Source organism: Ranitomeya imitator, chromosome 4 (assembly GCF_032444005.1).
Source record: "Ranitomeya imitator isolate aRanImi1 chromosome 4, aRanImi1.pri, whole genome shotgun sequence".
Classification (NCBI taxonomy): domain Eukaryota; kingdom Metazoa; phylum Chordata; class Amphibia; order Anura; family Dendrobatidae; genus Ranitomeya; species Ranitomeya imitator.
Genome location: NC_091285.1, coordinates 694328560 through 694472738, shown reverse-complemented (window position 1 = coordinate 694472738; position 144179 = coordinate 694328560). Strand labels below are relative to the sequence as shown.

Below are 144179 nucleotides of genomic sequence, written 5' to 3'. Positions count from 1 at the left end.
TGTAGAGAGGAACGCTAGCGTGTAGGTAGATATGAGGAGATGATGTAGGGGGGTGTAACACTGTAGAGAGGACTGGTAGGGTGTTAGGTAGAGATGAGGAGAAGATGTAGGGGTTGGAACGCTGTAGAGAGGAACGCTAGCGTGTAGGTAGATATGAGGAGATGATATAGGGGGGTGTAACACTGTAGAGAGGACTGACTGGTAGGGTGGTAGGTAGAGATGAGGAGAAGATGTAGGGGTTGGAACGCTGTAGAGAGGAACGCTAGCGTGTAGGTAGATATGAGGAGATGATATAGGGGGGTGTAACACTGTAGAGAGGACTGACTGGTAGGGTGGTAGGTAGAGATGAGGAGAAGATGTAGGGGTTGGAACGCTGTAGAGAGGAACGCTAGCCTGTAGGTAGATATGAGATAATGTAGAGGGGTGTAACACTGTAGAGAGGACTAGTAGGGTGGTAGGTAGAGATGAGGAGAAGATGTAGGGGTTGGAACGCTGTAGAGAGGAACGCTAGCCTGTAGGTAGATATGAGGAGATGATGTAGGGGGGTGTAATACTGTAGAGAGGACTGGTAGGGTGGTAGGTAGAGATGAGGAGAAGATGTAGGGGGGTGTAACACTGTAGAGAGGACTGGTAGGGTGGTAGGTAGAGATGAGAAGATGTAGGGGTTGGAACGCTGTAGAGAGGAACGCTAGCGTGTAGGTAGATATGAGGAGATGATGTAGTGGGATGTAACACTGTAGAGAGGACTGGTATGGTGATAGACAGAGATGAGGAAATGTAGAGGAGTGTAGCACTGTAGTGCGGACCAGTAGGGTGGTAGTCAGAGATGAGGAGACATAGGGCAGTATAGCACTGTAGAGAGGGCCGGTAGGGTGATAGACAGAGATGAGGAGGAGATGCCTACCTATACCATGATTAAAGCTGTACGCTAAAACACGTTGGTTTATCAAGTCTCATATGGATTTGTAGAATTCACTATTTAGTGTTTTAATCAATAAATGTGAAGTTTTGTTCCTGCTCCCCTGTTCATTGCTGGAGGATCCATTTTACTTCAAATTTAACAGTGATGGTTAAAGTGATAACATTGTCAAATACTTTTATTGAAACTCTTACCCATGTTTTTGGTCTAGTAATGTTGTTTCTTAAAAGTAAAATTGTTTTGGGACATGCAATCCAAGTTAATAAATATAGGAATCCTCCATGAAGGTTGTAAGTTGTTGGCCAAGCACCATAATGATACACCATGGCTGACTTAGCGTTTCAAGGCTCATCCAATCCCACGCTATGCAAATTCCTATTCGAAAAAGTTGAAAATGTTTTACATTTTTTCTACTACCTTTTAAAGCATCACTTTCATATTAGAAATGGAAAATCTAAAAATGTTTGCGCCTAATTCTTTGGCATCATTTCGAAAATGGAATTAGACCATTAGGGAATTTCTTCAAATGATTAGTGTTTGGTCTGTGCTAATTCTACCTAGATACTAAAGATATAAAATCAGGTTTTCTATCATCCATGATGAGACTTTGTAGGCTGTACTGAACCCATGTCCACTGTGTCTACCAGAGCAAGTAAGTGGGAAGAGATCAGGGGCAGAACACGTCTTCTAAGAGTCCCTTCTATTCTATTCTAGTTAGTTATATAAGGTTATAAATTGAAGTTTGATTTAATTGTTAACACAATGTGAACAATGAGGGCGGCACGGTGGCTTAGTGGTTAGCACAGCAGCCTTGCAGCGCTGGAGTCCTGGGTTCAAATCCCACCAAGGACAACATCTGCAAAGAGTTTGTATGTTCTCTCTGTGTTTGCGTGGGTTTCCTCTGGGTTCTCTGGTTTCCTCCCACATTTCAAAGACATACAGATAGGGAATTTAGATTGTGAGCCCCAACGGGGACAGTGATGATAATGTGTGAAAACTGTAAAGCGCTGCGGAATATGTTAGTGCTATATAAAAATAAAGATTATTATTATTAATTAGGGCCCAGTATAGTATTATTGTTATTATTATTACATTTGCCCATTTTTTCCTATAGTTTTTATTTCATGCTTTGTGCCTGTTTTTCTTTTGCGCCTTATTCTTCGAATTTGAAACGTTTTTAAAGGCTGTCTTATAAGTCTTGGCCTTTTTTATGTTTGTCATTTTGGATGGACTTTGGAGTTTCCAAATGTTATTCACCAATTTGACTTTTAAAATTTTTACGAAATGTTTCAGCAAACTCCGTTTCTCCCCCAAACCTTGAGTGATTTTATGTATGCTTGAATTCGTTCGCACAAATTTTTCAACATTTTTTGGTTACATGCAACTTTATGCTAAAAAGTCACAAAAATGGTAAAGATATAAATAAAGAACTTTTTTTTGTTAAATTCATGGATCAGGTTAATTTGAAAAATTTGGTGGAAAAGATGAACACCATGATACATAAAAAATGTCACCCACCTCCCTCACAAATAATGAATTGGGCCCTTTCAGTATCCAATAGCCATTTTTGCTGTATGGTCAACTTGGGAAGACTTCCATGATAGAACCCAATGTTATACTGCTGCACTAAACTACTATAGTACAACTGCTAGACTAGGACTATAAATTAGCCTTTACCCACAAACCACACGAGCCCATATACAAGATCACTCCTCTAGTATTGAATAAAAATAGCTGCACACAATGTGGCAGATTTTGCTTTCACTAATAATACCGGGATATAAAATAGCAGATAATTCAGGATAGGCGACAGCTCATCTAAGAATTCAGTGGCTTACATGTGACTAAAATTGGAGTTGATGTCTTTTTCTTCTCCATCCAGCCCAGACCACAATGCTGTCTTCTTTCGACAACTTTATAGTAACATAAATAGATTTACAGCCCTAAATTTATTCATATTCCAAAATAATTTAACATCTCCTAGACCAGATTGAGAAAAAAATGTACTGTCCCCAGACTCTACCACTAAATAAATTCAGACTCTAGACCCATTAAATAATTATAGACTACAAAATTAGGACTCAGACCATAAAGAAATTGATTCAGACCAGATGGCTGCACTTTTTGATAGAACACAAATGTAGGGTAGCGTTTATTCCTTGTACAGAATATAACTAAAAAATAATGCCAGCTGTACTGATGGAGATGTTGGTAGGTGTCACTTTAATCTAATACTGGCAAAAGACCCACTTAAGTGAACCAATATACAGCAAACATTTTAAAGTATAAAATAAAATAGATTTGAATGTCCACTTAAAATTGATAAGTTTGTTTACAGAGACTGGGAAGAAGTGAGGGGAGGCTTAGACACAAAAGCACAGTTGGGCATCATCCCTGAGGCTATGCAAGAACCAAGCAATACGAGAGACATAACATGTCAGGTTAACTAGTTTTTCCCAATCCAATTTGTCCAGGGGGACCAGATTTTTAAGAAACGGTCGTGAGAAAGCGTTTCCCAGCTTGTCAATTCTTCAAGTCGGAAAATATCCCTAACCTTCTCAATCCAATTCTCCAGAGATGGTTGGGTTGTTTGCCTCCATTTCAAAGCAATGAGATGTTTTGCAGCTCCCAGTAGTAGAGGTGGGAGATCATGTTTCTTAGGATTAAAGTTTGGCATGGGGAGAGAGAAGAGAACTTCTGGAAGGTTGAGATCTGATTTCAAAATTCCCATGGCCTTCATAGATTTATTGATTTGGTACCAGAAGTACTGAAGTTTCTGACAAGACCAAAAGATGTGAGTTAATGTACCCCTAGTTGACTCACATCTCCAACACAGTGGGGACTCAGCCAGCCCTAAATGATAAAGTCTCTCCGGGGTATAATACCATCGTGATAATTGTTGTGAATTCTGTGGCCAAGCTCCCTTCTGTGGTCGAGAGTGGTACTGCGGCTGGTTCTGTCTATAAGCTTCCTTTGGTGGATGAGAGTGGTACTGCGGCTTCTGAGTTTCCTTCCTCAGGTGATGAGGTTAAGTCGTTAGGTGCTGCTCTATTTAACTCCACCTGGTGCTTTGATCCTGGCCTCCAGTCAATGTTCTAGTATTGGTCTTGCTTCCTCCTGGATCGTTCCTGTGGCCTCTCTATCCTGCATAAGCTAAGTTCTGCTTGTGTTATTTTTGTTTGCTATATTTTCTGTCCAGCTTGCTATATTGGTTTTTCTTGCTTGCTGGAAGCTCTGAGACGCAGAGGGAGCACCTCCATACCGTTAGTCGGTGCGGAGGGTCTTTTGCCCCTCTGCGTGGTTGTTTGTAGGTTTTTGTGTTGACCGCAAAGCTATCTTTCCTATCCTCGGTCTATTCAGTAAGTCGGGCCTCACTTTGCTAAATCTATTTCATCTCTGTGTTTGTATTTCATCTTTACTCACAGTCATTATATGTGGGGGGCTGCCTTTTCCTTTGGGGAATTTCTCTGAGGCAAGGTAGGCTTATTTTTCTATCTTCAGGGCTAGTTAGTTTCTCAGGCTGTGCCGAGTTGCATAGGGAGCGTTAGGCGCAATCCACGGCTACCTCTAGTGTGGTGTGATAGGATTAGGGATTGCGGTCAGCAGAGTTTCCACGTCTCAGAGCTCGTCCTATGTTTTTGGTAAATGTCAGGTCACCTTGTGTGCTCTGAACTTCAATGTCCATTGTGATTCTGAATTACCTGTTCATAACAGATAATATTTTATATGCGGATTCTTGGAGTAAGATACATCTAGAAAAGTCATGGGAATTCCACCAAATTCTCTGTATATCCTGAGATGATAGGGAAATTCCTAGTTCAACCTCCCCTTTGGCTCAATTTTGAGCCATGGCGACTTGAGGGATGTGGGAAGATTGATCTTGCACAAGCCTAGATACGTAGGTCCACCAGGGTCATCTCTGCTGTTACCTTGATAATATCAAGCCATCAGATTGCTGATCTTCCTTTTCATCTTGTTCCTTCCATTATTCTGAAAATTATGTTGTATTTCCGAAATTTCACAAATAGATATTTGGAGATATTGAGAGACCAAAGGATGAGTCCTTCCATCCACAGTCGCACCTCCAAGTTACATTTCCTAGTGGAAGCACTCTTTTTATTTCAGTAGACTACGGGGGTAGCAAATACTCAGTTGTGGGTGGAAACATGGATGAGCTTCTTCTGTGGTTTCTGATGGAAAGTGCTTCATAGCAAGAGGGTAAAACAGGACACTACATAGAGTGTTGGTCTTTGGCATCCCAGGACCTTTGGATCAAGTGTCCCAAACAATTAAATTCATCAGTCACCAGCGACATACTTGTTGTTACAGATCCACAGCATTTACATGTTGGTCTGTAGTCAGTGAAAATCTGGGTTCCATCTTCTTGAGTATAGGTCGGGCCAGACATATATATCACAGTATTACAGTACAGTATCCTATTACACAACTACATTACATGGCTACACTGTACCACGCTACCATACTAAATCACTACGTCACTCTAGTACACTGCATCGCTGTATCACACTATTTCTATCACGGTTAATACATGCCAGTGCAGGAAGAAATATTAAGAATTGGACTGTTTAGAGTCAAAAAATAAAAAAAATCTCAATTTCACATTCACTTTTTCCACCTACAGATAATGTTTCCAAAAAACTCAACAATAGCCTCAGATTTCTTTCTCATTGGTTTCCAGAATATTGGCAACTACAAGACCCTGTTATTCATATTTATAATGAGCATTTACATCATGACTGTTAGTGGGAACCTTCTGATTGTCATAATGGTGTCCACCAGTCATCTTTTGCAGTCCCCCATGTACTTCTTTTTGAGCCATTTGTCACTTTGTGATTTTCTTTTTTCCTCCAATATCATTCCCAACATGATGCAGATAACCTTAGAAAGTGGAAGCACCATCTCATTTTCTGGCTGCCTTACTCAGTTCTATATTTTTGCATCTTGCACTGCCACTGAATGTTCTCTTCTCACAGTCATGTCCTTTGACCGATTTGTGGCCATCTGCATCCCGCTGCGTTACCCTTCAGTCATGAACAGAAATCTTTGCCTGCTTTTTAAAGTAGGGTCATGGTTACTTGGTTTTATTTTTGTGCTGATCACCATCTCATTGCTTTGCCAGTTAGATTTTTGTGGTAGTATGACCATCAACCACTTTTATTGTGACTTCCTTCCGATGTTAGAACTTTCTTGCTCAGATGTATCACCTATCATCATAGAAACAGTTTTCTTTGCCAATGTCATAGTCCTGCTGCCCTTTCTAACTGTCCTAGGAAGCTACTTCTCCATCTTCTGGACAATCATTGGGATACATTCATCTACAGGAAGAAAGAAGACCTTCTCAACCTGCAGCTCCCACCTACTCGTAGTAGTGACCTATTATGGTTCACTGCTTAGCATATATTTTTTCCCTTCTGGAGGTCAATCAGATAGCATTAATAAGATATTATCTCTACTTTATACTTTGGGGACACCCTTATTGAATCCAATGATATACAGTTTTAGGAACCAAGAAATCCAAAACCAACTTTCTAGAATTCTTGATTTCATAAAAAATGCCAGACCATTTCCAGGTTTAAGAAGTTCAAAAGGATTAGGTAAATAATCACCTCAATATTAGTAGCATGTAAGGATATAATGACAGATAACAACTCAAGTATGCTACTAAAAGTTTAGCATTACATACAGGGATGTTTGAATGTTTATGAACCCTTTTAGAATTGTCCACATTTCATCATCAATTTGACCAAAAAGTAAATTAGCCTTTCACACAAGACCAAAAAGTAGCTAAAGACAGACAAATAAAATAAATTAGTCAAAAGTAGAGATGGGCAGATAAATTCACGGCACCCCGATTCCACGGCCGGGTTTCTTGTCTCGGACCAGTATATGGAAGGTTTGCAAATTTCTTATGTTCCAGGATCCCAGGTGTGAGTTTTGATTGACCTGGTTGACACTAATCAAAATTTGCATTAGGGACTCAATTTGGAAAGAGGTTTGTGAGCTTTACATCTATTGGTAAGAGACTAGTGAACTGGCTGATGGGTCAGAGTCATGTGAATTGATCGACTCAACTCGCATCAAAAAAATGACTTTGCCATTTTCTTAGTGAAGAAAGTGATTCAGTATACCAAGCCTGTGAGTGGCAAACATATGGTTTGACCCCATTATTATTGTTATTATTATTATACATTTTTATAGCGCCATTTATTCCCAGGTGCTTTACATGTGAAAAGGGGGCAAATATAGACAAATACATTAAACATGAGCAAAAAAACAAGGCACACAGTTGCATAAGGATGGAGGACCCTGCCCGCAAGGATCACAATCTACAGGGATGGTGAGGATACACTAGGAGAAGGTAGAGCTGGTTGTGCGGTGGTTTAGTAGGTTGAGGATCACTGCAGGCTGTAGGCTTGTCGGAAGAGGTGAGTCTTCAGGTTGTTTTTGAAGATTTCTATGGTAGGCGAGAGTCTGATGTGTTGGGGTAGAGAGTTCCAGAGTATAGGGGAAGCACAGGGGAAGTCTTGGATGCGGTTATGGGAAGAAGAGATGAGAGGGGAGTAGAAAAGGAGATCTTGAGAGGATCGGAGGTTGCGTGTAGGTAAGTAGAGGGAGACCATGTCACAGATGTATGGAGGAGAAAGGTTGTGGATGGCTTTGTATGTCATTGAAAGGCTTTTGAACTGTCTCTGGGCAATAGGAAGCCAGTGAAGAGCTTGGCATAGGGGAGAGGCTGGGGAATAGCGGGGGGACAGGTAGATTAGTCGGGCAGCAGAGTGTAGGATGGATTGGAGTGGAGCCAGAGTGCTAGAGGGGAGTCCAGAGAGTAGGAGGTTGCAGTAGTCGAGACGGGAGATGATAAGGACATGCCCTAGTGTTTTTGTGGTGTTGCGGTCAAGGAATGCGCGGATCTGGGAAATATTTTTGAGTTTGAGATGGCAGGAGGAGGCAAGGGCTTGGATATGTGGCTTGAAAGAGAGGGCATAGTTGAGGATCACCCCGAGGCACTGGGCATGTGGGACTGAGGAAAGTGAGCAGCCATTGACATTGATGGATAGGTCTGGTGGAGGGGTAGAGTGAGATGGGGAAAGATGATGAATTCTGTTTTGTCTATGTTCAGTTTTAGAAAGCGAGCAGAAAAGAAGGCCGAGATAGCAGACAGACAGTCCGGGATTTTGGTAAGTAAGGAGGTGAGGTCAGGTCTGTATTGGTAGATCTGTATGTCATCGGCGTAGAGATGGTACTGCATACCATGGGATTCTATGAGCTGCCTCAGGCCGAAGATGTAGATGGAGAAGAATAGGGGTCCGAGAACAGAGCTTTGAGGAACACTAACAGACAAGGCTCATCAGGGGACCATAGATAGGAGCACACCATGGTGGCATAGAATTTATCTATTTTTCTATGCCACTATGGCGTGCTCCTATCTATGGTCCCCTGATGAGCCCTTACAGGAGGGGACAAAACACGTAGTGACAGGGACAAGGACATTGGGACAAACCACTCGATGTTATCCAGATAAGTGACCTACTATGGTTTACTGAGCATGCTAATTTACTGCAATATGAATGATGACATTTACAGTATGGCACTGGGCTGTGTTTTGACTATGACACCTATAGCATGGCATTGGACTGTGCTGTGTTTATGAGAGAACAGTGTAATGCAGAAAATAATACATCTATTTAGTATGCTGTGAGGACATTGGTATGAGTGATTCTATGTTATCCAGAAAAGTGACCTACTATGGTTTATTCAGCATACTTGATTACTGCAATATGAATTATGACACTTATACTATGGCACTGGGCTGTGATGTGATCATGAGAGAATACTGTAATGCAGGAAATATTACATCTATTTAGCATGCCAGTTATGTGTAGCTTGATCGCTGAGAGTTATTACCTGAGCCAATTGAGAAACTTTAGTATTTAATCATCATTGAATGCTTGGGCACTCTAGGAGACATTATCTCGCTGTTGATATCCCTGATGGCCATTCAGGCTGGTCACCTAATTTAAAGACAGAGCCAGGAACAGCCTGCACCAATCAGCTTTTAGCCATCACCTCTATTTATTTATTTTATGAGGTTTCTACAAGATAGATCATTCAGATAGTTCAAGTGTTCCGTGTGTATGGTGTTGGGTTTGGGCTTGGGTAGCTGATAGGGCACTATACGGTCAAGAGGGACAGCCAACGCGGAGTGGGGGTGCCATGTCGACTTTAGGGTGCCAACCTCCACTGCCAGGGAGGTTCAGTTTGTTCTAGGAGCCTATTAGGGTTTTAGTAGGAATTTGGTACCCTCATTCGAGTTTCCTGGCATTTATTGGATCCTTACCTATCAGCCTTATCATCAAGCTCGTTTTTTGGTGTTGTTAATTGGTATTATTTAAAAACTAATTTTAATTGAGAATTTAATGAAGATATTTTTATAGGGTTTTTTCTCTTTGCGATAGTCATAGTGGAGAAGCTGGTTTTGGGGGAAGAGGGTTGAGCAGGTAAGAGGGGCATTGGGCACTGTGGGCCGAAGCTTTCTCTGATCATATCAATCTTCTTTTTAAAGAAAGAGGCAAAGTCTTCAGCAGAAATAAGAGGGGAGGGAGGAGATGCTGGGGGACGGAGTAGAGAATTAAAAGTGTTGAAAATCTGTTTAGGGTTGTGAGACAGGGAGGATATGAGAGATGAGAAGTTTGTTTTGAGGCGGTGAGCGTGGACTTGAAGCTGGCGGGGGACTGCTTGTATGCAGTGAAGTGGTCGGCAGAGCGGGATCACTTCCATCTCCACTCAACGATCCTGGAAGCCATTGTGCAGCAATAACTGCATCAAAACGATTCTGTTAATTGTTAGTTCTAAATATCAGTTTGGAGGACTTGTTGCCCATTTCTTCCTAGAAAGCAGCATCAAATATTATATTGGTGGATTTTCTCCCATGAACTGCTCACTTCAGATCCTTCTGGCTAGTCTATGTGATCTGTAACAAACTGCAGATGGGCAGCAATGTTCTTTTAGGAGAGCCTTGGCTTTCTCCTTGCAATCCTTCTGTTTGCACCATTGTTCTTCAATGTCCTCCTTATGGTAGATTCACAATCATTAGCAAGCTAATGCTAACTTAAAAGTGACTATAGGTTCCTCTTTGTCCTCACAGTCTATTACGCACCTGGCTCATAAAAATGGTCTTCATTAGGGTTGAGCGGAATGGATCAGACAAATTCAAAAATCGCCGACTTTCGGCAAAGTCGGGTTTCATGAAACCCGTCCCGATCCTAGTGTGGGATCGGCCATGAGGTCGGCGATCTTCACGCCAAAGTCGCGTTTCGTATGACGCTTTCAGCGCCATTTTTCAGCCAATGAAGGAGGACGCAGAGTGTGGGCAGCGTGATGACATAGGTCTCGGTCCCCACCATCTTAGAGAAGAGCATGACAGTGATTGGCTTGCTTTCTACGGTGTCACAGGGGCTTTAAAGGGTCGTGCACGCCGCTGCCATCTTACTTCTGCCAATCGTAGCATAGGGAGACGTTGCCGCAGCTTCATCAAAAGAAGGGATATAGTTAGGGAGGGAAGATTAAGCCTGAAACTGCTTGTGCTGTAGCGATTTCCACTGTCCAACACCACCATTTGTTTGCAGGGACAGTGGAGGCTATACTTTAGTGCATCAGCACTGTAGCTTATTAGGCTGCCTTATAAGGCTCCCTGATAGCTGCATTGCTGTTTGCACGGTGCTGTGCAAACCAACTGCTTTTTTAAAAGCAAAAATCCTGTTGCTCCTTTCTGCAGAGTTATTTTGTTTATTTGTCCACACTTTTGTGTGCAGCAGTCCTTTTTATTGCTGCTATACTTTTCCTGAGATCATTCTAGGGAGATTGAAATTGTACTACAGTCCTTGTATTTTTTCACATATCTTCCAGCCACTTTCTGCTACTGCATCGATTCAAAGTGACAGGAGACAGCATTTGTCCAGTATGGTTAGGAACTACTTTTCCTCCCTTATTGATGTTCTCCCTCACAGGTCATTCCCCTTTGATTACTGGGCATCTAAAATAGACACCTGGCCAAAATTGGCAGAATATGCATTACAGGAGCTCGCTTGCCCAGCTTCTAGTGTGCTGTCAGAAAGAGTCTTCAGTGCTGCTGGTTCAATACTGACCGAAAAAAGGACTCGTCTGGCTACCCAAAATGTTGATGATCTAACCTTCATTAAAATGAACCAATCATGGATTTCAAATTATTTTGCCTCACCTTCCCCTGCTGACACGTAGCTTGCCTGAAAAATGTCTTGCTTTTGGCCTCCTCTTACTGACTTCTCCAATTCCTCCATTTGCAGCTGCTGAGTGTCCACCATAGGCCATTTTTATACCTCCCTAAATGGACTGACTCTTCCCACAGGGCCGTGGTCACCACCTGGTTCAAGCATCCGTGCGAGTGCCGTTTGCCTGGACAGGTGGGTGTGCCCACTCTTGGGCGAAGGCACTGGCACAGGGTCCCTCATAGTACAATGAAGTGTCTCTGATGGTGGTGGTGCACAACCAACGTCAGATACACCATTGTAATATGAGGGGCCCTGTGCCAGTACCGCCACCCACGAGAGAGTGTTCCCCCCTAGTTCGAACAGTGCTCTACCACTTGCAATACTTACCTCTCCCTGCTCCACCACTGTGTAGTCTGTGCTGTTAAATCCTTCAATGGCACTTCCAATACAAATTTGTTGAAATGATAGATGATAGTTAAAATATACAGGAGCCCTGGCCTCCATTTAGACCAGTTAATACTTTGTGCCTACTACCACTGTCTGCTACTCAGCAGAGGAGTCCACCCCTGTACCTAGCTATGCCACCTGTTCAGTCCTGTTACCAATTTTGAACTGCTTTTAGCCTACTTTATTATTTGGGCCTATATCTGTGTTTCCTCCTAATCCTGCCCATTGCCCAGCCACTGCTAGATGAGTCTGCTGGTACATTGACCCAGACCACTACATTCCCCTTGCACTCTACACAGCCTGAATCTGACCCTGCTGAAAGTCAGGTTCCCCTTCCCGCATACTATACCACCTTACATGGGGACAAAGAGGAAGCTGCAGATGAAAGTGCAGGTTCCTTCATCAGGTGGGGGGGCATACTTCTTGGCGATGTCACTGGCACAGGGCCCCTCATAGTACGCAAAAGTGTCTCTGGCAGTGGGAGGCGCCACCCGCCGTCAAATACATCGCCGTACTATGAGGGGCCCTGTGCCAGTGCCAACTAGTGGGCCCCTCCTGCTTGCTCAGGATCACAGCACTTGCAAAGTTGAAATAATTACCTCTCCCTGCTCCACCGCCGTGACGTATTCCGCGTTTCCTGGGCCCACAAAAATCTTGAGCCAGCCCTACCCCCCCAACAACTTTAGCCAAATGACCCCCTGTTTTCAATGCCTAACTATTATTATAAAGTAAATTAAGATTGACAAGCTTAAGAAATAAGAATTGATGTTTTTGGCATTAAAATGGGCACTGTAGGTGTTTTCCTGTCCTCCACTCATTGCCGACTTTGATTCCCCATTGACTTGCATTGAGTTACGTGTTTCGGTCGACCCCCGACTTTTCAAAATAATTGGCTGATTTCACCCGACTTTTGACAAAGTCGGGTTTCGCGAAACCCGAATCGATCCTAAAAAAGTAAAAGTCACTCAACTCTAGTCTTCATTTTCCCCCTTTTGTGCACAACCTGTCTGTCATGCAGATTAGTGGAGTCCAAATTCTTGAGACATGGTTTTGTAACCTTTTCCAGCCTGATGAGCATTGACAATTTCTTTTTAGATCCTTAGAATTCTCATTTGTTCTTGCCATGATATACTTCCACAAATGTCTTAAGAAGATTAGACTTTGATGAATCTTTGTTCTTTCAATAAAAAATGTCACCAGCTTACACCTGATTGACACTCTATTGATATAAAATGGTAGTCTATAATGTCACATTCAAATTATTGGCTAGTCTTAAAGGTTCTCATAATTTTTCAACTCATAGACATGTGATATTAGATTATTTTTCCTCATTTAAAAATAAGAAAGTAATTTTTTTTAAAATTTCTTTGATGTGGTTCTTTATTTACTTTTAGGAACTGTGTGAAAATCAGATGTGGTTTTAGATCAAATTTATGTAGAGATATAGATAACTCTAAAGGGTTAACTAACTTTGAAGCATCACTATACCACACATTGCAATAAAAAACTGTCCACTTAACCTCCTAGTTAGCTAAAAAATGAAGGTTGAGAATTATACCTCTTATGCCTTTCAACTATTTTTATTTGTTGGGTCCATCCTTGGACCACAAATCATCTCAATCAACGTCAACCACAAATCTCTCTCTCTAATCCACAAAATGTTCCCTATTATTGTTGAGCCTATCAATTGCTTCCCCATTCTCTTCTAATTTCCTTAAGCTTAACATGATTAGAAATTATTTTGACATAAAGTTGAAGACATAAGTTTAAATAAACCTTAACCATATTCATTAGAGAGAACATGTCAGCACAATAATCAGGACTATGAAGTGGACCCTCTGGTCACGACTTCAGAGCCCCCGAGGGCGAGTGAACCAGATGGTGCCACCCCCTGTACAGGGAGTGTTAGGGACAGGCCCAAGGAGGGTGAAGCCGCAACAGCCGGAGCCAAAGGGATGACTGAAGATAGCGCAGAGAGAGAACAGAGGACGGAGGGAAGATGGAAGAGGCTAGAATGGTGGAGGCACTGGACAAATAGAGGTAGTAAAAGACAAAGTACTGACCGGAAAGATGAAGGCACACGTAGACGAAAACAACGAGGACTAGAACTAGCAGGCACAGCAGGAATACAGGACTGGCGGGTATGGCAGGAACACGGAACTGGAAGGCACGGCAGGAATACGGAACTGGAAGGTACGACAGGAACACGGGACTGGATGGCACAGCAGGAACACGGTACTGGTAGGCACAGCAGGAATACGGTACTGGTAGACACAGCAGGAATACGGTACTGGTAAGCACAGCAGGAACACGGTACTGGTAGGCACAGCAGGAATACGGAACTGGAAGGTACGACAGGAACACGGAACTGGATGGCACAGCAGGAACATGGGACTGGTAGGCACAGCAGGAATACGGTACTGGTAGACACAGCAGGAATACGGTACTGGTAAGCACAGCAGGAACACGGTACTGGTAGGCACAGCAGGAATACGGAACTGGAAGGTACGACAGGAACACGGGACTGGATGGCACAGCAGGAACACGGGACTGGTAGGCACAGCAGGAATACGGTACTGGTAGACACAGCAGGAATACGGTACTGGTAAGCACAGCAGGAACACGGTACTGGTAGGCACAGCAGGAATACGGAACTGGAAGGTACGACAGGAACACGGGACTGGATGGCACAGCAGGAACATGGTACTGGTAGGCACAGCAGGAACACGGGACTGGAAGGCACAGCAGGAATACGGTACTGGTAGGCACAGCAGGAACACGGTACTGGTAGGCACAGAAGGAACACGTGACTGGAAGGCACAGCAGGAATACGGTACTGGTAGGCACAGCAGGAACACGGTACTGGTAGTCACAGCAGGAACACGGTACTGGTAGGCACAGCAGGAACACGGTACTGGAAGGCACAGCAGGAACACGAGACTGGAAGGCACAGCAGGAATACGGAACTGGAATGTACGACAGGAACACGGGACTGGAAGGCACAGCAGGAATACGGTACTGGTAGGCACAGCAGGAACACGGGACTGGAAGGCACAGCAGGAATACGGTACTGGTAGGCACAGCAGGAACACGGTACTGGTAGGCACAGCAGGAACACGGGACTGGAAGGCACAGCAGGAATACGGTACTGGTAGGCACAGCAGGAACACGGTACTGGTAGGCACAGCAGGAACACGGTACTGGTAGGCACAGCAGGAACACGGTACTGGAAGGCACAGCAGGAACACGAGACTGGAAGGCACAGCAGGAATACGGAACTGGAAGGTACGACAGGAACACGGTACTGGTAGTCACAGCAGGAACACGGTACTGGTAGGCACAGCAGGAACACGGTACTGGAAGGCACAGCAGGAACACGAGACTGGAAGGCACAGCAGGAATACGGAACTGGAAGGTACGACAGGAACACGGGACTGGAAGGCACAGCAGGAATACGGTACTGGTAGGCACAGCAGGAATACGGTACTGGTAGACACAGCAGGAATACGGTACTGGTAAGCACAGCAGGAACACGGTACTGGTAGGCACAGCAGGAATACGGAACTGGAAGGTACGACAGGAACACGGGACTGGATGGCACAGCAGGAACATGGTACTGGTAGGCATAGCAGGAACACGGGACTGGAAGGCACAGCAGGAATACGGTACTGGTAGGCACAGCAGGAACACGGTACTGGTAGGCACAGCAGGAACACGGGACTGGAAGGCACAGCAGGAATACGGTACTGGTAGGCACAGCAGGAACACGGTACTGGTAGGCACAGCAGGAACACGGTACTGGAAGGCACAGCAGGAATACGGTACTGGTAGGCACAGCAGGAACACGGTACTGGTAGTCACAGCAGGAACACGGTACTGGTAGGCACAGCAGGAACACGGTACTGGAAGGCACAGCAGGAACACGAGACTGGAAGGCACAGCAGGAATACGGTACTGGTAAGCACAGCAGGAACACGGTACTGGTAGGCACAACAGGAATACGGAACTGGAAGGTACGACAGGAACACGGGACTGGATGGCACAGCAGGAACACGGGACTGGTAGGCACAGCAGGAATACGGTACTGATAGACACAGCAGGAATACGGTACTGGTAAGCACAGCAGGAACACGGTACTGGTAGGCACAGCAGGAATACGGAACTGGAAGGTACGACAGGAACACGGGACTGGATGGCACAGCAGGAACACGGGACTGGTAGGCACAGCAGGAATACGGTACTGGTAGACACAGCAGGAATACGGTACTGGTAAGCACAGCAGGAACACGGTACTGGTAGGCACAGCAGGAATACGGAACTGGAAGGTACGACAGGAACACGGGACTGGAAGGCACAGCAGGAATACGGTACTGGTAGGCACAGCAGGAATACGGTACTGGTAGGCACAGCAGGAACACGGTACTGGTAGGCACAGCAGGAACACGGTACTGGTAGGCACAGCAGGAATACGGAACTGGAAGGTACGACAGGAACACGGGACTGGATGGCACAGCAGGAACATGGTACTGGTAGGCACAGCAGGAACACGGGACTGGAAGGCACAGCAGGAATACGGTACTGGTAGGCACAGCAGGAACACGGTACTGGTAGGCACAGCAGGAACACGTGACTGGAAGGCACAGCAGGAATACGGTACTGGTAGGCACAGCAGGAATACGGTACTGGTAGACACAGCAGGAATACGGTACTGGTAAGCACAGCAGGAACACGGTACTGGTAGGCACAGCAGGAACACGGTACTGGAAGGCACAGCAGGAACACGAGACTGGAAGGCACAGCAGGAATACGGAACTGGAAGGTACGACAGGAACACGGGACTGGAAGGCACAGCAGGAATACGGTACTGGTAGGCACAGCAGGAACACGGGACTGGAAGGCACAGCAGGAATACGGTACTGGTAGGCACAGCAGGAACACGGTACTGGTAGGCACAGCAGGAACACGGGACTTGAAGGCACAGCAGGAATACGGTACTGGTAGGCACAGCAGGAACACGGTACTGGTAGGCACAGCAGGAACACGGTACTGGAAGGCACAGCAGGAATACGGTACTGGTAGGCACAGCAGGAACACGGTACTGGTAGTCAGAGCAGGAACACGGTACTGGAAGGCACAGCAGGAACACGAGACTGGAAGGCACAGCAGGAATACGGTACTGGTAAGCACAGCAGGAACACGGTACTGGTAGGCACAGCAGGAATACGGAACTGGAAGGTACGACAGGAACACGGGACTGGATGGCACAGCAGGAACACGGGACTGGTAGGCACAGCAGGAATACGGTACTGGTAGACACAGCAGGAATACGGTACTGGTAAGCACAGCAGGAACACGGTACTGGTAGGCACAGCAGGAATACGGAACTGGAAGGTACGACAGGAACACGGGACTGGATGGCACAGCAGGAACATGGTACTGGTAGGCACTGCAGGAACACGGGACTGGAAGGCACAGCAGGAATACGGTACTGGTAGGCACAGCAGGAACACGGTACTGGTAGGCACAGCAGGAACACGTGACTGGAAGGCACAGCAGGAATACGGTACTGGTAGGCACAGCAGGAACACGGTACTGGTAGTCACAGCAGGAACACGGTACTGGTAGGCACAGCAGGAACACGGTACTGGAAGGCACAGCAGGAACACGAGACTGGAAGGCACAGCAGGAATACGGAACTGGAAGGTACGACAGGAACACGGGACTGGAAGGCACAGCAGGAATACGGTACTGGTAGGCACAGCAGGAACACGGGACTGGAAGGCACAGCAGGAATACGGTACTGGTAGGCACAGCAGGAACACGGTACTGGTAGGCACAGCAGGAACACGGGACTGGAAGGCACAGCAGGAATACGGTACTGGTAGGCACAGCAGGAACACGGTACTGGTAGGCACAGCAGGAACACGGTACTGGTAGGCACAGCAGGAACACGGTACTGGAAGGCACAGCAGGAACACGAGACTGGAAGGCACAGCAGGAATACGGAACTGGAAGGTACGACAGGAACACGGTACTGGTAGTCACAGCAGGAACACGGTACTGGTAGGCACAGCAGGAACACGGTACTGGAAGGCACAGCAGGAACACGAGACTGGAAGGCACAGCAGGAATACGGAACTGGAAGGTACGACAGGAACACGGGACTGGAAGGCACAGCAGGAATACGGTACTGGTAGGCACAGCAGGAATACGGTACTGGTAGACACAGCAGGAATACGGTACTGGTAAGCACAGCAGGAACACGGTACTGGTAGGCACAGCAGGAATACGGAACTGGAAGGTATGACAGGAACACGGGACTGGATGGCACAGCAGGAACATGGTACTGGTAGGCATAGCAGGAACACAGGACTGGAAGGCACAGCAGGAATACGGTACTGGTAGGCACAGCAGGAACACGGTACTGGTAGGCACAGCAGGAACACGGGACTGGAAGGCACAGCAGGAATACGGTACTGGTAGGCACAGCAGGAACACGGTACTGGTAGGCACAGCAGGAACACGGTACTGGAAGGCACAGCAGGAATACGGTACTGGTAGGCACAGCAGGAACACGGTACTGGTAGTCACAGCAGGAACACGGTACTGGTAGGCACAGCAGGAACACGGTACTGGAAGGCACAGCAGGAACACGAGACTGGAAGGCACAGCAGGAATACGGAACTGGAAGGTACGACAGGAACACGGGACTGGTAGGCACAGCAGGAATACGGTACTGGTAGGCACAGCAGGAACACGGGACTGGAAGGCACAGCAGGAATACGGTACTGGTAGGCACAGCAGGAACACGGTACTGGTAGGCACAGCAGGAACACGGGACTGGAAGGCACAGCAGGAATACGGTACTGGTAGGCACAGCAGGAACACTGTACTGGTAGGCACAGCAGGAACACGGTACTGGTAGGCACAGCAGGAACACGGTACTGGAAGGCACAGCAGGAACACGAGACTGGAAGGCACAGCAGGAATACGGAACTGGAAGGTACGACAGGAACACGGGACTGGATGGCACAGCAGGAACACAGTACTGTTGACAGGTGGAGGGGCCAGAGAATCACAAACCAGAGGCAGACAGAGGGGCTGGGGAATCACAGACCAGAGCAGGCAAAAGGCCAAGGGAATCACAGACTGGAGGCAGGCAGAGGGGCTGAGGAATCACAGAACTGATGCAGGCAGAAGGGCTCAGGAATCTTAGAATGGAGGCAGGCAGAGAGGCTGGAGAATCACAGACCAGAGCAGGCAGAAGTGCTGGTGAATCACAGAATGGAGGCAGGCAGAGGGGCCTGGGAATCACAGACCAGAGGCAGACAGAGGGGCTGGGGAGTCATAGACTGGAGGCAGGTGGAGGAGCTGGGGAATCACCGACCAGAGGCAGACAGAGGGGTCGGAGAGTCATAGACTGGAGGCAAGCAGAGGGGCCTAGGTATCACAGACCAGAGGCAGACAGAGGGGCTGGGGAGTCATAGACTAGAGGCAGGTGGAGGAGCTGGGGAATCACAGACCAGAGGCAGACAGAGGGGCTGGAGAGTCATAGACTGGAGGCAGGTGGAGGAGCTGGGGAATCACCGACCAGAGGCAGACAGAGGGGCCGGAGAGTCATAGACTGGAGGCAAGCAGAGGGGCCTAGGTATCACAGACCAGAGGCAGACAGAGGGGCTGGGGAGTCATAGACTGGAGGCAAGCAGAGGGGCCTAGGTATCACAGACCAGAGGCAGACAGAGGGGCTGGGGAGTCATAGACTGGAGGCAGGTGGAGGAGCTGGGGAATCACCGACCAGAGGCAGACAGAGGGGCTGGAGAGTCATAGACTGGAGGCAAGCAGAGGGGCCTAGGTATCACAGACCAGAGGCAGACAGAGGGGCTGGGGAGTCATAGACTGGAGGCAGGTGGAGGAGCTGGGGAATCACCGACCAGAGGCAGACAGAGGGGCCGGAGAGTCATAGACTGGAGGCAAGCAGAGGGGCCTAGGAATCACAGACCAGATGCAGACAGAGGGGCTGGGGAGTCATAGACTGGAGGCAGGTGGAGGAGCTGGGGAATCACAGACCAGAGGCAGACAGAGGGGCCGGAGAGTCATAGACTGGAGGCAGGTGGAGGAGCTGGGGAATCACCGACCAGAGGCAGACAGAGGGGCCGGAGAGTCATAGACTGGAGGCAAGCAGAGGGGCCTAGGTATCACAGACCAGAGGCAGGCAGAGGGGCTGGGGAATCATAGACTGGAGGCAAGCAGAGGGGCCTAGGTATCACAGACCAGAGGCAGACAGAGGGGCTGGGGAGTCATAGACTGGAGGCAAGCAGAGGGGCCTAGGTATCACAGACCAGAGGCAGACAGAGGGGCTGGGGAGTCATAGACTGGAGGCAGGTGGAGGAGCTGGGGAATCACCGACCAGAGGCAGACAGAGGGGCCGGAGAGTCATAGACTGGAGGCAAGCAGAGGGGCCTAGGAATCACAGACCAGAGGCAGACAGAGGGGCTGGGGAGTCATAGACTGGAGGCAGGTGGAGGAGCTGGGGAATCACAGACCAGAGGCAGACAGAGGGGCCGGAGAGTCATAGACTGGAGGCAAGCAGAGGGGCCTAGGTATCACAGACCAGAGGCAGACAGAGGGGCTGGGGAGTCATAGACTGGAGGCAGGTGGAGGAGCTGGGGAATCACAGACCAGAGGCAGACAGAGGGGCTGGAGAGTCATAGACTGGAGGCAAGCAGAGGGGCCTAGGTATCACAGACCAGAGGCAGACAGAGGGGCTGGGGAGTCATAGACTGGAGGCAGGTGGAGGAGCTGGGAAATCACAGACCAGAGGCAGACAGAGGGGCTGGAGAGTCGTAGACTGGAGGCAAGCAGAGGGGCCTAGGAATCACAGATCAGAACAGGCAGAAGGGCCAGGGAATCACAGACTGGAGGCAGGCAGAGGGGCGGGGAAAGCACAGAACTGAGGCAGGCAAAGGGGCCCGGGAATCACAGACCACAGGCAGTCAGAGGGTCTGGGGAATTATAGCTCGGAGGCAGGGAGAGGGGTTGGGGAATCACAGACCAGAACAGGCTTAAGGGTCAGTGAGTCACAGACTGGAGGCAGGCAGATGGGATGGGGAATAAAAGAACTGAAGCAGGTGGAGGGGCCAGGGAATCAGTCCAGAGGCAGGCAGAGGGGCTGGGGAATCATAGACTGGAGGCAGGTAAAGGGGCCGGGGAATCACAGATCAGAGGCAGGCAAAGGGGCCGGGGAATTGCAGATTGGAGGCAGGTGGAGGGGCCGGAAATCACAGACAAAGAGGAGAAGACCAAGTGCACAGTACGGCCCATGTGCACTGAAATGTAATTAGCAGGAAACCTCAAATGGCGATTATAGAAGAACAACAAAATGATTTATTTCAGTTTTTATTTCTTTCATCACATTCCCTGTGGTTTGGAAGTGAGCATAACACAAGGTTAGTATTTAGGAGCATTGTCTTACGTTAATTTGGTTGACATGTTTCAGGTCGCCTTCCACAAGCTTCTTTCAATATTAGCTGGGATTGTGGTCCATTCATTCTTACAGAATTGGTGTAACTGAGTTAGCTTTGTTGGACTCCTTACTCGCACCAGATTTTCAGTTGTGCACAGAAGTTTTTATGGGACTGAGGTCAGGGCTTTGTGATGGCCTCTACATAACCCTCTCTTGTTGTCCTTAATCCATTTTAGCACAACTTTGGAAGAATGTCCATTTGTAAGACCCATTTATGCCCAAGTTTTAACTTTTTGACTGATAACTTGAGATGTTTCAATATGTTCACATAAATTTCCTTCCCCATACTTTCTATTTTTTCTAAGTGCACTTGTCCTACTGCAGTAAACCACTCCATAACAGGTGGCTGCCTCCCAAGTGCTTCACTGTTGGGATGGTGTTCTTTGGATTTCAAGCTTCCTCCCTTTCCCTCCATAATGATGGACATTTTTAGAATCTCTATGCATCTGAATATGTCTCTGTCCTAAAAAGTATGTGTGGTCCCAGACTCCCATGGTGTTTAGCAAGTTCATCTTCCAAGACAGAACGTGTCTGCTCCCTGAACAGAATGATGACCGAGTGCTCCAATATTGTTTATCTTCTGCACGTCTATCCTCCATGTGATCTGCTCATTACTCTGCAATAATGGTCTAAAATGTCATGGCAGCTGCAGAAATCAGGGAATGGCTGACAGATGTAGCAGGAATCCTCATGTAGAAGACAACGATGGGTTTCTACGTCAGACACGGCCATTACACAGTACACAGCAGAGTGACATTTATAAGATTATCTCAGCACAGGAACATTTCATTTATCACATCCAATTGTGGTAATTATTATTATTCCAGATGTTTGATTAAAATTAATTTTAATTTGTGGTACAAACCCCTTTCATGACCACATTCTACATGAATGTAAACATATGATCTTAGTTATATGTCTACCATGTTGCTTTCCTGCACCTGCAGACTGACTGCGTGTGGTATTATTAACTTATGGTTTAGTTTACTTTTAGGTAAGTAAACTAACCTAATAGGTTTGCAATTTGCATATTTAATTTCCCAGAGGAGCATGCATAGCTTATAAGTCTCCTCACTCTGATATATCAAGCTTGTCTTGTCACTCTCCACAAAACGTTACCCCATAGACCACAGTCCAGAGTCTCTCAGCTAGCCATATTAGATCTCATACTTTGCGACATAAGCCCACATAGCCTCCTATATACAGCATGAGACCGTATGTAGCCCCTATAAAGAGTATAAGCCTGCACATAGCCTCCTATATACAGAATGACTCCCCACATAGCCTCCTATATACAGCATGAGCCCGTATGTAGCCCCTATATAGAGTATAAGCCTGCACATAGCCTCCTATATACAGTATGACTCCCCACATAGCCTCCTATATACAGCATGAGCCCGTATGTAGCCCCTATATAGAGTATAAGCCTGCACATAGCCTCCTATATACAGTATGACTCCCCACATAGCCTCCTATATACAGCATGAGCCCGTATGTAGCCCCTATATAGAGTATAAGCCTGCACATAGCCTCCTATATACAGTATGACTCCCCACATAGCCTCCTATATACAGCATGAACCCGTATGTAGCCCCTATGTAGAGTATAAGCCTGCACATAGCCTCCTATATACAGTATGACTCCCCACATAGCCTCCTATATACAGCATGAGCCTGTATGTAGCCCCTATATAGAGTATAAGCCTGCACATAGCCTCCTATATACAGTATGACTCCCCACATAGCCTCCTATATACAGCATGAGCCCGTATGTAGCCCCTATATAGAGTATAAGCCTGCACATAGCCTCAAATATACAGTATGACTCCCCACATAGCCTCCTATATACAGCATGAGCCTGTATGTAGCCCCTATATAGAGTATAAGCCTGAACATAGCCTCCTATATACAGTAAGAGTCCCCACATAGCCTCCTATATACAGCATGAGCCTGTATGTAGCCCCTATATAGAGTATAAGCCTGCACATAGCCTCCTATATACAGTAAGAGTCCCCACATAGCCTCCTATATACAGCATGAGCCTGTATGTAGCCCCTATATAGAGTATAAGCCTGCACATAGCCTCCTATATACAGTAAGAGTCCCCACATAGCCTCCTATATACAGCATGAGCCCGTATGTAGCCCCTATATAGAGTATAAGCCTGCACATAGCCTCCTATATACAGTATGACTCCCCACATAGCCTCCTATATACAGCATGAGCCCGTATGTAGACCCTATATAAAGTATAAGCCTGCACATAGCCTCCTATATACAGTATCACTCCCCACATAGCCTCCTATATACAGCATGAGCCCGTATGTACCCCTATATAGAGTATAAGCCTGCACATAGCCTCCTATATACAGTATGACTCCCCACATAGCCTCCTATATACAGCATGAGCCTGTATGTAGCCCCTATCTAGAGTATAAGCCTGCACATAGCCTCCTATATACAGTATGACTCCCCACATAGCCTCCTATATACAGCATGAGCCCGTATGTAGCCCCTATATAGAGTATAAGCCTGCACATAGCCTCCTATATACAGTATGACTCCCCACATAGCCTCCTATATACAGCATGAGCCCGTATGTAGCCCCTATATAGAGTATAAGCCTGCACATAGCCTCAAATATACAGTATGACTCCCCACATAGACTCCTATATACAGCATGAGCCTGTATGTAGCCCCTATATAGAGTATAAGCCTGCACATAGCCTCCTATATACAGTAAGAGTCCCCACATAGCCTCCTATATACAGCATGAGCCTGTATGTAGCCCCTATATAGAGTATAAGACTGCACATAGCCTCCTATATACAGTAAGAGTCCCCACATAGCCTCCTATATACAGCATGAGCCCGTATGTAGCCCCTATATAGAGTATAAGTCTGCACATAGCCTCCTATATACAGTATGACTCCCCACATAGCCTCCTATATACAGCATGAGCCCATATGTAGACCCTATATAGAGTATAAGCCTGCACATAGCCTCCTATATACAGTATGACTCCCCACATAGCCTCCTATATACAGCATGAGCCCGTATGTAGCCCCTATATAGAGTATAAGCCTGCACATAGCCTCCTATATACAGTATGACTCCCCACATAGCCTCCTATATACAGCATGAGCCCGTATGTAGCCCCTATATAGAGTATAAGCCTGCACATAGCCTCCTATATACAGTATGACTCCCCACATAGCCTCCTATATACAGCATGAGCCTGTATGTAGCCCCTATATAGAGTATAAGCCTGCACATAGCCTCCTATAAACAGTAAGAGTCCCCACATAGCCTCCTATATACAGCATGAGCCCGTATGTAGCCCCTATATAGAGTATAAGCCTGCACATAGCCTCCTATATACAGTATGACTCCCCACATAGCCTCCTATATACAGCATGAGCCCTTAGGTAGCCCCTATATAGAGTATAAGCCTGCACATAGCCTCCTATATACAGTATGACTCCCCACATAGCCTCCTATATACAGCATGAGCCTGTATGTAGCCCCTATATAGAGTATAAGCCTGCACATAGCCTCCTATATACAGTATGACTCCCCATATAGCCTCCTCCTCCTATATACAGCATGAGCCCGTATGTAGCCCCTATATAGAGTATAAGCCTGCACATAGCTTCCTATATACAGTAAGGATCCCCACATAGCCCACTATATACAGCATGAGCCTGTATTTAGCCCCTATATAGAGTATAAGCCTGCACGTAGCCTCCTATATACAGTAAGAGTCCCCACATAGCCTCCTATATACAGCATGAGCCCGTATGTAGCCCCTATATAGAGTATAAGCCTGCACGTAGCCTCCTATATACAGTATGACTCCCCACATAGCCTCCAATATACAGCATGAGCCCGTATGTAGCCCCTATATAGAGTATAAGCCTGCACATAGCCTCCTATATACAGCATGACTCCCCACATAGCCTCCTATATACAGCATGAGCCCATATGTAGACCCTATATAGAGTATAAGCCTGCACATAGCCTCCTATATACAGTATGACTCCCCACATAGCCTCCTATATACAGCATGAGCCCGTATGTAGCCCCTATATAGAGTATAAGCCTGCACATAGCCTCCTATATACAGTATGACTCCCCACATAGCCTCCTATATACAGCATGAGCCTGTATGTAGCCCCTATATAGAGTATAAGCCTGCACATAGCCTCCTATATACAGTATGACTCCCCATATAGCCTCCTATATACAGCATGAGCCCGTATGTAGCCCCTATATAGAGTATAAGCCTTCACATAGCTTCCTATATACAGTAAGAGTCCCCACGTAGCCCCCTATATACAGCATGAGCCTGTATGTAGCCCCTATATAGAGTATAAGCCTGCACATAGCCTCCTATATACAGTATGACTCCCAACATAGCCTCCTATATACAGCATGAGCCTGTATGTAGCCCCTATATAGAGTATAAGCCTGCACACAGCCTCCTATATACAGTATGACTCCCCACATAGCCTCCTATATACAGCATGAGCCCATATGTAGCCCCTATATAGAGTATAAGCCTGCACATAGCCTCCTATATACAGCATGACTCCCCACATAGCCTCCTATATACAGCATGAGCCCGTATGTAGCCCCTATATAGAGTATAAGCCTGTACATAGCTTCCTATATACAGTAAGAGTCCCCACATAGCCCCCTATATACAGCATGAGCCTGTATGTAGCCCCTATATAGAGTATAAGCCTGCACATAGCCTCCTATATACAGTATGACTCCCCACATAGCCTCCTATATACAGCATGAGCCTGTATGTAGCCCCTATATAGAGTATAAGCCTGCACATAGCCTCCTATATACAGTAAGAGTCCCCACATAGCCTCCTATATACAGCATGAGCCCGTATGTAGCCCCTATATAGAGTATAAGCCTGCACATAGCCTCCTATATACAGTATGACTCCCCACATAGCCTCCTATATACAGCATGAGCCCGTATGTAGCCCCTATATAGAGTATAAGCCTGCACATAGCCTCAAATATACAGTATGACTCCCCACATAGCCTCCTATATACAGCATGAGCCTGTATGTAGCCCCTATATAGAGTATAAGCCTGAACATAGCCTCCTATATACAGTAAGAGTCCCCACATAGCCTCCTATATACAGCATGAGCCTGTATGTAGCCCCTATATAGAGTATAAGCCTGCACATAGCCTCCTATATACAGTAAGAGTCCCCACATAGCCTCCTATATACAGCATGAGCCTGTATGTAGCCCCTATATAGAGTATAAGCCTGCACATAGCCTCCTATATACAGTAAGAGTCCCCACATAGCCTCCTATATACAGCATGAGCCCGTATGTAGCCCCTATATAGAGTATAAGCCTGCACATAGCCTCCTATATACAGTATGACTCCCCACATAGCCTCCTATATACAGCATGAGCCCGTATGTAGACCCTATATAAAGTATAAGCCTGCACATAGCCTCCTATATACAGTATCACTCCCCACATAGCCTCCTATATACAGCATGAGCCCGTATGTACCCCTATATAGAGTATAAGCCTGCACATAGCCTCCTATATACAGTATGACTCCCCACATAGCCTCCTATATACAGCATGAGCCTGTATGTAGCCCCTATCTAGAGTATAAGCCTGCACATAGCCTCCTATATACAGTATGACTCCCCACATAGCCTCCTATATACAGCATGAGCCCGTATGTAGCCCCTATATAGAGTATAAGCCTGCACATAGCCTCCTATATACAGTATGACTCCCCACATAGCCTCCTATATACAGCATGAGCCCGTATGTAGCCCCTATATAGAGTATAAGCCTGCACATAGCCTCAAATATACAGTATGACTCCCCACATAGACTCCTATATACAGCATGAGCCTGTATGTAGCCCCTATATAGAGTATAAGCCTGCACATAGCCTCCTATATACAGTAAGAGTCCCCACATAGCCTCCTATATACAGCATGAGCCTGTATGTAGCCCCTATATAGAGTATAAGACTGCACATAGCCTCCTATATACAGTAAGAGTCCCCACATAGCCTCCTATATACAGCATGAGCCCGTATGTAGCACCTATATAGAGTATAAGTCTGCACATAGCCTCCTATATACAGTATGACTCCCCACATAGCCTCCTATATACAGCATGAGCCCATATGTAGACCCTATATAGAGTATAAGCCTGCACATAGCCTCCTATATACAGTATGACTCCCCACATAGCCTCCTATATACAGCATGAGCCCGTATGTAGCCCCTATATAGAGTATAAGCCTGCACATAGCCTCCTATATACAGTATGACTCCCCACATAGCCTCCTATATACAGCATGAGCCCGTATGTAGCCCCTATATAGAGTATAAGCCTGCACATAGCCTCCTATATACAGTATGACTCCCCACATAGCCTCCTATATACAGCATGAGCCTGTATGTAGCCCCTATATAGAGTATAAGCCTGCACATAGCCTCCTATAAACAGTAAGAGTCCCCACATAGCCTCCTATATACAGCATGAGCCCGTATGTAGCCCCTATATAGAGTATAAGCCTGCACATAGCCTCCTATATACAGTATGACTCCCCACATAGCCTCCTATATACAGCATGAGCCCTTAGGTAGCCCCTATATAGAGTATAAGCCTGCACATAGCCTCCTATATACAGTATGACTCCCCACATAGCCTCCTATATACAGCATGAGCCTGTATGTAGCCCCTATATAGAGTATAAGCCTGCACATAGCCTCCTATATACAGTATGACTCCCCATATAGCCTCCTCCTCCTATATACAGCATGAGCCCGTATGTAGCCCCTATATAGAGTATAAGCCTGCACATAGCTTCCTATATACAGTAAGGATCCCCACATAGCCCACTATATACAGCATGAGCCTGTATTTAGCCCCTATATAGAGTATAAGCCTGCACGTAGCCTCCTATATACAGTAAGAGTCCCCACATAGCCTCCTATATACAGCATGAGCCCGTATGTAGCCCCTATATAGAGTATAAGCCTGCACGTAGCCTCCTATATACAGTATGACTCCCCACATAGCCTCCAATATACAGCATGAGCCCGTATGTAGCCCCTATATAGAGTATAAGCCTGCACATAGCCTCCTATATACAGCATGACTCCCCACATAGCCTCCTATATACAGCATGAGCCCATATGTAGACCCTATATAGAGTATAAGCCTGCACATAGCCTCCTATATACAGTATGACTCCCCACATAGCCTCCTATATACAGCATGAGCCCGTATGTAGCCCCTATATAGAGTATAAGCCTGCACATAGCCTCCTATATACAGTATGACTCCCCACATAGCCTCCTATATACAGCATGAGCCTGTATGTAGCCCCTATATAGAGTATAAGCCTGCACATAGCCTCCTATATACAGTATGACTCCCCATATAGCCTCCTATATACAGCATGAGCCCGTATGTAGCCCCTATATAGAGTATAAGCCTGCACATAGCTTCCTATATACAGTAAGAGTCCCCACGTAGCCCCCTATATACAGCATGAGCCTGTATGTAGCCCCTATATAGAGTATAAGCCTGCACATAGCCTCCTATATACAGTATGACTCCCAACATAGCCTCCTATATACAGCATGAGCCTGTATGTAGCCCCTATATAGAGTATAAGCCTGCACACAGCCTCCTATATACAGTATGACTCCCCACATAGCCTCCTATATACAGCATGAGCCCATATGTAGCCCCTATATAGAGTATAAGCCTGCACATAGCCTCCTATATACAGCATGACTCCCCACATAGCCTCCTATATACAGCATGAGCCCGTATGTAGCCCCTATATAGAGTATAAGCCTGCACATAGCTTCCTATATACAGTAAGAGTCCCCACATAGCCCCCTATATACAGCATGAGCCTGTATGTAGCCCCTATATAGAGTATAAGCCTGCACATAGCCTCCTATATACAGTATGACTCCCCACATAGCCTCCTATATACAGCATGAGCCTGTATGTAGCCCCTATATAGAGTATAAGCCTGCACATAGCTTCCTATATACAGTATGACTCCCGACATAGCCTCCTATATACTGCATGAGCACATATGCAGCCCCTATATAGAGTATAAGCCTGCACATAGCCTCCTATATACAGTATGACTCCCCACATAGCCTCCTATATACAACATGAGCCCGTATGTAGCCCCTATATAGAGTATAAGCCTGCACATAGCCTCCTATATACAGTATGACTCCCCACATAGCCTACTATATACAGCATGAGCCTGTATGTAGCCCCTATATAGAGTATAAGCCTGCACATAGCCTCCTATATACAGTAAGAGTCCCCACATAGCCGCCTATATACAGCATGAGCCTGTATGTAGCCCCTATATAGAGTATAAGCCTGCACATAGCCTCCTATATACAGTATGACTCCCCACATAGCCTCCTATATACAGCATGAGCCCGTATGTAGCCCCTATATAGAGTATAAGCCTGCACGTAGCCTCCTATATACAGTATGACTCAACCACATAGCCTCCTATATACAGCATGAGCCCGTATGTAGCCCCTATATAGAGTATATGCCTGCACACAGCCTTCTATATACAGTATGACTCCCCACATAGCCTCCTATATACTGCATGAGCCCGTATGTAGTCCCTATATAGAGTATAAGCCTGCACGTAGCTTCCTATATACAGTATGACTCCCCACATAGCCTCCTATATACAGCATGAGCCCGTATGTAGCCCCTATATAGAGTATAAGCCTGCACATAGCCTCCTATATACAGTATGACTCCCCACATAGCCTCCTATATACTGCATGAGCCCGTATGTAGCCCCTATATAGAGTATAAGCCTGCACGTAGCCTCCTATATACAGTATGACTCCCCACATAGCCTCCTATATACAGCATGAGCCCGTATGTAGCCCCTATATAGAGAATAAGCCTGCACGTAGCCTCCTATATACAGTATGACTCAACCACATAGCCTCCTATATACAGCATGAGCCCGTATGTAGCCCCTATATAGAGTATATGCCTGCACACAGCCTTCTATATACAGTATGACTCCCCACATAGCCTCCTATATACTGCATGAGCCCGTATGTAGTCCCTATATAGAGTATAAGCCTGCACATAGCCTCCTATATACAGTATGACTCCCCACATAGCCTACTATATACAGCATGAGCCTGTATGTAGCCCCTATATAGAGTATAAGCCTGCACATAGCCTCCTATATACAGTAAGAGTCCCCACATAGCCGCCTATATACAGCATGAGCCTGTATGTAGCCCCTATATAGAGTATAAGCCTGCACATAGCCTCCTATATACAGTATGACTCCCCACATAGCCTCCTATATACAGTATGAGCCCGTATGTAGCCCCTATATAGAGTATAAGCCTGCACATAGCCTCCTATATACAGTATGACTCCCCACATAGCCTCCTATATACAGCATGAGCCCGTATGTAGCCCCTATATAGAGTATAAGCCTGCACGTAGCCTCCTATATACAGTATGACTCAACCACATAGCCTCCTATATACAGCATGAGCCCGTATGTAGCCCCTATATAGAGTATATGCCTGCACACAGCCTTCTATATACAGTATGACTCCCCACATAGCCTCCTATATACTGCATGAGCCCGTATGTAGTCCCTATATAGAGTATAAGCCTGCACGTAGCCTCCTATATACAGTATGACTGCCCACATAGCCTCCTATATACAGCATGAGCCCGTATGTAGCCCCTATATAGAGTATAAGCCTGCACATAGCCTCCTATATACAGTATGACTCCCCACATAGCCTCCTATATACTGCATGAGCCCGTATGTAGCCCCTATATAGAGTATAAGCCTGCACGTAGCCTCCTATATACAGTAAGAGTCCCCACATAGCCTCCTATATACAGCATGAGCCCGTATGTAGCCCCTATATAGAGTATAAGCCTGCACGTAGCCTCCTATATACAGTATGACTCCCCACATAGCCTCCAATATACAGCATGAGCCCGTATGTAGCCCCTATATAGAGTATAAGCCTGCACATAGCCTCCTATATACAGCATGACTCCCCACATAGCCTCCTATATACAGCATGAGCCCATATGTAGACCCTATATAGAGTATAAGCCTGCACATAGCCTCCTATATACAGTATGACTCCCCACATAGCCTCCTATATACAGCATGAGCCTGTATGTAGCCCCTATATAGAGTATAAGCCTGCACATAGCTTCCTATATACAGTATGACTCCCGACATAGCCTCCTATATACTGCATGAGCACATATGCAGCCCCTATATAGAGTATAAGCCTGCACATAGCCTCCTATATACAGTATGACTCCCCACATAGCCTCCTATATACAACATGAGCCCGTATGTAGCCCCTATATAGAGTATAAGCCTGCACATAGCCTCCTATATACAGTATGACTCCCCACATAGCCTACTATATACAGCATGAGCCTGTATGTAGCCCCTATATAGAGTATAAGCCTGCACATAGCCTCCTATATACAGTAAGAGTCCCCACATAGCCGCCTATATACAGCATGAGCCTGTATGTAGCCCCTATATAGAGTATAAGCCTGCACATAGCCTCCTATATACAGTATGACTCCCCACATAGCCTCCTATATACAGCATGAGCCCGTATGTAGCCCCTATATAGAGTATAAGCCTGCACGTAGCCTCCTATATACAGTATGACTCAACCACATAGCCTCCTATATACAGCATGAGCCCGTATGTAGCCCCTATATAGAGTATATGCCTGCACACAGCCTTCTATATACAGTATGACTCCCCACATAGCCTCCTATATACTGCATGAGCCCGTATGTAGTCCCTATATAGAGTATAAGCCTGCACGTAGCTTCCTATATACAGTATGACTCCCCACATAGCCTCCTATATACAGCATGAGCCCGTATGTAGCCCCTATATAGAGTATAAGCCTGCACATAGCCTCCTATATACAGTATGACTCCCCACATAGCCTCCTATATACTGCATGAGCCCGTATGTAGCCCCTATATAGAGTATAAGCCTGCACGTAGCCTCCTATATACAGTATGACTCCCCACATAGCCTCCTATATACAGCATGAGCCCGTATGTAGCCCCTATATAGAGAATAAGCCTGCACGTAGCCTCCTATATACAGTATGACTCAACCACATAGCCTCCTATATACAGCATGAGCCCGTATGTAGCCCCTATATAGAGTATATGCCTGCACACAGCCTTCTATATACAGTATGACTCCCCACATAGCCTCCTATATACTGCATGAGCCCGTATGTAGTCCCTATATAGAGTATAAGCCTGCACATAGCCTCCTATATACAGTATGACTCCCCACATAGCCTACTATATACAGCATGAGCCTGTATGTAGCCCCTATATAGAGTATAAGCCTGCACATAGCCTCCTATATACAGTAAGAGTCCCCACATAGCCGCCTATATACAGCATGAGCCTGTATGTAGCCCCTATATAGAGTATAAGCCTGCACATAGCCTCCTATATACAGTATGACTCCCCACATAGCCTCCTATATACAGTATGAGCCCGTATGTAGCCCCTATATAGAGTATAAGCCTGCACATAGCCTCCTATATACAGTATGACTCCCCACATAGCCTCCTATATACAGCATGAGCCCGTATGTAGCCCCTATATAGAGTATAAGCCTGCACGTAGCCTCCTATATACAGTATGACTCAACCACATAGCCTCCTATATACAGCATGAGCCCGTATGTAGCCCCTATATAGAGTATATGCCTGCACACAGCCTTCTATATACAGTATGACTCCCCACATAGCCTCCTATATACTGCATGAGCCCGTATGTAGTCCCTATATAGAGTATAAGCCTGCACGTAGCCTCCTATATACAGTATGACTGCCCACATAGCCTCCTATATACAGCATGAGCCCGTATGTAGCCCCTATATAGAGTATAAGCCTGCACATAGCCTCCTATATACAGTATGACTCCCCACATAGCCTCCTATATACTGCATGAGCCCGTATGTAGCCCCTATATAGAGTATAAGCCTGCACGTAGCCTCCTATATACAGTAAGAGTCCCCACATAGCCTCCTATATACAGCATGAGCCCGTATGTAGCCCCTATATAGAGTATAAGCCTGCACGTAGCCTCCTATATACAGTATGACTCCCCACATAGCCTCCAATATACAGCATGAGCCCGTATGTAGCCCCTATATAGAGTATAAGCCTGCACATAGCCTCCTATATACAGCATGACTCCCCACATAGCCTCCTATATACAGCATGAGCCCATATGTAGACCCTATATAGAGTATAAGCCTGCACATAGCCTCCTATATACAGTATGACTCCCCACATAGCCTCCTATATACAGCATGAGCCCGTATGTAGCCCCTATATAGAGTATAAGCCTGCACATAGCCTCCTATATACAGTATGATTCCCCACATAGCCTCCTATATACAGCATGAGCCTGTATGTAGCCCCTATGTAGAGTATAAGCCTGCACATAGCCTCCAATATACAGTATGACTCCCCATATAGCCTCCTATATACAGCATGAGCCCGTATGTAGCCCCTATATAGAGTATAAGCCTGCACATAGCTTCCTATATACAGTAAGAGTCCCCACGTAGCCCCCTATATACAGCATGAGCCTGTATGTAGCCCCTATATAGAGTATAAGCCTGCACATAGCCTCCTATATACAGTATGACTCCCCACATAGCCTCCTATATACAGCATGAGCCTGTATGTAGCCCCTATATAGAGTATAAGCCTGCACACAGCCTCCTATATACAGTATGACTCCCCACATAGCCTCCTATATACAGCATGAGCCCGTATGTAGCCCCTATATAGAGTATAAGCCTGCACATAGCCTCCTATATACAGCATGACTCCCCACATAGCCTCCTATATACAGCATGAGCCCGTATGTAGCCCCTATATAGAGTATAAGCCTGCACATAGCTTCCTATATACAGTAAGAGTCCCCACATAGCCCCCTATATAAAGCATGAGCCTGTATGTAGCCCCTATATAGAGTATAAGCCTGTACATAGCCTCCTATATACAGTATGACTCCCCACATAGCCTCCTATATACAGCATGAGCCTGTATGTAGCCCCTATATAGAGTATAAGCCTGCACATAGCTTCCTATATACAGTATGACTCCCGACATAGCCTCCTATATACAGCATGAGCACATATGCAGCCCCTATATAGAGTATAAGCCTGCACATAGCCTCCTATATACAGTATGACTCCCCACATAGCCTCCTATATACAACATGAGCCTGTATGTAGCCCCTATATAGAGTATAAGCCTGCACATAGCCTCCTATATACAGTATGACTCCCCACATAGCCTACTATATACAGCATGAGCCTGTATGTAGCCCCTATATAGAGTATAAGCCTGCACATAGCCTCCTATATACAGTAAGAGTCCCCACATAGCCGCCTATATACAGCATGAGCCTGTATGTAGCCCCTATATAGAGTATAAGCCTGCACATAGCCTCCTATATACAGTATGACTCCCCACATAGCCTCCTATATACAGTATGAGCCCGTATGTAGCCCCTATATAGAGTATAAGCCTGCACATAGCCTCCTATATACAGTATGACTCCCCACATAGCCTCCTATATACAGCATGAGCCCGTATGTAGCCCCTATATAGAGTATAAGCCTGCACGTAGCCTCCTATATACAGTATGACTCCCCACATAGCCTCCTATATACAGCATGAGCCCGTATGTAGCCCCTATATAGAGTATATGCCTGCACACAGCCTCCTATATACAGTATGACTCCCCACATAGCCTCCTATATACTGCATGAGCCCGTATGTAGCCCCTATATAGAGTATATGCCTGCACACAGCCTCCTATATACAGTATGACTCCCCACATAGCCTGCTATATACAGCATGAGCCCGTATGTAGCCCCTATATAGAGTATATGCCTGCACACAGCCTCCTATATACAGTATGACTCCCCACATAGCCTCCTATATACTGCATGAGCCCGTATGTAGTCCCTATATAGAGTATAAGCCTGCACGTAGCCTCCTATATACAGTATGACTCCCCACATAGCCTCCTATATACAGCATGAGCCCGTATGTAGCCCCTATATAGAGTATAAGCCTGCACATAGCCTCCTATATACAGTATGACTCCCCACATAGCCTCCTATATACAGCATGAGCCCATATGTAGACCCTATATAGAGTATAAGCCTGCACATAGCCTCCTATATACAGTATGACTCCCCACATAGCCTCCTATATACAGCATGAGCCTGTATGTAGCCCCTATCTAGAGTATAAGCCTGCCCATAGCCTCCTATATACAGTATGACTCCCCACATAGCCTCCTATATACAGCATGAGCCCATATGTAGCCCCTATATAGAGTATAAGCCTGCACATAGCCTCCTATATACAGTATGACTCCCCACATAGCCTCCTATATACAGCATGAGCCTGTATGTAGCCCCTATATAGAGTGTAAGCCTGCACATAGCCTCCTATATACAGTATGACTCCCCACAGAGCCTCCTATATACAGCATGAGCCCGTATGTAGCCCCTATATAGAGTATGAGCCTGCACATAGCCTCGTATATACAGTATGACTCCGCACAGAGCCTCCTATATACAGCATGAGCCCGTATGTTGCCCCTATAAAGAGTATAAGCCTGCACATAGCCTCCTATATACAGTATGACTCCCCACAGAGCATCCTATATACAGCATGAGCCCGTATGTAGCCCCTATATAGAGTATAAGCCTGCACATAGCCTCCTATATACAGTATGACTTCCCACATAGCCTTCTATATACAGCATGAGCCCGTATGTAGCCCCTATATAGAGTATAAGCCTGCACGTAGCCTCCTATATACAGTATGACTCCCCACATAGCCTCCTATATACAGCATGAGCCTGTATGTAGCCCCTATATAGAGTATAAGCCTGCACATAGCCTCCTATATACAGTATGACTCCCCACATAGCCTCCTATATACAGCATGAGCCCGTATGTAGCCCCTATATAGAGTATAAGCCCCCACATAGCCTCCTATATACAGCATGAGCCCGTATGTAGCCCCTATATATAGTATAAGCCTGCCCATATCCTCCTATATACAGTCTGACTCCCCACATAGCCTCCTATATACAACATGAGCCTGTATGTAGCCCCTATATAGAGTATAAGCCTGCACATAGCCTCCTATATACAGTATGACTCCCCACATAGCCTCATATATACAGCATGAGCCCGTATGTAGCCCCTATATAGAGTATAAGCCTGCACATAGCCTCCTATATACAGTATTACTCCCCACATAGCCTCCTATATACAGCATGAGCCTGTATGTAGCCCCTATATAGAGTATAAGCCTGCACATAGCCTCCTATATACAGTATGACTCCCCACATAGCCTCCTATATACAGCATGAGCCCGTATGTAGCCCCTATATAGAGTATGAGCCTGCACATAGCCTCCTATATACAGTATGACTCCCCACATAGCCTCCTATATACAGCATGAGCCTGTATGTAGCCCCTATATAGAGTATAAGCCTGCACATAGCCTCCTATATACAGTATGACTCCCCACATAGCCTCTTATATACTGCATGAGCCCGTATGTAGCCCCTATATAGAGTATAAGCCTGCACATAGCCTCCTATATACAGTATGACTCCCCACATAGCCTCCTATATACAGCATGAGCCTGTATGTAGCCCCTATCTAGAATATAAGCCTGCACATAGCCTCCTATATACAGTATGACTCCCCACATAGCCTCCTATATACTGCATGAGCCCGTATGTAGTCCCTATATAGAGTATAAGCCTGCACATAGCCTCCTATATACAGTATGACTCCCCACATAGCCTCCTATATACAGCATGAGCCCGTAGGTAGCCCCTATATAGAGTATAAGCCTGCACATAGCCTCCTATATACAGTCTGACTCCCCACATAGCCTCCTATATACAGCATGAGCCTGTATGTAGCCCCTATATAGAGTATAAGCCTGCACATAGCCTCCTATATACAGTATGACTCCCCACATAGCCTCCTATATACAGCATGAGCCCGTATGTAGCCCCTATATAGAGTATAAGCCTGCACATAGCCTCCTATATACAGTATGACTCCCCACATAGCCTCCTATATACAGCATGAGCCTGTATGTAGCCCCTATATAGAGTATAAGCCTGCACATAGCCTCCTATATACAGTATGACTCCCCACATAGCCTCCTATATATAGCATGAGCCTGTATGTAGCCCCTATATAGAGTATAAGCCTGCACATAGCCTCCTATATACAGTATGACTCCCCACATAGCCTCCTATATACAGCATGAGCCTGTATGTAGCCCCTATATAGAGTATAAGCCTGCACATAGCCTCCTATATACAGTATGACTCCCCACATAGCCTCCTATATACAGCATGAGCCCGTATGTAGCCCCTATATAGAGTATAAGCCTGCACATAGCCTCCTATATACAGTATGACTCCCCACATAGCCTCCTATATACAGCATGAGCCTGTATGTAGCCCCTATATAGAGTATAAGCCTGCATATAGCCTCCTATATACAGTATGACACCCCACATAGCCTCCTATGTACAGCATGAGCCTGTATGTAGCCCCTATATAGAGTATAAGCCTGCACATAGCCTCCTATATACAGTATGACTCCCCACATAGCCTCCTATATACAGCATGAGCCCGTATGTAGCCCCTATATAGAGTATATGCCTGCACATAGCCTCCTATATACAGTATGACTCCCCACATAGCCTCCTATATACAGCATGAGCCCGTATGTAGCCCCTATATAGAGTATAAGCCTGCACATAGCCTCCTATATACAGTATGACTCCCCACATAGCCTCCTATATACAGCATGAGCCCGTATGTAGCCCCTATATAGAGTATAAGCCTGCACATAGCCTCCTATATACAGTAAGAGTCTCCACATAGCCTCCTATATACAGCATGAGCCCATATGTAGCCCCTATATAGAGTATAAGCCTGCACATAGCCTCCTATATACAGTATGACTTCCCACATAGCCTCCTATATACAGCATGAGCCTGTATGTAGCCCCTATATAGAGTATCAGCCTGCACATAGCCTCCTATATACTGCATGAGCCCATATGTAGCCCCTATATAGAGTATAAGCCTGCACATAGCCTCCTGTATACAGTATGACTCCCCACATAGCCTCCTATATACAGCATGAGCCTGTATGTAGCCCCTATATAGAGTATAAGCCTGCACATAGCCTCCTATATACAGTATGACTCCCCACATAGCCTCCTATATACAGCATGAGCCCGTATGTAGCCCCTATATAGAGTATAAGCCTGCACATAGCCTCCTATATACAGCATGAGCCTGTATGTAGCCCCTATATAGAGTATAAGCCTGCACATAGCCTCCTATATACAGCATGAGCCTGTATGTAGTCCCTATATAGAGTATAAGCCTGCACATAGCCTCCTATATACAGTATGACTTCCCACATAGCCTCCTATATACAGCATGAGCCTGTATGTAGCCCTATATAGAGTATAAGCCTGCACATAGCCTCCTATATACAGTATGACTTCCCACATAGCCTCCTATATACAGCATGAGCCTGTATGTAGCCCCTATATAGAGTATAAGCCTGCACATAGCCTCCTATATACAGGATGAGCCTGTATGTAGCCCCTATATAGAGTATAAGCATGCACATAGCCTCCTATATACAGTATGACTTCCCACATAGCCTCCTATATACAGCATGAGCCTGTATGTAGCCCCTATATAGAGTATAAGCCTGCACATAGCCTCCTATATACAGCATGAGCCTGTATGTAGCCCCTATATAGAGTATAAGCCTGCACATAGCCTCCTATATACAGTATGACTTCCCACATAGCCTCCTATATACAGCATGAGCCTGTATGTAGCCCCTATATAGAGTATAAGCCTGCACATAGCCTCCTATATACAGCATGAGCCTGTATGTAGCCCCTATATAGAGTATAAGCCTGCACATAGCCTCCTATATACAGTATGACTTCCCACATAGCCTCCTATATACAGCATGAGCCTGTATGTAGCCCCTATATAGAGTATAAGCCTGCACATAGCCTCCTATATACAGCATGAGCCTGTATGTAGCCCCTATATAGATTATAAGCCTGCACATAGCCTCCTATATACAGTATGAGCCCACACATAGCTCCTGTATACATTGTGAGCCCCCATATAGTTTTCTATATAGAGTATAAGCCTGCACATAGCCTCCTATATACAGTAAGAGTCCACACATAGCCTCCTATATACAGTATGAGCCCACACATAGCTGCTGTATACATTGTGAGCCCCCATATAGTTTTCTATATAGAGTATAAGCCTGCACATAGCCTCCTATATACAGTAAGAGTCCACACATAGCCTCCTATATACAGTATGAGCCCACACATAGCTCCTGTATACATTGTGAGCCCCCATATATTTTTCTATGTAGAGTATGAGCCTGCACATAGCCTCCTATATACAGCATGAGCCCACACATAGCTCCTGTATACATTTTGAGCCCCCAATATAGTTTTCTCTATACAGTATGAGCCCGCTCATAGCTCCTATATATATTTTGAGCCCCCATATAGTTTACTATATAGAGTATGAGCCCGCACATAGCCTCCTATATACAGCATGAGCCTGTATGTAGCCCCTACATAAAGTAAAAGCCTGCATGTAGCTGCCTATATACAGTTTGAGCCCAAACATAGCCTCTTATATACAGTATGAGCCCACGCATAGCCTCTATATAAAGTGTGAGCCCCTACATAACTCCTATATGCAGTATGAGCCCGCACATAGCTCCCTATAAACAATATGAGCTCCCATATGCTCCTATATATAGTGCGAGCCTTCACAAGCTTTGAATATACATTATGAGCACCTATATAACTCTCTATATGCAGCATAAAACCCCCACATAGCAACCTATATACAGTACAAGCCATCACATAGCTCATATATATATATATATATATAGACACACATCTCATACACATATTTATTAAAAATAAACACATATATTCACCTCGCTCCCGTTCCCCCGGCGCTGTGTTCTGGTCCATGAGGCTCCAACTCTACTAGTGGCCCGCGCGTATATGCTGGTGCGTGTCGGATGATGATATCATTGTGCTGCACGTCACAGCAGAGCCTACGGGAGATCCTGTCAGCAGAGCTCCAGGAAGGGTCCCTGCAGGGACATTGTAATGAGGGCAAACTGGTCATGGACCCCTCGCAACCTCGAGCCCTGGTAGGTAGCCCAGATTGCCCTCATAATAAAGTGCCTGTGCAGAGGAGCATGCATGGCTTATAAGTCCCTTCACTCTGACATGTCTAGCTTGGATTGTCGCTCATCACAAGGAGCAATGTTACCCCTTAGTCCCCTGATCTCCCACCCACACACTTTATTCTCAGTTTGAGCTCAACATGATAACAATTCTCTCCCTTGATCCTCATCATGTGGTCTAATGTGTAGATGCCGCCTCTCTAGAGATGCACAGTGTTCTCATGCTGTATTTTGTCAGCACACTGTAAGACTTCAACTGGTGGGACTGTTTGTAGAGATGAGTGACGTTATTCAAGTAGAACTCAATTCTACTAGGATATACAAAAAGTCTGTACAGATGTGTGTATGCGCACTCAGCTTGGATTCTGCTAAATGGTTGCCAGCCAAAAGTAAACCTAAATAATGGTCACCTCACTGCTCACCTGTGTGTCCCCTCAGCTTCCAGCCACGACCAAGCCATGGAGATAACTTCCCATCACAAGTCATGGTCTACAGAGAAACCCGGTAACAGGTGTGACTGCTGAAAGAACGAGTGTGTACAGCAGGCAGCACTACTCATTGCCCGTCGTCCGGTCCTCAGGGACGGGGTGTTCACCGTGTCATTTGCCGTGATCTTTGAAGGTCTGTTTGTGGCTGGAAGTCAAGACCTCGAGAGAGCAGGCCAGGAGATGCAGCCCACAATGGCACAAAGAGGAGGAATAGATGGTGGGCAGCAAACAACAGAGGGACCAAACAGGTAAGCGATGAGGAGAGCATCATTTCTTTTTTTTTTTTTTTACATTTACTAAGCTCTGGGATATAAATAAATCCCAAAGTATATTAGCCTCTTCACCGCCGGCCAATGTTTCATTTTGGTTTTCGTTTTTTCCTCCCGATCTTCCAAGAGCCATAACTTCTTTTTTTTACTTTTCCATCAATATACCATATGAGGGCTTGGTTATTTGCAGAACAAGTTATAATTTTGAAACTCATCATTCATTCTACCACATAGTATATGGTAAATGGGAAACAAAATTCCAAGTGCTTTGAAATGGCAAAAAAATGCGCATTTGTACAATTGTTTTGGAGCTTTTTTATTTACCATGTTCATTACTTAGTAAAACTGTGCAGGAAATATTAATCTCATGGTTAATACTAGTGCGCAGATACTAAATATGTACAGGATTTTTTTAAGTTGTGGAAATTTGTATGAAAATTTTTTTTTTTGCTTTTGTTGCCATTTTTCGAGACCCGTAATGTTTTCACTTACCAGCATATGGGGCCGGTTGAGGGCTTAAATTTTGCACTTTGAGCTGATGTTTTTATTGCGTCCAAAAAGAACCCGTAAGTCTTATGTTTTAAGAAAAAATGTATGGGATAAATTTATTTTTATATTTTTATAGATCGGATTTTTCTGAATGCAGCAATCGCAAAAATATATATACAGGAGCTTCTCACAAAATTAGAATATCATCAAAACTTAATTTATTTCAGTTCTCTAAGACAAAAAGTGAAACTCATATATTATATAGAGTCATTACCGTATTTTGAGGTTTATAAGATGCACCGGATTATAAGACGCACCCTAAATTTTGAGGAGAAAAATGGGGAACAAAAAACTTTTTTTAAATAAAGTGGGCGTGCTTCTTACAATCCATGCGTCTTATTGCTTACAGTTGGTGCTGTCTGCGGTGAAGCAGGGTCCCAGGGTTGCTGCTGAGATCTCATCTTGGTGCCGAAATTTCCATCTGTGCATGCGCTGCTCCTGACAGCCATTTTCCTGGAGTCCATCGCAATGTACGATGGAAGTACAGGGGTTCTGGGCTTTGACAAAATGTCAGTGGAGCCCCACACCACCAAACACCCACAGTGTCACACCTCCTAACACCCCCTCATCCCAGCGTGCAGCCTGCAGCAACGAGCCACTCTTGCCTCCTCCAGCAGCGACTCTTGGACTACGGTCCACCGCAGTAGGTAAGGTATATTCAAATTATATGAAGCACCTCCATTTTCTCCCCAAATTTGGGGGAAAGGTGTGTCTTATAATCCAAAAAATACGATATTTATTTTTTAATCTTTTTTCAATTATTTAATTTTCAGTGGGAAAGAAGAGAATTTGAACTTGTGTTTTTTTATTTTTTTCATAGGTTCAAATACTTTTATTTTCACTTTTTATTGTGTTTTATACTTGAAGCAGCAATTGTCTGAATACGGCCAGGGTCACACTTGCGACTTCAATGCAATTAACTCACGCGAGTCTCTCGCATCAATACCCGGCACTGCCGCCGGCACTCAGGACTGGAGCATGCGGCTACATGTATTTCTATGCACCCGAACCCTCCGGTCCCGTGAGCCGGCGGCAGTGCCAAGACTTGATGCGAGAGACTAGCGTGAGTTTCTCGCATTGAACTCACAAGTGTGACCCCAGCCTACTTGTGCTATACACATAGAAGTGCAAAAATCATCGTCTCTCATGAGCTGGCTTTCACTGGAGTATAGTATTGACAGACACAAGGGGCCCCATTAAAAAGTTTATTCCCAAAAATAACTCAGGTTCCTGGCTCTCCAAATGAATTGTTTTATTGACATGGTGCAAATACCGGGAACATAAAGGCAGATAAAATCACTAAGGCTCGTTTTTACAACAGGTTCTTAAGATGATAATGGGTCAATGGATGACTGTTCATTGATGATATAAAAAATTCACAAACTATATTGGATTTTTATTCATGTGCTGATCATCAGGCAAAATATCCAAAACACCTAACGAATGTTTTCACAATTTCGAAAAATATTTAGAATTGAGAGTCCTCAGTGGTTGATACCTTTTAATGGCTAACTGAAAAGATGGTAACAAATTGCAGCTTTCGAGACTACACAGGCGTCTTCATCAGGTGAAACTAAAAGAAATTCTAAAGAATCACATATTTATGCACAACATAGTATAGAAAAAAAACATGGATAAGACAGGTGACATGAAGCAGAATTACCATGAGTGAGAAACATTTATGTCCATAAATATTGGACCGGTTCTTAGATAAGAAATGTTTAATTGCCCTCTGATTGGGGTCTGTGATGACCTCTCATAGTCTGAGGGGCAAGTTCCTTAGTTGATGTAAAAAGCCATAAATCCATGCGACACATTAATTCCTGCACTAAGACTGTCAAAAGTCGTCATCAGTTTATATTCCCAGACTCTTCTGTCTCTCTTAGATTTGAAGCTAATGTGGTGTACCTAATTATTTGCACTAAATGTCCAACTGGGGGTCTGTATGTGGGAGAGACAGGGCAAAATCTTAGAACAAGAATGAATTCTCACTGCCACGCAATAAGAGAAAAAAGAATGGATCTACCTGTGGCAATACATTTTTGTTTCCCAAATCATAACATTATGGACATGAAATTACTTGTGTTAAAAGGTAGCTTCAAATCTAAGAGAGACAGAAGAGTCTGGGAATATAAACTGATGACGACCTTTGACAGCCTTAGTAGAGGAATGAATGTGTTGCATGGATTTATATCTTTTTACATCAACTTAGGAACTTGCCCCTCAGACTATGAGGGCTCACCACAACAGACCCAGACCCCAATCAGGACAATAAAACAATCCTTATCTAAGAACTGGTCCAATATTTATGGACATAACTGTTTATCACTCATGGTAATTCTGCTTCATCTCACCTGTCTTATCCATGGTTTTTTTTCTGTGCTATGTTGTGCATAATTATGTGACTCTTCAAAATTTCTGCCCACCCACCACCTCCTCTCCAAAAATTAAAATGTAATTACCTAATCGTAACCTCACAATGATCAGAAAGAATGTCTTCTTGGTCCTGGCAACCTGTAGCACACAGGTCCCAAACGACATGTGGACTGAAAAGTAGTCATTTTCTTTTCTAGGTTTCCATCATTTCTTGACAATGTGTCTCACGTGAAGATCTTGGGAACTGGTAAAAAAAAAAATGTCCAAGGTATGTCTCTAAAAATTGCTGAAGCTTTCCACACCTCATGGACAAAAATAAGACCATTTTTTTTATTCTCAAAGGGTCCAAATGCAATCAAGATCGAACACACATTCGCCAGAGTCTCATCCAATTAATGCAGCAACTGGCGAGATTCGCACAGAAGAAAATAACACCGCCTAGACCACACAAGATCTTCATGCATTCAGGGCCACATTTACAGCAGCGGCCAATTCTGTTATTAGAATCATCTGCACCCCTCTGTATTCCGAAAGGTTGGCCGCTCGAACCACATCGATCCACACCGTCTACAAGCTCTATGTCTTGAAAATTCATTGAAGTATTCTCCACCCTTGACATCTGATGGAGACGAAAGTTCTAAAACGCAGAAAAACCGATAATAATGATTAGATGACTCCATATTCCACAGGTCCCTGCTTACTCTGGTTCTTTTTAGATGTGGTTTTCCTTTCCTTCCTTCCATTTCTCTCACCATTCCCCAAATGTTGTTTGATGGATAATATTATAGCCATCGGACATATTTCTATTGATAGGTACTTAGCCCATGATTCCAGACACTATAACAGCTTATAAAAGGGCCGGACACACGACATATGTTCCTGGATACACATAACATTGCGGGTTATCGTTACATTTGTGGCAAAAAGTGGAGAAAGGTTGAACGTGACGGACCTAGGTCTTTTTTCAACCTACATAACTATGAAGCTGTGCCTTGAAAACTCCACAAGTAAGATTCTGCGTGCAATCACCTGTGGAGAGTTTCTGTTGCAAAACTCATTAAAAAAACTAATTTTGATCATAGTCTAATGATATTTTCATATAACATTTTAATGCACCAGAAAAATCCTATGCCAATTTACAAAGTAAACGGTCTTCTTGATTTCTGTGGTAAATTTTCATCGTGGGATATTGTGGGTCTGCACTCATGTTAGCAGCATTTAATGGTGCCAATGTCACTTTTTGCTCACAATGCCTTTGAGTGACTAAAGACTTGTAGCCGGGGGCTGAACAACTACTTTAAATCAAGAGGCAGAAGTCTCTGATTACTTAAAGGGCTTGTCCACTACGCACTATGGGAATTTTCCAGTGTCGGCGCTGGGAATGGCTGGTCGTGCCTAGAGATGGGCGAACCTGGACGGTAACATTCGGAGTCTGTGCATGGATCGCGAACATGGATTTCTACCGGATGTCCATTTTACTGATCAGGTTTGGCAGACTGAACAAAGCTTGTTAAAAAGCTGGAGCGCAGCCAATCAATACATTTTTTGCTGTGTGGGCACTTCTGGCGCCATCACAGCCATGTCAAGTTTGGGCATGGCTGTGATTGGTCAGTGCACAATGCAAAAAAATTGAATTAAATAAAAAAAATCAGGCTAGGTTCACATTGCGTTAGTGCAGTCCGTTTAGCGCACATGCTAACGGACTGCGTTAACGCAATGTCCAAAAAGGGATCGCGTTATGCGATCGCGCTAGCACAGATGCCCGATCTGCGCTAGCGAGAACGGACCCAAAAACGCTGAGGTCTGTCACAAAATAACGGAGCATCGCTAACACATGCCAATAATGACATGCGTTAGGGATGCATTACATACATTGCGGTCAATGGGTGCGCTAACGGATCCGTTACATTGCGTTAGTGGCGCTATGTAACGGATTCCGTTAGCGGATACCCACTAATGCAATGTGAAGCTAGCCTTATTGATAACCAGCGCAAGTAAAGCTGACAGCAGCAGATTGCAGCCCTTAGGTGTAAGCTTTATCTTGCCTTGCTATAAAAATAGAGGGGTCCTCATGCAGTTTTTTATGTTATTTAAATAAATTATTTAGAAAATGGCATGAAATCCCACCATTCTTGATAACTAACCAAGCTAAAGCAGACAGCTGAAGGCTGTAACCTTTTTACCGCCAGTCACGGCTGGTGGCTCAGATGTTGTCATCTGTGTGACATCATGGGTACCGCAGCTCTGTCAATGGTGGTAACATACGTTTACCACTGATCAGTGCTTGTGTTTCCTGCGCTGCCTCAAAGATGACAGTTTGGGAACCTCTGGATGTTCTGGCGCCCCATTCATTTGAGCATCCATAGGTTTGACCATCTCTAGCAATGTCACCACAAGTATGCAATTTGCATATTTCCTGACACATTCCAACTAAACTTGTCTGGTCTCACTCAATACACTCGCATTGAGCAAGGCTCTGCATGTCTAGTCCACCCGTGACCACATGTATAAAAAGTGCATACCTGCAGTCACGACATCTGTCTGAGATAGTTTAGTGAATCCTGCTTTGAGCTTGGTGTTGACCACGATGACCCTGAAGGTCCCTTCCAACTCTAACATTCTAGTATCCTATAAACATAACTAATAACTTAGACGTATAATAAATAAATGCTGTAAACATACTTACCAAGTAAAGGAAAGCCCCGAGGATTACAGTTTTTGCACAGCAATCCAAATATTCAGAGAAGACAAACTGGGCAGATCTCCCTTCTTTCTCACTTATTATTTTGGCAATTTGATGAGACCCGTTCATGGTTAGTATCTCCGGGATGAGAAGAAGAAAATTGTTCTTAGTACACAAGAGATATAGTATGAAGACATAATATAGGCTGCGGTGAATACTGGAGAGATGCCATAGAAATGGTGCATGACAGAATGGATGGAAAATACCCCACTACCGAGGAATAAGACACATACTCAACTTTTCTCCTTAAAGAGAACTTCCTCAAAGTTTACTCCAGGGTTTGCTAATCAGCTAGATTCATTTCTATACTGATGAGGAGCAAGCACACATAAATAACTGTCTTGTAATCAAGTTGCAAGACTCATTAAAGGGTTTGCATTGACCTATAAGGATAATGAGTCCTCTTGGGTGGGATGTGAGATAATTGTGGACTTTTCTCCTAAGAAGCTTTGTCAAAAGACTCCATACTCAGCTGGTACCATTAAGAGAATCCAGTTATGAAAGTTATGTTATTGCTCGACTTAAATTTATGATTTCTCTCACCTCTATGGTCATGTTCCTCTGCTCATTCAGAAACACCGGAAGGCTAGCAACAAATGTAGACATGTCTTTGGCCATCTGAATGCAGATATTCAGGTTTCCAGGTGCAGATTCTAGTTTTACGTATCCCAAAGGGTTCATCGGAAGAGCAACAATCTGCAACTAAAAAAACAGAATGAAAAAAGTAGGATGTACAGATCAATCAAAGGTAAACTTGATTCAGATAACACTGGGCTAATGGCACAAAACAGTGTAACTCAACACCTAACTAGACATCGGCCAGTGACTTATGCAATGTTAAATTATCTTGTTCCCCTTAAGTGAGATAATCTTTCATGAAAAATTATCAAGATGGTTCATTGTGAATTATAATAACTAGGGTTGAGCGAAACGGGTCGGCCAGATTCAGAAGTCGCCGACTTTTGGCAAAGTCGGGTTTCATGAAACCCGACCCGACCCCTGTGTGGGGTCGGCCATGAGGTCGGCGATTTTCTGATCTGGAATCGGAATTCCGATACCGAGTTCCGATATGTTTAAGATATCGGGAATTGGTATCGGAATTCATATTGAAGTTTAAAATAAAGAATAAAAATAAAAAAATATTGATATACTCACCCTCGGATGCGCCCTGGTTCTCACCGGCAGCCTTCCTTCCTAAGAATGAGCGCCTGAAGGGCCTTCGATGACGTCACGGCTTGTGATTGGTCGCGTGAGCGGTCACATGGGCGTCACGTGACCAATCACAAGCCGCGACGTCATCTAAGGTCCTTCAGGCGCTAATTCTTAGGAAGGAAGCGTCCGAGGTCGCGTCCGAGGGTGAGTATATTCCTAATAGGTATATACTCACCCTCGGACTCGCCCTGGTTCTAACCTGCAGCCTTCCTTCCTAAGAATCAGCGCCTGAAGGACCTTAGATGACGTCGCGGATTGTGATTGGTCGTGTGACGCACATGTGACCGCTCACGCAACCAATCACAAGCCGCGACATCATCGAAGGTCCTTCAGGCGCTCATTCTTAGGAAGGATGGCTGCCGGTGAGAACCAGGGCGCGTCCGAGGGTGAGTATATCAATATTTTTTATTTTGATTCTTTATTTTACACTTAAATATGGATCCCAGGGCCTGAAGGAGAGTTTCCTCTCCTTCAAACCCTGGGAACCATTGGAAACCCAATGCACTGCATTGGGTTTCGTGTTTCGGCCGACCCCGACCCCGACTTTTCTATAGGATCGGCCGATTTCACTCGACCCAACTTTTGAAAAAGTCGGATTTCGTGAAACCCGACCCGATCCTATAAAAAGAAAAGTCACTCAACCCTAATAATAACCTTTGCTTCATCTGTTTATGGGTAAGAAAGTTGAATTAATGAAGTGACTTCCATTGTGGCAGCATGAAATGGAACAGCTTAAATTACATGCTCTTCATTCTTCTTCAAAGCAGTACTAAAACCAAATGATCTGATGGTCCATCCCTGCTTCCCAAGAATTATTTTCTAGAGGTCTAGCTGCAGGGTGCTAATGAGTAGCCAAAGCAGCCATGTGTAAGGATCATTAAAATTGGATTTAAATCAAAAGAAAGGGGTCTAACGACCACCTTTCCTGATGTTTTGTTACTGCATTCTCCTTATACTTTATCATAGAGGTGGCCGAGTTATGGAGATAGCATTCTCCAATTTATGAAGAATGTAAAGGCTGGATATCTGTGAATAAAGGTCATCAGACCAACTTTCCTCTCTACCGGTTCCATTGGTTGAAGATCTTGAACCTTGTAAATTGATTCCAAACCATCTAGTCATTAATTGAACAGAGGGTATTTGAGATGAGCAGATCTGAAAAACATTAAATTATCCTGTCCACACACATTTTATCAGAATATTTGATTAGCAGAGGTTATTCACAGAGGGGACTGGACAGCGGACAGGTAGTGGAGGTGGTGGCCAGAGAGGCTGTTGCCAGAAAAAAAGCTAAAAAGACATTCTCACCTTACATCCTTGCTGCTTCCTATTTGCTGTCCAGTTCTAAGCACCTTTAATGTGCCATATGCTTCTATCAGACACGAGTAGGCTCCAGGGCATGCGCATGGAACTCCAAGTTCTGTACGTGGACGGAAGCCTTGGTCCAGATTGAACACCGGTCAAAGAACCAACACAAAAAAGGTGCAGAGAAATGGACAGAAGGTAGGGAGCAGCAGGGGCAACCAGAGAGATAAGCAGCGAGGTGAGTATAAATCTGAATGAATGGGAATGAGGATTCTACTATATGTAAAATGTGTGTAGAATTTAATTCCAGTCAAATAAATGTGCCCATTTCTAGAGGATTTAGGTTGTACAGGTCTATGCAGGGGGACATATATACAGTGCCTTGAGAAAGTATTCAGCCCCCTTGAACTTTTCAACCTTTTCCCACATATCAGGCTTCAAACATAAAGATACCAAATGTAAATTTTTGGTGAAGAATCAACAACAAGTGGAACACAATTGTGAAGTTGAATCAAATTTATTGGTTATTTTAAATATTTGTGGAAATTCAAAAACTGAAAAGTGGGGCGTGCAATATTATTCGGCCCCTTTACTTTCAGTGCAGCAAACTCACTCCAGAAGTTCATTGTGGATCTCTGAATGATCCAATGTTGTCCTTAATGACTAATGATGATAAATATAATCCACCTGTGTGTAATCAAGTCTCCGTATAAATGCGCCTGCTCTGTGATAGTCTCAGGGTTCTGTTTAAAGCACAGAGAGCATCATGAAGACCAAGGAACACAACAGGCAGGTCCGTGATACTGTTGTGGAGAAGTTTAAAGCCGGATTTGGATACAAAATGATTTCCAAAACCTTAAACATCCCAAGGAGCACTGTGCAAGCGATCATATTGAAATGGAAGGAGTATCATACCACTGCAAATCTACCAAGACCCAGCCGTCCCTCTAAACTTTCATCTCAAACAAGGAGAAGACTGATCAGAGATGCAGCCGAGAGGCCCATGATCACTCTGGATGAACTGCAGAGATCTACAGCTGAGGTGGGACAGTCTGTCCATAGGACAACAATCAGTCATACACTACAAACATCTGGCCTTTATGGAAGAGTGGCAAGAAGAAAGCCATTTCTCAAAGATATCTATAAAAAGTGTTGTTTAAAGTTTGCAACAAGCTGTTAAGGCTAGTGGAACGCACCGAGTAAACATAGATGCTTTATTGGTGTGTTCACAGCCCGGGGTCCACTGTGCAGGAGGAATCTGCTGCTAGCAAATGACGGCACTATATGGCGGTATAAGCGAACTCTGTTACTTCACAGAGTTGCACAGAAAGAAGAGCTGTGCCCTGTTAACATCACAGGGGAACACAGGTAACTGCTGAGCTGATGGCAGTCAGTGGTCAGGCACTCAGAGAAGAACACAAAACCTCCTCTCCAGTGGAACCGGAAATCTAGAGGCTATGAGCCAGCCCTTAATACATTCATACAAAACTCCTCGCCGGAGGTGCCGGTGTTCTAGGGGCTAATAGCAAAGCTCATACACATGTTGATACTAGCGCATGACCATGCAAACCTTTTATAGCTGCAGCAACTTTAGGACCTTCCTAGCACCTTCCGCCGCGGCCCTTTTTGTTTTTGCGTTATCGCTTTTCGCTCCCCTCCTTCCCAGAGCCATAACATGTTTACTATGTGAGGGCTTATTTTTTGCGGGACAAATTGTACTTTTGAACGACACCATTGGTTTTACCATGTCTTCTACTCGAAAACGGGAAAAAAATTCCAAGTGTGGTGAAATTGCAAAAAAAGTGCAATCCCCCACTTGTTTTTTGTTTGGCTTTTTTTCTAGCTTCACTAAATGCTAAAACTGACCAGATAATATTATGATTCTCCAGGTCATTACAAGTTCATTGACACCAAACATGTCTAGGTTATTTTTTATCTAAGTGGTGAAAAAAAATAAAAAACTTTGCTAAAAAAACACTGCGCCATTTTTCCAATACCCGTGGTGTCTCCATTTTTCGTGATCTGAGTTTTTTTGAGGGCTTATTTTTTGCGTGCCGAGCTGACTTTTTTAATGATACCATTTTTGTGCAGATACGTTCTTTTGATCGCCCGTTATTGCATTTTAATGCAGTGTCGCGGCGACCAAAGAAACGTAATTCTGGCATTTAAAATTTTTTTCTCGCTACGCTGCTTAGCGATCAGCTTAATAATATGTCTAGTTTTGATTTTTTTTATTGTTTTATTTACGATGGGGTGAAAGGGGGTTGATTTAGACTTTTATATTTTTTTTATTTTTTTCATATTTTAAAAACTTTTTTTTTAACTTGTTCCATGCTTCAATAGCCTCTATGGGAGGCTAGAACCTGGCTCCACTGGATCGGCTCTGCTACATAGCATCAGATCACTGCTATGTGGCTGAAATGCAGGCTTGCTATGAGCAGTGGTCAAAGGGTGGCGCTCACAGCAGGCCGGCATCAGTAACTATAGAGATCTCAAAGACCTCTAGGGCTACTGTCCTGACACATCGCCGACCCCCGATCATGTGACGGGGGTCGGCAATGCGCTCATTTCCGGTCGCGCGGCCGGAACGGTAGTTAAATGTCGCTGTCAGCGTTTGACAGCGGCATTTAACAGGTTAATAGCAGCGGGGGAATCGCAATTTCACCCGCCGCTATTGCACGCATATGTCAGCTGTACAAAACAGCTGACATGTCGCAACTTTGATGTGAGCTCTCCGTCGGATCCCACATCAAAGGGGTAGACACGACATGTGCAGTACTAATATGGTGCATGTCGTGAAGGGGCTAGAGGACCAATAAGAGCTGCCACAGTACCTGAGCAACCTCAGGACCTTCCTAGAGGACCAATGGGAGCTGCTGCAGTACCTGAGCATATGACCCCTGACCTCCAATGAGAGGTCTTATCTTGGGCATGCTCAGAAGGGGAAAAGCAGGACTTAGTCCCAGAGACGTCTGCTCGCCGCTGACCAGTACTGGCTATAATGTCAGAAGTTGAAAGAACAGCAGTAACCAGGCGCAGAGTATCTGCCTGAGCCAGAAGCTGGGACCGACGGCTCCACTGCGGCTGGAGAAGGGTGGGAGACCGCAGCGGAGATGGCTCGAGATTCCCCCTGTGCAGAAGCGGGAATTCATCACCTAACACAAGCCACCTGGGAGACACACCAAACATGTGGGAGAAGGTGATCTGGTCAGATAAAACCAAAATCAAACTTTTTGGCAACAATGCCAAATGATATGTTTGGCATAAAGGCAACACAGCGCATCACCCTGAACCAGAGGCGTAGCTAGAGCTTTTGCCGCCCGGGGCTGTTCCCGAGTTTGGCGCCCCCCCCCCCCCCCGGCTCAATACACACAAAGGTTACCAAATACGGTTTTCCTGTTTTGTAGAACTTAAACTGGGCCTAATGGTGTCACCCCCACATGCCACACCTGTGACTTAATACCACCACACCATGACCAGGCCACATAGTGACCGAATAATACTACATACAAGGGACAAATACCACAACACCATTTCCAGACCACATATTACCACCACATAGTGACTGAATACTACAATACTGATCAGTAATAAAAAAAAAACCACAATACTATCACCATAAGTGCCAGTATTCACAGGAGATCTGTACTTAGTATGCAGTGTCTGTGTAGAGGTAATACAGAGATCACTGGTGACATTATACACAGGACCTCTATATAGTATACAGTGTATAGTGTCAGTGTATAGGTAACACTGACTCACCAGTGACGTCTCTAGGTGAAGTCCTTCATCTTTCATCCAGCACAGACCGCCATCATTCCTTCCAGCCAGGACTCGTTTCTGCAGGAAATAACACAGTTATCTCGAGCTCCGTTTGCAGAACACATTACTTAATTTTTCACAACTTCTACATTACATCACATGAAGAAAAAAAGGTGATATAGTGTCACTCTGCACAGTAACAGGACCGCCCCCCCATTTAAAACAGTATACTCAAAAAATAAAATAAATACATCACTGCAGTAATAATATCCCTTAATTAGCCCCTATGGTAATAATATTCCCCACCCTGGCCCCGTTTCTCATTCCTGGCTCCAGCCATATGTTCTCGCATCCTGCCCTCATGAGTATCCATTCTACCCCATATGATCTCCACATCCTGCCCCACGAGCCTCCATCGTATCCGTCCTGCCCCATGATCCAATCCTGCCCCGTGTCTCCAATCATGCCCCGTATCTACATTCTGCCCATGCCTCAAGTCCTGCCCCCAGTGTGTCCAGCATATTACCCCCATGTTGTCCAGCAATCTGCCCCAGTGTGTCCAGCATATTACCCCCATGTTGTCCAGCAATCTGCCCCAGTGTGTCCAGCATATTACCCCCAGTGTGTCCAGCAATCTGCCCCAGTATGTCCAGCACTGCCCCCAGTGTGTCCAGCAATCTGCCCCAGTGTCCAGCCTTTCCCCAGTGTGTCCAGCAGTCTGCCCCAGTGTGTCCAGCATATTACCCCCAGTGTCCAGCATTGCCCCAGTGTGTCCAGCATATTACCCCCAGTGTGTCCAGCAATCTGCCCCAGTGTCCAGCATTGCCCCAGTGTGTCCAGAAGTCTGCCCCAGGGTCTCCAGCATTGCCTCAATGTGTCCAGAAATCTGCCCCAGGGTCTCCAGTATTGCCCCAGTGTGTCCAGCAATCTGCCCCATGGTCTCCTGTATTGCCCCAGTGTGTCCAGCATTCTGCCCCATGGTCTCCAGTATTGCCCCGGTGTATCCAGCAATCTGCCCCATGGTCTCCTGTATTGCCCCAGTGTGTCCAGCATTCTGCCCCATGGTCTCCAGTATTGCCCCGGTGTGTCCAGCAATCTGCCCCATGGTCTCCAGTATTGCCCCAGTATGTCCAGAAGTCTGCCCAGGGTCTCCAGCATTGCCTCAATGTGTCCTGAAATCTGCCCCATGGTCTCCAGTATTCAGTGTGTCCAGCAATCTGCCCCATAGTCTCCTGTATTGCCCCAGTGTGTCCAGCATTCTGCCCCATGGTCTCCAGTATTTCCCCAGTGTGTCCAGCATTCTGCCCCATGGTCTCCAGTATTGCCCCAGTGTGTCCAGCATTCTGCCCCATGGTCTCCAGTATTGCCCCGGTGTGTCCAGCAATCTGCCCCATGGTCTCCAGTATTGCCCCAGTATGTCCAGAAGTCTGCCCAGGGTCTCCAGCATTGCCTCAATGTGTCCTGAAATCTGCCCCATGGTCTCCAGTATTCAGTGTGTCCAGCAATCTGCCCCATAGTCTCCTGTATTGCCCCAGTGTGTCCAGCATTCTGCCCCATGGTCTCCAGTATTTCCCCAGTGTGTCCAGCATTCTGCCCCATGGTCTCCAGTATTGCCCCAGTGTGTCCAGCAATCTGCCCCATGGTCTCCTGTATTGCCCCAGTGTGTCCAGCATTCTGCCACATGGTCTCCTGTATTGCCCCAGTGTGTCCAGCATTCTGCCCCATGGTCTCCAGTATTGCCCCAGTGTGTCCAGCAATCTGCCCCATGGTCTCCTGTATTGCCCCAGTGTGTCCAGCAATCTGCCCCATGGTCTCCTGTATTGCCCCAGTGTGTCCAGCATTCTGCCACATGGTCTCCTGTATTGCCCCAGTGTGTCCAGCAATCTGCCCCATGGTCTCCAGTATTGCCCCAGTGTGTCCAGCAATCTGCCCCATAGTCTCCTGTATTGCCCCAGTGTGTCCAGCAATCTGCCCCATGGTCTCATGTATTGCCCCAGTGTGTCCAGCAATCTGCCCCATGGTCTCATGTATTGCCCCAGTGTGTCCAGCAATCTGCCCCATGGTCTCCTGTATTGCCCCAGTATGTCCAGCAATCTGCCCCATGGTCTCCAGTACTGCCCCAGTGTGTCCAGCATTCTGCCCCATGGTCTCCTGTACTGCCCCAGTGTGTCCAGCATTCTGCCCCATGGTCTCCAGTACTGCCCCAGTGTGTCCAGCAATCTGCCCCATGGTCTCCAGTATTGCCCCAGTGTGTCCAGCATTGCCCCAGCCCCCAGCCCCAGACAGTCAGACATAAAGAAAAAAAAAAAAAAGTAAAATCCTCACCTCTCCCGTTCCTAGCGCAGGTCCGGTGCAGCCAGTCAGCGTCTCTTCGGCTCTGCGACGCTCAGGACAGAGAGGCAGAGCGGCGCGCACAGTAGTGACGTCATCGCGCCCTCTGCTCTGAGACGTCGCAGAGTCAGAGGACGCTGCAGCTGCCGGCACCGCAGGAACCAGGAGAGGTGAGTATAGAGCGGGGGGCGGGGTCCGGTGGTGGGGGGAGCTGGCCCTGGTCGTGGCGGCGGACGGCGCCGCCCGAAGATTTAAAGGGGCGTCTTTTTTTTTTTTTTTTTTTTTTTTCTTCTCCTGCAGCGCCGGCCGCCCCCCGCATTGTGCCGCCTGGGGCGGACCGCCCCCCCCCCCCGCATCCCCCTTCCTACGCCACTGCCCTGAACACACCATCCCCACTGTCAAACATGGCGGTGGCAGCATCATGGTTTGGGCCTGCTTTTCTTCAGCAGGGACAGGGAAGATGGTTCAAATTGATGGGAAGATGGATGGAGCCAAATACAGGACCATTCTTGAAGAAAACCTGTTGGAGTCTGCAAAAGACCTGAGACTGGGACGGAGATTTTTCTTCCAACAAGACAATGATCCCAAACATAAAGCAAAATATACAATGGAATGGTTCACAAATAATTGTATCCAGGTGTTAGAATGGCCAAGTCAGAGTCCAGGCCTCAATCCGATCGAGAATTTGTGGAAAGAGCTGAAAACTGCTGTTCACAAACGATCTCCATCAACCTCACTGAGCTCGAGCTTTTTGCCAAGGAAGAATGGGCAAGAATTTCAGTCTCTCCAAGTACAAAACTGATAGAGACATACCCCAAGTGACTTGTAATCACAGGAAAAGATGGCGCAACAAAGTATTAAGTTAAAGAGGCCGAGTAATATTGCACGCCCCACTTTTCAGTTTTTGAATTTCCACAAAAAATTGAAATAATCAATAAATTTCGTTCAACGTCACAATTGTGTCCCACTTGTTGATTCTTCACCAAAAATTTACATTTGGTATCTTTATGTTTGAAGCAGGATATGTGGGAAAAGGTTGAAAAGTTCAAGGGGGCCGAATACTTTCGCAAGGCACTGCAGGTGTAACTCAGAACTCAGAACTTCTGGGCAGTCCCCACCTGCCATCTATCATATATAACAGTTGTCTTACAGGAAGGCCTTTAGAACAACCCTACATCTGCTCCTCCCTTAACTTCATCCCCACGAATGAAATTGTGGACAGTTTCTTTGGTAAAATACTTGTGCTTTATAACTACCCAATCATACTAATCTATAAAAAAAAAATCTATGACTTTACAATACTTACATACGAGTTCTGACCACCGGCTTCAACATTGGGGATCAAATCGAGCCGAACTATATCTTTATTGTAGGAGTCTCTGAGATGAAGGTATAAGGTTGTTTTAGAATTTAATACTTCTTGATGAACTGAGAGAAAGGTTTTCCCATCACGGGTCTGAAAGACTAAAATATGCATAACTGCAGTAAAAGTATATTTAAGTACAATCCAAATTTATGACAAGAAAACTAAGAGTGAAACTGAGCCATGAAAAAAACAAAAAAACTAAAACATATGATATCTTATGATATTCAGCTGGGACACCCTGAACTCACAGTTTTAGGATCACATTAGTTTTACTTTACTACTTTCTGACTGGTTTAATGGGGTAAATAAAGTGGGGAAAAATAAGTGTTTGATACGCTGCCGATTTTCCAAGTTTTCCTACCTACAAAGAATGGAGAGGTCTGTAATTTTTATCGTAGGTACACTTTATTAGGGCTGGCGGAACACACCAAATAAATAAAGAATAATAAGGTGTGTTTGCAGCCTGGGGTCCACCGTGCAGAGATGTAAAGTGCTGCTCAGTAAGGCCGGGATCACACATGGGAGAAATACAGTACAGACCAAAAGTTTGGACACACCTTCTCATTTAAAGAATTTTCTGTATTTTCATGACCATGAGAATTGTACATTCACACTGAAGGCATCAAAACTATATATTAACACATGTGGAATTATATACTTAACAAATGAAATTATGTCTTATATTCTAGGTTCTTCAAAGTAGCCACCTTTTGCTTTGATGACTACTTTGCACACTCTTGGCATTCTCTTGATGAGCTTCAAAAGGTAGTCACCGGGAATGGTCTTCCAACAATCTTGAAGGAGTTCCCAGAGATGCTTAGCACTTGTTGGCCCTTTTGCCTTTACTCTGCGGTCCAGCTCACCCCAAACCATCTCGATTGGGTTCAGGTCTGGTGACTGTGGAGCCCAGGTCATCTGGTGTAGCACCCCGTTGTGACGGGGTGTACGGCAGAGCAAGAAGGGGCAACAGGCCAAGGGATGATTCCACAGATTTATTATCAAGAACACTGGAACAACAAATGCAGGTAGATCTACAGAGTCCACAATTAGTCCAACAGAACAGGTTCGGGGGCACCTCCCGATAGTCCTTGTGCCAACTAACAAAGCAATAGTCCACACGAGTCCAAGGGATCCAAAAACAATCTCACGAATGACGAGATATGTCCTCAGCTCAAGTCTCGCCCCGTTCGCTTCCGCAGTCCCAGATGGGCGTGGGGTCTTGCCTCAGCTAAGAATCCCCACTCCTTCTCCTTCAAGGATCAACTCACATCTGATCTCAAAATAAGAATGGATTGTCTGAGCTCCTGGGATCCGCCCATGAAGGGGGGTTCACACCTTCTATTCAATGGTTGGGTCCACCAGAAGATTCTAGACTGGTGGGCTCCAAGTAGTCTATGTAGTATGTACATTTGACTAGCCACCTGCTGTGAGGAAGAATGGCTATTCTGTCACTAGTGGTGTTGACAAAGCTTAATGACATTATAGCTTAGGGCTGCAAGTATTGGGGGAAGGAGACATATTGTTACAGGTGAACTCCCAGCACAAGAAAATACATAAATTACAGCTAATAGAAACCAGAGAACAGTTACATACATCAAATGGCATATTATTCAAATACAGGACAGGGCAAAAGTACATATCATGACACCCGTCACTCTCCTTCTTGGTCAAATAGCCCTTACACAGCCTGGAGGTGTGTTTGGGGTCATTGTCCTGTTGAAAAATAAATGATGGTCCAACTAAACGCAAGCCGGATGGAATAGCATGCCGCTGCAATATGCTGTGGTAGGCATGCTGATTCAGTATGCCTTCAATTTTGAATAAATCCCCAACTGTGTCACCAGCAAAGCACCCCCACACCATCACACTGCCTCCTCCATGCTTCACGGTGGGAACCAGGAATGTAGAGTCCATCCATTCACCTTTTCTGCATCACACAAAGACACGGTGGTTGGAACCAAAGATCTCAAATTTGGACTCATCAAACCAAAGCACAGATTTCAACTGGTCTAATGTCCATTCCTTGTGTTCTTTAGCCCAAACAAGTCTCTCCTGCTTGTTGCCTGTCCTTAGCAGTGGTTTCCTAGCAGCTATTTTACCATGAAGGCCTGCTTCATAAAGTCACCTCTTAACAGGTGTAGAGATGTGTCTGCTGCTAGAACTCTGTGTGGCATTGACCTGGTCTCTAATCTGAGCTGCTGTTAACCTACGATTTCTGAGGCTGGTGACTCAGATAAACTTATCCTCAGAAGCAGAGGTGACTCTTGGTCTTCCTTTCCTGGGATAGTCCTCATGTGAGCCAGTTTCTTTGTAGCGCTTGATGGTTTTTGCCACTGCACTTAGGGGCACTTTCAAAGTTTGCCCAATTTTTCGGACTGACTGACCTTCATTTCTTAAAGTAATGATGGCCACTCGTTTTTTTTTTTGCTTAGCTGCTTTTTTCTTGCCATAATATAAATTCTAACAGTCTATTCTGTAGGACAATCAGCTGTGTATCCACCAGACTTCTGCACAACACAACTGATGGTCCCAACCCCATTTATAAGGCAAGAAATCCCACTTATTTAAACTTGACAGGGCGCACCTGTGAAGTGAAAACCATTCCCGGTGACTACCTCTTGAAGCTCATAAAGAGAATGCCAAGAGTGTGCGAAGCAGTCATCAAAGCAAAAGGTGGCTACTTTGAAGAACCTAGAATATAAGACATATTTTAAGTTGTTTCACACTTTTTTTGGTAAGTATATAATTCCACATGTGTTAATTCATAGTTTTGATGCCTTCAGTGTGAATGTACAATTTTCATAGTCATGAAAAAACAGAAACATTTTTAAATGAGAAGGTGTGTCCAAACTTTTGGTCTGTACTGTACATCCGAGTCTCGCATGGTAATCCCCGGCCCTGCACCCGACACTCAGGAGCCGAGAGTGCGGCTCCATGTATAGCTATGCGGCTGCATGCTCCGCTCCGGAGTGCAGGTGGCAGGGCCGGGGATTACCATGCGAGACTCGGATGTATTTCTCGCATGTGTGATCCTGGCCTAATGGCGGCTACAATGTGGCGGTATCGCCCTGGACACACGTGGGTTAGCTGTCACCCGGTGTGTACTTGCGATTAGCTCTGTTGCTTCACAGAGCCACAGTACCACAGAGCACCAATGCAGTACCCTGTTAGCTGTCACAGGGCACAGCTGAATCAGCGCTAGTGTTCGCTCACAAGACTCAGCCCCAAGGACGTGGGGTAAGAGTCTCTCTAGACCCACTAAGCGCATGGTGTCGCACCAGCGATGCCTGGAATACTCCTGACTAAAGATTTAGAACACAGAATGCAGGCAGCATCGCACTAAACACACTGACTAATGAATTAAGCGCACTGGTTGCGCATGGCGTCGCACTGGCGAACACCATTGATAGACGCTGGTTATCATGCACGGTGCTGGCAATGGACTATTTGGTGCTGTATTAGCTCCAGTCACCCTAACTCAGACACAACATGAGGGAAGGGGAATAATTAGGAGCTTGCACCAGTAACATTCATGCATCCATACACGCCATGATTTTGTGGCCGTGCGATCCTTTTAAAGCCCCGCAGCCTTCCTGGACCTTGCAGATGGCCCAATCCAAGCTGCTTGAGGTCCTGAGCATGTGACCTCCAACCTCCAATGAGAGATCGTCTCTCGGGCATGCTCAGATGGAGAAAATCAGGACTTAGTCCCAGGAGCGTCTGCTTGCCGCTGACTAATGGTGGTTGAAACTGAAAACTGAAAATAAAGATTACACAACAACCACAAGACAGATTTCATCACCAGGTATCAATGTAATCAGTATAACGGCGCCAAGCTGACACTATCTGTACCGTAGTTTACTGTGCACAATCCTGCTGAACTCCTTGAAGTGTACCTAAGAAAAAAGTTACAGACCTCTCCATTCTTTGTGGATGGGGAACTTATGAAATGGGTAGGGAATCAAATACTTAGTTTTCCCACTGCATGAGGCCACACACAAGTTCTTCACCCTTAAATAGGGTGGAGGGATTTATGGTAGTCTGCGCCACTTTTAAAAATAAAGGGTTCTTCTCTTCAATCTTCTGGAGCACACGGCTCATCTGCCTTCCTGCTTCCTGCTTGTCAGGGGGCAATGCTCTCCTCATGATTGACAGCTTGGACCAGCAGCATAACTGAACTCCCTCAGATGCTGAGACTCCTCTTCCTCTGCCGCGTGGCAAATGCTCAGTGGCACTGAAGCTGAACAGATCTTCCAGTGTCACAGCAGCTCCTGTATAGAAAAGGGCTGGCAATTCTTCACTCATTGTCTATGAAATTGGCCCACTCCTGATAAAATGCAAAGATGGCGGAATCCTTTAAGTAACCAGCAGTGACCTTTAACAGCCATCAGTTGTTGAGAATGGAGAGAATTTTCAATAAGAAATCAATTTTAAAGTTGCATGCTATTACTTCCTATTAATACCTATTTTAGAAGCTCTAGAAAAGGATTATTGTAAATTATAACGCTAGGACATTATTTTACCTTCGTCTTTAAATATAATTTCTTGTACCTGAAATAAATACATAATAAATAATTATATGGATTACTCAAATCTAATATCTGTACCAGACAAATGGTGGACTTTTGGGTACAGAGATTTCTGACCTTTGTCAGGTTTTCCAGTTCGCGGGGAACAGAGGATATGGATGGAGCGTGCATATCGTGGTAGGCATCAGCATATTGCCATTGGGGTTGTGATTGGGTTTGGATAGGAGGAGATTCATATTCTGAAAAATGCAAAAAGAAAAGTCTAAAAAAGACAAGTGTGAAGCATACATAGAGCATAATATATATAAGCGGACGAGCAGCAGAGAAAGGAATAGTCCCAACATATCACCACTGAACTTGTGGCTTCCTCAGAGGTTCTTCAAGTCTGACATTTCTGCCTAAAACAATTGTGAGGCAGTGACTCATGTCACAGGTAAGGATCGCTGTGTGTTTTCCCCAGATTGTGCGTGGAGATGGATGAAGTCCATAGGTGTGCATGGCATTCACTGATTTCCGATCAGGGTTTTCCATGTGGCTGAAAGCCACAGGTTTGTTTGTTAAAAACCCTGAAGTAATGAGTATGGGTGTGTCAGGTGTCAGGTGCAATGTCAGTGTCAGTCTGGTGTGTGCTGTTGTGCAGAGCAGAGGCCTGCAGAGCGCTGGCTGAATGTGTGAAGCAGCACAGGCCAGGGGAGCCAGCAGCTATGGCAGCTGAATAGCTGGGCACCCGCAGTGTACACAGCGATGCAAGTCGTCCATGGTAACTGGTCTCGGATGTTGACAGTCCGGTGCCCAGAGGTGGATGTCCTGTGCCCAAAAAAGTTGATTGTGGACAGTTCTGTGCCTGGAGGTGAACCAGAGGTGGATGTCCTTTGCCCGAAAGAGGACTGGCATCTGTAACGATTGCAAACAGGTGGATATGGTGCCCGGCTGCTATCCAGAGGATATCCTGGGCTGTGTACGGCTGTGTGAGTAAAGAGACTGCGATACAGCAGTGCAGGACACACACGGGAACTAGTCACTGTCACGTTGTCCGATATTCACCTCTCTGGCCGGTGCGCTCCCGATGCTGTGCCTCGCTGTCGTCCGTCCGGGTTCACTGGCTCTCGTCTCCTCAGCGGGCCGAGCATGCATAGATGCACTCTTTTCGCTGCTGGAGCTTCTGGGAATTCGTGACCCGGTGACTCCACCCCAACATGGCGGCGCCCATCTGATATTTCTGTTCTGCGTCTTGTCAGGTAAGACGTCTAAGTATCTATTTGTCTCGCCAGCTTTCTTGCTGGTGCCTTCTTTGGTTCCTCAGGCTCCCTGTCGCTGTCTCCTTTGCTTTGTCTCTGCCTCATCCCTTCCATATTGTCTCTGTTATTCCTTCCAGCCCCGTGCGTCAGCCGCTCCTGTCAGTCCTTTGTCTTTGCCTTGTCCCTTTCATATTGTCTCTGTCATTTCTTCCAGCCCTGTGCCTTTGCCACTTCCATCCAGTCCTGTGTTCCCCGTCGTTCCTGCCAGTCCAGTGATCCCTGCCATTCCTGCCAGCTCTGTGTTCTCTGCCATTCCTGCTACCTCTGTGTCTCTTCCATTTCCACCAGCCTTTTGTCTCCACTGCTCCCACCTGCTCTGTGTTCTCTGCCATACCTATCAGTCCAGTGTCCCCTCCGTTCCTGCCTGCCCTGTGTTCTCTGCTTTACCTGCCCGCCCATGGTCCCTTCCGTTCCTGCCTGCTCCAAGTCTCTTTCTTTACCATCTTCTCCTCTTCCTTGGCCAAGCCCTTAGTAGCCCCTTTGGCTCCGCCAGTTGTGGTCTTCATCCTCCTTTGGCCTGTTCCAAACACTCCCTGTATAGGGTGTGGATTCATCTGGTCCGCTCGTCCTCGGAGGCTCTGAAGCCGCAACCCAGAGGGTCAACTTCGCGGATTTTCCTCCCAGTATCGTGATAGTCAGTGGAGGACTGGCATGTGTAGTGTCTGCAACATATGAAGCTGTATTTGGAGACTGTAATATGGCGTGCAGTCGCCCCATGGATCCTGGACAAGGAGAGGTTCTGCGTGTTTAGGGACTGCAATTTAAAAACCATATGACGTGTAGTGCTATGAAACGGGCACTGAGACGAGATGCAACTGTGTGTATTGAACTTTGATGACGTGTACTATAAAATGCTATGCAGCTTTATGTGTGAAGATAACACATTAAAGAAACTTTTGTGTTTGAACTTTGTGGGTCACTGCCTCTTCACTGCGTACGGTGCTACCGCGGCATTACACAAATTATATCCATTTGCTCCCCAGTAGGCAAAACAATTTTTTTGTATCAAACCTTTAAGGGAATCTGTCACCAGGCTTTTGTTATCTGATCTGATGTGGCAGAAGACAGAATATTAAAAATAATAAAGAAAATAAAAAATATGGTTATTTTCACCTTCCGATGGTCCCCGATCTCCTCAGGGGACCTGGGAATGGAAGCCGCCGCGTGCACCGCTGAGGAGATCGGGGGCCGTCAGAGGGTGAGAATAACCATATTTTTTAATTTAATCCTTTTTTTCACCGGAACATTTTTTTTAAAGTCTCCCCTCCACCAGATCCTGGGTACCATCCGCACATAAAGAATTCAATTTACGCATGGTGGACATAGCCACATGCATAAAGTGAGCATTCCAAAGCAATCCTATGGCTGCGTAATCGCCGTGATTCCGCAGAAATAATTTACACACTGCATTCTTTTCTGCAAAGCGTTTCCGCTGCAGAAAAAACGCAGAATAGGCACAACAATTGCGGAATGCCATTAAAAGTAATGGGATGCTTTTTGTTAGCGTTTTCGCAGCATTTCCGCAGCAGAAAACCACAGCAAAAATGCTAAAAAACGCAAAAAATCCTGAACGTGGGCACATAGCCTAAGTTTTCTGAATGCTGCAAATAGTTTTCTCTGCTGCAGTTCTCTGAATGCTGAGCTCTGCATAACCCCACCCACACAACTGATTGGCAACTTTCTGTGTGTACACTGTTGATAGGCAGAAACTTCCAAACTGTTTTGGGGGTGTGGTTGGACTACCTGGGAGCAGGCTTTCTAGTCCTCTAGTGAAAATCACCAGCAGATGATTTTTTTTTAACAAAAAAAAGTACATCATGCAGCCCAGAAAGTGACACATTTTAAAAGTGTTCATTTTAAAAGATATAATGTTATCTTACCGTTTGTCATTGCGGCTTGCAGTGTCCAGTAGGTTCTACCTTGTGAAATAAATGGATCACTTTTAGAGAAATGTGTAATATACAGATCGATATGCTGATTGGAGGGACTGCGGAAAGGTGGTCCCCCACAAACAGAATGTTGATTACCTATTCTAAGCATAGGACATGAACAAGACCACAAAAGAAACACATGAACTTGTGTCTTGTGTAGTCAGAATGGACAGAGACTTTTTTTTTAATAAAAGTATAAAATAAAACTTTAAAGTTAAAAAAAGTTTTTTCCTTTCTAATTGTACATAGTGTATTATATCATTTATATTGATACATTGAAAAAAACCTAAATTATAAGATGTTCCCAAAAATGTTTCTACCCTTTAAACCCCATTGAAAAGAACAAAAAATAACAGAATTGTTGTTTTTTTAGTTACATTACTTACAAAAAATGAAATAACAAGTCATCAAATAAGCACACTCACCCAAAATGATATCAGCAGTAAAACACACACAAAAAAACTATATAAATTTGGAATCATTTAAACCATATTAATCTGCATAAATGTTATCACATATAATATGTGGTAAAATAATAATAGTAAAAATAATAATCCTCATAATAATTCCAGCATGTCTTCTAATAGTTCATTTGGTCTTACATAAAAAGTATGAAAAGTGATCAGACTTAACCCCTTAGTGACAGAGCCAATTTGGTACTTGATAACCGAGCCAATTTTTGCGATTCTGACCACTGTCACTTTATGAGGTTATAACTCTGGAACGCTTCAACGGATCCCGCTGATTCTGAGAATGTTTTTTCAAGACATATTGTACTTCATGTTAGTGGTAACATTTCTTCGATATTACTTGCGATTATTTATGAAAAAAACAGAAATATGGCGAACATTTTTAAAATTTTGCAATTTTCAAATTTTGTATTTTTATGCCCTTAAATCAGAGAGATATGTCACGAAAAATAGTTAACCCCTTAAGCCCCGAGGGTGGTTTGCACGTTAATGACCGGGCCAATTTTTACAATTCTGACCACTGTCCCTTTATGAGGTTATAACTCTGGAACGCTTCAACGGATCTTGGCGATTCTAACATTGTTTTCTCGTGACATATTGTACTTCATTTTAGTAGTAACATTTATTCGATATAACTTGCGTTTATTTGTGAAAAAAACGGAAATTTGGCGAAAATTTTGAAAATTTCGCAATTTTCCAACTTTAAATTTTTATGCCCTTAAATCACAGAGATATGTCACGCAAAATACTTAATAAGTAACATTTCCCACATGTCTCCTTTACATCAGCACAATTTTGGAACCAAAATTTTTTTTTTGTTAGGGAGTTATAAGGGTTCAAAGTTGACCAGCAATTTCTCATTTTTACAACACCATTTTTTTTTAGGGACCACATCTCATTTGATGTCATTTTGAGGGGTCTATATGATAGAAAATACCCAAGTGTGACACCATTCTAAAAACTGCACCCCTCAAGGTGCTCAAAACCACATTCAAGAAGTTTATTAACCCTTCAGGGGTTTCACAGGAATTTTTGGAATGTTTAAATAAAAATGAATATTTAACTTTTTTTCACACAAAATTTATTTCAGCTCCAATTTGTTTTATTTTACCAAGGGTAACAGGATAAAATGGATGCCAAACATTGTTGTACAATCTGTACTGAGTACGCTGATACCCCATATGTGGGGGTAAACCACTGTTTGGGCGCATGGCAGAGCTCGGAAGGGAAGGAGCGCCATTTGACTTTTAAATGCAAAATTGACAGGAATTGAGATGGGACACCATGTTGCGTTTGGAGAGCCACTGATGTGCCTAAACATTGAAACCCCCCACAAGTGACACCATTTTGGAAAGTAGACACCCTAAGGAACTTATCTAGATGTGTGGTGACCACTTTGACCCACCAATTGCTTCACAGAAGTTTATAATGCAGAGCCGTAAAAATAAAAAATCATATTTTTTCACAAAAATGATCTTTTCACCCCCAATTTTTTATTTTCCCAAGAGTAAGAGAAGAAATTGAACCTCAAAAATTGTTGGCCAATTTGTCCTGAGTACGCTGATACCCCGTATATGGGTGTAAACCATTGTTTGGGCGTATGGCAGAGCTCGGAAGGGAAGGAGCGCCATTTTACTTTTCAATGCAAAATTGACTGGAATTGAGATGGGATGCCATGTTGCGTTTGGAGAGCCCCTGATGTGCCTAAACATTGAAATCCCCACAAGTGACACCATTTTGGAAAGTAGACCCCTTAAGGAACTTATCTAGATGTGTGGTGAGCACTTTGACCCAACAAGTGCTTCACAGAAGTTTATAATGCAGAGCCGTAAAAACAAAAAATCATATTTTTTCACAAAAATAATCTTTTCGCCACCAATTTTTTATTTTCCCAAGGGTAAGAGAAGAAATTAGACCACAAAAGTTGTTGTGCAATTTGTCCTGAGTGCGACGATACCCCATATGTGGGGGTAAACCACTGTTTGGGCGCATGGCAGAGCTCGGAAGGAAAGGAGCGCCATTTGACTTTTCAATGCAAAATTGACTGGAATTGAGATGGGACGCCATGTTGTGTTTGGAGAGCCCCTGATGTGCCTAAACATTGGAACCCCTCACAAGTGACACCATTTTGAAAAGTAGACCCCTTAAGGAACTTATCTAGATGTGTGGTGAGCACTTTGACCCAACAAGTGCTTCACAGAAGTTTATAATGCAGAGCCGTAAAAATAAAAAATCTTATTTTTTCACAAAAATGATCTTTTCGCCCCCAATTTTTTATTTTCCCAAGGGTAAGAGAAGAAATTAGACCACAAAAGTTGTTGTGCAATTTGTCCTGAGTGCGACGATACCCCATATGTGGGGGTAAACCACTTTTTGGGTGCATAGCAGAGCTCGGAAGGGAAGGAGCGCCATTTGACTTTTCAATGCAAAATTGACTGGAATTAAGATGGGACGCCATGTTGGTTTGGAGAGCCCCTGATGAGCCTAAACATTAAAAACCCCCACAAGTGACACCATTTTGGAAACTAGACCCTCTAAGGAACTTATCTAGATGTGTTTTGAGAGCTTTGAACCCCCAAGTGTTTCACTACAGTTTATAACGCAGAGCCGTTAAAATAAATTTATTTTTTTTTCGCAAAAATTTTTTAGCCCCCAGTTTTGTATTTTCACAAGGGTAACATAATAAATTGGACCCCAAAAGTTGTTGTCCAATTTGTCCTGAGTACGCTGATACCCCATATGTGGGGGGGAACCACTGTTTGGGCGCATGGCAGAGCTCGGAAGGGAAGGAGCGCCATTTGGAATGCAGACTTAGATGGATTGGTCTGCAGGAGTCACGTTGCATTTGCAGAGCCCCTGATGTACCCAAACAGTACAAACCCCCCACAAGTGACCCCATATTAGAAACTAGACCTCCCATGGAACTTATCTAGATGTGTTGTGAGAACTTTGAACCCCTAAGTGTTTCACTACAGTTTATAACGCAGACCCGTGAAAATAAAAATTCTTTTTTTTTTTCACAAAAATGATTTTTTAGCCCCCAGCTTTGTATTTTTACAAGGGTAACAGAATAAATTGGACCCCAAAAGTTGTTGTTCAATTTGTCCTGAGTACGCTGATACCCCATATGTGGGGGGGAACCACTGTTTGGGCTCATGGCAGAGCTCGGAAGGGAAGGAGCGCCATTTGGAATGCAGACTTAGATGGATTGGTCTGCAGGCGTCACGTTGCATTTGCAGAGCCCCTGATGTACCCAAACAGTAGAAACCACCCACAAGTGACCCCATATTGGAAACTAGACCTCCCATGGAACTTATCTAGATGTGTTGTGAAAACTTTGAACCCCCAAGTGTTTCACTACAGTTTACAACGCAGAGCCGTGAAAATAAAAATCCTTTTTTTTCCCACAAAAATGATTTTTAGCCCCCCAAATTTTTATTTTCCCAAGGATAACAAGAGAACTTGGACCCAAAAAGTTGTTGTCCAATTTGTCTCGAGTACGCTGATACCCCATATGTTGGGGTAAACCCCTGTTTGGGCGCACGGGAGAGCTCGGAAGTGAAGGAGCACTGTTTTACTTTTTCAATGCAGAATTGGCTGGAATTGAGATCGGACGCCATGTCGCGTTTGGAGAGCCCCTGATGTGCCTAAACAGTGGAAACCCCCCAATTATAAATGAAACCCTAATCCAAACACACCCCTAACCCTAATCCCAACTGTAACCCTAACCACACACCTAACCCAGACACACCCCTAATTCTAATCCCAACCCTAATCCCAACCGTAAATGTAATCCAAACCCTAACCCTAGCCCCAACCCTAGCCCTAACCCTAACCCTAACCCTAACCCTAACCGGAAAATGGAAATAAATACATTTTTTTTAATTTTATTATTTTTCCCTAAGGCTAGGTTCACATTGCGTTAGGGAAATCCGTTTAGCACTAGCGGATTGCGCTAACACAATGTCTTTTTAGGTGTCGTGTTTAGTGGTCGCGTTAACGTCCCCGCTCTGGAAGATCGGGGATCGGACCTCGGGCGCGCCGCGGACGCTGCAAGCAGCGTCTGAGGCGCGCCACAAAAGAATGGCACCTTGCTAGCGCGAGCCGAAAATGGGACGCTCTAGCGATGCGCTACACCTGAAAATCACATTGCTGTCAATGGTTGTGCTAACGGACCCGTTGCACGGCGTTAATTGTGACATTTTCGCCGTGCAACGCTGTCCGTTAGCGTTAACCCATTAACGCAATGTGAACCTAGCCTAACTAAGGGGGTGATGAAGGGGGGTTTGATTTACTTTTATAGCGTTTTTTAGCGGATTTTTATGATTGGCAGCCGTCACACACTAAAAGACGCTTTTTATAGCAAAAAAGTTTTTGCGTCTCCACATTTTGAGACCTATAATTTTTCCATATTTTGGTCCACAGAGTCATGTGAGGTCTTGTTTTTTGCGGGACGAGTTGACGTTTTTATCGGTTACATTTTCGGACACGTGACAGTTTTTGATCGCTTTTTATTCCGATTTTTTTGTGAGGCAGAATGACCAAAAACCAGCTATTCATGAATTTCTTTTGGGGGAGGCGTTTATACCGTTCCGCGTTTGGTAAAATTGATGAAGCAGTTTTATTCTTCGGGTCAGTACGATTACAGCGACACCTCATTTATATCATTTTTTTTATGTTTTGGCGCTTTTATACGATAAAAGCTATTTTATAGAAAAAATAATTATTTTGGCATCGCTTTATTCAGAGGACTATAACTTTTTTATTTTTTTGGTTATGATGCTATATGGCGGCTCGTTTTTTGCGGGACAAGATGACGTTTTCAGAGGTAACATGGTTATTTATATCCGTCTTTTTGCTCGCGTGTTATTCCACTCTTTGTTCAGCGTTATGATAATAAAGCGTTGTTTTTTGGCTCGTTTTTTTTTTTTTTTCTTACGGTGTTCACTGAAGGGGTTAACTAGTGGGCCAGTTTTATAGGTCGGGTCGTTACGGACGCGGCGATACTAAATATGTGTACTTTTATTGTTTTTTTGTTTTTTTTTTATGTAAAGAAATGTATTTATGGGAATAATATTTTTTTTTTTCTGCTTTATTTAGGAATTTTTTTTTTATTTTTTTTTTTACAAGTGTGGAAATTTTTTTTTTTACTTTTTCACTTTGTCCCAGGGGGGGACATCACAGATCACCGATCTGACAGTGTGCACAGCACTCTATCAGATCGGTGATCTGACATACAGCCGGGCAGGATTAGAGCTGCAGCTGCAGCCTGCTCCTGACCCGGAAGTGCTCCCTGCAGGACTCGGATGCAGCCCGGCGGCCATTTTGGATCCGGGGACTGCAGGGAGAAGACGCTCGGTACACGGTGAGCACATCACCGTGTACCGATCGTCTCAGGGAAGCCCGCAGGGAGCCCCCTCCCTGCGCGATGCTTCCCTGCACCGCCGGCACACCGCGATCATCTTTGATCGCGGTGTGCCGGGGGTTAATGTGCCGGGAGCGGTCCGTGACCGCTCCTGGCACATAGTGCCGGATGTCAGCTGCGATAGGCAGCTGACACCCGGCCGCGATCGGCCGCGCTCCCCCCGTGAGCGCGGCCGATCGCATATGACGTACTATCCCGTCCATGGGAATTAAGTCCCAGGTCACCTGGACGGGATAGTACGTCATATGGGATTAAGGGGTTAATACATATCATTTCCCACATGTCTGCTTTACATCAGCACAATTTTGGAAACAATTTTTTTTTTGTTAGGGAGTTATAAGGGTTAAAAGTTGACCAGCAATTTCTCATTTTTACAACACCATTTTTTTTTAGGGACCACATCACATTTGAAGTCATTTTGAGGGGTCTATATGATAGAAAATAATGAAGTGTGACACCATTCTAAAAACTACACCCCTCAAGGTTCTCAAAACCACATTCAAGAAGTTTATTAACCCTTTACGTGCTTCACAGGAACTGAAACAATGTGGAAGGAAAAAATGAACATTTAACTTTTTTTGCAAACATCTTAATTCAGAACCATTTTTTTTATTTTCACAAGTGTAAAAACAGAAATGTAACCATAAATTTTATTATGCAATTTCTCCTGAATACGCCAATACCCCATATGTGGGGGTAAACCACTTTTTGGGCGCACCGCAGAACTTAGAAATGAAGGAGCGCCGTTTGACTTTTTCAATGCAGAATTGGCTGGGATTGAGATCGGACGCCATGTCACGTTTAGAGAGCCCCTGATGTGTCTAAACAGTGGAAACCCCCCACAAGTGACCCCATTTTGGAAACTTGACCCCTTAAGGAACTTATCTAGATGTGTGTTGAGCACTTTGAACCCCTATGTGCTTCACAGAAGTTTATAATGTAGAGCCGTGAAAAAAAAAAATCGCATTTTTTCTACAAAAATGATCTTTTTGCCCACAAATTTTTATTTTCACAAGGGTAACAGGAGAAATTAGACCACTAAAGTTGTTGTGCAATTTCTCCTGAGTACGTCGATACCCAATATGTGGGGGTAAACCACTGTTTGGGCGCACCGCAGAGCTTGGAAGAGAAAGAGTGCCGTTTTACTTTTTCAATGTAGAATTGGCTGGAATTGAGATCGGACGCCATTTTGCGTTTGGAGAGCCCCTGATGTGCCTAAACAGTAGAAATCCCCCACAAGTGACACCATTTTGGAAACTAGACCCCCCATGGAACTTATCTAGATGTGTGGTGAGAACTTTGAATGCCCAAGTGCTTTACAGAAGTTTATAATGCAGAGTCGTGAAAATAAAAAATATTTTTTTTTCCACAAAAATGATTTTTAGCCCCCAAGTTTTTATTTTCACAAGGGTAACAGGAGAAATTGGACTGCAATAGTTGTTGTCCAATTTATCCCCAGTACGCTGATGCACCATATGTGGGGGTAAACCACTGTTTGGGTGCACGGCAGAGCTCGGAAAAGAAGGAGCGCCGTTTTGGAATGCAGACTTTGATAGAATGGTCTGTGGGCATTATGTTGCGATTGCAGAGCCCCTAATGTACCTAAACTGTAGTAACCCCCCACAAGTGACCCCATTTTGGAAACTAGACCCCCCAAGGAACTTATCTAGATGTGTGGTGAGAACTTTGAATGCCCAAGTGCTTCACAGAAGTTTAGAATGCAGAGTCGTGAAAATAAAAAATATTTTTTTTTTCACAAAAAAGATATTGTAGCCCCCAAGTTTTAATTTTCACAAGGGTAACAAGAGAAATTGGACCCCGGAAGTTGTTGTCCAATTTATCCCGAGTACGCTGATGCCCCATATGTGGGGGTAACCCACTGTTTGGGCGCACGGCAGAGCTCAGAAGGGAGGGAACACCATTTGACTTTTTGAGCGCAAAATTGGCTGTCGTGTTTGGAGACCCCCTGATGTACCTAAACAGTGGAAACCCCCCAATTCTAGCTCCAACCCTAACCCCAACACACCCCTAACCCTAATCCCAACCTGATCCATAATCCTAATCACTAACCCTAACCATAATCACAACCCTTACCCCAAAACAACTCTAATGTCAACCCTAACCATAACCCTAATCAATACCCTAAATCCAACACACCCCTAATCCTAATCTCAACCCTAACCTCAAACCTAACCCTAATCCCAATACACCCCTAATCACAACCCTAACCTTAACCCTAATCCCAAACCTAACCCAAAACCCAAGCGTAACCCTAATGCCAACCCTAACACTAATACCAACCCTAATCCAAACCCTAACCCTAATCCCAACTCTAATCCTAACTTTAGCCCCAACCCTAGCCCTAACTTTAGCCCCAACCCTAACCCTAGCCCTAAGGCTACTTTCACACTTGCATCGTTTGGCATCCGTCGCAATCCGTCGTTTTGGACAAGAAACGGATCCTGCAAATGTGCCCGCAGGATGCATTTTTTGCCTATAGACTTGTATTGCCGACGGATCGTGACGGATGGCCACACGTCGCGTCCGTCGTGCACTGGATCAGGTGTGTTTTGGTGGACAGTCGGCACAAAAAACCGTTCAATGAAACTTTTTTTGTACGTCGCATCCGCCATTTCTGACCGCGCATGCGTGGCCATAACTCCTCCCCCTCCTCACCAGGACATAGATTGGGCAGCGGATGCGTTGAAAAACTACATCCGCTGCCCACGTTGTGCACAATTTTCACAACTTGCGTCGGTATGTTGGGCCGACGCATTGCGACGGCCCCGTACCGACGTAAGTGTGAAAGAAGCCTAACCCTAAATTTAGCCCCAACCCTATCCCTAAATTTAGCCCCAACCCTAACCCTAAATTTAGCCCCAACCCTAGCCCTAACCCTAACCCTAGCCCTAACCCTAGCCCTAACCCTAGCCCTAGCCCTAGCCCTAACCCTAACTCTAACCCTAGCCCTAGCCCTAACCCTAGCCCTAACCCTAGCCCTACCCCTAACCCTAACCCTACCCCTAACCCTAACCCTACCCCTAACCCTAATTTTAGCCCCAACTGCTGTTCTCCTGCCGGCCGGCAGATGGAGACAGATGGCGGGCGCACTGCGCATGCGCCCGCCATTTTCTTCTGCCGGCGGCCAGGAGGAGCAGCAAGAGGATCCAGGGACACAGGTGAGTATTGTAGGGCCCCCGAATCCCCCTATTTCTCTCATGCGATCACATCAGAGGACAGAGAATTACACTTTACTTTTTTTTTATTTTTTTTTTATTGCGGTCGCCGGTAAACAGTTTATTACCGGTGATCGCAAAACAGGGGTCGGTAAAACCGACCCCGATCATGCTCTTTGGGGTCTCGGCTACCCCCAGCAGCCGAGACCCCAAAGATTCTCGCGGGGCCGGCCGGCGGGCGCACTGCGCATGCGCCCGCCATTTTGAAGATGGTGGCGCCCACCGGGAGACACGAGGAGCATCGGGGGAGATAGGTGAGTATTGGGGGGCTACCTGGGACCCCTTTTCTCTGTCCTCCGATGTGCGATCACATCGGAGGACAGAGAAATTAAAAAGAGATCGCGTTTTTTTTTTTGCGATCGCCGGTAAACGGGTAATTACCGGCGATCGCAAATGCAGGGTGGGTTAAAAAACCCCCGAATCATGTTCTCTGGGGTCTCGGCTACCCCCGGCAGCCGAGACCCCGGAGAAAATCCGACTTTGGGGGGCGCTATTCACTTTTTCCACAGCGCCGTTAATTAATGGCGCTGTGGTTTAAGTACCCTTAGCGGCCGCCGTTAAAAGGCGTATCGGCGGTCGCTAAGGGGTTAAGTACCTAAAAAAGAAAACTCATGCCACAAAAAAACAAGCATCATACAGCTCCATCGATGAAAAAATAGAAAATGTATGGCTCTAAAAACTATTTTTGTTATGCAAAAGCAGAAAAATATGGTAGTCACTAACAGAATAAGATAAACATGTTATTTATGCTAAGCGGTAAAATCAAAACCCAAGAAAAAAATTATGGCATTGCTGTTTTTCTTTCCATTCCAAAACTGCAAAAACTATATCTCATTTTTTAAAGTACGTATACTTGTTAAAGAAAACATTTTAAATTCTATAAAAGGAAGTTAAATGTTATCCATTATGAGGCTTTCTGCTGTTTTGACATCTCGAGGGCTCTGCAACTGTGACGTGCCACCCAAAAGCTATTCCAACAAAATCTGTCCTTCAAAAGATAAATAACGCATCTATGACAACACTGCATTTTATCTTCATTAACCAGACCTCTATTTTCAGTAAGCCAGGAGTCATAGACACGCTTTCTTCAGCGCTGCTCAAGGTGTGCAGAGCGGCAGTGGAGAAAATCTCTCTTAGCAGAAGACTTCATCCACTATAAGTTCATGCTCAAAACCTGTAACTCTGCCCTTTATCTGGCCAAACAATCCTACTTCACCACCCTCATCACCTCACTATCCAACAACCCAAAATGACTTTTTTAAACCTTAAACTCCCTCCTGAAACCTAAAGTACATGCCCCCATCTCCAATCTCAGTGGTGAGGATCTGGCCACTTATTTCCTAGAAAAAATCAACCACATCCATCAGGATATCTCAGCCCAATCTCCTCAGAGCCTGAATCCCCTTCCCAGCTGCACCTCAAGCTCACTAGACATCTTTGAGCCTGTTTCAGAAGAAGAAGTTTCCAAGCTCCTCACTTCTGCTCGGCCTACAACCTCCAATAGTGACCACATTTCTTCACCTCTCCTGCAGTCTCTCTCACCAGTGGTCACCACTCACCTGACTAAAATATTTAACCTCTCTTCAGGTATCTTTCCCTTTTCATTTAAACATGCCATCATTACCCCTTTACTTAAAAAGCCATCCCTGGACCAGAACTGCACGACTAACTACAGACCTGTCTCTAACCTTTCCTTCATCTCTAAACTCCTGGAACGCTTGGTCCACTCCCGTCTAATCCGCTATCTCTTGGATAACTTTCTTCTTGACCCCTTACAATCTGGTTTCCGCTCTTTACACTCCACTGAAACTGCCCTCACTAAAGTCTCCAATGATCTAATAACAGCTAAATCCAAAGGTCATTGCTCCCCGCTGATTCTCCTGGACCTCTCTGCCGCATTTGATACTGTGGATCACCAGCTCCGCTCTATAGGCCTCAAGGACACAGCCCTCTCCTGGTTCTCCTACTACCTCTCTGACCGCTCCTTCACTATCTTTTGCCGGCTCCTCTTCCTCTCCTCGTCCCCTTACTATCGGGGTTCTGCAGGGCTCAGTCTTGGGCCCCTCCTCTTCTCTCTATACACTGCCCCTATTGGACAAACAATCAGCAAATCTGGGTTCCAGTACCATCTCTATGCTGACGACACCCAATTATACACTTCTTCCCCCGACATCACCCCTACCCTAATTCAAAATACCAAGGATTGTCTGTCTGCTGTCTCTAACATCATGTCCTCCCTCTATCTGAAACTAAATCTCTCCAAAACTGAACTACTTGTGTTCTCCCTTCTACAAACTCACTTTACCCAACATTGAAATTACCCTGGAGGTTTCAACCATAACTCACAAACAGCATATCCGCTGTCTTGGGGTGATATTCGACAACGAACTTTCCTTTACTCCCTATATCCGATCACTCACTCGCTCCTGTCACCTGCATCTTAAAAACATCTCTCCCTCCCCCACACCACCTCCTCACTTCGCCCCTTGTCAGTCGGTGTTCCTCAAGGCTCTGTTCTAGGACCCCTACTCTTCTCCATCTACACTTTCGGCCTGGGACAGCTCATAGAATCCCACGGTATGCAGTACCATCTCTACGCTGACGACACGCAGATCTACCTCTCCGGACCTGACCTCTCCTCCTTGCTTACCAAAATCCCGCACTGTCTGTCTGCCATTTCAGCCTTCTTTTCTGCTCGCTTTCTACAACTGAACATGGACAAAACAGAATTCATCATCTTTCCCCCATCTCACTCTACCCCTCCACCAGACCTATCCATCAATGTCAATGGCTGCTCACTATCCCCAGTCCCACACGCCCGGTGCCTCGGGGTGATCCTCGACTCTGCCCTCTCTTTCAAGCCACATATCCAAGCCCTTGCCTCCTCCTGTCGTCTCAAACTCAAAAATATTTCCCGGATCCGTGCTTTCCTTGACCGCAACACTGCAAAAACGCTAGTGCATGCCCTTATCATCTCCCGCCTCGACTACTGCAACCTCCTACTCTCTGGACTCCCCTCTAGCACTCTGGCACCACTCCAATCCATCCTACACTCTGCTGCCCGACTAATTTACCTGTCCCCCCGCTATTCCCCAGCCTCTCCCCTGTGTCAAGCCCTTCACTGGCTTCCTATCGCCCAGAGACTCCAGTTCAAAACCCTCACACTGACATACAAAGCCATCCACAACCTGTCTCCTCCATACATCTGTGACATGGTCTCCCGGTACCTACCTACACGCGACCTCCGATCCTCCCAAGACCTCCTTCTCTACTCCCCTCTCATCTCTTCTTCCCATAACCGCATCCAAGACTTCTCCCGTGCTTCCCCCATACTCTGGAACTCTCTACCCCAACACATCAGACTTGCGCCTACCATAGAAACATTCAAAAAGAACCTGAAGACTCATCTCTTCCGACAAGCCTACAGCCTGCAGTGATCCTCAACCTACTGAACAGCCGTACAGCCAGCTCTTCCCTCTCCTAGTGTATCCTCACCCACCCCCTGCAGACTGTGAGCCCTCGCGGGCAGGGTCCTCCCTCCTTATGTACTCGTGTGCCTTGTTATCTGCTCATGTTTAATGTATTTGTCTATATTTGCCCCGTATTCACATGTAAAGCGCCATGGAATAAATGGCGCTATAAAAATGTATAATAATAATAATAATAATAATAATAATCTCCAGAATCCAACCTTTTCTCACCTTTGAAACTGCTAAGACTCTTGCTGTCGCTCTTATTCATTCTTGTCTGGACTACTGCAACTCTCTTCTGATCGGTTTCCCTCTTTCCAAACTTTCTCCTCTCCAACCCATCTTGAATGCGGCAGCCAGGGTCATATTTCTGTCCAGTTGCTTCACCGATGCCTCCATCTTGTGCCAGTCATTACACTGGCCACCCATTCGCTACAGGGTCCAGTATAAACTCATCTCTTTCACCCACAAAGCTCTCCACAGTTCTGCACCGCCTTATATCTCCTCTCTCATCTCCGTCTATCGCCCTACATGTGCCCTCCGTTCTACAAATGACCTAAGACTAACATCCCCCGTAATCCGAACCTCACACCTCCGTCTCCCAGACTTCTCTCGTGCTGCGCCAGCTCTCTGGAATGCACTTCCCCAGACGATCAGACTGATACCTAGCCCCGACCTATTCAAGCGCGCTTTAAAAACCCATCTCTTCAAACAAGCCTACCACATCAACTACTCAGTAAACTAACTTTGTCCTGTTCCCTCCTTCCAAATATTATCTGCATGTGAATCTGCACCCTACTATTAATCTGTCTGCACACCCTCCATGCACACGATAACTGCACTTAATACTTGACTATTGCACTTAAACACACAGGCTGATGACCGGATCATGCAGCTTTATATGAAAATCCCTATTTATTATAATTGCCAGACCTGAAACAAGCACTTTTCACCTATTGTGTCCCCCCATTTCCTTGTAGATTGTAAACTTGCGAGCAGGGACCTCACCCCTAATGTCACTGTTTAAATTGTCTTAACTTGTACTTAATTTATTGTCTGTACATGTCCCCGCTTAATTGTAAAGTGCTGCGGAATATGTTGGCGCTATATAAATAAAAATTATTATTATTATTATTATTATTATTATTATTATTATGTGTTGACTTTTGAATTTATGTGGTTTTTTTTCTTCTGTTGGTCAAGAGACTGAAATGTTGACTGTTCTTTTAGGTTAAATTGATATTTGTAAATTTATGAATGGTTGTTAATTACCTCGTATATCAGCTCCTTCAGTTTATTGTACTGTTACCTTTGCAAAACAGAGACTCAGGGTCACTGAACAATATTTGCTGATATAGTTAATGCACATTATACCAGGCGACGCAGTTTGTTGACTTGCAAACATTGAAAGATAGATTAAATAAAACAAAGAGACTTAATCTCCTTACCCCTTTCCCTTTACCTGTGAATAATGACTTGAATAACAGCTGTGAACTTTAAAAAGTAGAATATGCATCTGTAACAAGATACATGCAGACATCAAAGATATCCAGAGTGCCAAAGAACTAGAGACCCTTTGCAAATCCACAGCCAGGAACACTCTACAGCAGGGGTGTCAAACTGCATTCCTCGAGGGCTGCAAACAGGTCATGTTTTCAGGATTTCCTTGTACTGCACAGGTGATAATTTAATCACCTTCACACATAATGATTACAGCACCTTGTGCAATGCTAAGGAAATCTTGAAAGCACGCATGGTTTGCGGCCCTCGAGGAATGCAGTTTGAGACCCCTGCTCTACAGGACAGCAGCCAAAGTATCATGACTCCATTAGGAGGGACACAGTTTTGACATTCTACATGATGCTGTGATGTTAGTCACTTCTCACGGCCAAGCCATGAGTCAAAGTGGTCAAGGAGTCCAAGGTCAGGAGCCAGGAGGGTACATCATAAACAGAAGGAAGAGACAAAATCGTAGTCAGGTAAAGTTCTGAGGTCAGAGTACCGAGAGGATAACAGATAAGAGGTGAAAGGATTAAACAGGCGGATGGTCAAAACAAAGTCCAAAGTCAGGTAACAGATCAAGCATAAAGAACTCAAGGCACAGACCTCACAGGCCTGATGTATGTCTGACAGTGTCCTGCTGCAGCCCCTGCTTTCTGTCTTCCCCCTGCTTCCTGGCACTTGGCACCTTAAGCACCTTAAAATTGGTTCCAAAGACTGATTTGTCCTCTCAGTCTCTGAATTGGCTTCAGGATGACAAGCAGATGAAAAAGACAAATCAATCCCTAGTTTACTGCAAAAAGTTTTCCTAAATTTAGAGATACATTGTACTCCCCTATCAGATATAATGTTAAATGGAATTCCATGTAACCTTACAATATGAGAAATAAACAACACGGAGAGTGTCTCCGCATAAGGTTATCCTGACAAAGGAACAAAATGAGCTTGTTTGCCGAATAGATCAACTACCACCCAGATAACAGTCTTCCCATCAGATAGAGGTAAATTGGTAATGAAATCCATGGAAAAATGAGTCCATGTACTTTCAGGAATAGGCAATGGAGCCAATTCCCCAGCCTGCTGGCTATGACTGACTTTGGCGCATGCACAGACTTCACAAGCAGATACAAAATCTTTAATATCATTTTGCATGGTTGGCCACTAAAAAGGTCTTGCAACGACTTTCCTTGTGGCAGTAACCCCAGGATGACCACTTAAAAAGGACTCATGAAATTCCTGTAACACCGGTAATCTTAGGTACACAGGAACAAATAATTTAGACCCTGGGGAAGTGGAAGAAGCCAAAGACTGGGTTTTACGAATCTCCTCTTCCAGCTCCAAGGTCACCATGGACACCACAATAACCTGAGGAATAATGGAGGATGGAGGTTCTGGAAGAGAAATGGAATCTAGGCTACAAGATAAAATGGCAGCTTTCACATTCTTTTGACCCTGGCCTGAAAGTAATAGAAAATTTAAACTGAGAGATAAACAAGGACCATCTGGCCTGTCTAGGAGTTAACCTTTCAGCTGCTTGAATGTAAGCTAAATTCTTGTGATCGATGATTACTTTAATTGAATGAACAACCACTCAAAAAAATGCCTCCATTCCTCATAGGACAATTTGACAGAATGTAACTCTGGATTCCCAACATCATAATTTCTCTCCGCCAGTGAAAATTTTTTTAGAAAGAAAAGCACATGGACACAGGTTAGTCAGAGTTTTGGGACCCCTGCGATAAGACTGCCCCCCACTCCGTTCTCCAAAGCTTCCACCTACACAATGAATGTTTTGGAGATCGGGTTGGATCAGAATGGGTGTGGACATAAAATACACTTTTAATCTTTCAAAACCTTGATAGCACCTGGTGACCAAACCCTGAAATTTGCCCCCTTACATGTAAGGACTAGTAATGGGCGAGCATTAAAATACTCGGGCGCTCGTTGCTCGGGTCGAGCAAATTGGAGTACTCGGGTACTCGTCCAGAACAACGAGCTCAATGTAAGCCTATGGGAGACCCGAGTATTTTTACCGCGATCCCCCTGGGGGTCCTATTAAGGTCTAAAAATGTCTGAAAATGATGGAAACACTGCTCAAATGACACAGGGACCTCATGGGGATCGCCCCTGGAAGCATTCTTGACTTCTGGTTCACAGCTTTAATCATTTTTTCTGAGATTCATGCCATTTTCCCCGATGCCACAAAAAACACATGAAAACAAAACCAAAATAAGTTTTGCTTGGAAATATGTCAAGGTACATCCTTTGCAGGTTAATGACTTGCCTGTAAGGCCAAATATTTCACCACAGACCGAAAATTTCCTCCCCCACTTAGGCTTAGCTCAGATGTTGCATTTTGGAAGCGTTTTTCAACTTTAACATTGCTTTTAACCACTACAAATGCATTCACTGGGAAATGTCATTGTAACATTTAACACCCCTAGCTGGCCATGTGGTGTGTGACACATAAGCAGACCCAAATTGTTTCATTTACGAAGGAAGGACTCTTAAAGTCACAGGGCCTATTTTTACTGGTGCATCAGGCCGCATTAATCTTCTTAAAGGGCCATTATGAAACAGTGGGTCTCCTAAGCTGTTGTAGCCTAGGCTGAGTGTATGGGCTGCTAAGAATTACGACTCACAATACCCCTTTCACAAGATGTCCAGGAGGACCTCCTGAAAAAAATGTTGCATTGAATGCAAGGCCTGCCCTGCTACCAATTCATATGCACCCCAATAAGCCTTGGAAACCACATAGTGGATGGGCCCAGGAAAATCCACTTCACAATATGCATTTTGTGCTCCATACTCCTTTGTTTTATACATTGAAAGGAAGGCTAGCCCTGCTGCATAGTCATGCACCCCATTAGGCCTTGGAACCTATATACTGGATGGGCCCATGAACATCCACTGCACAATATGCATTTTGTACTCCCGTACTCCTTAGTTTTATACATTGGCAGGAAGGCGAGCCCTGCTGTATAGTCAGTCATATGCACCTCATTAGGCCTTGGAACCCACATAGTGGATGGTGTTGTGAATTCTGTTGTCAGGCTCCCTCCTGTGGTCATGAATGGTACTTCGGCTGGTTCTGTCCATGGACTTTCTCTGGTGCCTGTGGGTGTTTCTGAGTTTCCTTCCACAGGTGACGAGGCTAATTCGTTAGTGGGCTGCTCTATTTAACTCCACTTAGATCTTTGCCCCATGCCAGCTGTCAATGTTGTACTATGGCTCTAGTTCGCTCCTGGATCATTCTGAGTTCCTAATCCTCCAGCAGAAGCTAAGTTCCCCTGTGCTATTTTGCTTGTTTGATATTTTTTCTGTCCAGCTTGCTTTTGTCAATATTGCCTTGCTTGCTGGTAGCTCTGGGACGCAGAAGGGGGGCCTCCCGCACCGTGAGTCGATGCGGAAGGTATTTTTCCCTGCACTCTCTGCGTGGTCTTTTGTAGGTTTTTGTGCTGACCGCAAAGTAACCTTTTCTATCCTCGGTCTGTGTTTGTATTTTCTTCTTACTCACAGTCATTATATGTGGGGGGCTGCCTTTTCCTTTGGGGAATTTCTCTGAGGCAAGGTAGGCTTTGTTTTTCTATCTTCAGGGCTAGCTAGTTTCTTAGGCTGTGCCGAGTTGCATAGGGAGCGTTAGGCGCAATCCACGGCTATTTCTAGTGTGTTTTGATAGGTTTGGGGATTGCGGTCAGCAGAGTTCCCACGTCCCAGAGCTCATCCTTATTATCTGTAACTATCTGGTCCATTATTTGTCCAAACCACCGGATTATAACAGTACAGCTGGCCAAAAGTATTGATGCATCTCAATAGAGGGATAAATGAAGCTCTGAGACCTTTTTTTTTTCTTTGCAGCGTGTTCTGTCTCACTTTTCCCCTTTACCTCTGGGTGGTTCAGAACACAGGTGTAGACATGGACATTCAAGGTCTGTCCTCTTGGATGGATAATCTCACTGCAAGGGTACAAAACATTAAAGATTTTGTGATTCAGAATCCGATGTCAGAGCCTAGGATTCCAATTCCTGATTTATTTTTTGGTGATAGATCTAAGTTCTTGAATTTCAAAAATAATTGTAAATTGTTTCTAGCTTTGAAACCTCGCTCCTCAGGTGATCCTGTTCAACAGGTAAGGATCATTATTTCCTTATTACGTGGCGACCCTCAAGACTGGGCATTTTCTCTTGCGCCAGGAGACCCGGCATTGCGTGATGTAGATGCGTTTTTCCTGGCGCTCGGATTGCTTTATGACGAACCTAATTCAGTGGATCAGGCAGAGAAAATCTTGCTGGCTCTATGTCAGGGTCAGGATGAAGCAGAGATATATTGTCAGAAGTTTAGAAAGTGGTCTGTGCTCACTCAGTGGAATGAATGTGCCCTGGCAGCAATCTTCAGAAAGGGTCTCTCTGAAGCCCTTAGAGATGTCATGGTGGGATTTCCCATGCCTGCTGGTCTGAATGAGTCTATGTCTTTGGCTATTCAGATCGATCGGCGCTTGCGTGAGCGTAAAATTGTGCACCATTTGGCGGTATTATCTGAGCATGGGCCTGAGCCTATGCAGTGTGATAGGACTTTGACCAGAGCTGAACGGCAGGAACACAGACGTCGGAATGGGCTATGTTTTTACTGTGGTGACTCCACTCATGCTATCTCCGATTGTCCTAAGCGCACTAAGCAGTTCGCTAGGTCTGCCACCATTGGTACGGTACAGTCTAAATTTCTTTTGTCCGTTACTCTAATTTGCTCTTTGTCGTCCTATTCTGTTATGGCATTTGTGGATTCAGGCGCTGCCCTGAATTTGATGGACTTGGAGTATGCTAGGCGCTGTGGTTTTTTCTTGGAGCCCTTGCAGCATCCTATTCCATTGAGAGGAATTGATGCTACGCCTTTGGCCAAGAATAAGCCTCAGTACTGGACCCAATTGACCATGTGCATGGCTCCTGCACATCAGGAGGATATCCGTTTTTTGGTGTTACATAATCTGCATGATGTGGTCGTTTTAGGGTTACCATGGCTACAGGTCCATAATCCAGTATTGGACTGGAAATCTATGTCTGTGTCCAGCTGGGGTTGCCAGGGGGTACATGGTGATGTTCCATTTTTGTCAATTCCGTCTTCTACTCCTTCTGAAGTTCCGGAGTTTTTGTCGGATTATCAGGATGTATTCGATGAGCCCAAAGCCAGTGCCCTACCTCCTCATAGGGATTGCGATTGTGCAATTAATTTGATTCCTGGTAGTAAGTTTCCTAAGGGCCGATTGTTCAATTTATCTGTGCCAGAACACGCCGCTATGTGGAGTTATATAAAGGAATCCTTGGAGAAAGGCCATGTTTGCCCATCGTCATCACCGTTGGGAGCAGAGTTCTTTTTTGTGGCCAAGAAGGATGGTTCTTTGAGACCTTGTTTTGATTACCGCCTTCTTAATAAAATTACAGTCAAATTTCAGTATCCTTTGCCGTTGCTGTCCGACTTGTTTGCTCGTATTAAAGGGGCTAGTTAGTTTACCAAGACAGACCTTCGAGGGGCGTATAATCTTGTGCGTATTAAACGGGGCGATGAATGGAAAACAGCATTTAATACGCCCGAGGGCCATTTTGAGTACCTGGTGATGCCATTCGGGCTTTCCAATGCTCCATCAGTGTTTCAGTCTTTTATGCATGACATCTTCCGAGAGTACCTGGATAAATTCCTGATTGTGTATTTGGATGATATTTTGGTCTTTTCGGATGATTGGGAGTCTCATGTGAAGCAGGTCAGAATGGTGTTCCAGGTCCTTCGTGCTAATTCCTTGTTTGTGAAGGGGTCAAAGTGTCTCTTTGGAGTTCAGAAGGTTTCATTTTTGGGGTTCAATTTTTCCCCTTCTACTGTCGAGATGGACCCTGTTAAAGTCCAGGCCATTCATGATTGGACTCAGCCGACATCTGTGAAGAGCCTGCAAAAGTTCCTGGGCTTTGCTAATTTTTATCGTCGCTTCATCGCTAATTTTTCTAGTGTTGCTAAACCGTTGACTGATTTGACCAAGAAGGGTGCTGATGTGGTCAATTGGTCTTCTGCGGCCGTGGATGCTTTTCAGGAACTGAAGCGTAGTTTTTCTTCTGCCCCTGTGTTGTGCCAGCCAGATGTTTAGCTCCCGTTTCAGGTTGAGGTTGATGCCTCTGAGATTGGGGCAGGGGCTGTTTTGTCGCAAAAAAGTTCTGATGGCTCGGGAATGAAGCCATGTGCTTTCTTTTCTAGAAAGTTTTCGCCTGCTGAGCGCAATTATGATGTTGGTAATCGAGAATTGTTGGCCATGAAGTGGGTATTCGAGGAGTGGCGTCATTGGCTTGAAGGAGCCAAGCATCGCGTGGTGGTCTTGACAGATCACAAAAATTTGACTTATCTTGAGTCTGCCAAACAGTTGAATCCGAGACAGGCTCGTTGGGCGTTGTTTTTCTCCCGTTTTGATTTTGTGGTTTCGTACCTTCCGGGCTCTAAGAATGTGAAGGCTGATGCCCTGTCAAGGAATTTTGTGCCTGACTCTCCGGGTGTTACTGAGCCGGCAGGTATTCTCAAAAAGGGGATAATTTTGTCTGCCATCTCCCCTGATTTGCGGCGGGTGCTGCAAAAATTTCAGGCTGATAGACCTGACCGTTGCCCAGCAGAGAAACTGTTTGTCCCTGATAAATGGACTAATAGAGTTATCTCTGAGCTTCATTGTTCGGTGTTGGCTGGGCATCCTGGAATCTTTGGTACCAGAGATTTGGTGGCTAGATCCTTTCGGTGGCCTTCTTTGTCACGGGATGTCCGTTCTTTTGTGCAGTCCTGTGGGACTTGTGCTCGGGCTAAGCCCTGCTGTTCTCGTGCTAGTGGGTTGCTTTTGCCCTTGCCGGTCCCAAAGAGGCCCTGGACGCATATTTCTATGGATTTTATTTCGGATCTCCCCGTCTCTCAAAAGATGTCAGTCATTTGGGTGGTTTGTGATCGCTTTTCTAAGATGGTCCATTTGGTACCCTTGTCTAAATTGCCTTCTTCCTCTGATTTGGTGCCATTGTTTTTCCAGCATGTGGTTCGTTTGCATGGCATCCCGGAGAACATCGTTTCGGACAGAGGTTCCCAGTTTGTTTCGAGGTTTTGGCGATCCTTTTGTGCTAGGATGGGCATTGATTTGTCTTTTTCCTCGGCTTTCCATCCTCAGACAAATGGCCAAACCAAACGAACTAATCAGACATTGGAAACATATTTGAGGTGCTTTGTTTCTGCTGATCAGGATGATTGGGTGTCCTTTTTGCCGTTGACTAAGTTTGCCCTTAATAATCGGGCCAGCTCGGCTACTTTGGTTTTGCCGTTTTTCTGCAATTCTGGTTTCCATCCTCGTTTCTCTTCAGGGCAGGTTGAGTCTTCGGACTGTCCTGGTGTTGATAGTGTGGTGGATAGGTTGCAGCAGATTTGGACTCATGTGGTGGACAATTTGACATTGTCCCAGGAGAAGGCTCAACGTTTCGCTAACCGACGGCGCTGTGTGGGTCCCCAACTTCGTGTTGGGGATTTAGTTTGGTTGTCGTCTCGTTATGTTCCTATGAAGGTTTCCTCTCCTAAGTTTAAGCCTCGTTTCATTGGTCCGTATAAAATTTCTGAGGTTATCAATCCTGTGTCATTTCGTTTGGCGCTTCCAGATTCTTTTGCCATCCATAATGTGTTCCATAGGTCGTTATTGCGGTGATACGTGGCACCCGTAGTTCCTTCCGTTGACCCTCCTGCTCCGCTGTTGGTTGAGGGGGAGTTGGAGTATGTGGTGGAGAAGATTTTGGATTCTCGTATTTCGAGACGGAAACTCCAGTACTTGGTCAAGTGGAAGGGTTATGGTCAGGAGGATAATTCCTGGGTTTTTGCCTCTGATGTTCATGCGGCCGATCTGGTTCGTGCCTTTCATTTGGCTCATCCTGGTCGGCCTGGGGGCTCTCGTGAGGGTTCAGTGACCCCTCCTCAAGGGGGGGGTACTGTTGTGAATTCTGTTGTCAGGCTCCCTCCTGTGGTCATGAATGGTACTTCGGCTGGTTCTGTCCATGGACTTTCTCTGGTGCCTGTGGGTGTTTCTGAGTTTCCTTCCACAGGTGACGAGGCTAATTCGTTAGTGGGCTGCTCTATTTAACTCCACTTAGATCTTTGCCCCATGCCAGCTGTCAATGTTGTACTATGGCTCTAGTTCGCTCCTGGATCGTTCTGAGTTCCTGTTGCTCCAGCAGAAGCTAAGTTCCTCTGTGCTATTTTGCTTGTGTGCTATTTTTTCTGTCCAGCTTGCTTTTGTCAATATTGCCTTGCTTGCTGGTAGCTCTGGGACGCAGAGGGGTGCCTCCCGCACCGTGAGTCGGTGCGGAAGGTATTTTTCCCTGCACTCTCTGCGTGGTCTTTTGTAGGTTTTTGTGCTGACCGCAATGTAACCTTTTCTATCCTAGGTCTGTTCAGTTAGTCGGGCCTCACTTTGCTAAATCTATTTCATCTCTGTGTTTGTATTTTCTTCTTACTCACAGTCATTATATGTGTGGGGCTGCCTTTTCCTTTGGGGAATTTCTCTGAGGCAAGGTAGGCTTTGTTTTTCTATCTTCAGGGCTAGCTAGTTTCTTAGGCTGTGCCGAGTTGCATAGGGAGCGTTAGGCGCAATCCACGGCTATTTCTAGTGTGTTTTGATAGGTTTAGGGATTGAGGTCTGCAGAGTTCCCACATCCCAGAGCTTGTCCTTATTATCTGTAACTATCTGGTCCATTATTTGTCCAAACCACCGGATCATAACAGGATGGGCCCTGGAAATTTCACTCATATCTTTTAATGGTATGATGGTTCCCTCTTTGCACAATTATTTACAGGAGAATTTTGCAATTTTATTTAACATGTTTTTAACACTAAGGTTCAGATACGGCTTTAAATAAGGCAAATACTTGCAATACAAGGCAATTTTATTGCAAACTACAAAATTCAAGGAATAGTATGATTGAATTGCCTGAGTGCGTACACTTTTGAATGTGTTAACATACACAGGTTAATAAGTACATATAAGAATTAAATAAATGTGATATTACGTATATATGAAGATTAACTACATACAGTATACTTAGATCATCACCAAGAGGCTTTTAACCCCTTAGCGACCGCCGATACGCCTTTTAACAGCGGCCGCTAAGGGTACTTAAACCACAGCGCCGTTAATTAACGGTGCTGTGGAAAAAGTAAATAGCGCCCCCCAGAGTCGGATTTTCTCCGGGGTCTCGGCTGCCGGGGGTAGCCGAGAACCCAGAGAACATGATTCGGGTTTTTTTTTACCCACCCCGCTTTTGCGATTGCCGGTAATTAACAGTTTACCGGCGATCGCAAAAAAAAACCCCGCAATTTCTTTTTAATTTCTCTGTCCTCCGATGTGATCGCACATCGGAGGACAGAGAAAAGGGGTCCCAGGTAGCCCCCCAGTACTTACCTATCTCCCCCGATGCTCCTCGTGGCTCCCGGTGGGCGCCGCCATCTTCAAAATGGCGGGCGCATGCGCAGTGCGCAAGCCGGCCGGCCCCGCGAGAATCTTTGGGGTCTCGGCTGCCGGGGGTAGCCAAGACCCCAAAGAGCATGATCGGGGTCGGTTTTAGCGACCCCTGTTTTGCGATCGCCGGTAATTAACTGTTTACCGGCGACCGCAAAAAAAAAAAAGCTAAGTGTAATTCTCTGTCCTCTGATGTGATCGCACATCAGAGGACAGAGAAATAGGGGGATTCGGGGACCCTGCCATACTCACTTGTGTCCCTGGGTCCTCCTGCTGCTCCTCCTGGCCGCCGGCATCTTCTGGGAAAAAGAAAATGGCGGGCGCATGCGCAGTGCGCCCGCCATCTGTCTCCATCTGCCGGCCGGCAGGAGAAGAGCAGTTGGGGCTAAAATTAGGGTTAGGGGTAGGGTTTTGGTTAGGGTTAGGGCTAGGGGTAGGGGTAGGGTTAGGGGTAGGGTTAGGGGTATGGTTAGGGTTAGGGGTAGGGTTAGGGTTAGGGGTAGGGTTAGGGCTAGGGGTAGGGGTAGGGTTAGGGGTAGGGTTAGGGTTAGGGGTAGGGTTAGGGGTAGGGGTAGGGTTAGGGCTAGGGTTAGGGCTAGGGGTAGGGTTAGGGCTAGGATTAGGGTTAGGGTTAGGGCTAAATTTAGGGTTAAGGTTGGGGCTAAATTTAGGGTTAGGGTTGGGGCTAAAGTTAGGGTTAGGGTTGGCATTAGGGTTAGGGTTTGGATTAGGGTTGGTATTAGGGTTAGGGTTGGCATTAGGGTTACGCTTGGGATTAGGGTTAGGTTTGGGATTAGGGTTAAGATTAGGGTTGTGATTAGAGGTGTACTGGGATTAGGGTTAGGTTTGAGGTTCGGGTTGAGATTAGGATTAGGGGTGTGTTGGATTTAGTGTTTTGATTAGGGTTATGGTTAGGGTTGACATTAGGGTTGTTTTGGGGTAAGGGTTGTGATTATGGTTAGGGTTAGTGATTAGGATTATGGATCAGGTTGGGATTAAGGTTAGGGGTGTGTTGGGGTTAGGGTTGGAGCTAGAATTGGGGGGTTTCCACTGTTTAGGTACATCAGGGGGTCTCCAAACACGACAGCCAATTTTGCACTCAAAAAGTCAAATGGTGCTCCCTCCCTTCTGAGCTCTGCCGTGCACCCAAACAGTGGGTTACCCCCACATATGGGGCATCAGCATACTCGGGATAAATTGGACAACTTCTGGGGTCCAATTTCTCTTGGTACCCTTGTGAAAATAAAAACTTGGGGGCAACAAAATCCTTTTTGTGGAAAAATATATATATATTTTTTATGACTCTGCATTATAAACTTCTGTGAAGCACTTGGGCATTCAAAGTTCTCACCACACATCTATATAAGTTCCTTGGGGGGTTTGGTTTCCAAAACGGGGTCACTTGTGGGGGGTTACTACTGTTTAGGTACATCAGGGGCTCTGCAAATGCAACATAATGCCCACAGACAATTCTATCAAAGTCTGCATTCCAAAACGGCGCTCCTTCCCTTCCGAGCTCTGCCGTGCGCCCAAACAGTGGTTTACCCCCACATATGGGGCATCAGCATACTCAGGATAAATTGGACAACAACTTTAGTGGTCCAATTTCTCCTGTTACCCTTGTGAAAATAAAAACTTGGGGGCTACAATATCTTTTTTGTGAAAAAAAAAATATTTTTTATTTTCACGGCTCTGCATTCTAAACTTCTGTGAAGCACTTGGGCATTCAAAGTTCTCACCACACATCTAGATAAGTTCCTTGGGGGGGTCTAGTTTCCAAAATGGGGTCACTTGTGGGGGGTTACTACAGTTTAGGTACATCAGGGGCTCTGCAATCGCAACATAATGCCCACAGACCATTCTATCAAAGTCTGCATTCCAAAACGGCGCTCCTTCCTTCCAAGCTCTGCCCTGCGCACATCAGGGGCTCTCCAAACGCGACATGTCGTCCGATCTCAATTCCAGTCAATTCTACATTGAAAAAGTAAAACGGCACTCTTTCTCTTCCAAGCTCTGCGGTGCGCCCAAACAGTGGTTTACCCCCACATATTGGGTATCGACGTACTCAGAAGAAATTGCACAACAACTTTAGTGGTCTAATTTCTCCTGTTACCCTTGTGAAAATAAAAATTTGTGGGCAAAAAAATCATTTTTGTAGAAAAAATGCGATTTTTTTTTTCACGGCTCTACGTTATAAACTTCTGTGAAGCACATGGGGGTTCAAAGTGCTCACCACACATCTAGATAAGTTCCTTAAGGGGTCTAGTTTCCAAAATGGTGTCACTTGTGGGGGGGTTTCCACTGTTTAGGCACATCAGGGGCTCTCCAAACGCGACATGGCGTCCAATATCAATTCCAGCCAATTCTACATTGAAAAAGTAAAACGGCGCTCCTTCACTTCCAAGCTCTGCGGTGCGCCCAAACAGTGGTTTACCCTCACATATGGGGTATCGTCGTATTCAGGAGAAATCGCACAACAACATTTGTGGTCTAATGTCTCCTGTTACCCTTGTGAAAATAAGAATTTGTGGGCGAAAACATCATTTTTGTGTAAACAAAAGCGATTTTTTATTTTCACGGCTCTACGTTATAAACTTCTGTGAAGCACTTGGGGGTTCAAAGTGCTCACCACACATCTAGATAAGTTCCTTAAGGGGTCTAGTTTCCAAAATGGTGTCACTTGTGGGGAGTTTCCACTGTTTAGGCACATCAGGGGCTCTCTAAACGTGACATGGCGTCCGATCTCAATTCCAGCCAATTCTGCATTGAAAAAGTCAAACGGCGCTCCTTCACTTCTAAGTTCTGCGGTGCGCCCAAAAAGTGGTTTACCCCCACATTTGGGGTATTGGCGTATTCAGGAGAAATTGCATAACAAAATTTATTGTTACATTTCTGTTTTTACACTTGTGAAAATAAAAAAATGGTTCTGAATTAAGATTTTTGCAAAAAAGAGTTAAATGTTCATTTTTTCCTTCCACATTGTTTCAGTTCCTGTGAAGCACGTAAAGGGTTAACCCTCCGTCACATAAAACTGATCTGACAGGCGCTTCTCTTTTACTTTCATTTCTCCTTCCTCACCAGATTGTGAGGAAACCCCCTCCCTCCAGGTAGTCTCCTGTCTCTTGAAGGTCTGTGAAACCTGATATCACAGTTGGATTTCAGAGCTTCAGGGGAGAGGATATAGCTGCACAGATCTCTCAGGCTCATTGTATGTGAATACGTCACATTCAGTTAGGTTGGTATTTTATGTTTTTATTCATCACAATAGTTTATTTAGCTTGTTTTATGAATGTATAGCACAAAATGTGAGGATATTTCATAGAAATAAGGGAGATTTTATAAAAGAAAGAGTGCTGCTCAGGCATATACAGTAGTTCCCTAACATATTCCTTCTTTTGCTTCAGATTATCTGCTGAAATGGAGAGGAAAATGTACAATTTATCCAAACAACTTGATGTTGAGGAAGTAACAAACATGTTGTTAGATGATAGAGACCTCACACTGAATGAGGATTTAGGAGAGGAAAGTGAGATTGATTCTCATGATGAGGTGGAAGAATGTGTCCTGGATTCTGAAACAGAGCAAGATGGTGACAGTGGTGAGGATGAAGAAGTTGGATCATATTATATTGGAAAAGATAAAAATACTAAATGGAACAAGAAGCCATTCCAGAAAAAACGTAGGGAACCTTTAAACATTATTACTCACCTTCCTGCAGTAATAGGAACTGCACGTAATGCAAAAACTGCAGTTGAATGCTGGAACAGTATATTTACAGATGACATTCTGGACTCTATTGTCACATATACCAACCAATATATAGACATTATAAAGGACAAGTACATCTGCAACAGAACCATCAAGCCCACAGATGAAATAGAACTGCGTGCTTTTTTTGGATTACTGTACCTTGCAGGAGCTTATAGGGCAAATAGACAAAGTTTGGAGGAACTTTGGGGTAAAGATGGGGATGGAGTTGAAAAATTTAGCCTTGTTATGTCCATAAACAGATTCAAGATTCTAATTCGTTGCCTTCGGTTTGACGACAGAACTACCCGAACCGAACGCAAAACACATGACCGACTTGCTCCAATTCGTGATATATTTCAAAGATTTGTTGTAAGCTGTAAACAAAGTTATTACCCTGGAGAGAATCTCACTATTGACGAAATGCTCCCTGGTTTTCGTGGTAGATGTGCCTTTCGTCAATATATTCCATCAAAGCCAAACAAATATGGAATAAAAATTTATGCCCTTGTTGATGCCAGTAAGACCTACACTTACAACCTGGAAGTTTATGCAGGAAAACAACCAGAAGGTCCTTACTGTGTGAGCAACAAACCCATTGATGTTGTAAAAAGACTGGCTGAACCCTTATTTAGATCAGGTCGCAATATTACAGCTGACAATTGGTTTACAAGTTGTGATCTGATTGATTATCTGAAAATTCAGAAGCTGTCATATGTGGGAACTGTAAGAAAAAACAAAAGGGAATTGCCGCCACAGTTTGTAAGTGTGAAAGAGAGACAACAGTACAGCAGTATGTTTGCATTCCATAATGGAAAGGCTTTAGTTTCCTATGTACCACATGCCAAAAAAATCGTACTTCTTCTATCAACACTTCATGATGATGCTGCCATCGATCCTGGGACTGGGGCAGAAAAAAACCGGAGATAATTACATTTTACAATGCCACCAAAGGGGGTGTGGATACAGCAGATCAGATGTGCTCCACTTTCAACGTCAGCAGAAACATCAAACGCTGGCCAATGGTCATATTTTTTGCTATGTTGAATTTGGGTGGCATAAATTCACAAGTAATTTATCTTGAAAACAAGCTTGAACCACTCCGTAGACGATTGTATCTGAAAAAATTGGCCCATGAACTAGTGCTTGGAGAGCTACGCAGGAGAAGCGTGAAAACAATCGGTATCCCCTCTCGCCTTCAAGTTCAGCTCAAAAGGTTCCGCCCAGAAGATGATGGTGAAAAGTCACCATCTACACCACCTCACAAAAGAAGGAGATGCACCACCTGCCAAACGGAAAGCGGAACCAGAAGGCTTTCAAATTATGAATGTCTCAAATGTCATAAAGCAATTTGCCTGACACATGCAAAAATGGTGTGTAATTCTTGCTATTTGCTCTGCAAGTGTGACTTTTCTGGGGAAACCTCAGCATCTACTTCTGATTGAATATGTTTTTAATAGTACTTAAGGTACCTTAAAATTAAGTTTGTGTTAAAAAAATGTCTTTGTACATTTTTTTGAGAGTGTCGAACTGGGGACTATTTGGCGGGAGTTTTGAAAAGTTTGTATTTCATAGTTATTAGTTTTATGTTAAGTAAATGTTTTTTTTTGCAACTGATTATGTGTAGTCTCTTTTATTACATCCCTATGAAGGTCACTGATCACTTTTAGAGCACTGAAATTGCAAACATTAGATATTATAGGTATTTTTCCAGCAGGCGCCTGACAGGCACATTGTATGTGAACTCGTTAGTCCGAATATTGTATGTGACGGGGGGTTAATAAACTTCTTGAATGTGGTTTTGAGAACCTTGAGGGGTGTAGTTTTTAGAATGATGTCACACTTGGGTATTTTCTATCATATAGACCCCTCAAAATGACTTCAAATGTGATGTGGTCCCTAAAAAAAAATGGTGTTGTAAAAATGAGAAATTGCTGGTCAAATTTAACCCTTATAACTCCCTAACAAAAAAAAATTTGTTTCCAAAATTGTGCTGATGTAAAGTAGACATGTGGGAAATGTTATTTATTAACTATTTTTCGTGACATATCTCTCTGATTTAAGGGCATAAAAATACAAAGTTTGAAAATTGCAAAATTTTAAAAATGTTCTCCATATTTCCGTTTTTTTCATAAATAATCGCAAGTAATATCGAAAAAATGTTACCACTATCATGAAGTACAATATGTCACGAAAAAACAGTCTCAGAATCAGCGGGATCCGTTGAAGCGTTCCAGAGTCATAACCTCATAAAGTGACAGTGGTCAGAATTGCAAAAATTGGCTCGGTCATTAAGTACCAAATTGGCTCTCTCACTAAGGGGTTAAACATCATCAGTCTGGAATATCAGAGAAGCAACACCAAGACAGAGAACCCCTGGGAGATTACCTACACTGCATGGGCGTCCCCAATTATGCAGGTATGAGCACACTGTGCATGTACAGGTACCCCATTTTTGGCATCTGTCTTAGTCATGTTTCTCTGGTCTTAACTCTAGTTTCACCCAGACCTTCAAGTGGCCACTTTTCAAGGTTGGATTAAACTGAGATATCATGGAGTCATCAGACAAGGGGCCATAAACCTCTAGAAAAGAAAAGTCACAAGGATTTAGATCAAACCACCACCGACATAGTTTCAGTAAAGCTTAATGTTTTACAATAACAAACAGCAAACATATAGAGAACTGTTTGTGAAGTGAATAAACAAACATTTATCAAGATTGTGTCACTATGAGCGTTGTCTGTCACATCTCTAAATGTTTTACAAGAAATGCAGCTATGTGATTGTCTGAATGCATTCGGTGTACAGTATTTTAATCTTGTTTACAAATCGCCATTTGTATATTCTCCATTTGTACATTTGAGGCAGACAAAATCAAGGCTCTGAAGGAGAGAAACAAATATAGTGTACAAAGCTATATTTTTAATGAACTACTGAGGCAAACTAACAGCATTGCTTTATCAAATTTATATGAAGTGTATTATGTCCAATGTGAGCAACCAGGCAACACAAAAAGGAGCTTTTCAAGTGAGCGCTTTAAGGTACACAAATGGTATGAAGCATTTTCCAAGAAGGATGTGGTTTCACCAATGGGGGGTACCTTTTGTAAAAATAGACTAGTGCCATCACAGCCCCCCTTAACCAATCTTCACTGGCCTATAACAGTACAGAGCACGCTCAACCTGGTGATCTAGTGGCAGTTAAACAAGAGAAATTCCAGGAGACAGAGTTAAGAATTAGGCCCAATGGAATGCCATGCCCAATTTACCAATGTGGGGTCCTTTTTGGACTGATTAAAATAGTGCCATCACAGCCCCCTACACCTAAAAGCCTCGTACAGACCACATTCACCCTGGTCATCTAGTGGCAGTTAAAGGACACATTGCAGGAGACAGACTTAAGAAGTAGGCCCAATGTAATGTCATGCCCAATTCCCCAATGTGGGGTCCTGTTTTTACAAAATGAAATAGTGCCTTCACAGCCCCCGTGCCCAAAAATCACCGGCCTATAACAGTACTGAGCACGTGCACCCTGGTCATGTCGTCGGAGATAAGGAAGAGCCATTGCAGGAGACAGAGATAAGAATTAGGGCTAATGTAGTGGTGTGGATCTCTGAGACTTTTAATGCAGTGCATGATCTTCCAAACAATTCCCCAATGAGGGTACCTTTTTTAAAAATATACTAGTGCCATAGCATGCCCCTAGCCCAAACTTCAACGGCCTATAACAGTACTGAGCAAGTTCACCCTGGTGATCTAGTGGCAGGTACATTTTAGATTGCAGGAGACCGAGTTAAGAGGTTGGCCCAATGTAATGTCATGCCCAATTTCCCAATGTTAAATATTTTTTTTCTAAAAAGAAAAGAGTGCTATCACAGGCTCCTTGGTCAACATGCACAGTACAGAGCAGGTTCACCCTGATGATCTACTGGCAGGTAGAGGACAGATTGCAGGAGACAGAGTTAAGAAGTAGGCCCAAAGAAAAGTCATGCCCAATTCCCCAATATGTTGTCCTTTTTTCAAATATAAATGAGTGCCATCACAGCACCCTTGGCCAAAATGCACCGTACAGAGCACGTTCACCCTGGTGATCTATTGGCAGGTATAGGACAGATTGCAGGAGACAGAGTTAAGAAGTCGGCCCAATGTAATGTCAAGGCCAATTCCCCAATGTAAAATCCTTTTTTTAAAAAAGAAAAGAGTGCCATCACAGGCCCCTTGGCCAACATGCACCGTACAAAGCACGTTTACCTTGGTGATCTACTGGCAGGAACAGTACAGATTGCAGGAGACCAAGTTAAGAAGTAGGCCCAAAGAAATGTCATGCCCAATTCTCCAATGTGTTGTCCTTTTTTTCAAAAATAAGAGTGCCATCACAGCACCCTTGGCCAAAATGCACCGTACAGACCACGTTCACCCTGGTGATATAGTGGTTCTGGGTGAGGAGGATGAGAATAAGGAGGAAGATAAAAACAAACAGAGCAAATCTGGAAGCATATACCCATGTGTGGTTGTGAACAGGTGCATGACAATACATCTCCCCAAAACAAAGAATGTATTTGAGGTTATGTTTAGCTGGTTTCACTTGGCTGTGTACAGAAGTCTTTCCCAATCCAGGCCTTGTTCATTTTGATACGTCTCAGCCTGTCAGCATTTTCAGTTATAATTCCACCAGCTACACTAAAAACCCTCTCTGACAGAATGCTAGCAGCAGGGCAGGCCAGGACCTCCAAGTCGTAGAGAGCCAGTTCATGACACGTGTCCAGCTTGGATACCCAATAATTAAAAGGCACAGAGAAATCCTGGAGGATGTTTGTACGATCTGCAAGGTACTCCCTCACCATCTTCCCAAACATTGCACTTCTTGTGACAGCACCCCTTGCCTCTGTGCCGCCACGATGGGAGGGTCTGAGAAAACTGTCCCAGAACTTGGCCATTGCTCCCCTGCCTGAGCTGGATTGTACTTCTGTCTCTCTCGCTTGGCATCTTTGGTTGTACAACAAACTCTGACGTCTGCTGCCAGCGTTCTCACATGGGAATTTTCTAAGTAATTCAGCTACAAGGGCCCTGTGGTACTGCACATTTTTGTACACCTCTCTGCCTCAGGCAGAAGAGATTGAAAGTTATCCTTGTAGCGTGGGTGTAGAAGTGTCACCAACCAGTAATGAATATCACCCAAAATTTTGATAATCCGAGGGTCACGTGAAGTGCAGCACAACAAAAAGTCAGCCATGCGTGCCAGACTGCTAACAGGCAAGACTTCTGTGTCCTCACCAACAGGACAACTGACCATACTCTCCTCCTCCTCCTCCCTGTCATCAGGCCCTCCAACAGATCCTAATACAAATGGATTTGTAGTACCGTCTATAGCGCATAAAAGTAGCTCCTGTTCTTCCTCCTCCTCATTGCCTACCAATCCACTTTGAGAAGTCATGAGGCTAGGCTGAGTGTAATCCCCCTGTATGTTTCCTTCCTCCATGTCCTCATGCCCCACCTGTAATGCATCCTCTTTGATTGCGAGTAGAGAGTTTTTCAGAATGCTGAGAAGCGGGATGGTGATGCTAATTATGGTGTCATCGCCGTTCACCATCTTGGTGCAGTCATCAAAGTTTTGGAGGATGTTACATATGTCTGACATCCATGTCCAATCCTGAGATCTTATGTGTGGAGTCTGACCTGAAATTCGACGGCCTTTTGATGTTGGTAGTCAACAATGGCCCTCTTCTGCTCACAAATCCTTTCCAACATATGCAGCATAGAGTTCCAGTGGGTGGGGACATCACACAACTGTCGGTGAGCTGGAAGCTGAAACCGCTGCTGTAGTATGGCAAGGGCGGCTGAAGCTTTAGCTAACTTTCTAAAATGGGCAGACAGATGGCGTACTTTCACTAGCAGATCCGGCAGCTCCGGGTAGCTTTTCAGAAAACATTGAACCATGAGGTTAAGCACATGGGCCAAGCAAGGTACGTGTGTGAGCTCAGCTTTTCTCAGAGCCACCACCAGGTTACGGCCATTGTCACACACAACCATGCCTAGCTGTAGGTTCAGCGGTGTCATCCAAACATCTGACTGCTCTTTCAGCGCTGTCCACAACTCTTCTGCATTTTGCGGTTTGTCACCTATGCAGATTAGCTTCAGCATAGCCTGTTGCCGCTTGGCTGAAGCAGTGCTGCAGTGCTTTCAGCTTCTGCCTGGTGTGTGGATTTCAGACATGGAGGATGAAGAGGAGGAGGCGGAGGTGCAGGAGCTGTAGACTGTGAGGGCAACAGTGATTGACGTAGGGCCAGCAATCCTCTGCGTGGGGAGGATGTGTTCCATCCCAAGGTCCGACTGGGTCCCGGCTTCCACTATGTTAACCCAGTGTGCCATCATTAGATGTGCCGTCCCTGCCCACAAGCACTTGTCCACGTGTCAGTGGTTAGGTGGACTTTCCCGGTAACAGCATTGTTGGCACGGGTAATGTTGTGGGACACATGCTGGTGTAATGCTGGTACGGCACACCGGGAGAAATAGTGGCAACTGGGGACCGAGTACCTTGGAACAGCCGCCGCTATCAGGTTGTGGAAAGCTTCCGTCTCAACAAGCCTAAAAGGCAGCATTTCTAGCGCAAGCAGAAGAGAAATATTAGAATTGAGCACTGTGGCCTGGGGGTGTTGGCTGGGTATTTCCGCTTGCGTTCCAAAGACTGGTTTATAGACAACTGAATGCTGTGCTGGGACACACACATGGACGTGCTTGCTGATGGTGCTGCTTGACTGTGGCCCACAACAGGTGCAGGGCTAGAGGCATCGTCACAGGCACGGTGTACTGGGGATTGGCTTCTATGCAAAACAGTGGAAGAAACAGTGGTGTGACCAGCAGGCAGTGGTCCTGGAGCCTGGGGTTCGGCCCAAAAAGTCGGGTGCTTTGCTTGCATGTGCCTGTTCATGCTGGTGGTGGTCAGGCTGGTTGTTTCGCTGCCCCTGCTGATGCTGGCATGGAAGGTGCTGCAAATGGCCTGTTTGGGGTTATCAGCAGAGTCTTTAAAAAAAAGCCAGACTCGGAAGATCTGTCAGATGGAATGGCAACTTCACTCATGTTGGTGTTACGGGGAACGGATGCACGCCTTGTGTCTGTGGCCACCACACTGCTTCTTCCTGCCTGTTGGGGGGATATGCCTTCTTCCCATTTGTGCTGCTGTCCTCACTATGCATGTCCTAATGCCAGGTTGGGTCAGTCACTATGTCATCCACCACCTTGTCTTCCACATCTGCACCCTGCTCCTCCTCCTGACTTTCTGGCAATTGTGTCTCATTATCGTCCACCTCTTGTGACACTTTCCCACCATCACCTTCGTGTGACCGGGGCTGGTCAAAGCTTTGGGCAGCTCTACATGTGATCTCATCTTTCTCCACTTCAAGTTGACCGGCAGAGATTTCTGAATCTTGAAATGGAAAACTGAACAGCTCTTCAGAGTGTCCAAGTGTGGGATCAGTTGTCTCAGGGCATTCGGTAGGGTGGGAAGAAGGAGGATCAGGGTGAGGAATATCCGGGCCACACTCACGGCTACTCAGACTTGACCATGTGGAAGACAAGGTGGTGGTGGTGGCTAAGAGACTGGAAGCATTATTCGCTATCCAACCAACAACCATTTCACACTGCTCTGGCTTCAATAGTGGTTTGCTGCGGTCCCCTAGAAACTGGTACAGGAAGGTCAAGTAAAGAAGATGTGGGTCTTTGTTGTTGCCCACTTTTACCTTGCCCACGGCCTCGTCTTCTGGATGCACCATCAGCATCACATGCCCATGCCCATTGCCTTGCCCGTTTTAAATGAACTACTGCACTATTTCAAATGCTCAACACAAATGTCTTTATTAGTAGTGAAATAATATGTGATCAGTATGCCTGCAAATCTACGATTTTTCAAGCCCAAACACCAGGCAGGCCTCAGCCTGAACTCACAGACTGTATACATTTTTTTTCAAGTTAATTTATGCGAAATAGCGCTGTATAGGATTTGAGTATCTCACAGCCAAAAAATAAGTACACCGGCCTCCAATGCTCAAAACTTGGAGCACAGATATATGACGGCTGTAACAGAAATACCACACTGGCAAATCTGTGGCCTTTCAAATTTTTTGGGGGGCTAAATTGCTCTGTATAGAATTTGAGTGTCACACAGCCACAAAGTAAGTACACCGGCCTCCAATGCCAAAACTTAGAGCACAGAGATATATGAGGCTTTTTTCGGTGTATTTAAAACACCAAAAAAAAAGGGGGCACAAGGCTAGCACACACAACTATGGTATGTATGCCTGACAAACTATAATTTTTCAACAGGCATCAGTCTGACAGAACAGACTGTATTTTTTTTTTGTGGGGGGGGATTTGTGGAAAAAAAAATTGTTATATAGACAGTAAATAAGCTGCAGCGGCAGGCAGTTATGGAGCTTTGGGAGAGATGCAGTGGGAGCAATGGGGGCATATACAGTGCCTGCAGGCCTTGCACTGATGTGGCTATGCTGTGCCCTGCCTACCTAGCGCTGCAATATCGGGACCCACAAATTAGCCCCGAAGAGGACTGTTGGTTTCTGAGGAGTTGTGGATATAAGAGTTGCAGACCTACACTAACTCTAAAACCACGATTTTGACCCTATCTCGGCAGCTCTCCCTACACTCGCTGAAATAGGAACAGAATGCGGTGAGCAGGGCGGCACCAGGTCTCTTATACTCTTATACTCGTGATGATGCTGTGCAGCCCAGCCAATCACGACCACATCAAAGATGGCTGCGGCATTTCATGGTCTGGCAGACAATCCCTGCACCATGATTCGGTCTCTAAAGTCCGCCAAAAAGGCGGGGTGGAGACTGCAGTTACCGCCGAATAATCCCGGAAATCCTCGCTGCTCGCCAAGTACCCCGAGTACCCCAATACTCGGGCGAGTGACAAATAGCGATGAGCACGTTCGCTAATCACTAGTAAGGACAGTAAGTGGCTTAGCAACATGTGAAAACCCCTTGATAAATTTTCTATAATAGTCGGCGAATCCCAGAAAACTCTGCAAAGCCTTAAGATCATGAGGTTGAACCCAATGTATTATTGCCTGTACCTTCCCAGGGTCCATCTTAAATCCTTCCGCTGACAAGATAAACCCGAAGAAAGAGATTTCCTGAACAGAAAAAAAAACATATTTCTCTAATTTCGCAAACAGAGAGTTCGCCCTCAGTTTCTGTAACACAATACAGACATGTTCCTGGTGCGTGTCCAAGTCTGCAGAGAAAATTAGAATGTTATCAAGGTAAATAACTATATATCTTCCAATGTAATCAGATAAAATATAATTCATAAAATTTTTAAACACAGCAGGTGCATTAGATAATCCGAAAGGCAGGCATGGTGGAAGATTCGGCTCCTACAACCAGCTGCCTATACAGGTTAAGGATCTGTGGACCAAACTAAGACTAAGCCTCATCGGGCTCTAAATATCACTGCAGGCACAGAACGAGGGTGAGGGCTCTCACTCCTTCTTCCCCTCCACAAACAGAGGGGTCACCGCAGCGGAGAGTGGCACATGCTGCTGGAGGAAAGCCGGTCCGGAGTGCAGAAGCGTCTCCCCTCTCCTTAACAAGCCGAGCTGAAGACACCGGCGGCTCACACGAGGAGGACTGAGGCCGTGAACACAGGAGCAGCCTCTGCCAGCTTGCACCACCAGACGAGAGCGGGGACAATCAGACCTGTGGACCAGGACACAGCAGCGCCGTCTCCAGAGACAGAAGCGAGAATACCCAGCAGCAACGGGAGATAGAAGAGTGACCGCCAGTACTACAGCGGCGAGCGGTGAGTGACATATACACCGTCACCGCTCATACTGAACAGCCTCTACTTCCCACACAGTGCCGCCGGTCTCTGACGCCAGCCCCTTCAGGAACGGCCCACAGCACTCTCTACAGAGCCCCCGCATCAGCTGACTGTGGCCACACGGAGAGACCGGACTTAACAGCCGAGCCCCTGCACACTACCGCTGTACTCAAGAAGCAGCTGACAGGAGCCGAGTGTGCCACCAGACCTGCACCAGGAAGCAGTGCGGAGCGATTCATCAGTGTCACAGATCAGCGGTGCCGGTCCACTTGCTGGTGGCAGCCGCTGCGACCCCCCTCCTCTCCTGCACCACAGCCAGGACATCGCAGCACTCAGCCATCCTGTCGGGCACAAGACACGGGCCACAGCACTCGCACTGGAGCTCCTGCATCATAAGCAGGAAACCGCTCCTGACCGCTGAGCGCCGGCACAGGGAGCAAGATCGTCACCTGGAGACGCACCACAGCCTGAGGAGAACATCACAGACCGGAGCTTTACAGCAGCACCCTGATGGGCAAAGGTAACATAATCAGCAGGAGCCACATTGTGGAACTTGACTAGTACTGACAGCGGGAGCCGCATTGTGGAATTGGGCTGGTGTTATTGGCGGGAGCCGCAATGTGGAAATAGGCTATAACTGTGGAGGGGAGCCGTGCTGTGGAACATTAGTATTGTTACTTGCGAGAGCCAAGCTGTGGAACGTAACATCTATATCATTATCTAGGAATAGAGCCTTAGCTAACCAAAGACTTAACCCTTGGTCTACCCATCTGGTGGTAATACCCACCACTAATATGCTCACCTAGCTCTTCTTTTCTTATATGCATGAGTGGTGATCTCATTATCACACGCTATAATAATAAATGATGGTTAAAACAAATAAAGAGCGTGGCAAAAGCTTAGATACAGCCCTCTACCAAGGCAAGCAGAGCGAGATGGACAAGTTTTCGACCCGAGCTACCCCAAAAAATTCTCGCTCCAACACGGGCACGGAGGAGCGCGACGATGACTCTAACTCAAGCGACGAGGCCTCAGGTAGCGACATGGCCCAATCTGACTCGGGCAAACTTTCTAGATCTTTCCTGAAGAAATCTTTAGCACAAGCCATGAAACCACTGATCGCAGAAATATCTGGCATGAGAGCAGACTTATTACAAATTGGCAACAGGGTGGAGTCACTTGAAACGTCCCATACCTCTCCGATTACCCATTCTAACCACATGAAAGATCACTTAGACTTCCATAGAGCACAACTGAACACCTCACTCCTTGCCCTGGAGGACCAGGAAAATCGGAGCTGCAGTAAAAATATAAGAATAAAAGGTCTACCAGAGAGTGTTGCCACAGAAATATTGGAAAAAGCAACAAAAGAAATCTTTGCTTTACTAACTCCACAGGAGAGATGCAATCAGATTGTAATAGAAAGGGTGCACAGGTCCCTTAGACCCAAACCGAAATCCACTGATCCTCCAAGAGACGTGATATGCCGCTTGTTGAACTAGCTTGACACCTTCGCTATACTATCAGCTGCAAGAGACACCAAATCTCTCTCTTAGGAAGGGGCACATATCCAGCTATACCAAAACATAGCTCCGTCAACTCTAGCAAAACGAAGGATCCTCAAACCCCTCTTGGATGTTCTGCGCTCCAACAAAATACTCTATAAATGGCTGTTCCCGTTTGGCTTGACGATACATGGAGGTGGAAAACAGGTTACAGTCAGGAGCCCAGGAGATCTGCCCAAAGTGTGGGATACCTTCAATTTAGCTGAAATGGACATCCCCTCCTGGTTGCCCTTAGACATGGACCAACACTCGCCCACCCCTCTTCCTGCCTTTGCTGGTGGTCAGGGCGACTGGACACCGGTGAAAAGACACATGTCCCCTAAACAGGGGAAAAGCGGAATAAAGAAGAAACCGCCTACCTGAGCTGGTCTAGTGTCTCTTCGATACATCACAAAACTCATGGCCTAATGAGTTACTACCTGCCTGATCCAAATGATGGCTCTGTTTAACTTTTTCAACATGTTATTGAAATGTTATATGTTGCTTGATAATATTTTCTCTTTCCTCAAAATTCACAGACTGCCACTCGTGCATTCACTATTATTCTGCCTATCTGCAATGGGAGGAAGTTCCGACCCCCCGCCTCTGCAGCGGATAGGTATCTTTTCTGTATATATAAGTTGTGTTACTTTTTTGGTTACTGTTAATAATACTGCTTTTATTGAATTGTTGGATTGGAAAACATACAAAAAGCTCTTCACCATGTTACTTGCACAGTATGAGAAGGGTTGACACTCCAGCCACCATAGTCGTGGCTTCTTATAATGTCAAGGGCATACGTTCACCATGCAAGAGAGGCCAAATTATGAATCTTTTACACTCTAAAAAGTCCCACATAGTTTTCTTACAAGAGACACATTTTAAGAGAGATAGAGACCCAGATACGTCCAGATCTCGCTACCCAACTTGGTCCCACAGCACAGGGAACTCAGCTTCTAAAGGAGTGAGCATAGCTATAAAAAAAAAATGTACCCTTTACCCCACACCACACGATAGCCTATAAGATCCAGAAGGTAGATATATAATGCTAGAGGGCCTCTTGGGGAACACTAGGGTCACCTTGTGCAATCTATATGCTCCAAATAAAGACCAGGTTGGCTGGCTATGTAAAATACTAAACACGTTAAAATTGTTCTCTGAAGGTCTTTTAATAATGGGAGGGGACTTTAATGTGTCCCTTAACCCATTCTTAGACACATCCTCTGGCAAGTCTGCTATCTCCCAAAAAACCCTGAAAAAACTACATCTCTCCCTTCAAGCCCTAAATCTTATAGACCCCTGGAGATCTCTTTTCCCTTCCCGTAAAGATTATACTTTTTTCTCTCATCCACACAATAGTTACCATATTATCAGTCACCAAACTTACCATTGGTAAAATCTTCAGAGATCGATATCATCTCCCTATCTGATCACGCCCCCATCTTCCTTGAGCTGTCTAACTCGACATTACCGTTACCCGCTAGGTCTTGGACACTAAACGAAACATTACTTGACTCTAGCTTCCAGCTCACAAAGTTAACAGATACCCTTAACCTTTACTTCCAAGAAAATATGCATTCAGGCCCACCCATACCCATGGTATGGGAGGCACATAAAATGGTGATAAGAGGGGAGCTCATTGCGCTAGGCTCACATTTAAAGAAAGAGAGGCTGAAACAGACATTATCTATCTTACATCAGATCAATTCTCTCGAAAAGATACACAAAAGGTCACAGGCGAAGGGGGTGCAAGAAGAATTAATATCTCTTAGGAATGATTTGAAAAACCTATTGAACATTCAATCAGCCAAAATTTATATGAGGAGCAAACAGAGGTTCTATCTCCATGGCAACAGAAGCAGCAAGCTCATGTCTTCTTTGCTCAAGAAACGTAAAGATAAGACATTCATCACTCAGCTCAAAACTGAGAAAGGCTCCTTATGTCAGAAACTGCTGAAATTGCCAGGGAGTTTAGGACCTTCTATGAGAACCTCTACAATTTAAGCCCACCAGACCTTTTTCAGGACCCTGTGCCAGCTATCGAGAGAATCAATGAGTTCCTAGCTCCTCTAAAACTTCCCAAACTAACTAAAGAAGGCCAACCCTTACTGACATCCCCCGTTACCTCCAAGGAGATTTTAGACACCCTCTCCACTATCCCTAATGGTAAGACCCCGGGCCCAGACGGTCTCTCAATCATTTACTACAAAAAACTAATAAAACCTCAATTGCCCCATTTAGTCACCCTATTCAACTCCTACCTTAAAGGCCAACCTATACCTAAGCAATCTCTAGAAGCCTTTATTACTGTCCTACCGAAAGAGGGAAAAGACCCCAACCTATGTTCTAGTTATAGGTCAATAATGCTACTTAATGCGGACATTAAACTGTGGGCAAAAATCTTAGCGGGAAGACTGAGCAACATCCTACCCAAGTTAATCCACTCAGACCAGGTAGGCTTTGTTAAGGGTAGAGAAGGCAATGATAATTCGACTAAGATCATACAGGCTATGATGTTCGCTAGGAGCCGTAGTGTTCCCTTGGTTCTCCTGTCAACAGACGCCGAGAAAGCGTTTGACAGGGTGAGCTGGAGCTATATGGAAAGGGTTTTGTTTAAATTTGGCCTACCAGAGCAATACATCTCAGCAATTCTTTCCCTCTACTCCCAACCTACAGCTAGAGTCTGAATTAACGGCACCCTATCTGATAGTTTTAACATCAACAATGGGACTAGACAGGGTTGCCCGTTGTCCCCGTCACTGTTCATATTGGTAATAGAGACGTTGATACAGAGCATTAGACAAGAAGAAGGGATAGAGGGGCTGAAAATTGGCTCCGTGAAACTAAAAACGCTAGCTTTCGCTGACGACTTGCTCTTCCTCATCTCTAACCCACCACAGGCTTTCCCCATCATTCTCAAGATATTCCATCAATTTGGCCTTCTATCAAATTTTAAAATTAATACGGGGAAATCCGAAGCCCTGAACATCACTCTTCCAAGATCCAAAATAACTTCTCTCAGCACCCAAACCCCTTTTTTTCATGGGCCAAGTCCTCTATTAAATATTTAGGAATCTCAATAACCGGTAACCCTCTAGACCTCTTCCAAGCTAACTATCCCCCATTACTAAAAAAGTTGAGACCCTAATGAAGTCCTATGGATTGCCCACACTATCTTGGATGGGACGCATTAACGTATTCAAGGCATATATTATGCCATTAATACTGTATGCTATGAATATGGTCCCCATCCGGATACCTTTGACCTTCTTTAAGAGACTAAAAACAACTATCTCTAAATTCATTTGGAAGTCGAAACCAGCCAGATTACCCTATAAATCATTATCTTATCCCATCTCCTCGGGGGGGACTGGGAGTCCCTGACCCATATCTCTACTATAGAGCTATACATCTTAGCAGATGGCTGAGGGTGATATCGTATTGGGAGGGGGGAAATGGAGATAGCATTGACCTGGCCCTGTTGGGCCCTCGCGGCATCCCCTATCTTTGGTCCGGAGCCAAGCCATTAAACGTCACTGGATTGGACGAGGTGACACTCACAACATTGAAAGTAAAAAGACTTCTGAATAAGGAGCTACCATTAGATACCTTCCCCTCTACACTGACACCTATTTGTGCTATACCATTCCTGATTGATCCAACGTTTAGGGATCCATATAAACTTTGAACAAATTTACCCAATGAAACTCTAAATGGATTTTACAATAATAAAATTTCCTTCAGAAACTCCATATTTAACGTACCGTCCTGCAATTTATACAGAAATACCCGTCCAGGTCAAATTGGTCTTGGTTGGATGTCCTAACCAAATTCCCGCTTCCAAGACTTAACATTATATCCCGTATATATTCCCATCTCTCCACCCCTCCCTCACCAAATAAACCCTCATTCATATACTCATGGGAGCTGGAACTGGGCATCTCTTTCTCAGGAGATCAAATCTTTAGGATATTATCTAGCGCTAGAGGCTTCTCTAGGTGTATACTTTTGCAGGAGAATGCTTACAAAATCCTGACTAGATGGCATTTAACCCCAGCGAAACTCCTCCAGAGAGGACTTGTTAATAATGGGACCTGCTGGAGATGCTTAAATGCGGTGGGTCACCACACACATATCTTCTGGGACTGCCCCAAAATAAGAATCTTCTGGAAAGAAATTGGCTCTATCCTTAAAAAATTAAATTTTATCAAATCAAGCCTTCGGGCGGCGGAGGCTCTCCTCTCCTGCCCATCCGTTAATTTCTTGCCAAGGAAACATGGCCTACTTCCTCTCCTGATAGGCGCTGCCAAGCACCAAATTACGTTGCATTGGAGGGACAACTCTCCCCCCACTGTGTTGGGATGGTATACCAAGGTAGACCAAATATCACAACTTGAAGAACTATCGAGCTGGGGGGTCTCTGGCCATGAATCATATCTGTCTACGTGGGCTCCCTGGAAAAAAATTAGAGAGGCCGGCACCCTTAAACGTTCTTGACTGCCTTTGACATCTTGTCTTACTAGAAAGTTACCCATGCGACTTAATTACACCTATCTCAAATTGTATGTAACCAACCAATAATTATATTTTGTAGGTGTTTTCTACATGTTGTTCCCCCTATTTCCTGCCCTCTTCCCTTGATCCTTCTTCTCCCTTTTCCCCTGCCCAGTTCCTACGCTCCCCTACCCAACTTTCCCCAACCATTCACCTTCTTTCCTCTCTTAATTACTTGGCTCATTGTCTTGTTGCGCCTGATAAGGCCGTTATTGTATGAACAATGGACAAAAGAAAATTTGCCTTATTATTGTAATGTTTACTGTTTTACTTATAAATAAAGAATTTAAAAAAAATAATAATCCGAAAGGCATAACAAGGTTTTCAAACAGACCCTCAGATATTAAAGATGCTGTTTTCCCCTCATCACCCTCCCGGATGCATATCAAATTGTAAGCCCCTCTAAGATCAAGTTTAGAAATCATCCTGGCCCCCAAAAAATTATTATATAGATCAGGAATGAGTGGAAGTGGGTAAGTATTTGTAACCGTGATCTTGTTTAGTTCTCGGAAATCAAGGCAATGACGGAGACCCCCATCTTTCTTTTTCATCCAGCAGCTATTGGGGAGGAGGAGGGACTGATATGACCCTTCCGTAGACTTTCGTTAATATATTCTTTCATGGCGGTCCGGTCAGGCTTCGACAAATTGTAAAGGTGAGCTTTTGGCAATTTGGCACTAGGAAAAAGATCAATTGCACAATCATAAGGACAACTGGAGGTAGTATCTCCACTTCTTTTTCTGAGATCACATTTCCAAAGTCCTTCAGGTACCCTGGAAGACCCTCCAGACTAGCGGAGCATATTTGTAAATTTTTTAGACATTTCTTGGAACTGTTGGGGCTCCATTTCACAATCTCCTTCAGACACCAAACAATAACTAGATTGTATATTTGCAACCATGAAAACCCCAGTACCAATCCAGCAGGTTTATTATCCAACACAAAACAGGAACAGGAGATGGATTCAGAGTGAAGTGCTCCCACTCGGAGAGTGAAATCCACCGTTGCTCTCATGACCAAATGGTGGGCTAACGGTGCCCTATCAAGGGCGATGATTTGAATGGGTCTTTGAAAACTAACTGTCCCTAACCCTATTAAACAAGTGTGTGGTTTATACTTTAAGCAGATATTCCCATATTTTATTCCATAGTCCACTGCAATATTGTATACAGCTTGAAAAATAAAAAGAATTATGATGATATATGATCTCAGGTTATTATGGTTCTGTAATATTGTAATATGGAATATTCCATACCCACTGCCCATATTTGGAGAGCAGAGGTCCTCTGACCAGGAGCCACTTGTCACATCCAGAAAGAGAATGGATGCAAAGTTATGCTTCCTCCATTCACCTTTCTAATGGCGATGAGTAGAATAACCTTTAGTCATTGTGGGCAGTAAAATAGAATCTCTTTTTACTTGCCACTAGGCTGTGTTTATAGGATATTGTTCTTCTGCAAATTGTATTCTGATACAATTCCGGGTAGAAAGCTCTTTGAAGAGCACAGATTAATGGGAACATCTGTTTTACTCTGTCATTTGAACCCAGAGGAGAATATAGAGGGCCTTTATGAGTCTGCGAGTTCATACTATTACTCTTACTCATTGGCCTATTGTAGATGATGTGATTGTCCAGGTGGTCCATACTCCTTGATTGGACTCATAAAACTTATGGCCAATGGTCAAGCTGAGAATTACGAGTTCACAAAGCATCATTTAAGGTAAATCTAGTTACAGGATCTGATAGAGATTCCCTTAACTGCTCCAAAACAGTGTACTACCAACCCATACCATACCATGCTTAGACCCAACCCGCTCGATGACGCTAGGTCACATTCAGGTTGATCACTACTTTAGAAAATATTCTCTCACCAATGGTCAAGATCTGGTCCAGTCTTCCTCTGTTCCGGGGAGAAGGATGGCTGAATGAGGTGGAGAAGTCAAATTTCCAGTGACTGTGGATGAACCAACTCCTTCAAATGTTTTCTCATGATGAAGATTTCAGACGCAACAACAAGACAAGTTATGAAACTTCCATAATGAATGGGAGTGGTGAGCTAAGTTCTCAGCTCGGAATAATGGGCGAGATGCCAACTGTAATAATGTGATAAGATAATGATAGATTACATAACAAATAATCTCTAGCACCCAGATTGCAAAAATATTCATATCCACAGCATTAATGCATCCGAAAATAGACACTGCAGAAACTACATGAAAGAATACTCCACCTTTTCAGAACCCAGGTCCACATAAATCTGTAACAAACTGTGATTTTCCACAAGATGTTGAATTATGGAGATATTATCTTCTCTATGAAAATACAATATTTCTAGTATACAAAAGTCAGTGCAACATTGTACAACCTCCTACAATCCATTCTTCTGTGTGCAACAAGTCCTACTATTGTATAGAAAAACAACCTGGTGTTAATTGGAAACCATTAACAAGTAGGTTAGCAGCTGCTATTGAATCTCATTATGACTGATAATATGACTCATGCAACATTTATTGCAATCAGAAATGGAAAAGTGTCAATATAAACTTATGAAGAAGGTCCAGCACTTACCATGCGTCAATTATGACACTGATGTCTTAGGCTGGTTTCACATTTGTGTTTTTTTTTTGCGTTTTTGCGGTAAAAAACACAAAAAAAAGCATGCGTTTTTTTTCCTATACTTAACATTAAAAACGCATGTGTTTTTTTGCATGCGTTTTCACGCGTTTTGCAACGCATGCGTTTTTTCTCTGCATGCGTTGTGTTGCATAAATGTAACATGTAGTAATTTTAGCGGCGTTTTTTTGCGGTAAAAAAAAAAACCGTATTGATGTCTATGTAAATGCATGCGTTTTTAAGCACATGCGTTTGCATGCATTTTTAAACGCACGCGTTTTTTTAGAAAAACACAAGAATACACACTTATAAGCCACGCCCCAACCCTAACCCTAACACAAACTCTAACCCAAAGTGTAACACAAACTCTAACACAAACTGTAACACAAACTGTAACCCAAACTCTAACCCAAACTGTAACACAAACTCTAACACAAACTGTAACACAAACTCTAACACAAACTCTAACACAAACTGTAACACAAACCCTAACACAAACCCTAACCCTAACCCTAACACAAACTCTAAACTTAACCCTGACCCTAACCCTAACACAAACTCTAACCCTAACCCTAACCCTAAAACACAAACTCTAACCCTAACCCAAACTCTAACCCAAAATCTAACCCAAACTCTAACACAAACTCTAACACAAACTGTAACACAAACTGTAACACAAACTGTAACACAAACCCTAACCCTAACCCAAACCCTAACCCTAACCCAAACCCTAACACAAATTCTAACCCTAACCATAACCCTAACACAAACTTTAACCCTATCCCAAACTCTAACACAAATTCTAACACAAACTCTAACACAAACTGTAACACAAACTCTAACACAAACTGTAACACAAACTAACACAAACTCTAACACAAACTGTAACACAAACTGCAACACAAACTCTAACACAAACCCTAACACAAACCCTAATCCTAAAACACAAACTCTAACCCTAACCCAAACTCTAACCCAAACTCTAACACAAACTCTAACACAAACTCTAACATAAACTCTAACCCAAACTCAAACCCAAACTCTAACCCAAACTCTAACACAAACTCTAACATAAACTCTAACACAAACCCTAACCCTAACCCAAACTCTAACCCTAACCCTAACCCTAAGGGATCCTAACCCTAACCCTAACTCGAAGGGTTAGGGTTAGGATCCCTAGGGTTAGGGTTAGGATCCCTAGGGTTAGGGTTAGAGTTTGTGTTAGGGTTAGGGTTATGATCCCTAGGGTTAGGGTTAGGGTTAGGATCCCTAGAGTTAGGGTTAGGGTTAGGGTTTGTGTTAGGGTTAGGGTTAGGGTCCCTAGGGTAAGGGTTAGAGTTTGGGTTAGGGTTAGGGTTTGTGTTAGGGTTTGTGTTAGAGTTTGTTTTTGAGTTTGTGTTAGAGTTTGGGTTAGAGTTTGGGTTAGAGTTTGGGTTAGAGTTTGTGTTAGAGTTTGGGTTAGAGTTTGGGTTAGAGTTTGTGTTAGAGTTTGGGTTAGAGTTTGGGTTAGAGTTTGGGTAAGGGTTAGAGTTTGTGTTTTAGGGTTAGGGTTAGGATCCCTAGGGTTAGGGTTAGGATCCCTAGGGTTAGGGTTAGAGTTTGTGTTAGGGTTAGGGTTATGATCCCTAGGGTTAGGGTTAGGGTTAGGATCCCTAGAGTTAGGGTTAGGGTTAGGGTTTGTGTTAGGGTTAGGGTTAGGGTCCCTAGGGTAAGGGTTAGAGTTTGGGTTAGGGTTAGGGTTTGTGTTAGGGTTTGTGTTAGAGTTTGTTTTTGAGTTTGTGTTAGAGTTTGGGTTAGAGTTTGGGTTAGAGTTTGGGTTAGAGTTTGTGTTAGAGTTTGGGTTAGAGTTTGGGTTAGAGTTTGTGTTAGAGTTTGGGTTAGAGTTTGGGTTAGAGTTTGGGTAAGGGTTAGAGTTTGTGTTTTAGGGTTAGGGTTAGGCGCTCATTCTTAGGAAGGAAGCGTCCGAGGGCGCGTCCGAGGGCCTGAAGGACCTTAGATGATGTCGTGACTTGTGATTGGTCTCGTGATGCCCATGTGACTGCTCACGCGACCAATCACAAGCCGCGACATCATCGAAGGTCCTTCAGGCGCTCATTCTTAGGAAGGAAGGCTGCCGGTGAGAACCAGGGCGCGTCCGAGGGTAAGTATATCAATATTTTTTATTTTGATTCTTTATTTTACACTTAAATATGGATCCAAGGGCCTGAAGGAGAGTTTCCTCTCCTTCAGACCCTGGAAACCATTAGAAACCCAATGCACTGCATTGGGTTTCGTGTTTCGGCCGACCCCGACCCCGACTTTTCTATAGGATCGGCCGATTTCACTCGACCCGACTTTTGAAAAAGTCGGGTTTTGTGAAACCCGACCCGATCCTATAAAAAGAAAAGTCGCTCAACCCTACTCATTAGAATGCCCACGTTAATTCGAGATGAATGCTGGGTTTGTTATGACTATGACATGTTTTGTAGCGGAGTTATAGAAATTAGATATAGGTTAGGGTAAAATTAGTTAACTGAAGAGGTAGGAGGGACGAGGTGATCCAACCCCTTTCTGGGATGTTACAGGCTGCAGCTATAACTGTCTGCCCAGATCCCAGCAGTGCCTTCTTGTCTTTTTCCTGGAGAGCCCTGAGCACGTCCCATGAACTGGGATGTATGGAAGCTCCACTAGCCTGTGTGCCTGCAATGCTCTGAGAACATGTGAGTGTTATCTTTTCTCCTGTAATCCCTTTATGTTATAATTACCTTGTACATATTTGGCAATTGTCTCATTTGTAACATCATTTGTCATCATTTGTAAAATCATCATCATTTGTAAAATATTTTGATAAAACACTGCCTGAAACTTTTGATGGGGTATTTTATTTAATACTAGTTCGTTCTCCTGTTTTAAACCGTACCCTATGTGCCCAAAAGCCAGTACATAGCAGGCAGCCTGTCTGGTGACTAATTACCCCAGGTGCAGTACCTAATCTGACCTGAGAATAAGGGGGGTGCCAGAGAGCTGCAAGTTTTAAGTGGAACTGTAAGCAGGATATACATAAATCCCTGCAGTTCGTGGTATATTGAAGAGCAGTGGGATATCTAGAATAAGCCCCTGATGTAAACTAAGAGGTCAATAGCCTTATGTGTGTTTTTTCATCACATTGTGGAGTGGAGGGATAACTAAGATAAGCCCCCCTGCACATGTGATAGCCGTCTGTTGGCCTAAAGTCACCCCGATCCGTGACGGGGTGACGGTCACGGTGTGAATCGTGACACCGACAACCATCATCAATGCCGCTGCGAGACGATCTTCAGGAGATCCTGCCCCGTCTACCAGCACCCAGTCTTCCTCGGACTCCCGCAGGTGCTATACCTGCAACCGAACTAGTCACATCAGCCCAGAGAGGTAGAAAAGCCTGCGGTGCATAGTGCAGCTATTCTTTTTGTGGGTGGGGTGGTTGGGAGGACCTGTGAAAATTTGCAGCCGATTACTGTGGGCTATGGAGACAAAGCATTGTATCTTAATTAAGAAGAAGTCTATTATTAGCAAACAAAGAAGGATAGACTGTTATCTGTATGGTGACGTTTGAATTTATGTGATGGTTAAGAAAACAGACTTTTTCTTGTCTAAGCCGCCTGGAATATTGACTTGTAAGTAGTGTTGAGCGATACCTTCCGATATCCAGAAGTATCGGTTTGGATCGGCCGATATCCAAAAAATATCGGCTATCGCCAGTACCGATACCCAATACCAATGCAAGTCAATGGGACAGAAATATCGGAATGTAAATAAGCCCTTTCTGTCCTTCTACATCCTGTTCCAGAGTGGGGAACTGTGTGGGCGGTGCGTGGGTGGACACTGTGCATATCTGTATGTGCGGGTGGGGTCTGTGCGGACCTCTTGGGGGTCTGTTCGTGCCTACCTGGGGTCTGTGTGTGCCGGCCGGGGCTCTGTGCGTGTGTGTCAGGGCTCTGTGAGGCGTGTTGGGGCTCTGTGCGGCGCTCGGGGCTCTGTGTGGCATGCCAGGGCTCTGTGCGGCGTGCGGGGCTCTGTGTGTGTGTGCCGGGGCACTGTGTGGCGTGCCGGGGGTCTATGCGGCGTGCGGGGCTCTGTGCGGCGTGCCGGGGCTCTGTGCGGTGTGTGGGGCTCTGTGCGGTGTGTGGGGCTCTGTGCGTGTGTGCCATGGCTCTGTGTGGCGTGCCAGGGCTCTGTGCGGCATGCGGGGCTCTGTGCGGTGTGTGGGGCTCTGTGCGGCATGCTGGGGCTCTGTGCTGCGTTCAGGGCTCTGTGCGGCGTGCCGGGGCTCTGTGCGGCTTGCCGGGGCTCTGTGCGGTGTGTGGGGCTCTGTGCGTATGTGCCATGGCTCTGTGTGGCGTGCCAGGGCTCTGTGCGGCATGCGGGGCTCTGTGCGGTGTGTGGGGCTCTGTGCGGCATGCTGGGGCTCTGTGCTGCGTTCAGGGCTCTGTGCGGCGTGCCGTGGCTCTGTGCTGCGTGCGGGGTTCTGTGCGTGTTTGCCGGGGCTCTGTGCGGCGTGCCAGAGCTCAGTGCGGCGTGCCGGGTCTCTGTGCGGCGTGCCAGGGCTCTGTGCCTGTGTGCAGGCATCGTCCTATGGGACTTAAAGTGCCAACGGACGAAGCCTACTACAGTGAGAGTGATTGACACATGAGCCAATGATGGGACAGTAGTAGTCCCATCATTCGGCTAATGTGTTGTATGAAAAAAAAACAACATACATGCTACATACATACTACATACAGTATATGCTACATACATGGTACATACATACTACATACATACATACTACATACTACATACATACTACATACTACATACATACTACATACATACTACATACATACTGCATACAATACATTCATACAGTACATACATACAGATATATAGTACATTAAACATAGAGTTCATACTCACCTTTACATGTCACTTTGTTCCCAGAAGCCGGTGTCATCTGTAAAAAAAAAGATTAAAATAACAAACAACCAATAAACTCCCTGTCTGCAGAAATCCACGAATGTCCCACGACGATCTCCCATAGAGAACAGCAGCATCAGCTGATGCGACCGCTCTTTAGGGGCTCCAGGAACATAATGACGGGAGGAAGATATCCTTCCGCACTGTATTACTCTGCCGCTGTAAAAAAAAATAGTCCCTAGTCTCACTTTTGGCATTGCTGTATGAGAAATTTTCCCACGTAGCAATTGCCATAAAGTGAGACTTTGAACTATAGTAACCTCAGTGATGGACTGCAGGAGCCATTGTCTCCTGTCAGTGTGTCACTGAGGGTCCTATAGAGCAGTGACATCACCCGATGTCACTGTTCTATAGAAGAGATCATCGTGGGACACTCGTTATTAATTGGACTACGGTGGACGGGTAGTATACGGTTTATTATTTTAAATTTTTTGCAGGCGCTGAAGTATGGTAAGTATGGTTAAGTGAAGAATATTAAAATACTTTTTTCCTAATGTGTGTGTTTTATTAACCCTTTATTACTATGTAGCATGTATGTAGTATGTATGTAGTATGTATGTTTTTTTTTCATTCAACACATTAGCCGGATGATGGGACTACTACTGTCCCTTCATTGGCTAATGTGTCAATCACTGTCACTGTAGTAGGCATCGTCTGATGGGACTTGTAGTCCCATCGGACGATGCCTGCACACAGGCACAGAGCCCTGGCAGCCCGCACAGAGCCCCGCATGCCCCAGAGAGCCCGGCACACCGCACAGAGCCCCGGCACGCCGCACAGAGCCCGGCACACACGCACAGAGCCTTGCATGTAGCACAGAGCCCCGCACGCCGTACAGTGCCCCGACACATGCACAGAGCCCCGGCACACATGCACAGAGCCCCGCACGCCGCACAGAGCCCGGCAGGACCTCACAGAGCCCCGACACGCCGCACAGAGCCCCGGCACACACGTATAAAGCCCCGCACACCACACAGAGCCCCGGCACGCAGCACAGAGCCCCGACACACACACATAGAGCCCCGCACGCCACACAGAGCCCCGCACGCCGCACAGAACCCTGGCACGCCGCACAGAGCCCAAGCACACACGCACAGAGCCCTGCACGCCGCACAGAGCCCTGGCACGCCGCACAGAGCCACAGCACACACGCACAGAGCCCCGGCACGCCACACAGACCACGACAGGCACGCACAGACCCCCCCACGGTCACGCACAGAGCCCGCCCGCACATACACACATGCAGTCTCCACCCACGCACAGCTCACACTCCATTAAAGTGCATCATTGCACTATAGGAACTTTCGATTCTGGTATCCGATATCGCAAAAGTATCGGAACTCAGTATCGGAATTCCGATACAGCGAATATCGGCCGATACCCGATATTTGCAGTATTGGAATGCTCAACACTACTTGTAAGCTGAAATTTGATATAACATAGTGTGCCCTTATCCTTGATGACTAGTAATATCCTAAATATGCATAAGGTAGCCAAGATAGTTTTGTTGATTTATAAAACAGAGAAGGAAAATCTATGCAAAAAGTTTACATAATTCAAACAAGGGTCTCTGTGGTCTGTTGGGGTCTCTGCAGGTAGGCCAGTCCACCTAGAACCCAAGGTTGCCCTCCCAGACAGGTTCTCCAGAGGTAGAGATAAGTTTATTGTGCTCAAGGAAGCTAGCAAACAGTATTTTAAACTTCGTCTTCTCTTCTCTGGAAATGAGGAGCAAGAAGTCGGTATTGTGATCTCTCTACTACAGGGAGATCCTCAACCCTGAGCTTTCTCTTTGCTGCAGGATTCCGTTTGTCTCCAGTCTGTGGAGGGATTTTTTGGGCTCTAGCCCTTATCCTCGAAGACCCTGACCGAGTTTCCTCGGCTGAGTCCAGGTTACATCATCTACAGCAGGGAATCGGTCAGTGGCTATGTATTACTCCGAATCCCGCAGATGGGCAACTGATACTAAGTGGAGTGACCCGGCTCTCTGAAGTCAATTTCTTCAGGGTCTCACTGAAAGGTTGAAGGATGCTTTGGCGGTATATGAAACTCCTGAGTCCTTGGAGGCTGTTATGTCATTGGCTATACGTGTTGATAGACGCCTTAGGAGATCGGTGGGTAAGACCACCTTCTCCAGAGCCTCCTTTTCGGGGTATTGCCCCTTTGTCAGGAAAGTGGTCAGGCGGTGAACCAGTTCTAGGGAAGGTGGAGAAACCCATGCAGTTAGGGGGTGCCTCTGCATCATACATTTCCCCGGAGATTTGCGAAAAAAAGGGAGTGTGGAAAAAAGGGATATTATATAGGGACCTGTCCTTTGATGCCTAAACAAAAGGAGACTTATTTAACCCTTGGTAGTCTGGAGTAGAATAAGCATGGGGTGCATTTATCGTCAACCTGCAGTTCCTGGTTTGCCCTGACAGCAGAGTTGGTGCTGACTTCCTATTCTTTTGCGTGTTTATCACACTTAGGGCTATTTTCCATTTGCGAGAAACACGTCCATGTCTCGCATGTGAAAACCAAGCTCTGGCACCGGCACTCCAGAGCGGAGTGTGCAGCTCCAGGTGTTGCTTTGCGGCCGCACGCTCCACTCTGGAGTGCCGGCGCCAGAGCTTGGTTTTCACATGCGAGACACGGATGTGTTCCTCGCAAATGGAAAAGAGCCCTTAGAGGGAACCTGTCACCAGGTTTGGCCGATATGAGCTGTGGCCACCACCTCTCAGGACTGATACACAGCATTCTATGATGCTATATGTAAGCCCCCAACCCGACCTGTAAAAGAAAAAATATCTCTTTTTATACTCCCTCGGGGGGTGGTCTGGTCTGAGGGGTGTTGTTGGTGTTGGTCCGGTGCCTCCCTTGTTGCGATGCCGTCCTCCTTCTTACTTCGTGTTGATGATGTGTCCCTGCGTCATCTGCACAGTCTCCTCGGCAGGACCTCAGCAAAAACCAAGAAGGAGGACGGCATCACAAGAATATGGGACCAAGAAGAGCGACACCCTTTGGACCGGACCACCCCCAGGTGAGTATAATAAAAGTTATTTACAGGTTTGGCTGGGGGCAGATATACAGCATCATAGAATACTGTATATCAGCTTTGAAAGGTGGTGACCATAGCTCATATCGGCCAAAGGTGGTCACAGGTTCCCTTTAAATGTTTCCTATCACCAAACAAATGTAAATATTAGACAAAGATAAAACAAGTTTATAAATGAAGGTCTTTATTATTAATGCAAAAAGGATATCCCAGGCTACAGGGCCATGTGTGAAAAAGTGATTGCTACCTCCCTCTTTAAACCATCAATTAACTGGTTTATTACTTCGTTGGGAATCTGAATTCACATTCCCTAGCCACAGCCAGGCCTGATTACTGCCACACCTGTTCTCAATCAAGAAATCACTTCAAAAGGACCTGCCTGACAGAGTGAAGTGGCCCAAAAGATTCTCAAAAACTAGACATCACGCTGTAATGCAAATAAATTCTGGAACAAATGAGAAACAAAGTAATTAATATTTATCAGTCTGGAAAATGTTATGAAACCATTTCTAAAGCTTTAAGACTCCAGAGAAAAACAGTGAGAGCCATTATCCACAAATGTGGAAACATGGAACAGTGGTGAACCTTCCCAGGAGTGGCCGGCAGACCAAAATTACCCTAAGAGCGCAGCGATAACTAATCCAAGAAGTCACAAAAATACCCATAACAACATCCAAAAGAACTGCAGGCCTCACTTGCATCAGTTAAGGTCCGTGTTCATGACTCCACCATAAGAAAGAGTCTGGGCAAAAAATGGCCGGGATGACAGAGATCCAAGTCGGAAACCACTGCTGAGCAATAAGAACATAAAGGCTCGTCTAAGGTTTTGCAGAAAACATCTTGATGATTCCCAAGACTTTTGGGAGACTACTCTGTGGAAAGATGAGACAAAAGTTGAACTTTTTGGAAGGTGAATGTCCCATTACATCTGGTGTAGGAGTAGCACAACATTTCAGAAAGAAACATCATACCAGCAGTAAAACATGGTGGTGGTTATGTGATGTTCTGGGGCTGTTTTGCTGCTTCAGGACCTAGAAGACTTAATGGAACCATGAATTCTGCTGCCTACTAAGAAATCATGATGGAAAATGTCCAGCTATCTGTTCATGACCTTAAGCTAAAGTGCACTTGGGTTATGCAGAAGGACAATGATCCAAAACACACCAGCAAGTCCAACTCTGAATGGCTTGAGAAAACAAATTAAGACTTTGGAGTGGCCTAGTCAAAGTCCTGACTTTATGCAGATTGAGATATTTTTACATGACCTAAGAAAGGCGATTCATGTTTGAAAATCATCCAATGTGGCTGAATTACAACAATTCTGCACAGATAAGCGGTCAAAATTCCTTCATATCGATGTAAAAGCCTCATTGCAGTTATTGCAAACACTTGACTGCAGTTGTTGCTGCTAAGGGCGACCCAACCAGTTATTAGGCTTAGGGGGCAATCACTTTCTCACACAGGGGCCCTGTAGGTTTGGATTTCTTCTTCTCTTAATAATAAAGACCTTCATTTATAAACTGCATTTTGTGGTTGGTTGTGTTATCTTTCTCTAATATTTACATTTGTTTGGTCATCGGAAACATTTTAGTGTGACAAACATGCAAAAGATTCACACAACTGTATGCATTCCATGGGTTGGAATCGGAGGTGCATATACCATTCGCTCACTGGTAGTTTCCCAGTAACCAGTCTAGTCTAAAAGCAGCCTGCGGCATCGTCTGTCAAGTACCTAATTATCCGGACGATAGGGGGCAGCAGAGGGCTGTTCATGACAAAAAGGTATCAGTGAGGGGATCTGTGCGACCTCCCAGGCTGTGATCTTTGATAATTAGAGGGATCTGGATGGTCTCTGTGGTGTCATCCGTGACAATTCCACACTACGTATGAGTGATATGTGTACAGTCTCCATCTCCGCTATATACTGATCATGCGGTGAACAGATCCTGTGTATTCAGGTTATTCTCCTCACTATACAGTTGGGAATATAAGTATTTGATCCACTGCCGATTCTGTAAGTTCTCCCACCTGCAATGAATGAGGGTCTGTAATTGTTATCGTAGTACACTTCACCTGTGAGAGACAAAATCTAAAGATAAAATCCAGAATATCGCATTGCAGGATTGTTCCATAGTTCATTTGCGTTTTATTGCATGAAATAAGTATTTGATCTCCGACCAACCAGCGAGAATTCTGCCTCTCACGGACCTGTGAGTGTTTCTGTAAGAAGCCTTCTACTCTGCGTTCATTACCTGGATTAATTGCATCTGTTTGACCTTGTTACCTGTATTAAAGACACCTGTCCACACCCTCAATCACACTCCAACTGCTCCACCATTGCCAAGACCAAAGAAATGTGTAAGCACACCTTATGTCATTATACAGGTAATCACACGGTGGTTGAGCACAGGAGAGAGGATAATGGGGTCATTGGTGCTCTGACAGTTTCCTGGCTCTGCTTGGATGCCCCCCGAGCATTCCGCCCCTTTATGGCTGTCTGTCAGGGTGCTGTACGTCAGACCGATGGGGAGAACACAGGACTCCAGAATCCCAATGTACGAACACTTCATCTGACTGTGGCCATTTTGACAACCAACATAATGTGTTTTGTGTATTTACTCCAGTTTGGGGGCTTACTGCAGTTATGGAGGTTGCAAGATGGAGTGGGGTCCGTCCATATCCAGAAGTCATGGAAACTGTGTCCTACGAGGAACGGTGGGAGAATCTGGGAATGTTTAGGTTGCAAAGAAGAAGACAGAGGAGACAAAGAAGTTCTCCACTATTGGGACAGCCCCTTCTCTTTCCCCCAATAAAATAATAGAGCCTATACTCACCGCCCACAGTATCAGCACTCGCGGACACCTGACCCCACCGCCCAATCAGAGCTGGCGAAAATGTCTCCGCCTTCTGACAAATCAACATGAAGAGGAAGTCCGGGAGCCGCCGATCTCTCACTTTCTGTTCATGTTCAATTCGACAGTAGATGGGGACAGTGACGCTAGCGCTGATTTGGTGGTGGGGACACGTGTCATCACCACACGGGGGCCCGGGGAGAGCGAGTGCTGAGACCGCGGGAACAGCCGGCACAGGAGGCAAGTTTAGGCTTTATTATTTTATTTTGGCCAAAGGTGGGGAATAAGATGGGGTTCTCCTAGTAGTGGACCACCCTTTTAATAGCAGTCTACAAATATCTGAAGGGCTGTCACAGTGTAGAGGGATTATCATTATTCATTATTCATTTGCACAGGGAAACACGAGAAGCAATGGGATGAAAAAGAAAGGGAGAAGATACAGATTAGATATTAGAAGGGTGACAGTGATCAATGAGTGGAACAGGCTCTCACAAGAGGTGGCGAGTTCTCCTTCAATGGACGTCTTCACACAGAGGCTGGACAGGCATCAGTCTGAGATAGTTTAGTGAATCCCGCAATTAGCAGGGGGCTGGACCCGATGACCCCGGAGTTCCCCATGACCCTAGAGGTTCCTTCCAACTCTAACATTCTATGATACTATCTAGGGAAGGTTCAGCAATCTCACACTCACCGTCCAAGCCACTGGGACACGATTCCAAAACAGAGAGATGACACCATTCCACCAATAGAGAAAATGGCGACAGAAAGAGGCCAGAGGGTACGCAGGAGTCCGGGGTCGATGCTCTGGGATTCTGGAACACGGCGACTGATGTATGATTCATTATAACGCTGCTCGATAATAATCTAGAAATCACAGAAAGGGGTCATCAGAGAAAAGATGAGCAAAGTCTGGAAGTGAGAGCAATACTGCCATATAATGATCACATAATGCTGCCATATAGATTCTATATAATATTACCATATAGTGCCCACATAATACTGCCATCTAATGACCATACGATGCTGCCATATATTGTCCACATAATACTAATATATAGTGCCCACATAACACTGCCATATAGTGCCCACATAATACTGCCATTTAATGACCATACGATACAGGCATATATTGTCCACATAATACAAACGTATAGTGCCCACATAAAACTGCTATATAGTGCCCACATAATGCTGCTGTAACAACCCTGCCGGCATCACTGCATGGCCTTCCATTCCCCACCTGCCTGTTACATCTACTCACTCACCCAGTGCCATGCTGTGAGATCTGTCTGCTGCTGGTTCCATGCCATGTGCTTCATGGCGGCCTGCTCTGTGTACACTTCCTGGCTGTGTGCATAGGGGGGGCGGCGCCAGCCACTCCAGATTCTTGTTGAGACTGTGTGCACCTCCCTAAGGTGCTTCTGGCCAATAGCCTTGAGGCCTCTGATACTTAAGGCATCCTCACCCATTGGAGGATGCCTGAGCAAACTATTCCCCTCAGTTTGCATTTGCTACTGAGCTGCCAGGTCGTGTGTTTCCTGTCTCTGAGGGCTGCACTATTGCAGGCCTTCATCTGTGTTCTGTTTGTGTATCCGTGTCCGTTCCTGTCTGTACTCTGGTCTATGTCCGTCCCTGCTCCTTCTTTGTCATTAGTCATTTCCCACTCACCTGTGTGTACCTCTGCCTTACCTTTCTGCTCTGTTCGCCAATGTCTGTGGCTCTGCTTCTCTCTGCTCGATTCTACCACAACCTGTGGCTCTGTGTCTCTCAGCTTTTCTCTCAGCTCTGCTCTCTGACCTTGCTCCGCTCTCTGTGGCTTTGCTCTACGCCTCCGCTCCTTGCGGTTCCACCTGGCACCGCTCCTTGCGGTTCTACGTCTTTAGCTCTTGGCTCCGCCTCCAGCGTCTCCGCTCTTGGCTCCGCCTCCAGCGTCTCCGCTCTTGGCTCCGCCTCCAGCGTCTCCGCTCTTGGCTCCGCCTCCAGCGTCTCCGCTCTTGGCTCCGCCTCCAGCGTCTATGCTCTTGGCTCCGCCTCCAGCGTCTCCGTCCTTGGCTCTGCCTTCTCCTTCTCTACTCTCTGCTCTACCTTCTCCTTCTCTGCTCATAGCTCCACCTTCTACTCGTACTCCGCCTCCAGCGATTCAGCTTTTCTTCCACTCTTGCTCTATCTTAATTCTGCAACTTTCCCTACAGGTCTCTACCTGTTCCTTTATATTCTCCAGTCTGAACAGGTTCTTACCTGTTTCCACACATCCATCTGAATACCAGTTCCTACCAGAGTATCAGTCCTGTCTGCCAGTGCCAGCCGTGCCCGCCTGTCTGCCTGAGTGCCAGCCGCGCCCGTCTGCCTGCCTGTATCTCCGTCAAGCCAGTCCGCCCGTCAGGGCCTCTGCCATACCCGTGTGTCAGCCAGTGTCACAGCCGTGCCTGTCTGCCCATGTCTTGTCCCCGGTGGGATCAGCATCCACAGTCCGACTCCACCCTGGAGTGGTACCTGGTAGCTTCCTATTGCACAAGTCTGACCTCACCATCAGAGGCTCCAGCGAACACCTAGGAAGCTACTTAGTTACGCCCCTTCCAGGGAAGTTTGGTCTGTGGTCCAGTGGGGCCACACCCCCAGGTGCCTGCGCCAACCAGTCTCGGCGCGAGCATTACAGATTGCTCAGGCCATGGTCCCCGCTGAGTCCCATGAGCCGTTGCTCTCGGAGCAAAATGAACTCTCTTCTAGCCTGTATTGGCCCCCAGAAGGTTTATATACTCAGTTGAAAGATCTGCCTACACCTACTCCTGGTGGTCCACTCATAATCTCTAGAGAGTTGTATGATTACATTGCCAGTAGAAAAAAACTCCTTCCGCCTAGATACTATGGGGATCTAGAGGAATGCATGGAGTTCCTGGAGCGTAGTCTGATGTATATCGAAGCTAATCCTTCCGAATTTTCTTCTGATGAGTTCAAGGTAGGATTTATCTTGTCCTATCTAGCAGGAGATGCATTGAATTGGATGAACCCTCTCTGGGAAGCAAGGGATCCAATCCTCTCAGATCTTGGGGCTTTCCTGGAAGCCTTTGTCAAAGCCTTCAAAGCGCCTAAACCTGCTCCTCCTGCAAAGTCTTCCCTCACCAGATCCCAGAGGCGGTCTAGACGAGTTAATCCCCCAAAGAAATTGTCACGTCAGACCAAATCCGTCCAAGACCCACCTGTTCCTCTACCTGTCCCAGCAGCTACCCAAGCAAAACCCCAGAAGGCTGATAAAAGTGGGCTGGCAAAGCAGCAGCCCAAATCCAGCCGCAAGAAGGGAACGTGGTATCGCTGCGGTTGAAAGGAACATCCAGACGGTCTCTGCCATGTAGATCTTAAACTCCAAAACCCTGGGCCAGCAGGAGAGGTGGCCCTAGGTGAGCGTACCTCCTCTCCATTAAAATCAAAGACTGTGTCTCTGTTTTCCGGGAGCTTTGGTGTGGTAAAGTCGCCAACCATTCGGAGTCGGTGTGTGGTCTCTGTCATACAGCTCCAGAACCCGGTAAGGGCGTTGTCTGAGGTTGGTCAAGCCCTACTCAAGAGCAGTCTAGTCCTGCAAGGACAACTACAGCTCCAAGTTGGAGCCTTATACACGAAGAAGTTTATCTACCGTATGCTGTCTGTTATGCCCATGGGTCATTCTGAGCCTGGAACTCTACCACCCGCTCTGGTCAAGAGTTCCTGCAAAATACTTTGTTTGAATTTACCCAGTCATGAGAGGTGTCTGGTTCCCATGCACCAAGGACAGTCAACTGTGTTGTCTTCTTCTTCAGCTGGTCTGCTAGTCGTCGAGTCAAGGTGTGTTGATGTCACCCAAGATGAGGAAGCGGTGACTATTTCTCCACACGTCTCTTGTGACTATACCAGTAACCTGTTAGTCGTCGAGTCAAGGTGTGTTGATGTCACCCAAGATGGGGAAGCGGTGATTATCTCTCCACACGTCTCCAGTGACTATACCAGGAACCCGTTAGTCATCGAGTCAAGGAGTGCTGATGTTACCAAAGATGGGAAAGCGGTGACAATCTCTCCTCACTACTCTAATGACTATACCTGTAACCTGTTCGTGGAAATACCTCCGCCTCTTGGACGTTTTTTTCTGGATAATCGGCAGAAAATGGTTCCTATGTGGGTGCCTTCATCGTCCGTATGGCCAGTTGGTGAAGATTCCAAAACAGAAGTTTTCTCCTCTCAGTTTTTTCCTGATCCGGTGGAGTTATTATTCTCCACCCTCTGCTCCAGTGATTTTTCCTGTGTTAAGTACTCTGGAACATTTCAGCTACCTGAAAGTTCGTCTCTGGATATCGGGCAGAAGGTGTATCCTGTGAGTGTTCCTTCGGCTTCCATGTGGCCGGCTGGTGAAGATTTCAAGACATCTCTGCTACCTGAAAATTTGTCTCTGGATATCGGGCAGAAGATGTATCCTGTGAGTGTTGCTTCGGCTTCTAAGTGGCCGGCTGGTGAAGATATCAAACCAGTAGCATCCAAGTCCCTGCTTCTTCTCTACCCAGAGGAAATGGTCCAGTCCATTGAGGAGGCTAACCCTATTGGGTACAAAGAGACTTTGCTATCCGAGATTTCTGATGAAGCTAACCCTGTTGGGCACAAAGAGACTTTGTCTTCTGAGATTCCTGGTGACCCGTTTGCCTTATCCTACTCTAAAGATGTTATGACTTGGACTGTGAGTGGTTTCTTTCTTCTTCTATGGATCATTTTAGCGGGTTTGAAGAAGAGGGGGCGTAAAGGAGGGGGTACTGTAACAACCCTGCCGGCATCACTGCATGGCCTTCCATTCCCCACCTGCCTGTTACATCTACTCACTCACCCAGTGCCATGCTGTGAGATCTGTCTGCTGCTGGTTCCATGCCATGTGCTTCATGGCGGCCTGCTCTGTGTACACTTCCTGGCTGTGTGCATAGGGGGGCGGCGCCAGCCACTCCAGATTCTTATTGAGACTGTGTGCACCTCCCTAAGGTGCTTCTGGCCAATAGCCTTGAGGCCTCTGATACTTAAGGCATCCTCACCCATTGGAGGATGCCTGAGCAAACTATTCCCCTCAGTTTGCATTTGCTACTGAGCTGCCAGGTCGTGTGTTTCCTGTCTCTGAGGGCTGCACTATTGCAGGCCTTCATCTGTGTTCTGTTTGTGTATCCGTGTCCGTTCCTGTCTGTACTCTGGTCTATGTCCGTCCCTGCTCCTTCTTTGTCATTAGTCATTTCCCACTCACCTGTGTGTACCTCTGCCTTACCTTTCTGCTCTGTTCGCCACTGTCTGTGGCTCTGCTTCTCTCTGCTCGATTCTACCACAACCTGTGGCTCTGTGTCTCTCAGCTTTTCTCTCAGCTCTGCTCTCTGACCTTGCTCCCCTCTCTGTGGCTTTGCTCTACGCCTCCGCTCCTTGCGGTTCCACCTGGCACCGCTCCTTGCGGTTCTACGTCTTTAGCTCTTGGCTCCGCCTCCAGCGTCTCCGCTCTTGGCTCCGCCTCCAGCGTCTCCGCTCTTGGCTCCGCCTCCAGCGTCTCCGCTCTTGGCTCTGCCTCCAGCGTCTCCGCTCTTGGCTCCGCCTCCTGCGTGTTATGATTAGGTAATTCAGTACCACAATGGACATAGAAGTCAGAGCACATACAGTGACCTGACAATAACCCAAAAACATAGAACGAGCTCTGAGACGTGGGAACTCTGCTGACCGCAATCCCTAATCCTCTCCAACAACACTAGAGGCAGCCGTGGATTGCGCCTAACGCTCCCTATGCAACTCGGCACAGCCTGAGAAACTAGCTAGCCTGAAGATAGAAAATAAGCCTACCTTGCCTCAAAGAAATACCCCAAAGGAAAAGGCAGCCCCCACATATAATGACTGTGAGTTAAGATGAAAAGACAAACGTAGAGATGAAATAGATTTAGCAAACTGAGGCCCGACTTTCTGAACAGAGCGAGGATAGGAAAGGTAACTTTGCGGTCAACACAAAACCCTACAAACAACCACGCAAAGGGGCAAAAAGACCCTCCGTACCGAACTAACGGCACGGAGGTACACCCTCTGCGTCCCAGAGCTTCCAGCAAGCAAGAAAAACCAAATAAGCAAGCTGGACAGAAAAAAACAGCAAACAAAAATAACAAAAGCGGAACTTAGCTATGCAGAGCAGCAGGCCACAGGAACGATCCAGGAGGAAACAAGTCCAATACTAGAACATTGACTGGAGGCCAGGATCAGAGCACTAGGTGGAGTTAAATAGAGCAGCACCTAACGACTTCACCACATCACCTGAGGTAGGAAACTCAGAAGCCGCAGTACCACTCTCCTCCACCAATGGAAGCTCATAGAGAGAATCAGGTGAAGTACCACATGTGAGCACAGGAGGGAGCTCTGCCACAGAATTCACAACAGTACCCCCCCTTGAGGAGGGGTCACCGAACCCTCACCAGAGCCCCCAGGATGACCAGGATGAGCCATATGAAAGGCACGAAACAAGATCGGGAGCATGGACATCAGAGGCAAAGACCCAGGAATTATCTTCCTGAGCATAACCCTTCCACTTAACCAGATACTGGAGTTTCCGTCTTGAAACACGAGAATCCAAAATCTTCTCCACAATATACTCCAACTCCCCCTCCACCAAAACCGGGGCAGGAGGATCAACAGATGGAACCACGGGTGCCACGTATCTCCGCAACAATGACCTATGGAATATGTTATGGATGGAAAAAGAATCTGGAAGGGTCAAACGAAAAGACACAGGATTAAGAACCTCAGAAATCCTATACGGACCAATGAAACGAGATTTAAACTTAGGAGAGGAAACCTTCATAGGAATATGACGAGAAGACAACCAAACCAAATCCCCAACACGAAGTCGGGGACCCACACAGCGTCTGCGATTAGCGAAACGTTGAGCCTTCTCCTGGGACAAGGTCAAATTGTCCACTACATGAGTCCAAATCTGCTGCAACCTGTCCACCACAGTATCCACACCAAGACAGTCCGAAGACTCAACCTGCCCTGAAGATAAACGAGGATGGAACCCAGAGTTGCAGAAAAACGGCGAAACCAAGGTAGCCGAGCTGGCCCGATTATTAAGGGCGAACTCAGCCAAAGGCAAAAAGGATACCCAGTCATCCTGATCAGCAGAAACAAAGCATCTCAGATATGTTTCCAAGGTCTGATTGGTCCGTTCGGTCTGGCCATTAGTCTGAGGATGGAAAGCCGAGGAAAAAGACAAGTCAGTGCCCATCCTTGCACAAAAGGCTCGCCAAAACCTTGAAACAAACTGGGAACCTCTGTCAGAAACGATATTCTCTGGAATGCCATGTAAACAAACCACATGCTGGAAGAACAATGGCACCAAATCAGAGGAGGAAGGTAATTTAGACAAGGGTACCAAATGGACCATCTTAGAGAAGCGATCACAAACCACCCAAATGACTGACATTTTTTGAGAGACAGGAAGATCTGAAATAAAATCCATAGAGATATGTGTCCAAGGCCTCTTCGGGACCGGCAAGGGCAAAAGCAACCCACTGGCACGAGAACAGCAGGGCTTAGCCAGAGCACAAATCCCACAGGACTGCACAAAAGAACACACATCCCGCGACAGAGATGGCCACCAAAAGGATCTAGCCACTAACTCTCTGGTACCAAAGATTCCAGGATGACCAGCCAACACCGAACAATGAACCTCAGAGATAACTTTATTCGTCCACCTATCAGAGACAAACAGTTTCTCCGCTGGGCAACGATCAGGTTTATTAGCCTGAAATTTTTGCAGCACCCGCCGCAAATCAGGGGAGATGGCAGACACAATTACTCCCTCTTTGAGAATACCCGCCGGCTCAGATAAACCCGGAGAGTCGGGCACAAAACTCCTAGACAGGGCATCCGCCTTCACATTTTTAGAGCCCGGAAGGTATGAAACCACAAAGTCAAAACGGGCAAAAAACAGCGACCAACGAGCCTGTCTAGGATTCAACCGCTTGGCAGACTCGAGATAAGTCAAGTTCTTATGATCAGTCAAGACCACCACGCGATGCTTGGCTCCTTCAAGCCAATGACGCCACTCCTCGAATGCTCACTTCATGGCCAGCAACTCTCGATTGCCAACATCATAATTTCGCTCAGCAGGCGAAAACTTCCTGGAAAAGAAGGCGCATGGTTTCATCACCGAGCAATCAGAACTTCTCTGCGACAAAACAGCCCCTGCTCCAATCTCAGAAGCATCAACCTCGACCTGGAATGGAAGCGAAACATCTGGTTGACACAACACAGGGGCAGAAGAAAAATGACGCTTCAACTCTTGAAAAGCTTCCACAGCAGCAGAAGACCAATTGACCACATCAGCACCCTTCTTGGTCAAATCGGTCAATGGTTTAGCAATACTAGAAAAATTGCAGATGAAGCGACGGTAAAAATTAGCAAAGCCCAGGAACTTTTGCAGACTTTTCAGAGATGTCGGCTGAGTCCAATCATGGATGGCTTGGACATTAACAGGGTCCATCTCGATAGTAGAAGGGGAAAAAATGAACCCCAAAAATGAAACCTTCTGAACACCAAAGAGACACTTTGATCCCTTCACAAACAAAGAATTAGCACGCAGGACCTGAAACACCATTCTGACCTGCTTCACATGAGACTCCCAATCATCCGAGAAGATCAAAATATCATCCAAGTATACAATCAGGAATTTATCCAGGTACTCTCGGAAGATGTCATGCATAAAGGACTGAAACACTGATGGAGCATTGGCAAGTCCAAATGGCATTACTAGGTACTCAAAATGGCCCTCGGGCGTATTAAATGCAGTTTTCCATTCATCGCCTCACTTAATACGCACAGGATTATACGCACCACGAAGATCTATCTTGGTGAACCAACTAGCCCCCTTAATCCGAGCAAACAAATCAGATAACAGCGGCAAGGGGTACTGAAATTTAACCGTGATCTTATTTCGAAGGCGGTAATCAATACAAGGTCTCAGCGAACCATCCTTCTTGGCCACAAAAAAGAACCCCGCTCCCAATGGCGACGATGAAGGGCGAATATGCCCCTTCTCCAAGGACTCCTTCACGTAACTCCGCATAGCGGCGTGCTCAGGCACAGATAAATTAAACAGTCGACCTTTTGGGAATTTACTACCAGGAATCAAATCGATAGCACAATCACAATCCCTATGCGGAGGTAGGGTATCGGACTTGGGCTCATCAAATACATCCCGGTAATCAGACAAAAACTCTGGGAGTTTGAATGAGTGAAATCATGAGTGAAATCACCACAGTAGAAACACAGCCCATTCTGACGTCTGTGTTCTTGCCGTTCATCTCTGGTCAAAGTCCTATCGCACTGCATAGGCTCAGGTTTATGCTCAGATAATACCGCCAAATGGTGCACAGATTTACGCTCACGCAAGCGTCGGCCGATCTGAATGGCCAAAGACATAGACTCATTCAGACCAGCAGGCATAGGAAATCCCACCATGACATCCTTAAGGGCTTCAGAGAGACCCTTTCTGAAAATAGCTGCGAGCGCACCTTCATTCCATTGAGTGAGTACGGACCACTTTCTAAATTTCTGACAATATACCTCAATCTCATCCTGACCCTGACACAGAGCCAGCAAATTTTTCTCTGCCTGATCCACTGAATTAGGTTCATCGTACAGCAATCCGAGCGCCAGGAAAAACGCATCAATATTACTTAATGCAGGATCTCCTGGCGCAAGAGAAAATGCCCAGTCCTGAGGGTCGGCACGTAAAAAAGAAATAATGATCCTAACTTGTTGAACTGGGTCACCAGAGGAGCGAGGTTTCAAAGCCAGAAATAGTTTACAATTATATTTGAAACTCAGAAATTTAGTTCTATCTCCAAAAAACAAATCAGGAATAGGAATTCTTGGTTCTAACATAGAATTCTGAACCACAAAGTCTTGAATATTTTGTACTCTTGCCGTGAGCTGATCCACACATGAAGACAGACCTTTAATGTCCATCGCTACACCTGTGTCCTGAACCACCCAAATGTCTAGGGGAAAAAAAAGGCAAAACACAGTGCAGAGAAAAAAAAATGGTCTCAGAACTTCTTTTTTCCCTCTATTGAGAATCATTAGTACTTTGGGCCTCCAGTACTGTTATGATTAGGTAATTCAGTACCACAATGGACATAGAAGTCAGAGCACATACAGTGACCTGACAATAACCCAAAAACATAGAACGAGCTCTGAGACATGGGAACTCTGCTGACCGCAATCCCTAATCCTCTCCAACAACACTAGAGGCAGCCGTGGATTGCGCCTAACGCTCCCTATGCAACTCGGCACAGCCTGAGAAACTAGCTAGCCTGAAGATCGAAAATAAGCCTACCTTGCCTCAGAGAAATACCCCAAAGGAAAAGGCAGCCCCCACATATAATGACTGTGAGTTAAGATGAAAAGATAAACGTAGAGATGAAATAGATTTAGCAAAGTGAGGCCCGACTTTCTGAACATAGGAAAGGTAACTTTGCAGTCAACACAAAACCCTACAAACAACCACGCAAAGGGGCAAAAAGACCCTCCGTACCGACTAACGGCACGGAGGTACACCCTCTGCATCCCAGAGCTTCCAGCTAGCAAGACAAAATCATGATAGCCAACTGGACAAGGAAACAATGAACAAATAATAACTAGCAGGGACTTAGCTTCTGCTGGAGTAGACAGGTCACCAGAAAGATCCAAGAGCGAACTGAACCAGTACAAGAACATTGACAGCTAGCATGGAGTAACGATCTGAGTGGAGTTAAATAGAACAGCCAGCCAAAGAATAAACTACGTCACCTGTGGAAGGAACCTCAGAAGCAGCAGCTCCACTCACAGCCACCAGAGGGAGTCCATGAACAGAACTCGCCGAAGTACCATTCATGACCACAGGAGGGACTTTGAAAACAGAATTCACAACAGCCACCGTTAGTCAGTGGCGGGGGCAGATCGGGGTCTCCAGCCATGGCCGATGATATTGCATCATCGGCGATGCCTGGATTGTAATATTTCACCAAGTTTCTCTGATTGGCTGTTTCACTTTCAACAGCCAATCAGAGCAATCGTAGCCACGTGGGGGCAAAGTCAACCCCACAGGATGAAGTACCACTCCCCCTGTCCTTGCAGGTCGGGTGAAATTGGAGTTCACCGTTTCACCCGGCCTGCAGTAACGCGATCATTCTGTGACACAGCATATGTGTCACAGGTCGGATTGACACCGACTTTCATGACGCATACGCTGTGCCACAGGTCGGGAAGGGGTTAAATAGATTTAATCTTTAATGTAGTAAAAAATATTGCCAAATACAGTGTCTTGCGAAAGTATTCGGCTCCCTGGAACTTTTCAACTTTTTCCCACATATCATGCTTCAAACATAAAGATACCAAATGTATTTTTTTGGTGAAGAATCAACAACAAATGGAACGCAATTGTGAAGTTGAATGAAATTTATTGGTTATTTTAAATATTTGTGGAAATTCAATAACTGAAAAGTGGGGCGTGTAATATTGTTCAGCCCCTTTACTTTCAGTGCAGCAAACTCACTCCAGAAGTTCATTGTGGATCTCTGAATCAATGTTGTCCTAAATGCCTAATGAATAGTGTTGAGCATTCCGATGCTGCAAATATCGGGTATCGGCCGATATTCTCAGTATCGGAATTCCGATACTGAGTTCCGATACTTTCTCAATATCGGATACCGGAATCGGAAGTTCCCATAATGCAAAGAGCCAGTTTCATTTAATTCAGCCAATGAGGAATCATTGGAAGTGTGGGCACATCCTGTTCTGCATGTTAGTCATGTAACTACTGGCGTGGCTGTGATTGGCTGCTGAAATTATGTCATGATACGTTATAAGTTTTGGGTTCACTCTGCAGTGATTTCAGTTAGGGACAGGATGCTATGTTCTGACTGAGAGGGCCAGTTTGAGATAGCGATTTGCTTCATTGTGCTTTACCCAGGCTAATTTAGCAACCGCTGTGTGAGAACCTTGTTTTTGCCTTGCAGCGCTGTTCACGGCTGTCTGTAAGGTCTGTGTGTGTGTGAGTGCAGCTCACTCTGTAGTCTGTTCTGCAGCCACAGCCAGTTGTAGACAGCTGCACCGCCAGTTGCTGCCCGGAAGTGCTGTCTGCACAGTCAACACATGCTCCAGTGTTTTGCGGTTCAGTAATGTCAGCTGATCCCCAGCTGTGTGTGCGGCAATTTCTCCTGCTCCCTCCACATTCACACTACTACAGATTTGAAACTTGCTCCAAATAGGCCTTTGACCTATACTCAGTTTCTCCTGTAATCCCTGGGCTCCAACACCACCAGTTGCTGCCCAGAAGTGCTGTCTGCACAGTCAACAGTTGCTCCTCTGTTATTGGGGTTCAGTAACGCCAGCTGCTCCCCTGCTGTGTGGGCGGCAAGTTCTCCACTCAGTTTCTTGCATTGACCCTGGGCTCCAACTCCGCCAGTTGGTGCCCGGAAGTGCCGTCTGCACAGTCAACACTTGCTGCCATGTTATTGAGGTTCAGTAACATCAGCTGATCCCCAGCTGTGTATCCGGCAATTGCTCCTGCTCCCTCCACACTCACACTACTACATAAATTAAAGGGAACCTGTCCCCCCAGGCATTTGTAACTGAAAGATCCACCTAGTGCAGTAATAATGCTGCACAAGGAAAAGGTGGCTCTTTTAATTATGCTCCTTGCACAAGCTGAAGTTAACACTTATTAAATTTGCCCCCTCAGACCGTGAAATCATCCTGAGACGCAGCACAGCCGTCATTCATACCCCCTTGGCACCGGGCGACGCCTCCTCAGCGTTGTTTGCATCTGTCCAAGAGCCTGCGCTGTTATGTTATCCCTTAGGTATGCACAATTAGCGCTGCCCGTCTTCTGACATCATTTGTTGTCAGGCTGACTGCACCTGTGTTGCCACCCTGCCCGATATCCCGCCCCGCAGTGTCTTATTTATTCACACTGCGGGGCTGGGATTCATGGGCATGCGCAGTGCATATCTTTGCCTCTCTCTCATCTCCTTCCGCCTTCTTCAGACTGTGCGGTGTCACGGCCATGGCATGTGATTAGGAATCAGCTGACGCCACACAGTCTGAAGAAGGCGGAAGGAGATGAGTGAGAGGCGAATATATGCACTGCGCATGCCCATGAATCCCAGCCCCGCAGTGTGAATAAATCAGAAGACACTGCAGGGCTGGATCTCGGGCAGCGCGGCTGTCCAGGCGCAGTCAGCCTGACAACAAATTATGTCAGAAGACGGGCAGCGCTAACTGCGCATGCCCAAAGTATAACATAACAGCACAGGCTCCATGACAGATTCAAACAACGCTCAGGAGCCAGCGAGCCAGCGCACGGTGCCAAGGGGGTATGAATGACAGCTGTGCCCCTTCTGATTATGAAGGAAAGTCCCGCCTCCGGCACATTTTAAAAGTGTTTAGTTCAGCGTGTGCAAAGAGCATAACTAAAAGAGCCACCTTTTCTTTGTGCAGCATTAGTACTGCACAAGGTGGCTCTTTTAGTTACAAACAACTGGGGGCTTTACAGGTTCCCTTTCAACTTGCTCCAATTAGGCCTCAGCCTACACTCAGCTTCTCATGTAATCCCTGGGCTCCATCACAGCCATTTGCTGCTCAGAAGTGTCTTTGGCAAGGATACTCCCTCCTGTCCAGCCTGGTTCCAGCACGCCAGCTGTTTTCGGGTAGTGTCAAGGTCACTTTGCCTCCAATACGTTGTCCTGTCAGGTTGCGGTCGGGTTAGCCAACTCTATGGTGCCTGCAGTATAGGTGATTCCTATGTGGGCTGTGGGAACTGGCAATCAAGGCTGGTTCCATAGTGCCAATAGGACAAGCTCCCCCTGTAGGATGGTGGGTTTTCGGCTTGCGGCCTAGCAATTTTTTTTTCCTGTGGACCTTCTGCTGCCTATCTGAGTTCCAGCACCATAAGCTGGTTCTTAGGAAGACAATCTTCAATAAGTCCCCCTGGTTCCAGTACCGTCAGCTGGTTCCAGGCAGAGCATTTGGCTTAGGTGCCTCCTTCTGTATATCCGAGTTCCACCAACGTCTGGTGGTTCTTGGTAGTGCTTTCTGGCACGGGTACCTCCTGCTTAGTAACCGTGTTCTAGTACCGTCAGATTGTCCTCGGTAGTTCCATTGGCTCTTGTACCTTCGGCTACCCATCCGGGTTCCAGTACTGTCAGCTGGTTCTTGGCAGTGTCTTTTGCTCTTGTACCTTCTGCTCCCCATCCTGGTTCCAGTACCGTCAGCTGGTTCCAGGCAGAGCCTTTGGCTTAGGTGCCTCCTTCTTGGTATCCGAGTTCCACCAACGTCTGGTGGTCCTTGGTAGTGCTTTCTGGCATGGGTACCTCCTGCTTAGTAACTGGGTTCCAGTACCGTCAGCTGGTCCTCGGTAATTCCATTGGCTCTTGTACCTTCTACTACCCATCCGGGTTCCAGTACCGTCAGCTGGTTCTCGGCAGTATCTTTGGCACGGGTACTCCCTCCTGCCCAGCCTGGTTTCAGCACGCCGGCTGTTTCCGGTGAGTGTCAAGGTCACTTTGCCTCCAATACGTTGTCCTTTCAGGTTGCGGTCGGGTTAGCCAACTCTATGGTGCCTGCAGTTTAGGTGCTTCCTATGTGGGCTGTGGGAACTGGCAATCAAGGCTGGTTCCGTAGTGCTAATAGGACAAGCTCCCCCCTGTAGGACGGTGAGTTTTCGGCAACTCCGGCCAGCTCGCGGCCGAGCAATTTTTTTTCTTGTGGACCTTCTGCTGCCTATCTGAGTTCCAGCACAATTAGCTGGTTCTTAGGAAGACAATCTTCAATAGGTCCCCCTGGTTCCAGTACCATCAGCTGGTTCCAGGCAGAGCCTTTGGCTTAGGTGCCTCTTTTGGGTATCCGAGTTCCACCAACGTCTGGTGCTCCTTGGTAGTGCTTCCTGGCATGGGTACCTCCTGCTTAGTAACTGGGTTCCAGTAACGTCAGCTGGTCCTCGGTAGTTCCATTGGCTCTTGTACCTTCTGCTACCCATCCAGGTTCCAATACCGTCAGCTGGTTCTCGGCAGTGTCTTTTGCTCTTGTACCTTCTGCTCCCCATCCTGGTTCCAGTACCATCAGCTGGTTCCAGGCAGAGCCTTTGGCTTAGGTGCCCCCTTCTGGGTATCCGAGTTCCACCAACGTCCGGTAGTCCTTGGTAGTGCTTTCTGGCATCGGTACCTCCTGCTTAGTAACCGGGTTCCAGTACCAACAGCTTGTCCTCGGTAGTTCCATTGGCTCTTGTACTTTCTGCTAACCATTCGGGTTCCAGTACCATCAGCTGGTTCTCAGCAGTGTCTTTTGCTCTTGTACCTTCTGCTCCCCATCCTGGTTCCAGTACCGTCAGCTGGTTCCAGGCAGAGCCTTTGGCTTAGAAACAAAGACTCAGGTCCGGAGACCATACTCATAGATTGGTCTTGTCACAAATTGACAAAACTAAATGGAAAGTTACTAAGAGATACTTCCCATTATATAGAGAACCACAATAAAAACAAAGTACCTTATCTCAAATAATCCATAAAATTGTAAGTTTATTTCAAAAATTAAAAATACACAACGTATAGTATAGCAGAAACACCGTATTAATACAGAGATATTTGAATAATAGGGAATGGGTGCACCACAACACCCACTATCACATAACAGGAGGGGAGAAGGACATGAGTAGTCAAAGGAGTAGTAGTGCGTCCCTGTACACATTCATTGAGCCCTCAAGTGCCAGTACTCAGTATTTCAACAGAGCATTAGAAACATCTCCTGACGCTGCGGGAATATATCAGGGAAAATATCCCAAGATCTAGTGACCCATAGTCCTATCCAATGCAGCAAGATCTATATACCTCATGCAATGGTCTTACCCTTCTCCATCTCCATTAGAACACGCCCCAATGCGTGTTTCGCCCTCGGCTTCCTCGGGGGGCCCGCCCGCCTTTGGCTTAGGTGCCTCCATCTGGGTATCCTAGTTCTACCAACGTTTGTTGGTGGTCCTTGGTAGTTCTTTCTGGTACTGGTACCTTCTGCTTAGTAACAGGGTTCCAGTACCGTCAGCTGGTCCTCGGTAGTTCCATTGGCTCTTGTACCTTCTGCTACCCATCTGGATTACAGTACCATTACCTGGTTCTCAGCAGTGTCTTTTGCTCTTGTACCTTCTGCTCCCCATCCTGGTTCCAGTACCATCAGCTGGTTCCAGGCAGAGCCTTTGGCTTAGGTGCCTCCTTCTGGGTATCCGAGTTCCACCAACGTCTGTTGGTGGTCCTTCGTATTGCTTTCTGGCACGGGTACCTCCTGCTTAGTAACCGGGTTCCAGTATCGTCAGCTTGTCCTCGGTAGTTCCATTGGCTCTTGTACTTTCTGCTAACCATCCGGGTTCCAGTACCGTCAGCTGGTTCTCAGCAGTGTCTTTGGCTCTTGTACCTTCTGCTCCCCATCCTGGTTTCAGTACCGTCAGCTGGTTGCAGGCAGTGCCTTTGGCTTAGGTGCCTCCTTCTTGGTATCCGAGTTCCACCAACGTCTGGTGGTCCTTGGTAGTGCTTTCTGGCATGGGAACCTCCTGCTTAGGAACCGATTTCCAGTATCGTCAGCTGGTCCTCGGTAGTTCCATTGGCTCTGTTAGCTTCGGGTAGCCATCCGGGTTCCAGTACCGTCAGCTGGTTCTCGGCAGTTCCTCAGCCTTCTTGTACCTTTTGCTACATTTCCATGTTCAAGACCCTAAAGACGACGACCCTGAAGACCACCCCGAATAAGACGACGACCCCTGAGATGACGACCCTGGTGACGACGACCCTGGAGACCACCCCGAAGAAGACGACCCCGGAGACGATGACCCTGAAGACTGAGAATCAGAAAAACAAGAAGCTGCAGAACAAAAAGAAGAACATTAAGCATAAGACTAAAAATCAGAGCAAAAGATATTATCTAAATTATAAGCAGAAGAAGACTAAGCAGTAGTGTTGAGCGATACCGTCCGATACTTGAAAGTATCGGTATCGGATAGTATCGGCCGATACCCGAAAAATATCGGATATCGCCGATACCGATATCCGATACCAATACAAGTCAATGGGACATCAAGTATCGGAAGGTATTCTCATGGTTCCCAGGGTCTGAAGGAGAGGAAACTCTCCTTCAGGCCCTGGGATCCATAGGGATGTGTAAAATAAAGAATTAAAATAAAAAATATTGATATGCTCACCTCTCCGGCGGCCCCTGGACATCATGCGGCTAACCGGGTGGCTTCTTTCTTCAAAATGCGCGCCTTTAGGACCTGGGAATGACATCCCGGGTTCTGATTGGTCGCGTGCCGCCCATGTGACCGGCACGCGACCAATCAGAAGCCGTGACGTCATTCGCAGGTCCTCAATTCCTAGAATTAGGAGTTTTTGTTAATGAGAATGACGTCCCGGGTTCTGATTGGTCGCGTGCCGCCCATGTGACCGGCACGCGACCAATCAGAAGCCGCGACGTCATTCTCATTCACAGAAACTCCTAATTCTAGGAATTGAGGACCTGCGAATGACGTCACGGCTTCTGATTGGTCGCGTGCCGGTCACATGGGCGGCACGCGACCAATCAGAACCCGGGACGTCATTCCCAGGTCCTAATGGCGCGCATTTTGAAGAAAGAAGCCACCCGGTTAGCCGCATGATGTCCAGGGGCCGCCGGAGAGGTGAGCATATCAATATTTTTTATTTTAATTCTTTATTTTACACATCCCTGTTGATCCGATACCGATACCCGATATCACAAAAATATCGGATCTCGGTATCGGAATTCCGATACAGCAAATATCGGCCGATACCCGATACTTGCGGTATCGGAATGCTCAACACTACTAAGCAGTGTATGGGGGTGAGTTTGTTCCTCCTCGTGGTGCCCCTGGAAAAAACCTGCTGCTGCAGGCCAAACTGAACGCGGACAAATCCTGTTCTAAATCTTTTGTGACAGGCAGAACGGAAGGTGGAATCTTCAAACTTTTATAGATAACAACTACAGGAATGCCTGTCACAAATAAGAATATGAAGAAGATAAAGAAGTTGAATCTGAAGAAGAATAATAGTTGAATAAAAAGAATATGAAGAATTTAAAAAAAGAATAATAGGAAGAAGGTGAAGAAGAAGTAGATGAATAAGGTGAAGGAGAAGTTGATGAAAAAGATGCTGCTGCTGAGGATGATGAAGAAGAAAGTGTGGGAGAATTAAAAAAGAAGGTGAAGAGCATGGAAGTAGTGAAACATAAATATCTGACAAAATATAAAAATCTTAACATAGTCAATATCTTTGTAACTCCGAATGTCTTAAAAAATTTTTACTTCCTGCTATTCTATTTGATTGGGCTAAACCTCTATGCCCTTAATGTCTCCTCCACCTCTCCCAATACATCCTGCATTATTCTTAGTTGTTTTCCTTCATGTTGAATTAACCTACAAGGAAAGAAAGGGTTTATTGTAATTCCGATATTTTTGTCCCTTTGACTTGCATTGGTATCGGGTATCGGTATCGTCGATATCCGATATTTTTTGAATATCGGCCGATCCAATCTGATACCGATACTTCTGGATATCGGAAGGTATCGCTCAACACTACTAATGATGAAAAAAATTATCCACCTGTGTGTAATCAAGTCTCCATATAAATGCACCTGCCCTGTGATATGAAGACCAAGGAACACAACAGGCAGGTCCGTGATACTGTTGTGGAGAAGTTTAAAGCCAGATTTGGATACAAAACTTTAAACATTCCAAGGAGCACTGTGCGAGTGATCATATTGAAATGGAAGGGGTATCATACCACTGCAAATCTACCAAGACCCGGTCGTCCCTCTAAATTTTCATCTCAAACAAGGAGAAGACTGATCAGAGATGCAGCAAAGAGGCCCATGATTAACTGCAGAGATCTACAGCTGAGGTGGGACAGTCTATCCATAGGACAACAATCAGTCATACTCTACAAACATCTCACCTTTGTGAAAGAGTGGCAAGAAGAAAGCCATTTCTCAAAGATATCCATAAAAAGTGTCATTTAAAGTTTGCAACAAGCCACCTGGGAGATACCAAACATGTGGAAGAAGGTGCTCTGGTCAGATGAAACCAAAATCAAACTTTTTGGCAACAATGTCAAACGATATGTTTGGCGAAAAGGCAACACAGCTCATCACCCTGAACACACCATCCCCACTGTCAAACATGGTGGTGGCAGCATCATGGTTTGGGCCTGCTTTTCTTCAGCAGGGACAGGGAAGATGGTGAAAATTGATGGGAAGATGGATGGAACCAAATACAGGACCATTGTTGAAGAAAACCTGTTGTAGTCTGCAAAAGACCTGAGACTGGGACGGAGATTTTTTTTCCAACAAGACAATGATCCTAAACATAAAGCAAAATCTACAATGGAATGGTTCACAAATAACCGTATCCAGGTGTTAGAATGGCCAAGTCACAGTCCAGACCTCAATCCAACCGAGAATCTGTGGAAAGAGCTGAAAACTGCTGTTCACAAACGATCTCCATCAAACCTCACTGAGCTCGAGCTGTTTGCCAAGGAAGAATGGGCAAGAATTTCAGTCTCTCGATGTACAAAACTGATAGAGACAAACCCCACGTGACTTGTAATCGCAGCAAAAGGTGGCGCAACAAAGTATTAAGTTACAGGGGCCGAATAATATTGCACGCCCCACTTTTCAGTTTTTTACATTTGGTATCTTTATGTTTGAAGCAGGATAAGTGGGAAAAGGTTGAAAAGTTCCAGGTGGCCGAATACTTTTGCAAGGCACTGTATATGTATAAAATATGATTTAAACAATAGGTTATTATTTAATGACAAATTGCCTTAAAACATTCATATTTTACCAACTTATTATTTGGTTTGTTATAAATAAAATAGCTCTGATGATTTTACACCAATGGGAATTTTTAGACCTTGGGGTAATTACAATAATACAATGTTTTGCTGCCTATTAAAGAAATCCCATCGTATTTTTCATAGCTCCCCTGACACCGTCCGAGAGCTAATACTGTGGTGATAAATAGGATTACAGAAGGGAAATGTCACTCTTGGTCTTGTATTTGCCACATCTGTGGTGGAGATGATGACTGTGACGAGAACCCTGCGGTCTTATCCTCTGCTGTGCTCCGGTCCTTAACTCACTGTAAGTACAATGCATAAGATCCGTCCACTATTCCTGGCACAACCAAGTGTTACACATCTGACTTGTGTTACTTTATATGGTGGTAACTCTGGAATGCTTCACAATATCCCAGTGATTATGACGTAGTTTCTACATATATTATATTTCATGTTAGCTGAATATCCATTGCAGATTTTGAGAAAATAACTGGTAATTTTTCCACATTTTCATCAAAATTCAATTTCAAACTTTGAATGCTTAAATCCAAACACCAGATAGTCATACCAACTACACAAAAGAGTTAACAAATAACATTTGCTGTCCGTCTGCTCTACATCATCCTCACTTCTCAATCGTCCTTTGATCTTTGTCTCGAGGATTATAATTAACAGCAACTTTTCATTTTTTTTCAAAGAAATTTGCAAATGATATTTTTATGGATCTATTCAATTTAAGAGGGACTTGGAGTAACTAATATAATGGAATATATCCAGATGAGATAACATTTGAAAAAATGTATCCTGCAAATTTCTTAAGCCTTCCGGTATCGTATAGGCACAAGCCCCCTGATGAAGCAGGGTGAAACACGCGTTGGGGCCCAGGCACATTCGGATCTGCACCTCTCTGTAAGTACGGGTATCCTATTTACTACCCTCTTGTGTTTTGTTTCTATTTTGTCTGCCTTTCCTTGTACTTGTTCTATCCGTGTCTGATACAATGGTATGCATTATATTTTTTCTTATAATTTTTCCTTTTTTCTTCTTCCCCTATTTCTATTTACTTTTGTGACTATTAATTGTGATATGTTTATGGGGTGCAGCACAATGCTTTGAGATGTTTATTTTGCATTAGCACTTTAGGCATTAACCCTTTCCAATACTGTTACTTATTGCTATGGAGAAATGTCAGGTATTCTACTTGCATCCTTTCTGAGGTCACCGCAGGACACTGGTCCACAACTGGCACGTGGCTAATATTACCGATACTGTTTTGCCTGATTTCAAATTCTGACTTCTCTCCGACCTCTTGTACAATATTAAGGTTACTACACAGGCTCCTGTCTAGGATTTACATTGTTTCTACTGCCTACTTTATATGTTACTGGGTTTTATTTCCCCTTGTGTCCTCTCTGCTTAGAGGAATTTCCTTGCTTATTTACTAATGAAAAATGTAAATTCCATTTTTTTGTTCTTCAATGTTGACTTAGCGGCAAACTTAACATTTTCATAAGAGGAAAATACACATCTAAATAATAATCAATCACTCATGAGTGAGGCAATACCCTAAGTGTGGTGTGAATTTACTGCTTGGGCAAATAGTAGGGCTCGGAAAGGAAGAAGCGCTATTTTGTATTTGAAGTATAAGTTTACTTGGACTAGATTGTGTTAAATAGCAGAAAACCCCCACAAGTGACCTCATTTTATACACTTATTTAGGGGTATGTTGACCACTTTCTACCCATAGAAATTTTATAGATCTTTACTTTGAATGTGAAAATAATTTTTTTTTCCCAGTTAAATGTTGCTTTAGACCAAAGTTTGCAGTTTTCACAAGGGTTAACAAGGAAAAATCAACCTCATAATTTGCTAAACAAATTTATCTTGACTGTAATGATGCCTAATATTTTGGCACAGGCCAAAGCTGGGGAAGGAGAGTGCACAATTACATTTTTTAGCACAAATTTGGCAGGAATTGATTATAGACGCCATGTCACATTTGCATAGCCTTTGAGGTTCCAGAACATCAGAAACCTCCACAAGTGACTCTTGGAATATAGACCCATGATCATTGTTCTAGGTCTGAAGAACATTTTCAACGCACAGGTTCTTCACAAAACTTTACAACATTTGGATGGGAAAATGACAAAATTAGTTTTTTTCCGGTAAAATGTTCTTTAGCTCCAACTTTATAATTCTCTCAAAATGTACTAAAAGAAAATGACATTTGCTTTACATAATTGACTCCAATGCAGTGATCTCCTGGATGGGGTCATAAACTGCTATTTGTGCTAATGGCAGCGTTCAGAAATGAAAGACAACTATTTGATTTTTCAGGCAAATTTCACTGAAATAAATTGTGGGGAACACATCACATTTGAGACAGAGGCAGTGAGGTTCTAGAAGATATTGAGTAAGGGAGTGTACTTCCTTTTGGCCTATTTGTTGATAAATAAATAATGACTTGGTATAATTTGTTAAGTGTTGTTTTTCATCTAAGGTTGAATTTACCTAATTTTAAGACCTTAGATAATTATTTTCTATGTCTTAATACAGCAATCTACAAGTTTAAAAGTGGGTGTACTTATTTGCTCTCCTTATTTTGGGATCCAAGAAGTATCGTTTCTCCTTGTGGAGAGTGAAATAATAAGCATGTCGAGGTGAGGAGACTTAAAGCCACAATGCTCCTCTGGGAAATATGCCAATTGTCTCTTCAGAGAGGAAGAGGACTAGAACTCTAGTGCCA

At 45.4% G+C, this 144179-nt stretch overlaps 1 protein-coding gene across 3 annotated transcripts; it reads right to left on the bottom strand.

The window, feature by feature from the left end:
• Positions 1-43175: 43175 nt before the first annotated feature.
• LOC138677390 (uncharacterized) lies at positions 43176-110091 on the bottom strand. 3 transcript variants are annotated; one of them, XR_011320881.1, is made up of 9 exons: positions 109949-110091; positions 64741-64779; positions 61680-61801; positions 61557-61584; positions 56974-57131; positions 47601-47759; positions 47001-47135; positions 44168-44951; positions 43176-43701 (listed from the first exon to the last, which is right to left on the bottom strand). XR_011320881.1 is itself a non-coding variant. In XM_069767475.1 (8 exons), exons 2-8 carry the CDS (start codon positions 64748-64750, stop codon positions 44670-44672), a joined length of 894 nt encoding a protein of 297 aa, XP_069623576.1. In that variant the 5' UTR covers positions 64751-64775; positions 109949-110070; the 3' UTR covers positions 43176-44669. The 3 variants fall into 3 exon arrangements, 1 of the variants encoding a protein (XP_069623576.1); XR_011320882.1 differs by having other exon boundaries at positions 64741-64775; positions 109949-110070; XM_069767475.1 differs by having other exon boundaries at positions 43176-44951; positions 64741-64775; positions 109949-110070.
• Positions 110092-144179: the final 34088 nt, after the last annotated feature.

Coding starts and splice junctions, on each gene's coding strand:
- LOC138677390 (XM_069767475.1), bottom strand. Junction 47,760..56,973: donor CCGGTGGTCAGAACTCGTAT/GTAAGTATTGTA, acceptor CTGTTTTTTTAG/TTGCAGATTGTTGCTCTTCC. Junction 44,952..47,000: donor TCGGGGCTTTCCTTTACTTG/GTAAGTATGTTT, acceptor TCTGCGTTTTAG/AACTTTCGTCTCCATCAGAT.